Raw genomic sequence first — 144,179 nt, forward strand, 5'->3', positions numbered from 1 at the left:
AACAAAGACACACACTTACACCAAGTCACAAAGACATACACTTACACCAAGTAACAAAGACAGATACTGACACCAAGTAACAAAGACACACACTTACACAAAGTCACAAAGACATACACGTACAACAAGTAACAAAGACATACACTTACACCCAGTAACAAAGACATACACTGACACCAAGTAACAAAGACATACACTGACACCCAGTATCACAGACATACACTGACACGAAGTAACAAAGACAAACACTGACACCAAGTAACAAAGACATACACTGACACTCAGTTACACAGACATACACTGACACGAAGGAACAAAGACAAAGCCTGACACCAAGTAACAAAGACAAACACTGAAACCAAGTAACAAAGACAAACACTGACACCCAGTATCACAGACATACACTGACACGAAGCAACAAAGACAAACACTGACACCAAGTAACAAAGACAAACACTGAAATCAAGTAACAAAGACATACACTGACATGAAGGAACAAAGACATACACTGACACCCACTATCACAGACATGCACTGACACGAAGTAACAAAGACAAGCACTGACACCAAGTAACAAAGACATTCACTGACACCCAGTAACACAGTAAAACACTGACACCAAGTAACAAAGACATACACTGACACCAACTAACAAATACAAACACTGACGCCAAGTAACACAGACCCACACTTACACCCAGGAACACAGACACACACTTACACCAAGTAACAAAGACACACAATGACACCCAGTAACACAGACACGCACTGACACCAAGTAACAAAGACACCCACTTACACCAACTCACAAAGACATACACCTACACCAATTAACAAAGACATACACTGACACCAAGTAACAAAGACACCCACTTGCACCAAGTCACAAAGACATACACTTACACCAAGTAACAAAGACAAACACTTACACCCAGTAACAATGACAAACACTGACACCAAGTAACAAAGACACACAATGACACCAAGTAACAAAGACATACACTTACACCAAGTAACAAAGACACACACTGACACCAAGTAACAAAGACAAACACTTACACCAAGTAACAAAGACATACACTTAGACCAAGTAACAAAGACACACCCTTGCACCAAGTAACAAAGACATACACTAACGCCAAGTAACAAAGACATACACTTACACCATGTCACAAAGACATACACTGACACCAAGTCACAAAGACATACACTTACACCAAGTAACAAAGACAAACACTTACACCCAGTAACAATGACAAACACTGACACCAAGTAACAAAGACACACAATGACACCAAGTAACAAAGACATACACTTACACCAAGTAACAAAGACACACACTGACACCAAGTAACAAAGACAAACACTTACACCAAGTAACAAAGACATACACTTAGACCAAGTAACAAAGACACACCCTTGCACCAAGTAACAAAGACATACACTAACGCCAAGTAACAAAGACATACACTTACACCATGTCACAAAGACATACACTGACACCAAGTAACAAAGACATACACTTACACCCAGTAACAAAGACAGACACTGACGCCAAGTAACACTGACACAAACGTACACAAGTAACAAAGACATACACTGATACCCAGCAACACAGACACACACTCACTGACACCCAGTAACAGAGAGAAACACTGATACACAGTAACAAAGACATACACTGACACCCAGTAACACAGACACACACTGACACGAAGTAACAAAGTCAAACATTGACACCAAGTAACAAAGGCAAACACTGAAACCAAGTAACAAAGATAGACCCTGACACCAGTATCACAGACATACACTGACACGAGGTAACAAAGAAAAACACTGACACTAAGTAACAAAGACAAACAATGACACAAAGTAACAAAGACATACACTGACACCCAGTATCGCAGACAAACACTGACACCAAGTAACAAAGACATACACTGACACCCAGTAACACAGACATACACTGACACGAAGTAACGAAAGACAAACACTGACACCAAGTAACAAAGAGATACGCTGACACCCAGCAACACAGACCAACACTGACACCAAGTAACAAAGACATACACTGACACCCAGTATCACACACATACACTGATACGAAGTAACAAAGACAAACACTGACACCAAGTAACAAAGACACACAATTAAACCCAGTAACACAGACACACACTTACACCAAGTAACAAAGACACACAATGACACCCAGTAACACAGACATACACTGACACCTAGTAACAAAGACACACACATACACCAAGTCACAAAGACATACACTTGCACCAAGTAACAAAGACATACACTGACACCAAGTTACAAAAACACACACTTACACCAAGTCACAAAGACATTCACGTGCAACAAGTAACAAAGACATACACTTACACCCAGTAACAAAGACATACACTGACACCAAGTAACAAAGACATACACTGACACCCAGTTACACAGACATACACTGACACGAAGGAACAAAGACAAACACTGACACCACGTAACAAAGACAAACACTGACATCAAGTAACAAAGACATACACTGACACCCAGTTACACAGACATACACTGACACGAAGGAACAAAGACAAACACTGACACAAAGTAACAAAGACAAACACTGACACCAAGTAACAAAAACATACACTGACACCCAGTATCACAGACATACACTGACACGAAGTAACAAAGACAAACACTGACACCAAGTAACAAAGACAAACACTGAAATCAAGTAACAAAGACAAACACTGACACCAAGTAACAAAGACATGCGCTGACACCCAGTAACACAGACTAACACTGAAACCAAGTAACAAAGACATACACTGACACCTAGTATCACACACATACACTGACACGAAGTAACAAAGACAAACACTTACACCAAGTAACAAAGACAAACACTGACAACAAGTAAAAAGACATACACTGCCACCCAGTATCACAGACATGCACTGACACGAAGTAATAAAGACATACACTGGCACCAAGTAACAAAGACATACACTGACACACAGTATCACAGACATACACTGACACGAAGTAACAAAGACAAACACTGACACCAAGTAACAAAGACAAACACTGACACCCAGTAAAGCAGACACTCACTGACACCCAGTAACAAAGACATACACTGACACCAAAAAACAAATACAAACACTGACACCAAGTAACACAGACACACAATTACACCCAGTAACAGAGACACACACTTACACCAAGTAACAAAGACACACAATGAAACCCAGTAACACAGACATACACTGACACATAGTAACAAAGACACACACTTACACCAAGTCACAAAGACATACACTTACACCAAGTAACAAAGACATACACTGACACCAAGTAACAAAGACACACACTTACACAAAGGCACAAAGACATACACGTACAACAAGTAACAAAGACATACACTTACACCCAGTGACAAAGACATACAGTGACACCCAGTATCACAGACATACACTGACACGAAGTAACAAAGACAAACACTGACACCAAGTAACAAAGACATACACTGACAGCAAGTAACAAAGACATACACTGACACCCAGTATCACAGACATACACTGACACGAAGTAACAAAGACAAATACTGACACCAAGTAACAAAGACAAACACTGAAATCAAGTAACAAAGACAAACACTGACACCAAGTAACAAAGACATGCGTTGACACCCAGTAACACAGACTAACACTGAAACCAAGTAACAAAGACATACACTGACACCCAGTCTCACACACATACACTGACACGAAGTAACAAAGGCAAACACTGACACCAAGTAAGAAGACATACACTGACACCAAGTAACAATGATATACACTGACACCCAGTATCACAGACATACACTGACACGAAGTAACAAAGACAAACACTGACACCAAGTTACAAAAACACACACTTACACCAAGTCACAAAGACATTCACGTGCAACAAGTAACAAAGACATACACTTACACCCAGTAACAAAGACATACACTGACACCATTTAACAAAGACATACACTGACACCCAGTATCAGAGACATACACTGACCCGAAGTAACAAAGACAAACACTGACACCACGTAACAAAGACAAACACTGACACAAGTAACAAAGACATACACTGACACCCAGTTACACAGACATACACTGACACGAAGGAACAAAGACAAACACTGACACAAAGTAACAAAGACCAACACTGAAACCAAGTAACAAAAACATACACTGACACCCAGTATCACAGACATACACTGACACGAAGTAACAAAGACAAACACTGACACCAAGTAACAAAGACAAACACTGAAATCAAGTAACAAAGACAAACACTGACACCAAGTAACAAAGACATGCGCTGACACCCAGTAACACAGACTAACACTGAAACCAAGTAACAAAGACATACGCTGACACCCAGTATCACACACATACACTGACACGAAGTAACAAAGACAAACACTGACACCAAGTAACAAAGACAAACACTGACAACAAGTAAAAAGACATACACTGCCACCCAGTATCACAGACATGCACTGACACGAAGTAATAAAGACATACACTGACACCAAGTAACAAAGACATACACTGACACACAGTATCACAGACATACACTGACACGAAGTAACAAAGACAAACACTGACACCAAGTAACAAAGACAAACACTGACACCCAGTAAAACAGACATTCACTGACACCCAGTAACAAAGATATACACTGACACCAAAAAACAAATACAAACACTGACACCAAGTAACACAGACACACAATTACACCCAGTAACAGAGACACACACTTACACCAAGTAACAAAGACAGACAGTGACACCCAGTAACACAGACATACACTGACACATAGTAACAAAGACACACACTTACACCAAGTCACAAAGACATACACTTACACCAAGTAACAAAGACATACACTGACACCAAGTAACAAAGACACACACTTACACAAAGTCACAAAGACATACACGGACAACAAGTAACAAAGAGATACACTTACACCCAGTGACAAAGACATACACTGACACCCAGTATCACAGACATACACTGACACGAAGTAACAAAGACAAACACTGACACCAAGTAACAAAGACATACACTGACAGCAAGTAACAAAGACATACACTGACACCCAGTATCACAGACATACACTGACACGAAGTAACAAAGACAAACACTGACACCAAGTAACAAAGACAAACACTGAAATCAAGTAACAAAGACAAACAATGACACCAAGTAACAAAGACATGCGCTGACACCCAGTAACACAGACTGACACTGAAACCAAGTATCAAAGACATACACTGACACCCAGTCTCACACACATACACTGACACGAAGTAACAAAGACAGACACTGACACCAAGTAAGAAGACATACACTGACACCAAGTAACAATGATATACACTGACACCCAGTATCACAGACATACACTGACACGAAGTAACAAAGACAAACACTGACACGAAGTAATAAAGACATACACTGACACCAAGTAACAAAGACATACACTGACACACTGTATCACAGACATACACTGACACGAAGTAACAAAGACAAACACTGACACCAAGTAACAAAGACATACACTGACAGCAAGTAACAAAGACATACACTGACACCCAGTATCACAGACATACACTGACACGAAGTAACAAAGACAAACACTGACACCAAGTAACAAAGACAAACACTGAAATCAAGTAACAAAGACAAACAATGACACCAAGTAACAAAGACATGCGCTGACACCCAGTAACACAGACTGACACTGAAACCAAGTAACAAAGACATACACTGACACCCAGTCTCACACACATACACTGACACGAAGTAACAAAGACAGACACTGACACCAAGTAAGAAGACATACACTGACACCAAGTAACAATGATATACACTGACACCCAGTATCACAGACATACACTGACACGAAGTAACAAAGACAAACACTGACACGAAGTAATAAAGACATACACTGACACCAAGTAACAAAGACATACACTGACACACTGTATCACAGACATACACTGACACGAAGTAACAAAGACAAACACTGACACCAAGTAACAAAGACAAACACTGACACCAAGTGACAAAGACGAACACTGACACTCAGGAACACAGACACTCAGTGACATCAAGTAACAAAGACATACACTGACACCAAAAAACAAATACAAACACTGACACCAAGTAACACAGCCACACAATTACACCCAGTAACAGAGACACACACTTACACCAAGTAACAAAGACACACAATGACACCCAGTAACACAGACATACACTGACACATAGTAACAAAGACACACACTTACACAAAGTCACAAAGACATACACTTACACCAAGTAACAAAGACAGACACTGACACCAAGTAACAAAGACACACACTTACACAAAGTCACAAAGACATACACGTACAACAAGTAACAAAGACATACACTTACACCCAGTAACAAAGACATACACTGACACCAAGTAACAAAGACATACACTGACACCCAGTATCACAGACATACACTGACACGAACTAACAAAGACAAACACTGACATCAAGTAACAAAGACATACACTGACACCCAGTTACACAGACAAACACTGACACCAAGTAACAAAGACAAACACTGACACCCAGTAAAGCAGACACTCACTGACACCCAGTAACAAAGACATACACTGACACCAAAAAACAAATGCAAACACTGACACCAAGTAACACAGACACACAATTACACCCAGTAACAGAGACACACACTTACACCAAGAAACAAAGACTCACAATGACACCCAGTAACACAGACATACACTGACACATAGTAACAAAGACACACACTTACACCAAGTCACAAAGACATACACTTACACCAAGTAACAAAGACATACACTGACACCAAGTAACAAAGACACACACTTACACAAAGGCACAAAGACATACACGTACAACAAGTAACAAAGACATACACTTACACCCAGTGACAAAGACATACACTGACACCCAGTATCACAGACATACACTGACACGAAGTAACAAAGACAAACACTGACACCAAGTAACAAAGACATACACTGACAGCAAGTAACAAAGACATACACTGACACCCAGTCTCACAGACATACACTGACACGAAGTAACAAAGACAAACACTGACACCAAGTAACAAAGACAAACACTGAAATCAAGTAACAAAGACAAACACTGACACCAAGTAACAAAGACATGCGTTGACACCCAGTAACACAGACTAACACTGAAACCAAGTAACAAAGACATACACTGACACCCAGTCTCACACACATACACTGACACGAAGTAACAAAGGCAAACACTGACACCAAGTAAGAAGACATACACTGACACCAAGTAACAATGATATACACTGACACCCAGTATCACAGACATACACTGACACGAAGTAACAAAGACAAACACTGACACCAAGTTACAAAAACACACACTTACACCAAGTCACAAAGACATTCACGTGCAACAAGTAACAAAGACATACACTTACACCCAGTAACAAAGACATACACTGACACCAAGTAACAAAGACATACACTGACACCCAGTATCAGAGACATACACTGACCCGAATTAACAAAGACAAACACTGACACCACGTAACAAAGACAAACACTGACACCAAGTAACAAAGACATACACTGACACCCAGTTACACAGACATACACTGACACGAAGGAACAAAGACAAACACTGACACAAAGTAACAAAGACAAACACTGAAACCAAGTAACAAAAACTTACACTCACACCCAGTATCACAGACATACACTGACACGAAGTAACAAAGACAAACACTGACACCAAGTAACAAAGACAAACACTGAAATCAAGTAACAAAGACAAACACTGACACCAAGTAACAAAGACATGCGCTGACACCCAGTAACACAGACTGAAACTGAAACCAAGTAACAAAGACATACACTGACACCCAGTATCACACACATACACTGACACCAAGTAACAAAGACAAACACTGACAACAAGTGAAAAGACATACACTGCCACCCAGTATCACAGACATGCACTGACACGAAGTAATAAAGACATACACTGACACCAAGTAACAAAGACATACACTGACACACAGTATCACAGACATACACTGACACGAAGTAACAAAGACAAACACTGACACCAAGTAACAAAGACAAACACTGACACCCAGTAAAACAGACATTCACTGACACCCAGTAACAAAGACATACACTGACACCAAAAAACAAATACAAACACTGACACCAAGTAACACAGACACACAATTACACCCAGTAACAGAGACACACACTTACACCAAGTAACAAAGACACACAGTGACACCCAGTAACACAGACATACACTGACACATAGTAACAAAGACACACACTTACACCAAGTCACAAAGACATACACTTACACCAAGTAACAAAGACATACACTGACACCAAGTAACAAAGACACACACTTACACAAAGTCACAAAGACATACACGGACAACAAGTAACAAAGAGATACACTTACACCCAGTGACAAAGACATACACTGACACCCAGTATCACAGACATACACTGACACGAAGTAACAAAGACAAACACTGACACCAAGTAACAAAGACAAACACTGACAACAAGTGAAAAGACATACACTGCCACCCAGTATCACAGACATGCACTGACACGAAGTAATAAAGACATACACTGACACCCAGTATCACACACATACACTGACACGAAGTAACAAAGACAAACACTGACACCAAGTAACAAAGACAAACACTGACAACAAGTGAAAAGACATACACTGCCACCCAGTATCACAGACATGCACTGACACGAAGTAATAAAGACATACACTGACACCAAGTAACAAAGACATACACTGACACACAGTATCACAGACATACACTGACACGAAGTAACAAAGACAAACACTGACACCAAGTAACAAAGACAAACACTGACACCCAGTAAAACAGACATTCACTGACACCCAGTAACAAAGACATACACTGACACCAAAAAACAAATACAAACACTGACACCAAGTAACACAGACACACAATTACACCCAGTAACAGAGACACACACTTACACCAAGTAACAAAGACACACATTGACACCCAGTAACACAGACATACACTGACACATAGTAACAAAGACACACACTTACACCAAGTCACAAAGACATACACTTACACCAAGTAACAAAGACATACACTGACACCAAGTAACAAAGACACACACTTACACAAAGTCACAAAGACATACACGGACAACAAGTAACAAAGAGATACACTTACACCCAGTGACAAAGACATACACTGACACCCAGTATCACAGACATACACTGACACGAAGTAACAAAGACAAACACTGACACCAAGTAACAAAGACATACACTGACAGCAAGTAACAAAGACATACACTGACACCCAGTATCACAGACATACACTGACACGAAGTAACAAAGACAAACACTGACACCAAGTAACAAAGACAAACACTGAAATCAAGTAACAAAGACAAACAATGACACCAAGTAACAAAGACATGCGCTGACACCCAGTAACACAGACTGACATTGAAACCAAGTAACAAAGACATACACTGACACCCAGTCTCACACACATACACTGACACGAAGTAACAAAGACAGACACTGACACCAAGTAAGAAGACATACACTGACACCAAGTAACAATGATATACACTGACACCCAGTATCACAGACATACACTGACACGAAGTAACAAAGACAAACACTGACACGAAGTAATAAAGACATACACTGACACCAAGTAACAAAGACATACACTGACACACTGTATCACAGACATACACTGACACGAAGTAACAAAGACAAACACTGACACCAAGTAACAAAGACATACACTGACACCAAAAAACAAATACAAACACTGACACCAAGTAACACAGCCACACAATTACACCCAGTAACAGAGACACACACTTACACCAAGTAACAAAGACACACAATGACACCCAGTAACACAGACATACACTGACACATAGTAACAAAGACACACACTTACACCAAGTCACAAAGACATACACTTACACCAAGTAACAAAGACATACACTGACACCAAGTAACAAAGACACACACTTACACAAAGTCACAAAGACATACACGTACAACAAGTAACAAAGACATACACTTACACCCAGTAACAAAGACATACACTGACACCAAGTAACAAAGACATACACTGACACCCAGTATCACAGACATACACTGACACGAACTAACAAAGACAAACACTGACACCAAGTAACAAAGACATACACTGACACCCAGTTACACAGACATACACTGACACGAAGGAACAAAGACAAAGCCTGACACCAAGTAACAAAGACAAACACTGAAACCAAGTAACAAAGACAAACACTGACACCCAGTATCACTAACATACACTGACACGAAGCAACAAAGACAAACACTGACACCAAGTAACAAAGACAAACACTGAAATCAAGTAACAAAGATATACACTGACATGAAGGATCAAAGACATACACTGACACCCACTATCACAGACATACACTGACACGAAGTAACAAAGACAAGCACTGACACCAAGTAACAAAGACATTCACTGACACCCAGTAACACAGTAAAACACTGACACCAAGTAACAAAGACATACACTGACACCAACTAACAAATACAAACACTGACGCCAAGTAACACAGACCCACACTTACACCCAGGAACACAGACACACACTTACACCAAGTAACAAAGACACACAATGACACCCAGTAACACAGACATGCACTGACACCAAGTAACAAAGACACCCACTTACACCAACTCACAAAGACATACACCTACACCAATTAACAAAGACATACACTGACACCAAGTAACAAAGACACCCACTTGCACCAAGTCACAAAGACATACAATTACACCAAGTAACAAAGACAAACACTTACACCCAGTAACAATGACACACACTGACACGAAGTAACAAAGACAAACACTGACACCAAGTAACAAAGACAAACACTGACACCAAGTAAAAAGACATACACTGACACCCAGTATCACAGACATGCACTGACACGAAGTAATAAAGACATACACTGACACCAAGTAACAAAGACATACACTGACACACAGTATCACAGACATACACTGACACGAAGTAACAAAGACAAACACTGACTCCAAGTAACAAAGACAAACACTGACACCAAGTGACAAAGACAAACACTGACACCCAGTAACAAAGACACTCACTGACACCAAGTAACAAAGACATACACTGACACCAAAAAACAAATACATACACTGACACCAAGTAACACAGACACGCAATTACACCCAGTAACAGAGACACACACTTACACCAAGTAACAAAGACACACAATGACACGCAGTAACACAGACATACACTGACACATAGTAACAAAGACACACACTTACACCAAGTCACAAAGACATACACTTACACCAAGTAACAAAGACAGACACTGACACCAAGTAACAAAGACACACACGTACACAAAGTCACAAAGACATACACGTGCAACAAGTAACAAAGACATACACTTACACCCAGTAACAAAGACATACACTGACACCAAGTAACAAAGACAGACACTGACACCAAGTAACAAAGACACACACGTACACAAAGTCACAAAGACATACACGTGCAACAAGTAACAAAGACATACACTTACACCCAGTAACAAAGACATACACTGACACCAAGTAACAAAGACATACACTGACACCCAGTATCGCAGACATACACTGACACGAAGTAACAAAGACAAACACTGACACCAGGTAACAAAGACAAACACTGACACCAAGTAACAAAGACATACACTGACACCCAGTTACACAGACATACACTGACACGAAGGAACAAAGACAAAGACTGACACCAAGTAACAAAGACAAACACTGAAACCAAGTAACAAAGACATACACTGACACCAAGTATCACAGACATACACTGACACGAAGCAACAAAGACAAACACTGAGACCAAGTAACAAAGACAAACACTGAAATCAAGTAACAAAGACATACACTGACACGAAGGAACAAAGACATGCACTGACACCCACTATCGCAGACATACACTGACACGAAGTAACAAAGACAAGCACTGACACCAAGTAACATAGACATTCACTGACACCCAGTAACACAGAAAAACACTGACACCAAGTAACAAAGACATACACTGACACCAACTAACAAATACAAACACTGATGCCAAGTAACACAGACCCACACTTACACCCAGGAACACAGACACACACTTACACCAAGTAACAAAGACGCACAATGACACCCAGTAACACAGACATACAATGACACCAAGTAACAAAGACACACACTTACACGAACTCACAAAGACATACACCTACACCAATTAACAAAGACATACACTGACACCAAGTAACAAAGACACCCACTTGCAGCAAGTCACAAAGACATACACTTACACCAAGTAACAAAGACAAACACTTACACCCAGTAACAATGACAAACACTGACACCAAGTAAGAAAGACACACAATGACACCAAGTACCAAAGACATACACTTAGACCAAGTAACAAAGACACACCCTTACACCAAGTGACAAAGACATACACTAACGCCAAGTAACAAAGACACACACTAACACCAAGTCACAAAGACATACACTGACAACAAGTAACAAAGACATACACTTACACCCAGTAACAAAGACATACACTGACACCAAGTAACAAAGCATACACTGACACCCAGTATCTCAGACATACACTGACACGAAGTAACAAAGACAAACACTGACACCAAGTAACAAAGACAAACACTGACACCAAGTAACAAAGACATACACTGACACCCGGTTACACAGACATACACTGACACGAAGTAACAAAGACAAACACTGGCACCAAGTAACAAAGGCAAACACTGAAACCAAGTAACATAGATAGACACTGACATCAGTATCACAGACATACACTGACACGAAGTAACAAAGAAAAACACTGACACCAAGTAACAAAGACAAACAATGTCATAAAGTAACGAAGACATACACTGACACCCAGTATCACAGACAAACACTGACACCAAGTAACAAAGACATACACTGACACACAGTATCACAGACATACACTGACACGAAGTAACAAAGACAAACACTGACTCCAAGTAACAAAGACAAACACTGACACCAAGTGACAAAAGGCAAACACTGACACCCAGTAACAAAGACACTCACTGACACCAAGTAACAAAGACATACACTGACACCAAAAAACAAATACATACACTGACACCAAGTAACACAGACACGCAATTACACCCAGTAACAGAGACACACACTTACACCAAGTCACAAAGACATACACTTACACCAAGTAACAAAGACAGACACTGACACCAAGTAACAAAGACACACACTTACACAAAGTCACAAAGACATACACGTGCAACAAGTAACAAAGACATACACTTACACCCAGTAACAAAGACATACACTGACACCAAGTAACAAAGACATACACTGACACCCAGTATCGCAGACATACACTGACACGAAGTAACAAAGACAAACACTGACACCAAGTAACAAAGACAAACACTGACACCAAGTAACAAAGACATACACTGACACCCAGTTACACAGACATACACTGACACGAAGGAACAAAGACAAAGACTGACACCAAGTAACAAAGACAAACACTGAAACCAAGTAACAAAGACATACACGTACACCAAGTATCACAGACATACACTGACACGAAGCAACAAAGACAAACACTGAGACCAAGTAACAAAGACAAACACTGAAATCAAGTAACAAAGACATACACTGACACGAAGGAACAAAGACATGCACTGAAACCCACTATCGCAGACATACACTGACACGAAGTAACAAAGACAAGCACTGACACCAAGTAACATAGACATTCACTGACACCCAGTAACACAGAAAAACACTGACACCAAGTAACAAAGACATACACTGACACCAACTAACAAATACAAACACTGATGCCAAGTAACACAGACCCACACTTACACCCAGGAACACAGACACACACTTACACCAAGTAACAAAGACGCACAATGACACCCAGTAACACAGACATACAATGACACCAAGTAACAAAGACACACACTTACACCAACTCACAAAGACATACACCTACACCAATTAACAAAGACATACACTGACACCAAGTAACAAAGACACCCACTTGCAGCAAGTCACAAAGACATACACTTACACCAAGTAACAAAGACAAACACTTACACCCAGTAACAATGACAAACACTGACACCAAGTAAGAAAGACACACAATGACACCAAGTACCAAAGACATACACTTAGACCAAGTAACAAAGACACACCTTTACACCAAGTGACAAAGACATACACTAACGCCAAGTAACAAAGACACACACTAACACCAAGTCACAAAGACATACGCTGACAACAAGTAACAAAGACATACACTTACACCCAGTAACAAAGACATACACTGACACCAAGTAACAAAGCATACACTGACACCCAGTATCTCAGACATACACTGACACGAAGTAACAAAGACAAACACTGACACCAAGTAACAAAGACAAACACTGACACCAAGTAACAAAGACATACACTGACACCCGGTTACACAGACATACACTGTCACGAAGTAACAAAGACAAACACTGGCACCAAGTAACAAAGGCAAACACTGAAACCAAGTAACATAGATAGACACTGACATCAGTATCACAGACATACACTGACACGAAGTAACAAAGAAAAACACTGACACCAAGTAACAAAGACAAACAATGTCATAAAGTAACGAAGACATACACTGACACCCAGTATCACAGACAAACACTGACACCAAGTAACAAAGACATACACTGACACCCAGTAACACAGACATACACTGACACGAAGTAACAAAGACAAACACTGACAGCAAGTAACAAAGACAAACACTGACACCAAGTAACAAAGACGGACACTGACACCCAGTAACACAGACATACACTGACACGAAGTAACAAAGACAAACAATGACACCAAGTAACAAAGACTAACACTGACACCAAGTAACAAAGACATACACGGACACCCAGTATCATACACATACACTGACACGAAGTAACAAAGACAAACACTGACACCGAGTAACAAAGACAAACACTGACACCAAGTAAAAAGAAATACACTGACACCCAGTATCATAGACATGCACTGACACCAAGTTACAAAGACAAACACTTACACCAAGTAACAAAGACAAGCACTGACACCAAGTAACAAAGACATTCACTGACACCCAGTAAAACAGAAAAACACTGACACCAAGTAACAAAGACATACACTGACACCAACTAACAAATACAAACACTGACGCCAAGTAACACAGACCCACACTTACACCCAGGAACACAGACACACACTTACACCAAGTAACAAAGACACACAATGACACCTAGTAACACAGACATACACTGACACCAAGTAACAAAGACACCCACTTGCACCAAGTCACAAAGACATACACTTACACCAAGTAACAAACACAAACACCTACACCCACTAACAATGACAAACACTGACACCAAGTAAGAAAGACACACAATGACACCAAGTAACAAAGACATACACTTACACCAAGTAACAAAGACAAACGCTTACACCAAGTAACAAAGACATACACTTAGACCAAGTAACAAAGACACACCCTTACACCAAGTAACAAAGACATACACTGACACCAAGTAACAAAGACATACACTTACACCCAGCAACAAAGACATACACTGACACCAAGTAACAAAGCATACACTGACACCCAGTATCACAGACATACACTGACACGAAGTAACAAAGACAAACACTGACACCAAGTAACAAAGACAAACACTGACAACAAGTAACAAAGACATACACTGACACCCAGTTACACAGACATACACTGACACGAAGTAACAAAGACAAACACTGGCACCAAGTAACAAAGGCAAACACTGAAACCAAGTAACAAAGACAGACACTGACATCAGTATCACAGACATACACTGACACGAAGTAACAAAGAAAAACACTGACACCAAGTAACAAAGACAAACAATGACATAAAGTAACGAAGACATACACTGACACCCAGTATCACAGACAAACACTGACACCAAGTAACAAAGACATACACTGACACCCAGTAACACAGACATACACTGACACGAAGTAACAAAGACAAACACTGACACCAAGTAACAAAGACAAACACTGACACCAAGTAACAAAGAAAGACACTGACACCCAGTAACACAGACATACACTGACACGAAGTAACAAAGACACACAATGACACCAAGTAACAAAGACATACACTTGCACCAAGTAACAAAGACACACACTGACACCAAGTAACAAAGACATAAACTTGCACCATGTAACCAAGACACACACTGACATCACGTAACAAAGACACACACTGACACCAAGTAACAAAGATCCACACTGACACCAAGTAACAAAGACATACACTTGCACCAAGTAACAAAGGCACACACTGACACTAAGTAACACAGACACACACTTACACCAAGTGACAAAGACAGTCACTGACACCCAGTAACAAAGACATACACTGACACCCAGTAACACAGACACACACGGACACCAAGTAAAAAGACAAACACTGACACCCAGTAACAAAGACAGACACTGACACCAAGCAACACTGACACAAACCTACACCAAGTAAGAAAGACATACACTGATACCCAGTAACACAGACACACACTCACTGACACCCAGTAACAGAGAGAAACACTGATACACAGTAACAAAGACATACACTGACACCCAGTAACACAGACACACACTGACACGGAGTAACAAAGTCAAACACTGACACCAAGTAACAAAGGCAAACACTGACACCAGTATCACAGACATACACTGACACGAAGTAACAAAGAAAAACTCTGACAGCAAGTAACAAAGACAAACAATGACACAAAGTAACAAAGACATACACTGACACCCAGTATCACAGACAAACACTGACACCAAGTAACAAAGACATACACTGACACCCAGTCACACAGACATATACTGACACGAAGTAACAAAGACAAACACTGACACCAAGTAACAAAGACAAACACTGACACCAAGTAACAAAGACATACGCTGACACCCAGTAACACAGACTAACACTGACACGAAGTAATAAAGACATACACTGACACCAAGTAACAAAGACATACACTGACACACAGTATCACAGACATACACTGACACGAAGTAACAAAGACAAACACTGACACCAAGTAACAAAGACAAACACTGACACCAAGTAAAAAGACATACACTGACACCCAGTATCACAGACATGCACTGACACGAAGTAATAAAGACATACACTGACACCAAGTAACAAAGACATACACTGACACACTGTATCACAGACATGTACTGACACGAAGTAACAAAGACAAACACTGACACCAAGTAACAAAGACAAACACTGACACCAAGTGACAAAGACAAACACTGACACCCATTAACACAGACACTCACTGACACCAAGTAACAAAGACATACACTGACACCAAAAAACAAATACAAACACTGACACCAAGTAACACAGACACACAATTACACCCAGTAACAGAGATACACACTTACACCAAGTAACAAAGACACACAATGACACCCAGTAACACAGACATACATTGACACATAGTAACAAAGACACACACTTACACCAAGTCACAAAGACATACACTTACACCAAGTAACAAAGACATACACTGACACCAAGTAACAAAGACACACACTTACACAAAGTCACAAGGACATACACGTACAACAAGTAACAAAGACATACACTTACACTCAGTAACAAAGACATACACTGACACCAAGTAACAAAGACATACACTGACACCCAGTATCACAGACATCCACTGACACGAAGTAACAAAGACAAACACTGACACCAAGTAACAAAGACAAACACTGACACCAAGTAACAAAGACATACACTGACACCCAGTTAAACGGACATACACTGACACGAAGGAACAAAGACAAAGACTTACACCAAGTAACAAAGACAAACACTGAAACCAAGTAACAAAGACATAACACTGACACCCAGTATCACAGACATACACTGACACGAAGCAACAAAGACAAACACTGACACCAAGTAACAAAGACAAACACTGAAATCAAGTAACAAAGACATACACTGACACGAAGGAACACAGACATACACTGACACGAAGTAACAAAGACAAGCACTGACACCAAGTAACAAAGACATTCACTGACACCCAGTAACAAAGACATGCACTGACACCAACTAACAAATACAAACACTGACGCCATGTAACACAGACCCACACTTACACCCAAGAACACAGACACACACTTACACCAAGTAACAAAGACACAGAATTACACCCAGTAACACAGACATACACTGACACCAAGTAACAAAGACACACACTTACACCAACTCACAAAGACATACACCTACACCAAGTAACAAAGACATACACTGACACCAAGTAACAAAGACACCCACTTGCACCAAGTCACAAAGACATACAATTACACCAAGTAACAAAGACAGACACTTACACCCAGTAACAATGACAAACACTGACACCAAGTAACAAAGACATACACTGACACCAAGTAACAAAGACATACACTTACACCAAGTAACAAAGACACACACTGACACCAAGTAACAAAGACAAACACTTACACCAAGTAACAAAGACATACACTAATACCAAGTAACAAAGACACACCCTTACACCAAGTAACAATGACATACACTCACGCCAAGTAACAAAGACAGACACTTACACCAAGTCACAAAGACATACACTGACACCAAGTAACAAAGACATACACTTACATCCAGTAACAAAGACATACACTGACACCAAGTAACAAAGCATACACTGACACCCAGTATCACAGACATACACTGACACGAAGTAACAAAGACAAACACTGACACCAAGTAACAAAGACAAACACTGACACCAAGTAACAAAGACATACACTGACACCCAGTTACACAGACATACACTGACACGAAGTAACAAAGACCAACACTGACACCAAGTAACAAAGGCAAACACTGAAACCAAGTAACAAAGACAAACACTGACATCAGTATCACAGACATACACTGACACGAAGTAACAAAGAAAAACACTGACACCAAGTAACAAAGACAATCAATGACATAAAGTAACGAAGACATACACTGACACCCAGTATCACAGTCAAACACTGACACCAAGTAACAAAGACATACACTGACACCCAGTAAAACAGACATACACTGACACGAAGTCACAAAGACAAACACTGACACCAAGTAACAAAGACATACACTGACACCCAGTAACACAGACATACACTTTCACGAAGTAACAAAGACAAACAATGACACCAAGTAACAAAGACTAACACTGACACCAAGTAACAAAGACATACACTGACACCCAGTATCATACACATACACTGACACGAAGTAACAAAGACAAACACTGACACCGAGTAACAAAGACAAACACTGACACCAAGTAAAAAGACATACACTGACACCCAGTATCACAGACATGCACTGACACGAAGTAATAAAGACATACACTGACACCAAGTCACAAAGACATACTCTGACACCCAGTATCACAGACATACACAGACACGAAGTAACAAAGACAAACACTGACACCACGTAACAAAGAGAAACACTGACACCAAGTAACAAAGACATACACTGACACCCAGTTACACTGACATACACTGACACTAAGTAACAAAGACAAACACTGACACCAAGTAACAAAGACAGACACTGACACCCAGTATCACAGACATACACTGACACGAAGTAACAAAGACAAACACTGACACCAAGTAACAAAGACATACACTGACACCATGTAACAAAGACATACACTGACACCCAGTATCACAGACATACACTGACACCAAGTAACAAAGCATACACTGACACCCAGTTTCACAGACATACACTGACACGAAGTAACAGAGACAAACACTGACAACAAGTAACAAAGACATACACTGACACCCAGTTACACAGACATACACTGACACGAAGTAACAAAGACAAACACTGACACCAAGTAACATAGACAAACACTGAGACCAAGTAACAAAGACAGGCACTGACACCAGGATCACAGATATACACTGACACGAAGTTACAAAGACAAACACTGACACCAAGTAACAAAGACAAACACTGACACAAAGTAACACAGACCTACACTGACACCCAGTATCACAGACAAACACTGACACCATGTAACAAAGACATACACTGACACCAACTAACAAATACAAACACTACGCCAAGTAACACAGACACACACTTACACCAAGTAACAAAGACACACAATGACACCCAGTAACACAGCCATACACTGACACCAAGTAACATAGACACACACTTACACCAAGTCACAAAGACATCCACTTACACCAAGTAGCAAAGACATACACTGACACCAAGTAACAAAGGCTCACACCTACACCAATTCACAAAGGCATACACTTATGCCAAGTAACAAAGACATGCACTTAGACCCAGTAACAATGACATACACTGACATCAAGTAACAAAGACAAACACTGACACCAAGTAACAAAGACATACAATTACAGCAAGTAACAAAGACACACACTGACACCAAGTAACAAAGACAAACACTTACACCAAGTAACAAAGACATACACTTACACCAAGTAACAAAGACACTCACTGACACTCAGTAACAAAGACACGCACTGACAACAAGTAACAAAGTCACACACTTACACCAAGTAACAAAGACATACACTAACACCAAGTAACAAAGACAAACACTGACACCCAGTAACACAGACACACACTGACACCATGTAACAAAGACATACACTTGCACGAAGTAACAAAGACGCACACTGACACCAAGTAACAAAGACATTAACTTGCACCATGTAACCAAGACACACACTGACATCATGTAACAAAGACACATACTGACACCAAGTAACAAAGACATACACTTGCACCAAGTAACAATGACACACACTGACACTAAGTAACACAGACACACACTTACACCAAGTGACAAAGACAGACACTGACACCCAGTAACAAAGACATACGCTGACACCCAGTAACACAGACACACACGGACACCAAGTAAAAAGACAAACACTGACACCCAGTAACAAAGACAGCCTCTGACACCAAGTAACACTGTCACAAACCTACACCAAGTAACAAAGACATACACTGATACCCAATAACACAGACACACACTCACTGACACCCAGTAACAGAGAGAAACACTGATACACAGTAACAAAGACATACACTGACACCCAGTAACACAGACGCACACTGACACGAAGTAACAAAGTCAAACACTGACACCAAGTAACAAAGGCAAACACTGAAACCAAGTAACAAGACAGACACTGACACCAGTATCACAGACATACACTGACACGAAGAAACAAAGAAAAACAATGAAACAAAGGATCAAAGACATACACTGACACCCAGTATCACAGACAAACACTGACACCAAGTAACAAAGACATTCAATAACACCCAGTAACACAGACATACACTGACACGAAGTAACAAAGACAAACACTGACACCGAGTAACATAGACAAACACTGACACCAAGTAAAAAGACATACACTGACACACAGTATCACAGACATGCAATGACACCAAGTAACAAAGACAATCACTTACACCAAGTAACAAAGACATACACTTACACCCAGTAACAAAGACACGCACTGACACCAAGTAATAAAGACACACACTTACACCAAGTAACAAAGACATACAATAACACCAAGTAACAAAGCCACACACTGACACCAAGTAACAAAGACATAAACTTGCACCATGTAACCAAGACACACACTGACATCATGTAACAAAGACACACACTGACACCAAGTAACAAAGACCCACACTGACACCAAGTAACAAAGACATACACTTGCACCAAGTAACAAAGACACACACTGACACTAAGTAACACAGACACACACTGACACCAAGTGACAAAGACAGACACTGACACCCAGTAACAAAGACATACACTGGCACCCAGTAACACAGACACACACGGACACCAAGTAAAAAGACAAACACTGACACCCAGTAACAAAGACAGACACTGACACCAAGCAACACTGACACAAACCTACACCAAGTAACAAAGACATACACTGATACCCAGTAACACAGACACACACTCAATGACACCCAGTAACAGAGAGAAGCACTGATACACAGTAACAAAGACATACACTGACACCCAGTAACACAGACACACACTGACACGGAGTAACAAAGTCAAACACTGACACCAAGTAACAAAGGCAAACACTGAAACCAAGGAACAACGACAGACACTGACACCAGTATCACAGACATACACTGACACGAAGTAACAAAGAAAAACTCTGACAGCAAGTAACAAAGACAAACAATGACACAAAGTAACAAAGACATACACTGACACCCAATATCACAGACAAACACTGACACCAAGTAACAAAGACATACACTGACACCCAGTCACACAGACATATACTGACACGAAGTAACAACGACAAACACTGACACCAAGTAACAAAGACAAACACTGACACCAAGTAACAAAGACATACGCTGACACCCAGTAACACAGACTAACTCTGACACGAAGTAACAAAGACACACAATTACACAAAGTCACAAGGACATACACTTACACAAAGTCACAAGGACATACACGTACAACAAGTAACAAAGACATACACTTACACTCAGTAACAAAGACATACACTGACACCAAGTAACAAAGACAGACACTGACACCCAGTATCACAGACATACACTGACACGAAGTAACAAAGACAAACACTGACACCAAGTAACAAAGACAAACACTGACACCAAGTAACAAAGACATACACTGACACCCAGTTAAACAGACATACACTGACACGAAGGAACAAAGACAAAGACTGACACCAAGTAACAAAGACAAACACTGAAACCAAGTAACAAAGACAGGCACTGACACCAGGATCACAGATATACACTGACACGAAGTTACAAAGACAAACACTGACACCAAGTAACAAAGACAAACACTGACACAAAGTAACAAAGACCTACACTGACACCCAGTATCACAGACAAACACTGACACCAAGTAACAAAGACATACCCTGACACCCAGTAACACAGACATACACAGACACGAAGTAACAAAGACAAACACTGACACCATGTAACAAAGATATACACTGACACCAACTAACAAATACAAGCACTGACTCCAAGTAACACAGACACACACATACACCAAGTAACAAAGACACACAATGACACCCAGTAACACAGCCATACACTGACATCAAGTAACAAAGACACACACTTACACCAACTCACAAAGACATACACCTACACCAAGTAACAAAGACATACACTGACACCAAGTAACAAAGACACCCACTTGCACCAAGTCACAAAGACATACAATTACACCAAGTAACAAAGACAGACACTTGCACCCAGTAACAATGAAAAACACTGACACCAAGTAACAGACATACACTGACACCAAGTAACAAAGACATACACTTACACCAAGTACCAAAGACACACACTGACACCAAGTAACAAAGACAAACACTTACACCAAGTAACAAAGACATACACTCAGACCAAGTAACAAAGACAGACCCTTACACCAAGTAACAATGACATACACTCACGCCAAGTAACAAAGACAGACACTTACACCAAGTCACAAAGACATACACTGACACCAAGTAACAAAGACATACACTTACACCCAGTAACAAAGACATACACTGACACCAAGTAACAAAGCATACTCTGACACCCAGTATCACAGACATACACTGACACGAAGTAACAAAGACAAACACTGACACCAAGTAACAAAGACAAACACTGACACCAAGTAACAAAGACATACACTGACACCCAGTTAAACGGACATACACTGACACGAAGTAACAAAGACCAACACTGACACCAAGTAACAAAGGCAAACACTGAAACCAAGTAACAAAGACAAACACTGACATAAGTATCACAGACATACACTGACACGAAGTAACAAAGAAAAACACTGACACCAAGTAACAAAGACAATCAATGACATAAAGTAACGAAGACATACACTGACACCCAGTATCACAGACAAACACTGACACCAAGTAACAAAGACATACACTGACACCCAGTAAAACAGACATACACTGACACGAAGTAACAAAGACAAACACTGACACCAAGTAACAAAGACAAACACTGACACCAAGTAACAAAGACATACACTGACACCCAGTAACACAGACATACACAGTCACGAAGTAACAAATACAAACAATGACACCAAGTAACAAAGACTAACACTGACACCAAGTAACAAAGACATACACTGACACCCAGTATCATACACATACACTGACACGAAGTAACAAAGACAAACACTGACACCGAGTAACAAAGACAAACACTGACACCACGTAACAAAGAGAAACACTGACACCAAGTAACAAAGACATACACTGACAACAGTTACACTGACATACACTGACACTAAGTAACAAAGACAAACACTGACACCAAGTAACAAAGACAGACACTGACACCCAGTATCACAGACATACACTGACACGAAGTAACAAAGACAAACACTGACACCAAGTAACAAAGACATACACTGACACAATGTAACAAAGACATACACTGACACCCAGTATCACAGACATACACTGACACCAAGTAACAAAGACAAACACTGACAACAAGTAACAAAGACATACACTGACACCCAGTTACACAGACATACACTGACACGAAGTAACAAAGACAAACACTGACACCAAGTAACAAAGACAAACACTGAAACCAAGTAACAAAGAGAGGCACTGACACCAGGATCACAAATATACACAGACACGAAGTTACAAAGAGAAACACTGACACCAAGTAACAAAGACAAACACTGACACAAAGAAACAAAGACCTACACTGACACCCAGTATCACAGACAAACACTGACACCAAGTAACAAAGACATACACTGACACCCAGTAACACAGACATACACAGACACGAAGTAACAAAGACAAACACTGACACCATGGAACAAAGATATACACTGACACCAACTAACAAATACAAACACTGACGCCAAGTAACACCGACACACACTTACACCAAGTAACAAAGACACACAATGACACCCAGTAACACAGCCATACACTGACACCAAGTAACAAAGACACACACTTACACCAAGGCACAAAGACATCCACTTATACCAAGTAGCAAAGACATACACTGACACCAAGTAACAAAGGCTCACACCTACACCAATTCACAAAGGCATTCACTTATGCCAACTAACAAATACAAACACTGACGCCAAGTAACACCGACACACACTTACACCAAGTAACAAAGACACACAATGACACCCAGTAACACAGCCATACACTGACACCAAGTAACAAAGACACACACTTACACCAAGCCACAAAGACATAAACTGACATCAAGTAACAAAGACACACACTGACACCAAGTAACAAAGATATACAATTACACCAAGTAACAAAGACACACACTGACAACAAGTAACAAAGACAAACACTTACAACAAGTAACAAAGACATACACTTACACCAAGTAACAAAGACACACACTGACACCAAGTAACAAAGACACACACTGACACCAAGTAACAAAGTCACACACTTACACCAAGTAACAAAGACATACATTAACACCAAGTAACAAAGACAAACACTGACACCCAGTAACACAGACACACACTGACACCATGTAACAAAGACATACACTTGCACGAAGTAACAAAGACACACACTGACATCATGTAACAAAGACACATACTGACACCAAGTAACAAAGACATACACTTGCACCAAGTAACAATGACACACACTGACACTAAGTAACACAGACACACACTTACACCAAGTGACAAAGACAGACACTGACACCCAGTAACAAAGACATACACTGACACCCAGTAACACAGACACACACGGACACCAAGTAAAAAGACAAACACTGACACCCAGTAACAAAGACAGACAGTGACACCAAGTAACACTGACACAAACCTACACCAAGTGACAAAGACATACACTGATACCCAATAACACAGACACACACTCACTGACACCCAGTAACAGAGAGAAACACTGATACACAGTAACAAAGACATACACTGACACCCAGTAACACAGACGCACACTGACACGAAGTAACAAAGTCAAAAACTGACACCAAGTAACAAAGGCAAACACTGAAACCAAGTAACAAGACAGACACTGACACCAGTATCACAGACATACACTGACACGAAGTAACAAAGAAAAACACTGACGCCAAGTAACAAAGACAAACAATGAAACAAAGGATCAAAGACATACACTGACACCCAGTATCACAGACAAACACTGACACCAAGTAACAAAGACATACACTGACACCCAGTAACACAGACATACACAGACACGAAGTAACAAAGACAAACACTGACACCGAGTAACATAGACAAACACTGACACCAAGTAAAAAGACATACACTGACACACAGTATCACAGACATGCACTGAAACCAAGTAACAAAGACAATCACTTACACCAAGTAACAAAGACATACACTTACACCCAGTAACAAAGACACGCACTGACACCAAGTAACAAAGACACACACTTACACCAAGTAACAAAGACATACAATAACACCAAGTAACAAAGACAAACACTGACACCCAGTAACGCAGACACACACTGACACCATGTAACAAAGACATACACTTGCACCAAGTAACAAAGACACACACTGACACCAAGTAACAAAGACATAAACTTGCACCATGTAACCAAGACACACACTGACATCATGTAACAAAGACACACACTGACACCAAGTAACAAAGACCCACACTGACACCAAGGAACAAAGACATACACTTGCACCAAGTAACAAAGACACACACTGACACTAAGTAACACAGACACACACTTACACCAAGTGACAAAGACAGACACTGACACCCAGTAACAAAGACATACACTGACACCCAGTAACACAGACACACACGGACACCAAGTAGAAAGACAAACACTGACACCCAGAAACAAAGACAGACACTGACACCAAGCAACACTGACACAAATTTACACCAAGTAACAAAGACATACACTGACACCCAGTAACACAGACACACACTGACACGGAGTAACAAAGTCAAACACTGACACCCAGTATCACAGACAAACACTGACACCAAGTAACAAAGACATACACTGACACCCAGTCACACAGACATATACTGACACGAAGTAACAACGACAAACACTGACACCAAGTAACAAAGACAAACACTGACACCAAGTAACAAAGACATACGCTGACACCCAGTAACACAGACTAACTCTGACACGAAGTAATAAAGACATACGCTGACACCAAGTAACAAAGACAAACACTGACACCAAGTTAAAAGACATACACTGACACCCAGTATCACAGACATGCACTGACACGAAGTAATAAAGACAAACACTGACACCAAGTAACAAAGACATACACTGACACACAGTATCACAGACATGCACTGACACGAAGTAACAAAGACAAACACTGACACCAAGTAACAAAGACAAACACTGACACCAAGTGACAAAGACAAACACTGACACCCATTAACACAGACACTCACTGACACCAAGTAACAAAGACATACACTGACACCAGAAAACAAATACAAACACTGACACCAAGTAAAACAGGCACACAATTACACCCAGTAACAAAGACACACACTTACACCAAGTAACAAAGACACACACTGACACCCAGTAACACAGACACAAATTTACACCAAGTAACAAAGACATACACTGACACCCAGTAACACAGACACACACTGACACGGAGTAACAAAGTCAAACACTGACACCCAGTATCACAGACAAACACTGACACCAAGTAACAAAGACATACACTGACACCCAGTCACACAGACATATACTGACACGAAGTAACAACGACAAACACTGACACCAAGTAACAAAGACAAACACTGACACCAAGTAACAAAGACATACGCTGACACCCAGTAACACAGACTAACTCTGACACGAAGTAATAAAGACATACGCTGACACCAAGTAACAAAGACAAACACTGACACCAAGTTAAAAGACATACACTGACACCCAGTATCACAGACATGCACTGACACGAAGTAATAAAGACATACACTGACACCAAGTAACAAAGACATACACTGACACACAGTATCACAGACATGCACTGACACGAAGTAACAAAGACAAACACTGACACCAAGTAACAAAGACAAACACTGACACCAAGTGACAAAGACAAACACTGACACCCATTAACACAGACACTCACTGACACCAAGTAACAAAGACATACACTGACACCAGAAAACAAATACAAACACTGACACCAAGTAAAACAGGCACACAATTACACCCAGTAACAAAGACACACACTTACACCAAGTAACAAAGACACACAATGACACCCAGTAACACAGACATACATTGACACATAGTAACAAAGACACACACTTACACCAAGTCACAAAGACATACACTTACACCAAGTAACAAAGACATACACTGACACCAAGTAACAAAGACACACACTTACACAAAGTCACAAGGACATACACGTACAACAAGTAACAAAGACATACACTTTCACTCAGTAACAAAGACATACACTGACACCAAGTAACAAAGACATACACTGACACCCAGTATCACAGACATACACTGACACGAAGTAACAAAGACAAACACTGACACCAAGTAACAAAGACAAACACTGGCACCAAGTAACAAAGACATACACTGACACCCAGTTAAACAGACATACACTGACACGAAGGAACAAAGACAAAGACTGACACCAAGTAACAAAGACAAACACTGAAACCAAGTAACAAAGACATACACTGACACCCAGTTGCACAGACATACACTGACACGAAGTATCAAAGATAAACACTGACACCAAGTAACAAAGACAAACACTGAAACCAAGTAACAAAGACAGGCACTGACACCAGTATCACAGATATACACTGACACGAAGTTACAAAGACAAACACTGACACCAAGTAACAAAGACAAACACTGACACAAAGTAACAAAGACCTACACTGACACCCAGTATCACAGACAAACACTGACACCAAGTAACAGAGACATACCCTGACACCCAGTAACACAGACATACTCAGACACGAAGTAACAAAGACAAACACTGACACCATGTAACAAAGATATACACTGACACCAACTAACAAATACAAACACTGACGCCAAGTAACACAGACACACACATACACCAAGTAACAAAGACACACAATGACACCCAGTAACACAGCCATACACTGACATCAAGTAACAAAGACACACACTTACACCAACTCACAAAGACATACACCTACACCAAGTAACAAAGACATACACTGACACCAAGTAACAAAGACACCCACTTGCACCAAGTCACAAAGACAGACACTTACACCCAGTAACAATGACAAACACTGACACCAAGTAACAAAGACATACACTGACACCAAGTAACAAAGACATACACTTACACCAATTATCAAAGACACACACTGACACCAAGTAACAAAGACAAACACTTACACCAAGTAACAAAGACATACACTCAGACCAAGTAACAAAGACACACCCTTACACCAGGTAACAATGACATACACTCACGCCAAGTAACAAAGACAGACACTTACACCAAGTCACAAAGACATACACTGACACCAAGTAACAAAGACATACACTTACACCCAGTAACAAAGACATACACTGACACCAAGTAACAAAGCATACACTGACACCCAGTATCACAGACATACACTGACACGAAGTAACAAAGACAAACACTGACACCAAGTAACAAAGGCAAACACTGAAACCAAGTAACAAAGACAGACACTGACATAAGTATCACAGACATACACTGACACGAAGTAACAAAGAAAAACACTGACACCAAGTAACAAAGACAATCAATGACATAAAGTAACGAAGACATACACTGACACCCAGTATCACAGACAAACACTGACACCAAGTAACAAAGACATACACTGACACCCAGTAAAACAGACATACACTGACACGAAGTAACAAAGACAAACACTGACACCAAGTAACAAAGACAAACACTGACACCAAGTAACAAAGACATACACTGACACCCAGTAACACAGACATACACTTTCACGAAGTAACAAAGACAAACAATGACACCAAGTAACAAAGACTAACACTGACACCAAGTAACAAAGACATACACTGACATCCAGTATCATACACATACACTGACACGAAGTAACAAAGACAAACACTGACACCGAGTAACAAAGACAAACACTGACACCAAGTAAAAAGACATACACTGACACCCAGTATCACAGACATGCACTGACACGAAGTAATAAAGACATACACTGACACCAAGTTAAAACGACATACTCTGACACCCAGTATCACAGACATGCACAGACACGAAGTAACAAAGACAAACACTGACACCACGTAACAAAGAGAAACACTGACACCAATTAACAAAGACATACACTGACACCCAGTTACACTGACATACACTGACACTAAGTAACTAAGACAAACACTGACACCAAGTAACAAAGACAGACACTGACACCCAGTATCACAGACATACACTGACACCAAGTAACAAAGACAAACACTGACACCAAGTAACAAAGACATACACTGACACCATGTAACAAAGACAAACACTGACAACAAGTAACAAAGACATACACTGACACCCAGTTACACAGACATACACTGACACGAAGTAACAAAGACAAACACTGTCACCAAGTAACAAAGACAAACACTGAAACCAAGTAACAAAGAGAGGCACTGACACCAGAATCACAAATATACACTGACACGAATTTTCAAAGAAAAACACTGACACCAAGTAACAAAGACAAACACTGACAAAAAGTAACAAAGACCTACACTGACACCCAGTATCACAGACAAACACTGACACCAAGTAACAATGACATACACTGACACCCAGTAACACAGACATACACAGACACGAAGTAACAAAGACAAACACTGACACCACGTAACAAAGAGAAACACTGACACCAATTAACAAAGACATACACTGACACCCAGTTGCACTGACATACACTGACACTAAGTAACTAAGACAAACACTGACACCAAGTAACAAAGACAGACGCTGACACCCAGTATCACAGACATACACTGACACCAAGTAACAAAGACAAACACTGACACCAAGTAACAAAGACATACACTGACACCATGTAACAAAGACAAACACTGACAACAAGTAACAAAGACATACACTGACACCCAGTTACACAGACATACACTGACACGAAGTAACAAAGACAAACACTGACACCAAGTAACAAAGACAAACACTGAAACCAAGTAACAAAGAGAGGCACTGACACCAGGATCACAAATATACACTGACACGAATTTACAAAGAAAAACACTGACACCAAGTAACAAAGACAAACACTGACAAAAAGTAACAAAGACCTACACTGACACCCAGTATCACAGACAAACACTGACACCAAGTAACAAAGACCTACACTGACACCCAGTAACACAGACATACACAGACACGAAGTAACAAAGACAAACACTGACACCATGTAACAATGATATACACTGACAGCAACTAACAAATACAAACACTGACGCCAAGTAACACAGACACACAATTACACCAAGTAACAAAGACAAACAATGACACGCAGTAACACAGCCATACACTGACACCAAGTAACAAAGACACACACTTACACCAAGTCACAAAGACATCCACTTACACCAAGTAGCAAAGACATACACTGACACCAAGTAACAAAGGCTCACACCTACACCAATTCACAAAGGCATACACTTATGCCAAGTAACAAAGACATGCACTTAGACCCATGTAACAAAGACATAAACTGACATCAAGTAACAAAGACACACACTGACACCAAGTAACAAAGACATACAATTACACCAAGTAACAAAGACACACACTGACAGCAGGTAACAAAGACAAACACTTACACCAAGTAACAAAGATATACACTTACACCAAGTAACAAAGACACACACTGACACCAAGTAACAAAGACACGCACTGACACCAAGTAACAAAGTCACACACTGACACCAAGTAACAAAGACATACACTAACACCAAGTAACAAAGACAAACACTGACACCCAGTAACACAGACACACACTGACACCATGTAACAAAGACATACACTTGCACGAAGTAACAAAGACGCACACTGACACCAAGTAACAAAGACATAAACTTGCACCATGTAACCAAGACACACACTGACATCATGTAACAAAGACACATACTGACACCAAGTAACAAAGACCCACACTGACACCAAGTAACAAAGACATACACTTGCACCAAGTAACAAAGACACACACTGACACTAAGTAACACAGACACACATTACACCAAGTGACAAAGACAGACACTGACACCCAGTAACAAAGACATACACTGACACCCAGTAACACAGACACACACGGACACCAAGTAAAAAGACAAACACTGACACCCTTTAACAAAGACAGACACTGACACCAAGTAACACTGACACAAACCTACACCAAGTAACAAAGACATACACTGATACCCAGTAACACAGACACACACTCACTGACACCCAGTAACAGAGAGAAACACTGATACACAGTAACAAAGACATACACTGACACCCAGTAACACAGACACACACTGACACGAAGTAACAAAGTCAAATACTGACACCAAGTAACAAAGGCAAACACTGAAACCAAGTAACAAAGACAGACACTGACACCAGTATCACAGACATACACTGACACGAAGTAAAAAAGAAAAACACTGACACCAAGTAACAAAGACAAACAATGACACAAAGGATCAAAGACATACACTGACACGAAGTAACAAAGACAAACACTGATTCAAGTAACAAAGACATACACTGACACCCAGTTACACAGACATACACTGACACGAAGTAACAAAGACCAACACTGACACCAAGTAACAAAGGCAAACACTGAAACCAAGTAACAAAGACAGACACTGACATAAGTATCACAGACATACACTGACACGAAGTAACAAAGAAAAACACTGACACCAAGTAACAAAGACAATCAATGACATAAAGTAACGAAGACATACACTGACACCCAGTATCACAGACAAACACTGACACCAAGTAACAAAGACATACACTGACACCCAGTAAAACAGACATACACTGACACGAAGTAACAAAGACAAACACTGACACCAAGTAACAAAGACAAACACTGACACCAAGTAACAAAGACATACACTGACACCCAGTAACACAGACATACACTTTCACGAAGTAACAAAGACAAACAATGACACCAAGTAACAAAGACTAACACTGACACCAAGTAACAAAGACATACACTGACATCCAGTATCATACACATACACTGACACGAAGTAACAAAGACAAACACTGACACCGAGTAACAAAGACAAACACTGACACCAAGTAAAAAGACATACACTGACACCCAGTATCACAGACATGCACTGACACGAAGTAATAAAGACATACACTGACACCAAGTTAAAACGACATACTCTGACACCCAGTATCACAGACATGCACAGACACGAAGTAACAAAGACAAACACTGACACCACGTAACAAAGAGAAACACTGACACCAATTAACAAAGACATACACTGACACCCAGTTACACTGACATACACTGACACTAAGTAACTAAGACAAACACTGACACCAAGTAACAAAGACAGACACTGACACCCAGTATCACAGACATACACTGACACCAAGTAACAAAGACAACCACTGACACCAAGTAACAAAGACATACACTGACACCATGTAACAAAGACAAACACTGACAACAAGTAACAAAGACATACACTGACACCCAGTTACACAGACATACACTGACACGAAGTAACAAAGACAAACACTGACACCAAGTAACAAAGACAAACACTGAAACCAAGTAACAAAGAGAGGCACTGACACCAGAATCACAAATATACACTGACACGAATTTACAAAGAAAAACACTGACACCAAGTAACAAAGACAAACACTGACAAAAAGTAACAAAGACCTACACTGACACCCAGTATCACAGACAAACACTGACACCAAGTAACAAAGACATACACTGACACCCAGTAACACAGACATACACAGACACGAAGTAACAAAGACAAACACTGACACCACGTAACAAAGAGAAACACTGACACCAATTAACAAAGACATACACTGACACCCAGTTACACTGACATACACTGACACTAAGTAACAAAGACAAACACTGACACCAAGTAACAAAGACAGACGCTGACACCCAGTATCACAGACATACACTGACACCAAGTAACAAAGACAAACACTGACACCAAGTAACAAAGACATACACTGACACCATGTAACAAAGACAAACACTGACAACAAGTAACAAAGACATACACTGACACCCAGTTACACAGACATACACTGACACGAAGTAACAAAGACAAACACTGACACCAAGTAACAAAGACAAACACTGAAACCAAGTAACAAAGAGAGGCACTGACACCAGGATCACAAATATACACTGACACGAATTTACAAAGAAAAACACTGACACCAAGTAACAAAGACAAACACTGACAAAAAGTAACAAAGACCTACACTGACACCCAGTATCACAGACAAACACTGACACCAAGTAACAAAGACCTACACTGACACCCAGTAACACAGACCTACACAGACACGAAGTAACAAAGACAAACACTGACACCATGTAACAATGATAGACACTGACACCAACTAACAAATACAAACACTGACGCCAAGTAACACAGACACACAATTACACCAAGTAACAAAGACACACAATGACACGCAGTAACACAGCCATACACTGACACCAAGTAACAAAGACACACACTTACACCAAGTCACAAAGACATCCACTTACACCAAGTAGCAAAGACATACACTGACACCAAGTAACAAAGGCTCACACCTACAACAATTCACAAAGGCATACACTTATGCCAAGTAACAAAGACATGCACTTAGACCCATGTAACAAAGACATAAACTGACATCAAGTAACAAAGACACACACTGACACCAAGTAACAAAGACATACAATTACACCAAGTAACAAAGACACACACTGACAGCAGGTAACAAAGACAAACACTTACACCAAGTAACAAAGACATACACTTACACCAAGTAACAAAGACACACACTGACACCAAGTAACAAAGACACGCACTGACACCAAGTAACAAAGTCACACACTTACACCAAGTAACAAAGACATACACTAACACCAAGTAACAAAGACAAACACTGACACCCAGTAACACAGACACACACTGACACCATGTAACAAAGACATACACTTGCACGAAGTAACAAAGACGCACACTGACACCAAGTAACAAAGACATAAACTTGCACCATGTAACCAAGACACACACTGACATCATGTAACAAAGACACATACTGACACCAAGTAACAAAGACCCACACTGACACCAAGTAACAAAGACATACACTTGCACCAAGTAACAAAGACACACACTGACACTAAGTAACACAGACACACATTACACCAAGTGACAAAGACAGACACTGACACCCAGTAACAAAGACATACACTGACACCCAGTAACACAGACACACACGGACACCAAGTAAAAAGACAAACACTGACACCCTTTAACAAAGACAGACACTGACAACAAGTAACACTGACACAAACCTACACCAAGTAACAAAGACATACACTGATACCCAGTAACACAGACACACACTCACTGACACCCAGTAACAGAGAGAAACACTGATACACAGTAACAAAGACATACACTGACACCCAGTAACACAGACACACACTGACACGAAGTAACAAAGTCAAATACTGACACCAAGTAACAAAGGCAAACACTGAAACCAAGTAACAAAGACAGACACTGACACCAGTATCACAGACATACACTGACACGAAGTAACAAAGAAAAACACTGACACCAAGTAACAAAGACAAACAATGACACAAAGGATCAAAGACATACACTGACACCCAGTATCACAGACAAATACTGACACCAAGTAACAAAGACATACACTGACACCCAGTAACACAGACATACACTGACACGAAGTAACAAAGACAAACACTGACACCAAGTAACAAAGACATACGCTGACACCCAGTAACACAGACTAACACTGACACCAAGTAACAAAGACATACACTGACACCCAGCATCACACACATACACTGACACGAAGTAACAAAGACAAACACTGACACCAAGTAACAAAGACAAACACTGACACCAAGTAAAAAGACATAGACTGACACCCAGTATCACAGACATGCACTGACACGAAGTAATAAAGACATACACTGACACGAAGTAACAAAGACATACACTGACACCCAATATCACAGACATACACAGACACGAAGTAACAAAGACAAACACTGACACCAAGTAAAAAGACATACACTGACACCCAGTATCACAGACATGTACTGACACGAAGTAATAAAGACATACACTGACACCAAGTAACAAAGACATACACTGACACCCAGTATCACAGACATACACAGACACGAAGTAACAAAGACAAACACTGACACCAAGTAACAAAGACATACACTGACACCCAGTTACACAGGCTTACACTGACACTAAGTAACAAAGACAAACACTGACACCAAGTAACAAAGACAGGAACTGACACCCAGTATCACAGACATAAACTGACACGAAGTAACAAAGACAAACACTGACACCAAGTAACAAAGACAAACACTGACACCAATTATCAAAGCATACACTGACACACAGTCTCACCGACATACACTGACACGAAGTAACAAAGACAAACACCGACACCAAGTAACAAAGACATACACTAACGCCAAGTAACAAAGACACACACTTACACCAAGTCACAAAGACATGCACTTACACCAACTAACAAAGACATACACTTACACAAAGTAACAAAGACATACACTGACACCCAGTATCACAGACATACACAGACACGAAGTAACAAAGACAAACACTGACACCAAGTAACAAAGACAGACACTGACACCCAGTATCACAGACATAAACTGACACGAAGTAACAAAGACAAACACTGACACCAAGTAACAAAGCATACACTGACACACAGTATCACAGACATACACTGACACGAAGTAACAAAGACAAACACCGACACCAAGTAACAAAGACATGCACTAACGCCAAGTGACAAAGACACAGACTTACACCAAGTCACAAAGACATGCACTTACACCAAGTAACAAAGACATACACTACACACAGTAACAAAGACATACACTGACACCAAGTAACAAAGCATACACTGACACACAGTATCACAGACATACACTGACACGAAGTAAAAAAGACAAACACTGACACCAAGTAACAAAGACAAACACTGACACCAAGTAACAAAGACATACACTGACACCCAGTTACACAGACATACACTGACACGAAGTAACAAAGACAAACACTGACACCAAGTAATAAAGACAAACAATGACGCAAAGTAACAAAGACATACACTGACACCCAGTATCACAGACAAACGCTGACACCAAGTAACAAAGACATACACTGACACCCATTAACAAAGAAATACACTGACACGAAGTAACAAAGACAAACACTGACACCAAGTAACAAAGACAAACACTGACACCAAGTAACAAAGACATACGCTGACACCCAGTAACACAGACATACACTGACACGAAGTAACAAAGACAAACACTGACACCAAGTAACAAAGACTAACACTGACACCAAGTAACAAAGACATGCACTGACACCCAGTATCACAGACATGCACTGACACGAAGTAATGAAGACATACACTGACACCAAGTAACAAAGACATACACTGACACCCAGTATCACAGAAATACACAGACACGAAGTAACAAAGATAAACACCGACACCAAGTAACAAAGACATGCACTAACGCCAAGTGACAAAGACACAGACTTACACCAAGTCACAAAGACATGCACTTACACCAAGTAACAAAGACATACACTTACACACAGTAACAAAGACATACACTGACACCAAGTAACAAAGCATACACTGACACCCAGTATCACAGACATACACTGACACGAAGTAAAAAAGACAAACACTGACACCAAGTAACAAAGACATACACTGACACCCAGTTACACAGACATACACTGACACGAAGTAACAAAGACAAACACTGACACCAAGTAACAAAGACAAACAATGACGCAAAGTAACAAAGACATACACTGACACCCAGTATCTAGACAAACGCTGACACCAAGTAACAAAGACATACACTGACACCCATTAACAAAGAAATACACTGACACGAAGTAACAAAGACAAACACTGACACCAAGTAACAAAGACAAACACTGACACCAAGTAACAAAGACGTACGCTGACACCCAGTAACACAGACATACACTGACACTAAGTAACAAAGACAAACACTGACACCAAGTAACAAAGACTAACACTGACACCAAGTAACAAAGACATACACTGACACCCAGTATCACAGACATGCACTGACACGAAGTAATAAAGACATACACTGACACCAAGTAACAAAGACATACGCTGACACCCAGTATCACAGAAATACACAGACACGTAGTAACAAAGACAAACACTGACACCAAGTAACAAAGACAAACACTGACACCAAGTAACAAAGACATAAACTGACACCAAGTAACAAAGACATACACTGACACCCATTGTCACAGACATACACTGACAACAAGTAACAAAGCATACACTGACACCCAGTATCACAGACATACACTGACACGAAGTAACAAAGACAAACACTGACACCAAGTAACAAAGACATACACTTACGCCAAGTAACAAAGACACAGATTTACACCAAGTCACAAAGACATGCACTTACACGAAGTAACAAAGACATACACTTACACCCAGTAACAAAGACATACAATGTCACCAAGTAACAAAGGCATACACTGAAACCCAGTATCACAGACATACACTGACACGAAGTAACAAAGACAAACACTGACAACAAGTAACAAAGACATACGCTGACACTCAGTTACAAAGACATACACTGACACGAAGTAACAAAGACAAACACTGACACCAAGTAACAAAGACAAACACTGACACCAAGTAACAAAGACATACACTGACAGCCAGTTACACAGACATACACTGACACGAAGTAACAAAGACAAACACTGACACCAAGTAACAAAGACAAACAAAGACGCAAAGTAACAAAGACATACACTGACACCCAGTATCACAGACAAACGCTGACACCAAGTAACAAAGACATACACTGACACCCAATAACAAAGAAATACACTAACACGAAGTAACAAAGACAAACACTGACACCAAGTAACAAAGACAAACACTGACACCAAGTAACAAAGACATACGCTGACACCCAGTAACACAGACATACACTGACACGAAGTAATAAAGACATACACTGACACCAAGTAACAAAGACATACACTGACACCCAGTATCACAGACATACACAGACACGAAGTAACAAAGACAAACACTGACACCAAGTAACAAAGACAAACACTGACACCAAGTAACAAAGACATAAACTGACACCCAGTTACATAGACATACACTGACACGAAGTAACAAAGACAAACACTGACACCAAGTAACAAAGACTAACACTGACACCAAGTAACAAAGACATACACTGACACCCATTATCACAGTCATACACTGACACCAAGTAACAAAGCATACACTGACACCCAGTATCACAGACATACACTGACACGAAGTAACAACGACAAACACTGACACCAAGGAACAAAGGCATACACTTACGCCAAGTAACAAAGACACAGATTTACACCAAGTCACAAAGACATGCACTTACACCAAGTAACAAAGACATACTCTTACACCCAGTAACAAAGACATACACTGACACGAAGTAACAAAGACAAACACTGACACCAAGTAACAAAGACAAACACTGACACCAAGTAACAAAGACATACACTGACACCCATTATCACAGACATACACTGACACCAAGTAACAAAGCATACACTGACACCCAGTATCACAGACATACAATGACACGAAGTAACAAAGACAAACACTGACAAAAAGTAACACAGGCATACACTTACGCCAAGTAACAAAGACACAGATTTACACCAAGTAACAAAGACATGCACTTACACCAAGTAACAAAGACATACTCTTACACCCAGTAACAAAGACATACACTGACACCAAGTAACAAAGACATACACTGAAACCCAGTATCACAGACATACACTGACACGAAGTAACAAAGACAAACACTGACACCAAGTAACAAAGACATACGCTGACACCAGTATCACAGACATACACTGACACGAAGTTACAAAGACAAACACTGACACCAAGTAACAAAGACAAACACTGACACAAAGTAACAAAGACCGACACTGATACCCAGTATCACAGGCAAACACTGACACCAAGTAACAAAGACATACACTGAGACCCAGGAACACAGACATACACTGACACGAAGTAACAAAGACTAACACTGACACCAAGTACCAAAGCTATACACTGACACCAACTAACAAATACAAAGACTGACGCCAAGTAACACAGACACACACTTACACCCAGTAACACAGACACACACTGACACCAAGTAACAAAGACACACAATGACACCCAGTAACACAGACATACACTGACACCAAGTAACAAAGACACGCACTTACACCAAGTCACAAAGACATCCACTTGCACCAAGTAACAAAGACATACACTGACACCAAGTAACAATGACACACACTTACACCAAGTCACAAAGACATACACTTATGCCAAGTAACAAAGACATTCTCTTGCACCCAGTAACAAAGACATACACTGACACCAAATCACAAAGACATACACTTACACCAAGTAACAAAGACACACACTGACACCAAGTAACAATGACAAACACTTACACCAAGTAACAAAGACATACAATGACACCAAGTAACAAAGACACACACTGACACCAAGTAACAAAGACCCACACTGACACCAAGTAATAAAGACATACACTTGCACCAAGTAACAAAGACACACGCTGACACTAAGTAACACAGACACACACTTCCACCAAGTGACAAAGACAGACACTGACACCCAGTAACAAAGACATACACTGACACCCAGTAACACAGACACACACGGACTCCAAGTAAAAAGACAAACACTGACACCCAGTAACACAGACACACACTGACACCATGTAACAAAGACATTCACTTGCACCAAGTAATAAAGACAGACACTGGCACCAAGTAACAAAGACATACACTTGCACCAAGTAACAAAGACACACACTGACACCAAGTAACAAAGACATAAACGTGCACCAAGTAACAAAGACACACACTGACATCAAGTAGCAAAGACACGCACTGACACCAAGTAACAAAGACCCACACTGACACCAAGTAATAAAGACATACACTTGCACCAAGTAACAAAGACACACGCTGACACTAAGTAACACAGACACACACTTACACCAAGTGACAAAGACAGACACTGACACCCAGTAACAAAGACATACACTGACACCCAGGAACACAGACACACAAGGACTCCAAGTAAAAAGACAAACACTGACACCCAGTAACAAAGACAGACACTGACACTAAGTAACACTGACACACACATCCACCAAGTAACAGAGACATATACTGATACCCAGTAACACAGACACACACTCACTGAAACCCAGTAACAGAGAGAAACACTGAAACACAGTAACAAAGATATACACTGACACCCAGTAACACAGACACACACTTACACCAAGTAACAAAGACAAACACTGACACCAAGTAACACTGACACACACTTTCACCAAGTAACAAAGACAAACACTGATACCCAAAAACACAAACAAACACACACTGACACCCAGTAACATAGTGAAACACTGATACACAGGAAAAAAAGACATACACAGACACACACTGACACCAAGTAACAAAGACTCACACAGACACACACTGTCACCAAATAAGAAAGACCTACACTGACACCCAGTAACAAAGACATACACTGACACCAAGTCACAAAGACATACACTGATACCCAGTAACACACGCACACACTTACACCAAGGAACAAAGACAAACACTGATACCAAGAAACACATTCAAACACACACTGACACCCAGTAACATAGAGAAACACTGACAAACAGTAGCAAAGACATACACAGACACACAATGACACCAAGTAACAAAGACTAACACAGACACACACTGTCACCATGTAACAAAGACATACACTGACACCAAGTAACAAAGACATACACTGACACCAAGTAACACAGACACACACTTACACCAAGTTACAAAGACATACACTGACACCAAGTAACAAAGACATACACTGACACCAAGTCACAAAGACATGCACTGACACCCAGTAACAAAGACACACACTGACACCAAGTAACAAAGACTTACACTGATACCCAGTAACACAGACACACACTTACACCAAGTAACAAAGACATACACTGATACCCAGGGACACAGACACACACTTACAGCAAGTAACAAATACAGACACTGATACCCAGTAACACAGACACACACTTGCACCAAGTAACAAGGACATACACTGATACCAAGTAACACTGACACACACTTTCACCAAGTAACACAGACATACACTGACAGCCGGGAACACAGATACACACTGACAGCAGTAACAAAGACATACACTGACACCAAGTAAAAAAGACATACACTGACACAAAGTAACGCAGACACACACTGACACCAAGTAACAAAGACATACACTGATACCCAGTTACACTGACACAAACTTACACAAAGTAACACAGACACACACAGACATCCAGTAACAAAGACATACTCTGATACCCAGTAACACAGACACACACTTGCACCAAGTAACAAAGACATACAAAGATACCCATTAACCAAGACATACACTTACACCAAGTAACACAGACATACGCTGACACCAAGTAACAAAGACATCCACTTACACCAAGTAACAAAGACATACATTGATACCCAGTAACAAAGACATACATTCATGCCCAGTAACACAGCCACGCACTGACACCCAGTAACAAAGACATACACTGATACCCAGTAACACAGACACGCACTGACACCCAGTAACAAAGACATACACTGACACCAAGTCACAAAGACATACACTGACACCAAGAAAAAATACAAAAACAAACACCAAGGAAAAAAGACATACACTGATACCCAGTAACACAGACACACACTTACTCCAAGTAACAAAGACATACACTTATACCCAGTTACACTGACACACACTTACACCAAGTAACAAAGACATACACTGACACCAAGTAACAAAGACATACACTGACACCAAGTAACAAAGACATACACTGATACCCATTAACACAGACACACACTTACACCAAGTAACAAAGACATACACTGACACCAAGTAACAAAGAAATACACTTACACCAAGTAACAAAGACATACACTGACACCAAGTAACAAAGGCATACACTGATACCCAGTAACACAGACACACACTTACACCAATTAACACAGACTCACACAGACACTATGTAACAAAGACAGACACTGATACCCAGTAACACAGACACACACTTACACCAATTAACACAGACACACACAGACACCAAGTAACAAAGACATACACTGATACCCAGTAACACAGACACACACTTACACCAAGTAACAAAGACATACACTGACACCAAGTAACACAGACATACGCTGACACCAAGTAACACAAACACACACTTACACCAAGTAAAAAGGACATACACTGATACCCAGGAACACAGACACACACTTACAGCAAGTAACAAATACAGGCACTGATACCCAGTAACACAGACACACACTTGCACCAAGTAACAAGGACATACACTGATACCAAGTAAAAAAGACATACACTTACACCAATAAGAAAGACATACACTGACACCAAGTAACAAAGACATACACTGATACAAAGTAACACAGACACACACAGACATCAAGTAACAAAGACATACACTGATACCCAGTAACATAGACACACACTTACACCAAGTAACAAAGACATACCAAGATACCCATGAACCAAGACATACACTTACACCAAGTAACACAGACATACGCTGACACCAAGTAACAAAGACATCCACTTACACCAAGTAACAAAGACATACATTGATACCCAGTAACAAAGACATACATTGATACCCAGTAACACAGACACGCACTGACACCCAGTAACAAAGACATACACTGATACCCAGTAACACAGACACGCACTGACACCCAGTAACAAAGACATACACTGACACAAGTCACAAAGACATACACTGACACCAAGTAAAAAATACAAACACTGACACCAAGGAAAAAAGACATACACTTATACCCAGTTACACTGACACACACTTACACCAAGTAACAAAGACATACACTGACACCAAGTAAAAAAGACATGCACTTACACCAAGTAACAAAGACATACGCTGACACCAAGTAACACAGACACACACTGACACCTAGTAACAAAGACATACACAGACACCAAGTAACAAAGACATACGCTGACACCAAGTAACAAAGACATCCACTTACACCAAGTAACAAATACATACATTGATATCCAGTAACAAAGACATACACTGATACTAAGTAACACAAACACACACTTACACCAAGTAAGAGGACATACACTGATACCCAGGAACACAGACACCCACTTACAGCAAGTAACAAATACAGGCACTGATACCCAGTAACACAGACACACACTTGCACCAAGTAACAAGGACATACACTGATACCAAGTAAAAAAGACATACACTTACACCAAGTAACACAGACATACACTGACACCAAGTAACAAAGACATACACTGACAGCCAGGAACACAGATACACACTGACACCAGTAACAAAGACATACACTTACACCAAGTAAGAAAGACATACACTGACACCAAGTAACAAAGACATACACTGATACAAAGTAACACAGACACACACAGACATCAAGTAACAAAGACATACACTGATACCCAGTAACATAGACACACACTTACACCAAGTAACAAAGACATACCAAGATACCCATGAACCAAGACATACACTTACACCAAGTAACACAGACATACGATGACACCAAGTAACAAAGACATCCACTTACACCTAGTAACAAAGACATACATTGATACCCAGTAACAAAGACATACATTGATACCCAGTAACACAGACACGCACTGACACCCAGTAATAAAGACATACACTGATACCCAGTAACACAGACACGCACTGACACCCAGTAACAAAGACATACACTGACACCAAGTCACAAAGACATACACTGACACCAAGTAAAAAATACAAACACTGACACCAAGGAAAAAAGACATACACTGATACCCAGTAACACAGACACACACTGACTCCAAGTAACAAAGACATACACTTATACCCAGTTACACTGACACACACTTACACCAAGTAACAAAGACATACACTGACACCAAGTAACACAGACACACACTGACACCAAGTAACAAAGACATACACTGATACCCATTAACACAGACACACACAGACACCAAGTAACAAAGACATACACAGACACCAAGTAACAAAGACATACACTTACACCAAGTAACAAAGACATACACTGACACCAAGTAACAAAGGCATAAACTGATACCCAGTAACACAGACACACACTTACACCAATTAACACAGACACACACAGACACCATGTAACAAAGACATACACTGATACCCAGTAACACAGACACACACTTACACCAATTAACACAGACACACACAGACACCAAGTAACAAAGACATACACTGACACCAAGTAACACAGACATACGCTGACACCAAGTAACAAAGACATCCCCTTACACCAAGTAACAAAGACATACATTGATACCCAGTAACAAAGACATACACTGATACTAAGTAACACAAACACACACTTACACCAAGTAACAAGGACATACACGGATACCCAGTAACACAGACACACACTGACACCCAGTAACAAAGACATACACTGACACCAAGTCACAAAGACATACACTGACACCAGGTAACACAGACATACACTGATACCCAGTGACACAGACACACACTTACACCAAGTAACAAAGACAGACACGGATACCCAGTAACACAGACACACCCTTAAACCAAGTCACAAAGACATACACTGACACCCAGTAACAAAGACATGCACTGATACCCAGTAACACAGACAAGCACTGACACCCAGTAACAAAGACATGCACTGACACCAAGTCACAAAGACATACACTGACACCAAGTAACAAAGAAATACACTGACACCAAGTAACAAAGACATACACTGATACCCAGTAACACAGACACACACTTACACCAAGTAACAAAGACATACACTGATACCCAGTAACACAGACACACACATACACTAAGTAATAAAGACATACACTGACACAAAGTAACAAAGACATACACTTACACCAAGTAAGAAAGACATGCACTGATACCCAATAACACAGACACACACTTACACCAACTAACACAGACATACACTGACACCAAGTAACAAAGACATACACTGACACCCAGGAACACAGATACACACTGACACCCAGTAACACAGAGAAACACTTACACCAAGTAACAAAGACAGGCACTGATACCCAGTAACACAGACACAAACTTACACCAAGTCACAATGACATGCACTGACACCCAGTAACAAAGACATGCACTGACACCAAGTCACAAAGACATACACTGACACCAAGTAACAAAGAAATACACTGACACCAAGTAACAAAGACATCCACTTACACCAAGTAACAAAGACATACATTGATACCCAGTAACAAAGACATACATTCATGCCCAGTAACACAGCCACACACTGACACCCAGTAACAAAGACATACGCTGATACCCAGTAACACAGACACGCACTGACACCCAGTAACAAAGACATACACTGACACCAAGTCACAAAGACATACACTGACACCAAGAAAAAATACAAAAACAAACACCAAGGAAAAAAGACATACACTGATACCCAGTAACACAGACACACACTTACTCCAAGTAACAAAGACATACACTTATACCCAGTTACACTGACACACACTTACACCAAGTAACAAAGACATACACTGACACCAAGTAACAAAGACATACACTGACACCAAGTAACAAAGACATACACTGATACCCATTAACACAGACACACACTTACACCAAGTAACAAAGACATACACTGACACCAAGTAACAAAGAAATACACTTACACCAAGTAACAAAGACATACACTGACACCAAGTAACAAAGGCATACACTGATACCCAGTAACACAGACACACACTTACACCAATTAACACAGACTCACACAGACACTATGTAACAAAGACAGACACTGATACCCAGTAACACAGACACACACTTACACCAATTAACACAGACACACACAGACACCAAGGAACAAAGACAAACACTGATACCCAGTAACACAGACACACACTTACACCAAGTAACAAAGACATACACTGACACCAAGTAACACAGACATACGCTGACACCAAGTAACACAAACACACACTTACACCAAGTAAAAAGGACATACACTGATACCCAGGAACACAGACACACACTTACAGCAAGTAACAAATACAGGCACTGATACCCAGTAACACAGACACACACTTGCACCAAGTAACAAGGACATACACTGATACCAAGTAAAAAAGACATACACTTACACCAAGTAAGAAAGACATACACTGACACCAAGTAACAAAGACATACACTGATACAAAGTAACACAGACACACACAGACATCAAGTAACAAAGACATACACTGATACCCAGTAACATAGACACACACTTACACCAAGTAACAAAGACATACCAAGATACCCATGAACCAAGACATACACTTACACCAAGTAACACAGACATACGCTGACACCAAGTAACAAAGACATCCACTTACACCAAGTAACAAAGACATACATTGATACCCAGTAACAAAGACATACATTGATACCCAGTAACACAGACACGCACTGACACCCAGTAACAAAGACATACACTGATACCCAGTAACACAGACACGCACTGACACCCAGTAACAAAGACATACACTGACACAAGTCACAAAGACATACACTGACACCAAGTAAAAAATACAAACACTGACACCAAGGAAAAAAGACATACACTTATACCCAGTTACACTGACACACACTTACACCAAGTAACAAAGACATACACTGACACCAAGTAAAAAAGACATACACTTACACCAAGTAACAAAGACATACGCTGACACCAAGTAACACAGACACACACTGACACCTAGTAACAAAGACATACACAGACACCAAGTAACAAAGACATCCACTTACACCAAGTAACAAATACATACATTGATACCCAGTAACAAAGACATACACTGATACTAAGTAGCACAAACACACACTTACACCAAGTAAGAGGACATACACTGATACCCAGGAACACAGACACCCACTTACAGCAAGTAACAAATACAGGCACTGATACCCAGTAACACAGACACACACTTGCACCAAGTAACAAGGACATACACTGATACCAAGTAAAAAAGACATACACTTACACCAAGTAACACAGACATACACTGACACCAAGTAACAAAGACATACACTGACAGCCAGGAACACAGATACACACTGACACCAGTAACAAAGACATACACTTACACCAAGTAAGAAAGACATACACTGACACCAAGTAACAAAGACATACACTGATACAAAGTAACACAGACACACACAGACATCAAGTAACAAAGACATACACTGATACCCAGTAACATAGACACACACTTACACCAAGTAACAAAGACATACCAAGATACCCATGAACCAAGACATACACTTACACCAAGTAACACAGACATACGATGACACCAAGTAACAAAGACATCCACTTACACCTAGTAACAAAGACATACATTGATACCCAGTAACAAAGACATACATTGATACCCAGTAACACAGACACGCACTGACACCCAGTAATAAAGACATACACTGATACCCAGTAACACAGACACGCACTGACACCCAGTAACAAAGACATACACTGACACCAAGTCACAAAGACATACACTGACACCAAGTAAAAAATACAAACACTGACACCAAGGAAAAAAGACATACACTGATACCCAGTAACACAGACACACACTGACTCCAAGTAACAAAGACATACACTTATACCCAGTTACACTGACACACACTTACACCAAGTAACAAAGACATACACTGACACCAAGTAAAAAAGACATACACTTACAACAAGTAACAAAGACATACACTGACACCAAGTAACACAGACACACACTGACACCAAGTAACAAAGACATACACTGATACCCATTAACACAGACATACACAGACACCAAGTAACAAAGACATACACTTACACCAAGTAACAAAGACATACACTGACACCAAGTAACAAAGGCATAAACTGATACCCAGTAACACAGACACACACTTACACCAATTAACACAGACACACACAGACACCATGTAACAAAGACATACACTGATACCCAGTAACACAGACACACACTTACACAAATTAACACAGACACACACAGACACCAAGTAACAAAGACATACACTGACACCAAGTAACACAGACATACGCTGACACCAAGTAACAAAGACATCCCCTTACACCAAGTAACAAAGACATACACTGATACTAAGTAACACAAACACACACTTACACCAAGTAACAAGGACATACACGGATACCCAGTAACACAGACACACACTGACACCCAGTAACAAAGACATACACTTACACCAAGTAACAAAGACATACACTGACACCAAGTAACAAAGGCATAAACTGATACCCAGTAACACAGACACACACTTACACCAATTAACACAGACACACACAGACACCATGTAACAAAGACATACACTGATACCCAGTAACACAGACACACACTTACACCAATTAACACAGACACACACAGACACCAAGTAACAAAGACATACACTGACACCAAGTAACACAGACATACGCTGACACCAAGTAACAAAGACATCCCCTTACACCAAGTAACAAAGACATACATTGATACCCAGTAACAAAGACATACACTGATACTAAGTAACACAAACACACACTTACACCAAGTAACAAGGACATACACGGATACCCAGTAACACAGACACACACTGACACCCAGTAACAAAGACATACACTGACACCAAGTCACAAAGACATACACTGACACCAGGTAACACAGACATACACTGATACCCAGTGACACAGACACACACTTACACCAAGTAACAAAGACAGACACGGATACCCAGTAACACAGACACACCCTTAAACCAAGTCACAAAGACATACACTGACACCCAGTAACAAAGACATGCACTGATACCCAGTAACACAGACAAGCACTGACACCCAGTAACAAAGACATGCACTGACACCAAGTCACAAAGACATACACTGACACCAAGTAACAAAGAAATACACTGACACCAAGTAACAAAGACATACACTGATACCCAGTAACACAGACACACACTTACACCAAGTAACAAAGACATACACTGATACCCAGTAACACAGACACACACATACACTAAGTAATAAAGACATACACTGACACAAAGTAACAAAGACATACACTTACACCAAGTAAGAAAGACATGCACTGATACCCAATAACACAGACACACACTTACACCAACTAACACAGACATACACTGACACCAAGTAACAAAGACATACACTGACACCCAGGAACACAGATACACACTGACACCCAGTAACACAGAGAAACACTTACACCAAGTAACAAAGACAGGCACTGATACCCAGTAACACAGACACAAACTTACACCAAGTCACAATGACATGCACTGACACCCAGTAACAAAGACATGCACTGACACCAAGTCACAAAGACATACACTGACACCAAGTAACAAAGAAATACACTGACACCAAGTAACAAAGACATACACTGATATCCAGTAACACAGACACACACTGACACCAAGTAACAAAGACATACACTGATACCCAGTAACACAGCCACACACTTACACCAAGTAACAAAGACATACACTGACACCAAGTAACAAAGTCATACACTTACACCAAGTAAAAAAGACTTACACTGACACCAAGTAACAAAGGCAAACACTGATACCCATGAACACAGACACACACTTACACCAAGTAACAAAGACATACACTTATACCCAGTTACACTGACACACACTGACACCAAGTAACAAAGTCTAACACATACACACACAGTCACCAAGTAACAAAGACATACACTGACACCCAGTAACAAAGACATGCACTGACACCAAGTCACAAAGACATGCACTGACACCCAGTAACAAAGACACACACTGACACCAAGTAACAAAGACATACACTGACACCCAGGAACACAGACACACACTTACAACAAGTAACAAATACAGACACTGATACCCAGAAACACAGACACACACTTGCACCAAGTAACAAGGACATACACTGATACCAAGTAAAAAAGACATACCCTTTTTTGCGCAGTGTTTAGCACCGCAGCCTCACAGCTCCAGGGACCCGGGTTCTATTCTGGGGACAGCCTGTGCGGAGTTTGCAAGTTCTCCCTGTGTCTGCGTGGGTTTCCTCCCGGTGCTCCGGTTTCCTCCCACATGCCAAAGACTTGCCGGTTGATCGGTTAATTGGCCATCATAAATTGCCCCTAGTATAGGTAGGTGGTAGGGAAATATTTAGGGATAGGTGGGGATGTGATAGGAATACGGGATTAGTGTCGGATTAGTAGAAATGGGTTGTTGATGGTTGGCACAGACTCGGTGGGCCGAAGGGCCTGTTTAAGTGCTGTATCTCTAAACTAAACTACATACTGACACCTCGTGTCACAGACACACACTGACACCCAGGAACACCAAGTAACACAGACATACACTGACACCAAGTCACAAAGACAGACAATTACACCAAGTAACAAAGACATACACTTACAGCAAGTATTTTGACATACACTGACACCAAGTCACAAAGACATACACTGATGCCCAGTAACACAGACACACACAGACACCAAGTAACAAAGACATACACCGACACCAAGTAACAAAGACATACACTTACACCAGGTAACAAAGACACACATTTACACCAAGTAACACAGACAGACACTGACACCAAGTAACAAAGACAGACAATTACACCAAGTAATAAAGACATACACTTACACCAAGTATTTTGACATACACTGATACCCAGTAACACAGACACACTCTTACACCAAGTAACACAGACATACACTGACATCAAGTAACAAAGACATGCACTGATACCCAGTAACACAGACACATACTTACACCAAGTAAAAAAGACAGACACTGATACCCAGTAACACAGACACACACTGACACCCAGTAACAAAGACATGTACTGATAGCCAGGAGCACAGACACACAGTTATACCAAGTAACAGAGACATATACTGATACACAGTAACTCAGGCACACACAGTGGGGGGGTGGGCACATTTGCGCAGTGGTTGGCACCGCGGCCTCACAGCTCCAGGGACCCGGGTTCGATTCTGGGTACTGCCTGTGCGGAGTTTGCAAGTTCTCCCTGATTCTGTGTGGGTTTCCTCCGGGTGCTCCGGTTTCCTCCCACATGCCAAAGACTTGCAGGTTGATAGGTTAATGGGCCATTATAAATTGCCCCTAGTATAGGTAGGTGGTAGGGAAATATATAGGGACCGGTGGGGATGTGATAGGAATACGGGATTAGTGTAGGATTAGTGTAGGATTACTATAAATGGGTTGTTGATGGTCGGCACAGACTCGGTGGGCCGAAGGACCTGTTTAAGTGCTGTATCTCTAAACTAAACTAAATACTGACACCCAGTGTCACAGACACACACTGACACCCAGTAACAAACAAACACACACTGACACAGAGAAACACTGATACACAGTAACAAAGACATACACTGACACCAAGTAACACAGACACACACTGATACCCAGTAACACAGACACACACGTATATCAAGTAACAAAGACATACACTGACACCAAGTCACAAAGACACAAACTGACACCCAGGAACAAAGACATACACTGACACCAAGTCACAAAGACATACACTGAAACCAAGTAACACAGACATACACTTACACCAAGTAACAAAGACAGACAATTACACCAAGTAACAAGGGCATACACTTACACCAAGTATTTTGACATACACTGACACCAAGTAACAAAGACATACACTGATACCCAGTAACACAGACACACACTTACATCAAGTAACAAAGACATACACTGACACCAAGTCACAAAGACACAAACTGACACCCAGGAACAAAGCCATACACTGACACCAAGTCACAAAGACATACACTGATACCCAGTAACACAGACACACACTTACACCAAGTAACAAAGACACACACTTACACCAAGTAACACAGACATACACTGACACAAAGTAACAAAGAAAGACAATTACACCAAGTAACAAAGACATACAGTTCCACCAAGTATTTTGACATACACTGGCACCAAGTCACAAAGACACACACTGACACCCAGTAACAAAACAGACACTGACACCAAGTCACAAAGACATACACTGACACCAAGTAACAAAGACATACACTGATACCCAGTAACACAGACACACACTTACACCAAGTAACACAGACATACAGTGAGACCAAGTAACAAAGACATGCACTGATACCCAGTAACACAGACACACACTTACACCCAGAAACAAAGACATACACTGATACCAAGTCACAAAGACATACACTGATACCCAGGAACACAGACACACACTGACACCAAGTAACAAAGACATACACTGAAACGCAGTAACAAAGACATACACTTACACCAAGTAACAAAGACAGACAATTACACCAAGTAACAAGGGCATACACTTACACCAAGTATTTTGACATACACTGACACCAAGTAACAAAGACATACACTGATACCCAGTAACACAGACACACACTTACATCAAGTAACAAAGACATACACTGACACCAAGTCACAAAGACACAAACTGACACCCAGGAACAAAGACATACACTGACACCAAGTCACAAAGACATACACTGATACCCAGTAACACAGACACACTCTGACACCCAGTAACAAAGACATACACTGATACCAAGTCACAAAGACATACACTGATACCCAGGAACACAGACACACACTGACACCAAGTAACAAAGACATACACTGAAACCAAGTAACAAAGACATACACTTACACCAAGTAACAAAGACAGACAATTACACCAAGTAACAAGGGCATACACTTACACCAAGTATTTTGACATACACTGACACCAAGTAACAAAGACATACACTGATACCCAGTAACACAGACACAAACTTACATCAAGTAACAAAGACATACACTGACACCAAGTCACAAAGACACAAACTGACACCCAGGAACAAAGATATACACTGACACCAAGTCACAAAGACATACACTGATACCCAGTAACACAGACACACACTTACACCAAGTAACAAAGACACACACTTACACCAAGTAACACAGACATACACTGACACAAAGTAACAAAGAAAGACAATTACACCAAGTAACAAAGACATACAGTTACACCAAGTATTTTGCCATACACTGGCACCAAGTCACAAAGACACACACTGACACCCAGTAACAAAACAGACACTGACACCAAGTCACAAGGACATACACTGATACCCAGTAACACAGACACACACTTACACCAAGTAACACAGACATACAGTGAACCAAGTAACAAAGACATGCACTGATACCCAGTAACAAAGACACACACTTACACCAAGTAACAAAGACAGACACTGATACCCAGTAACACAGCCACATACTTACACCAAGTAACAAAGACTTACACTGACACCCAGTAACAAAGACATACACTGACACCCAGTAACACAGACACACACGGACACCAAGTAACAAAGACACACACTTACACCAAGTAACAAAGACATACACTGACACCCAGTAACACAGACACACACTGACACCCAGTAACAAAGACACAGACTTACACCAAGTAACACAGACATACACTGACACCCAGTAACACAGACACACACTTACACCAAGTAACAAAGACATAAACTTACAGCAAGTATTTTGACATACACTGACACCAAGTCAGAAAGACATACACTGATGCCCAGTAACACAGACACACACAGACAGCAAGTAACAAAGACATACACTGACACCAAGTAACAAAAACATACACTGATACCCAGTAACGCAGACACACACTTACACCCAGTAAAAATGACATACACTGACACCAAGTCACAAAGACATACACTGATACCAAGTCACAAAGACATACACTGACGCCAAGTAACACAGACACACACTGACACCAAGTAACAAAGACATACACATACACCAAGTAACAAAGACACACACTTACACCAAGTAACACAGACATACACTGACACCAAGTCACAAAGACAGACAATTACACCAAGTAACAAAGACATACACTTACAGCAAGTATTTTGACATACACTGACACCAAGTCACAAAGACATACACTGATGCCCAGTAACACAGACACACACAGACACCAAGTAACAAAGACATACACCGACACCAAGCAACAAAAACATACACTGATACCCAGTAACGCAGACACACACTTACACCCAGTAAAAAAGACATACACTGACACCAAGTCACAAAGACATACACTGATACCAAGTCACAAAGACATACACTGACGCCAAGTAACACAGACACACACTGACACCAAGTAACAAAGACATACACTTACACCAAGTAACAAAGACACACACTTACACCAAGTAACACAGACATACACTGACACCAAGTCACAAAGACAGACAATTACACCAAGTAACAAAGACATACACTTACAGCAAGTATTTTGACATACACTGACACCAAGTCACAAAGACATACACTGATGCCCAGTAACACAGACACACACAGCCACCAAGTAACAAAGACATACACCGACACCAAGTAACAAAGACATACACTTACACCAGGTAACAAAGACACACATTTACACCAAGTAACACAGACATACACTGACACCAAGTAACAAAGACAGACAATTACACCAAGTAATAAAGACCTACACTTACACCAAGTATTTTGACATACACTGATACCCAGTAACACAGACACACTCTTACACCAAGTAACACAGACATACACTGACACCAAGTAACAAAGACATGCACTGATACCCAGTAACACAGACACACACTTACACCAAGTAAAAAAGACAGACACTGATACCCAGTAACACAGACACACACTGACACCCAGTAACAAAGACATGCACTGATAGCCAGGAGCACAGACACACAGTTATACCAAGTAACAGAGATATATACTGATACACAGTAACTCAGGCACACACAGTGGGGGGGTGGACACATTGGCGCAGTGGTTGGCACCGCGGCCTCACAGCTCCAGGGACCCGGGTTCGATTCTGGGTCCTGCCTGTGCGGAGTTTGCAAGTTCTCCCTGTGTCTGCGTGGGTTTCCTCTGGGTGCTCCGGTTTCCTCCCACATGCCAAAGACTTGCAGGTTGATAGGTTAATGGGCCATTATAAATTGCCCCTAGTATAGGTAGGTGGTAGGGAAATATATAGGGACCGGTGGGGATGTGATAGGAATACGGGATCAGTGTAGGATTACTATAAATGGGTTGTTGATGGTCGGCACAGACTCGGTGGGCCGAAGGACCTGTTTAAGTGCTGTATCTCTAAACTAAACTAAATACTGACACCCAGTGTCACAGACACACACTGACACCCAGTAACAAACAAACACACACTGACACAGAGAAACACTGATACACAGTAACAAAGACATACACTGACACCAAGTAACACAGACACACACTGATACCCAGTAACACAGACACACACTTACATCAAGTAACAAAGACATACACTGACACCAAGTCACAAAGACACAAACTGACACCCAGGAACAAAGACATACACTGACACCAAGTCACAAAGACATACACTGAAACCAAGTAACACAGACATACACTTACACCAAGTAACAAAGACAGACAATTACACCAAGTAACAAGGGCATACACTTACACCAAGTATTTTGACATACACTGACACCAAGTAACAAAGACATACACTGATACCCAGTAACACAGACACACACTTACATCAAGTAACAAAGACATACACTGACACCAAGTCACAAAGACACAAACTGACACCCAGGAACAAAGACATACACTGACACCAAGTCACAAAGACATACACTGATACCCAGTTACACAGACACACACTTACACCAAGTAACAAAGACACACACTTACACCAAGTAACACAGACATACACTGACACAAAGTAACAAAGAAAGACAATTACACCAAGTAACAAAGACATACAGTTACACCAAGTATTTTGACATACACTGGCACCAAGTCACAAAGACACACACTGACACCCAGTAACAAAACAGACACTGACACCAAGTCACAAAGACATACACTGATACCCAGTAACACAGACACACACTTACACCAAGTAACACAGACATACAGTGAGACCAATTAACAAAGACATGCACTGATACCCAGTAACACAGACACACACTTACACCCAGAAACAAAGACATACACTGACACCAAGTAACAAAGACATACACTGAAACCAAGTAACAAAGACATACACTTACACCAAGTAACAAAGACAGACAATTACACCAAGTAACAAGGGCATACACTTAGACCAAGTATTTTGACATACACTGACACCAAGTAACAAAGACATACACTGATACCCAGTAACACAGACACACACTTACATCAAGTAACAAAGACATACACTGACACCAAGTCACAAAGACACAAACTGACACCCAGTAACCAAGACATACACTGAAACCAAGTCACAAAGACATACACTGATACCCAGTAACACAGACACACACTTACACCAAGTAACAAAGACACACACTTACACCAAGTAACACAGACATACACTGACACAAAGTAACAAAGAAAGACAATTACACCAAGTAACAAAGACATACAGTTACACCAAGTATTTTGACATACACTGGCACCAAGTCACAAAGACACACACTGACACCCAGTAACAAAACAGACACTGACACCAAGTCACAAAGACATACACTGATACCCAGTAACACAGACACACACTTACACCAAGTAACACAGACATACAGTGAGACCAAGTAACAAAGACATGCACTGATACCCAGTAACACAGACACACACTTACACCAAGTAACAAAGACAGACACTGATACCCAGTAACACAGCCACATACTTACACCAAGTAACAAAGACTTACACTGACACCCAGTAACAAAGACATACACTGACACCCAGTAACACAGACACACACGGACACCAAGTAACAAAGACACACACTTACACCAAGTAACAAAGACATACACTGAAACCCAGTAACAAAGACATACACTGACACCCAGTAACACAGACACACACTGACACCCAGTAACAAAGACACAGACTTACACCAAGTAACACAGACATACACTGACACCCAGTAACACAGACACACACTTACACCAAGTAACAAAGACATAAACTTACAGCAAGTATTTTGACATACACTGACACCAAGTCAGAAAGACATACACTGATGCCCAGTAACACAGACACACACAGACACCAAGTAACAAAGACATACACTGACACCAAGTATCAAAAACATACACTGATACCCAGTAACGCAGACACACACTTACACCCAGTAAAAAAGACATACACTGACACCAAGTCACAAAGACATACACTGATACCAAGTAACAAAGACACACACTTACACCAAGTAACACAGACATACACTGACACCAAGTCACAAAGACAGACAATTACACCAAGTAACAAAGACATACACTTACAGCAAGTATTTTGACATACACTGACACCAAGTCACAAAGACATACACTGATGCCCAGTAACACAGACACACACAGACACCAAGTAACAAAGACATACACCGACACCAAGTAACAAAGACATACACTTACACCAGGTAACAAAGACACACATTTACACCAAGTAACACAGACATACACTGACACCAAGTAACAAAGACAGACAATTACACCAAGTAATAAAGAAATGCACTTACACCAAGTATTTTGACATACACTGATACCCAGTAACACAGACACACTCTTACACCAAGTAACACAGACATACACTGACATCAAGTAACAAAGACATGCACTGATACCCAGTAACACAGACACACACTTACACCAAGTAAAAAAGACAGACACTGATACCCAGTAACACAGACACACACTGACACCCAGTAACAAAGACATGCACTTATAGCCAGGAGCACAGACACACAGTTATACCAAGTAACAGAGACATATACTGATACACAGTAACACAGGCACACACAGTGGGGGGGGGGTGGGCACATTGGCGCAGTGGTTGGCACCGCGGCCTCACAGCTCCAGGGACCCGGGTTCGATTCTGGGTACTGCCTGTGCGGAGTTTGCAAGTTCTCCCTGTGTCTGCGTGGGTTTCCTCCGGGTGCTCCGGTTTCCTCCCACATGCCAAAGACTTGCAGGTTGATAGGTTAATGGGCCATTATAAATTGCCCCTAGTATAGGTAGGTGGTAGGGAAATATATAGGGACCGGTGGGGATGTGATAGGAATACGGGATTAGTGTAGGATTAGTGTAGGATTACTATAAATGGGTTGTTGATGGTCGGCACAGACTCGGTGGGCCGAAGGACCTGTTTAAGTGCTGTATCTCTAAACTAAACTAAATACTGACACCCAGTGTCACAGACACACACTGACACCCAGTAACAAACAAACACACACTGACACAGAGAAACACTGATACACAGTAACAAAGACATACACTGACACCAAGTAACACAGACACACACTGATACCCAGTAACACAGACACACACTTACATCAAGTAACAAAGACATACACTGACACCAAGTCACAAAGACACAAACTGACACCCAGGAACAAAGACATACACTGACACCAAGTCACAAAGACATACACTGATACCCAGTAACACAGACACACACTTACACCAAGTAACAAAGACACACACTTACACCAAGTAACACAGACATACACTGACACAAAGTAACAAAGAAAGACAATTACACCAAGTAACAAAGACATACAGTTACACCAAGTATTTTGACATACACTGGCACCAAGTCACAAAGACACACACTGACTCCCAGTAACAAAACAGACACTGACACCAAGTCACAAAGACATACACTGATACCCAGTAACACAGACACACACTTACACCAAGTAACACAGACATACAGTGAGACCAAGTAACAAAGACATGCACAGATACCCAGTAACACAGACACACACTTACACCAAGTAACAAAGACAGACACTGATACCCAGTAACACAGCCACATACTTACACCAAGTAACAAAGACTTACACTGACACCCAGTAACAAAGACATACACTGACACCCAGTAACACAGACACACACGGACACCAAGTAACAAAGACAAACACTTACACCAAGTAACAAAGACATACACTGACACCCAGTAACAAAGACATACACTGACACCCAGTAACACAGACACACACTGACACCCAGTAACAAAGACACAGACTTACACCAAGTAACACAGACATACACTGACACCCAGTAACACAGACACACACTTACACCAAGTAACAAAGACATAAACTTACAGCAAGTATTTTGACATACACTGACACCAAGTCACAAAGACATACACTGATGCCCAGTAACACAGACACACACAGACACCAAGTAACAAAGACATACACTGACACCAAGTAACAAAAACATACACTGATACCCAGGAACGCAGAAACACACTTACACCCAGTAAAAAAGACATACACTGACACCAAGTCACAAAGACATACACTGATACCAAGTCACAAAGACATACACTGACGCCAAGTAACACAGACACACACTGACACCAAGTAACAAAGACATACACTGACACCAAGTAACAAAGACATACACTTACACCAAGTAACAAAGACACACACTTACACCAAGTAACACAGACATACACTGACACCAAGTCACAAAGACAGACAATTACACCAAGTAACAAAGACATACACTTACAGCAAGTATTTTGACATACACTGACACCAAGTCACAAAGACATACACTGATGCCCAGTAACACAGACACACACAGACACCAAGTAACAAAGACATACACCGACACCAAGTAACAAAGACATACACTTACACCAGGTAACAAAGACACACATTTACACCAAGTAACACAGACATGCACTGACACCAAGTAACAAAGACAGACAATTACACCAAGTAATAAAGACATACACTTACACCAAGTATTTTGACATACACTGATACCCAGTAACACGGACACACTCTTACACCAAGTAACACAGACATACACTGACACCAAGTAACAAAGACATGCACTGATACCCAGTAACACAGACACTCACTTACACCAAGTAAAAAAGACAGACACTGATACCCAGTAACACAGACACACACTGACACCCAGTAACAAAGACATGCACTGATAACCAGGAGCACAGACACACAGTTATACCAAGTAACAGAGACATATACTGATACACAGTAACACAGGCACACACAGTGGGGGGGTGGGCACATTGGCGCAGTGGTTAGCACCGCGGCCTCACAGCTCCAGGGACCCGGGTTCGATTCTGGGTACTGCCTGTGCGGAGTTTGCAAGTTCTCCCTGTGTCTGCGTGGGTTTCCTCCGGGTGCTCCGGTTTCCTCCCACATGCCAAAGACTTGCAGGTTGATAGGTTAATGGGCCATTATAAATTGCCCCTAGTATAGGTAGGTGGTAGGGAAATATATAGGGACCGGTGGGGATGTGATAGGAATACGGGATTAGTGTAGGATTAGTGTAGGATTACTATAAATGGGTTGTTGATGGTCGGCACAGACTCGGTGGGCCGAAGGACCTGTTTAAGTGCTGTATCTCTAAACTAAACTAAATACTGACACCCAGTGTCACAGACACACACTGACACCCAGTAACAAACAAACACACACTGACACAGAGAAACACTGATACACAGTAACAAAGACATACACTGACACCAAGTAACACAGACACACACTGACACCCAGTAAAAAAGACATACACTGACACCAAGTCACAAAGACATACACTGATACCAAGTGACAAAGACATGCACTGATGCGCAGTAACAAAGGCACACACTTACACCAACTAACACAGACATACACAGACACCAAGTAACAAGGACAGACAATTACACCAAGTAACAAAGGCATACACTTACACCAAGTATTTTGACATACACTGACACCCAGTAAAAAAGACATACACTGACACCAAGTAACACAGACATACACTGACATCAAGTAACAAAGACATGCACTGATACCCAGTAACACAGACACACACTTACACCAAGTAACAAAGACATACACTGACTCCAAGTCACAAAGACACACACTGACACCCAGTAACAAAGACATACACTGACACCAAGTCACAAAGACATACACTGATACCCAGGAACACAGACACACACTTGCACCAAGTAACACAGACATAAACTGACATCAAGTAACAAAGACATGCACTGATACCCAGTAACACAGACACACACTTGCACCAAGTAACAAAGACACACACTGAAACCAAGTCACAAATACACACACTGACACCCAGTAACAAAGACATACACTGACACCAAGTCACAAAGACATGCACTGATACCCAGTATCACAGACACACACTTACACCAAGTAACAACGACATACACTGACACCAAGTCACAAAGACACACACTGACACCCAGTAACAAAGACATACACTGAAACCAAGTCACAAAGACATACACTGATACCCAGGAACACAGACACAAACTGACACCCAGTAACAAAGACATACACTGATACCAAGTCACAAAGACATACACTAATACCCAGTAACACAGACACACTCTGACACCCAGTAACAAAGACATAAACTGATACCAAGTCACAAAGACATACACTGATACCCAGGAACACAGACCCACACTGACACCAAGTAACAAAGACATACACTGAAACCAAGTAACAAAGACATACACTTACACCAAGTAACAAAGACAGACAATTACACCAAGTAACAAGGACAGACAATTACACCAAGTAACAAAGGCATACACTTACACCAAGTATTTTGACATACACTGACACCAAGTAACAAAGACATACACTGATACCCAGTAACACAGACGCACACTTACACCAAGTAACAAAGACATACACTGACTCCAAGTCACAAAGACACACACTGACACCCAGTAACAAAGACATACACTGACACCAAGTCACAAAGACATACACTGATACCCAGGAACACAGACACACACTTACACCAAGTAACACAGACATACACTGACATCAAGTAACAAAGACATGCACTGATACCCAGTAACACAGACACACACTTGCACCAAGTAACAAAGACACACACTGACACCAAGTCACAAATACACACACTGACACCCAGTAACAAAGACATACACTGACACCAAGTCACAAAGACATGCACTGATACCCAGTATAACAGACACACACTTACACCAAGTAACAACGACATACACTGACACCAAGTCACAAAGACACACACTGACTCCCAGTAACAAAGACATACACTGACAACAAGTCACAAAGACATATACTGATACCCAGGAACACAGACACACACTGACACCCAGTAACAAAGACATACACTGATACCAAGTCACAAAGACACACACTGATACCCAGTAACACAGACACGCTCTGACACCAAGTAACAAAGACATACACTGAAACCAAGTAACAAAGACATACACTTACACCAAGTAACAAAGACAGACAATTACACCAAGTAACAAGGGCATACACTTACACCAAGTATTTTGACATACACTGGCACCAAGTCACAAAGACACACACTGACACCCAGCAACAAAGAAATACACTGACACCAAGTCACAAAGACATACACTGATACCCAGTAACACAGACACACATTTACACCAAGTAACACAGACATACAGTGAGACCAAGTAACAAAGACATGCACTGATACCCAGTAACACAGACACACACTTACACCAAGTAACAAAGACAGACACTGATACCCAGTAACACAGCCACATACTTACACCAAGTAACAAAGACTTACACTGACACCCAGTAACAAAGACATACACTGACAGCCAGTAACACAGACACACATGGACACCAAGTAACAAAGACACACACTTACACCAAGTAACAAAGACATACACTGACACCCAGTAACAAAGACATACACTGACACCCAGTAACACAGACACACACTGACACCCAGTAACAAAGACACAGACTTACACCGAGTAACACAGACATACACTGACACCCAGTAACACAGACACACACTTACACCAAGTAACACAGGCACACACTTACACCAAGTAACAAAGACAGACACTCACACCTAGTAACACAGATATACAATAGCACCAAGTAACAACGACATGCACTAACACCCAGTAACACAGACACACACGGACACCAAGTAACAAAGACAGACACTTACACCAAGTAACACATACACACACTGACACCCAGTAACACAGACACACACTTACACCAAGTAACAAAGACATACACTGATAACCAGTAACACAGACACACACTTACACCAAGTAACACAGACATACACGGACACCAAGTAACAAAGACATACACTGATACCCAGGAACACAGACACACACTTACACCCAGTAACACAGACACACACTTACACCAAGTTACAAAGACATACACTGATAACCAGTAACACAGACACACACTTACACCAAGTAACACAGACATACACGGACACCAAGTAACAAAGACATACACTGATACCCAGGAACACAGACACACACTTACACCAAGTAACACAGACACACACTTACACCAAGTAACAAAGACATACACTTACACCAAGTAACACAGACATACACTGACACCAAGTAACAAAGACGTAACATTACACGAAGTAACAAAGACACACACTTACACTAAGTAACAAAGAAAGACACTGATACCCAGTAGCACAGACACACAATTACACCAAGTAACAAAGACATACACTGACACCAAGTAACACAAACAAACACACACTGACATCCAGTAACACAGAGAAACACTAATAAACAGTAATAAAGACATACACTGACACCAAGTCACAAAGGCATACACTGTTATCCAGTAACACAGACACACACTTACACCAAGTAACATAGACATACACTGACACCCAGTAACACAGACACACACATACACCAAGTAACAAAGACATACACTGATACCAAGTCACAAAGACATACACTGATGCCCAGTAACACAGACACACACTGACACCAAGTAACAAAGACATACACAGACACCAAGTAACAAAGACATACACTTACACCAAGTAACAAAGACACACACTTACACCAAGTAACTCAGACATACACTGACACCAAGTAACAAAGACAGTCAATTACACCCAGTAACAAAGACATACACTGACACAAATTCAAAAAGACATACACTGATACCCAGTAACACAGACACACACTTACACCAAGTAACACAGTCATACACTGATACCCAGTAACACAGACACACACTTACACCAAGTAACAAAGACATACACTGACACCCAGTAACACAGACACACACGGACACCAAGTAACAAAGACACAGACTTACACCAAGTAACACAGACATACACTGACACCCAGTAACACAGACACACACTTACACCAAGTAACACAGACATACACTGACACCAAGTAACAAAGACATACACTGATACCCTGGAACACAGACACACACTTACACCAAGTAACACAGACACAAACTTACAAAAAGTAACAAAGACATACAATTACACCAAGTAACAAAGACACACACTTACACCAAGTAACACAGATATACACTGACACCAAGTAACAAAGACATGCACTGACACCCAGTAACACAGACACACACGGACACTAAGTATCAAAGACACACACTTACCCCAAGTAACACATACACACACTGACACCCAGTAACACAGACACACACTTACACCAAGTAACAAAGACAGACACTGATACCCAGTACCACAAGCACACACTGGGGCGGGGGGGGGGGGGGGGGTGGTGGGTGGGGTGTGCACATTGGCGCAGTCGTTAGCACCGCAGCCTCACAGCTCCAGGGACGCGGGTTCGATTCTGGGTACTGCCTGTGCGGAGTTTGCAAGTTCTCCCTGTGTCAGCGTGGGTTTCCTCCCGGTGCTCCGGTCTCCTCCCACATGCCAAAGACTTGCAGGTTGATAAGTTAATGGGCCATTATAAATTGCCCCTAGTATAGGTCGGTGGTAGGGAAATATATAGGGACCGGTGGGGATGTGATAGGAATACGGGATTAGTGTAGGATTAGTGTAGGATTACTATAAATGGGTTGTTGATGGTCGGCACAGAGTCGGTGGGCCGAAGGGCCTGTTTAAGTGCTGTATCTCTGAACTAAACTAAATACTGACACCCAGTGTCACAGACACACACTGACACCCGTAACATAAACAAACACACACTGACACCCAGTAACACAGAGAAACACTGATACACAGTAACAAAGACATACACTGACACCAAGTAACACAGACAAACACTGACACCCAGTAAAAAAGACATACACTGACACCAAGTCACAAAGACATACACTGATACCAAGTGACAAAGACATGCACTGATGCGCAGTAACAAAGACACACACTTACACCAAGTAACACAGACATACACAGACACCAAGTAACAAAGACATACAATTACACCAAGTAACTTCTTCTTCTTTTGGGCCTCCTTATCTCGAGAGACAATGGATACGCGCATGGAGGTGGTCAGTGGTTTGTGAAGCAGCGCCTGGAGTGGCTATAAAGGCCAATTCTGGAGTGACAGGCTCTTCCACAGGTGCTGCAGAGAAATTTGTTTGTTGGGGCTGTTGCACAGTTGGCTCTCCCCTTGCGCCTCTGTCTTTTTTCCTGCCAACGACTAAGTCTCTTCGACTCGCCACAATTTAGCCCTGTCTTTATGGCTGCCCGCCAGCTCTGGCGAATGCTGGCAACTGACTCCAACTGACATACACTGACTCCAAGTCACAAAGACACACACTGACACCCAGTAACAAAGACATACACTGACACGAAGTCACAAAGACATACACTGATACCCAGGAACACAGACACACACTTACACCAAGTAACACAGACATACACTGACATCAAGTAACAAAGACATGCACTGATACCAAGTAACAAAGACATACAATTACACCAAGTATTTTGACATACACTGACACCAAGTAACAAAGACATACACTGATACCCAGTAACACAGACACACACTTACACCAAGTAACAAAGACATACACTGACTCCAAGTCACAAAGACACACACTAACACCCAGTAACAAAGACATACACTGACACGAAGTCACAAAGACATACACTGATATCCAGGAACACAGACACACACTTACACCAAGTAACACAGACATACACTGACATCAAGTAACAAAGACATGCACTGATACCCAGTAACACAGACACACACATGCACCAAGTAACACAGACATACACTGACACCCAGTAACACAGACACACACATACACCAAGTAACTAAGACATACACTGACACCCAGTAACAAAGACATACACTGACACCCAGTAACACACACACACACGGACACCAAGTAACAAAGACATACACTTACACCAAGTAACACAGACACACACTGACACACAGTAACACAGACACACACTTACACCAAGTAACAAAGACATACACTGATACCAAGTCACAAAGACATGCACTGATGCCCAGTAACACAGACACACACTGACACCAAGTAACAAAGACATACACTGACACCAAGTAACAAAGACATCCACTTACACCAAGTAACAAAGACACACACTTACACCAAGTAACTCAGACATACACTGACACCAAGTAACCAAGACAGTCAATTACACCCAGTAACAAAGACATACACTGACACCAACTCAAAAAGACATACACTGATACCCAGTAACACAGACACACACTTACACCAAGTAACACAGTCATACACTGACACCAAGTAACAAAGACATACACTGATGCCCAGGAACACAGACACTTTCTTACACCAAGTAACAAAGAGAGACACTGATACCCAGTAACACAGACACACACTTACACCAAGTAACAAAGACATACACTGACACCCAGTAACACAGACACACACGGACACCAAGTAACAAAGACACAGACTTACACCAAGTAACACAGACATACACTGACACCCAGTAACACAGACACACACTTACACCAAGTAACACAGACATACACTGACACCAAGTAACAAAGACATACACTGATACCCTGGAACACAGACACACACTTACACCAAGTAACACATACACAAACTTACAAAAAGTAACAAAGACATACAATTACACCAAGTAACAAAGACACACACTTACACCAAGTAACACAGATATACACTGACACCAAGTAACAAAGACATGCACTGACACCCAGTAACACAGACACACACGGACACTAAGTAACAAAGACACACACTTACACCAAGTAACACATACACACACTGACACCCAGTAACACAGACACACACTTACACCAAGTAACAAAGACAGACACTGATACCCAGTACCACAAGCACACACTGGGGCGGGGGGGGTGGGGGGTGCACATTGGCGCAGTCGTCAGCACCGCAGCCTCACAGCTCCAGGGACCCGGGTTCGATTCTGGGTACTGCCTGTGCGGAGTTTGCAAGTTCTCCCTGTGTCAGCGTGGGTTTCCTCCCGGTGCTCCGGTCTCCTCCCACATGCCAAAGACATGCAGGTTGATAGGTTAATGGGCCATTATAAATTGCCCCTAGTATAGGTCGGTGGTAGGGAAATATATAGGGACCGGTGGGGATGTGATAGGAAGACGGGATTAGTGTAGGATTACTATAAATGGGTTGTTGATGGTCGGCACAGAGTCGGTGGGCCGAAGGGCCTGTCTAAGTGCTGTATCTCTAAACTAAACTAAATACTGACACCCAGTGTCACAGACAGACACTGACACCCGGTAACATAAACAAACACACACTGACACCCAGTAACACAGAGAAACACTGATACACAGTAACAAAGACATACACTGACACCAAGTAACACAGACACACACTGACACCCAGTAAAAAAAGACATACACTGACACCAAGTCACAAAGACATACACTGATACCAAGTGACAAAGACATGCACTGATGCGCAGTAACAAAGACACACACTTACACCAAGTAACACAGACATACACAGACACCAAGTAACAAAGACAGACAATTACACCAAGTAACAAAGACATACAATTACACCAAGTTTTTTGACATACACTGACACCAAGTAACAAAGACATACATTGATACCCAGTAACACAGACACACACTTACACCAAGTAACAAAGACATACACTGACTCCAAGTCACAAAGACACACACTGACACCCAGTAACAAAGACATACACTGACACGAAGTCACAAAGACATACACTGATACCCAGGAACACAGACACACACTTACACCAAGTAACACAGACGTACACTGACATCAAGTAACAAAGACATGCACTGATACCCAGTAACACAGACACACACATGCACCAAGTAACACAGACATACACTGACACCCAGTAACACAGACACACACATACACCAAGTAACTAAGACATACACTGACACCCAGTAACAAAGACATACACTGACACCCAGTAACACACACACACACGGACACCAAGTAACAAAGACATACACTTACACCAAGTAACACAGACACACACTGACACACAGTAACACAGACACACACTTACACCAAGTAACAAAGACATACACTGATACCAAGTCACAAAGACATGCACTGATGCCCAGTAACACAGACACGCACTGACACCAAGTAACAAAGACATACACTGACACCAAGTAACAAAGACATACACTTACACCAAGTAACAAAGACACACACTTACACCAAGTAACTCAGACATACACTGACACCAAGTAACAAAGACAGTCAATTACACCCAGTAACAAAGACATACACTGACACCAATTCAAAAAGACATACACTGATACCCAGTGACACTGACACACACTTACACCAAGTAACACAGTCATACACTGACACCAAGTAACAAAGACATACACTGATGCCCAGGAACACAGACACTTTCTTACACCAAGTAACAAAGAGAGACACTGATACCCAGTAACACAGACACACACTTACACCAAGTAACAAAGACATACACTGACACCCAGTAACACAGACACACACGGACACCAAGTGACAAAGACACAGACTTACACCAAGTAACACAGACATACACTGACACCCAGTAACACAGACACACACTTACACCAAGTAACACAGACATACACTGACACCAAGTAACAAAGACATACACTGATACCCTGGAACACAGACACACACTTACACCAGGTAACACAGACACAAACTTACAAAAAGTAACAAAGACATACAATTACACCAAGTAACAAAGACACACACTTACACCAAGTAACACAGATATACACTGACACCAAGTAACAAAGACATGCACTGACACCCAGTAACACAGACACACACGGACACTAAGTAACAAAGACACACACTTACACCAAGTAACACATACACACACTGAAACCCAGTAACACAGACACACACATACACCAAGTAACTAAGACATACACTGACACCCAGTAACAAAGACATACACTGACACCCAGTAACACACACACACACGGACACCAAGTAACAAAGACATACACTTACACCAAGTAACACAGACATACACTGACATCAAGTAACAAAGACATGCACTGATACCCAGTAACACAGACACACACATGCACCAAGTAACACAGACATACACTGACACCCAGTAACACAGACACACACATACACCAAGTAACTAAGACATACACTGACACCCAGTAACAAAGACATACACTGACACCCAGTAACACACACACACACGGACACCAAGTAACAAAGACATACACTTACACCAAGTAACACAGACACACACTGACACACAGTAACACTGACACACACTTACACCAAGTAACAAAGACATACACTGATACCAAGTCACAAAGACATGCACTGATGCCCAGTAACACAGACACACACTGACACCAAGTAACAAAGACATACACTGACACCAAGTAACAAAGACATACACTTACACCAAGTAACAAAGACACACACTTACACCAAGTAACTCAGACATACACTGACACCAAGTAACAAAGACAGTCAATTACACCCAGTAACAAAGACATACACTGACACCAATTCAAAAAGACATACACTGATACCCAGTAACACTGACACACACTTACACCAAGTAACACAGTCATACACTGACACCAAGTAACAAAGACATACACTGATGCCCAGGAACACAGACACTTTCTTACACCAAGTAACAAAGAGAGACACTGATACCCAGTAACACAGACACACACTTACACCAAGTAACAAAGACATACACTGACACCCAGTAACACAGACACACACGGACACCAAGTGACAAAGACACAGACTTACACCAAGTAACACAGACATACACTGACACCCAGTAACACAGACACACACTTACACCAAGTAACACAGACATACACTGACACCAAGTAACAAAGACATACACTGATACCCTGGAACACAGACACACACTTACACCAGGTAACACAGACACAAACTTACAAAAAGTAACAAAGACATACAATTACACCAAGTAACAAAGACACACACTTACACCAAGTAACACAGATATACACTGACACCAAGTAACAAAGACATGCAATGACACCCAGTAACACAGACACACACGGACACTAAGTAACAAAGACACACACTTACACCAAGTAACACATACACACACTGAAACCCAGTAACACAGACACACACTTACACCAAGTAACAAAGACAGACACTGATACCCAGTACCACAAGCACACACTGGGGCGGGGGGGGTGGGGTGTGCATATTGGCGCAGTCGTTAGCACCGCAGCCTCACAGCTCCAGGGACCCGGGTTCGTTTCTGGGTACTGCCTGTGCGGAGTTTGCAAGTTCTCCCTGTGTCAGCGTGGGTTTCCTCCCGGTGCTCCGGTCTCCTCCCACATGCCAAAGACTTGCAGGTTGATAAGTTAATGGGCCATTATAAATTGCCCCTAGTATCGGTCAGTGGTAGGGAAATATATAGGGACCGGTGGGGATGTGATAGGAGTACGGGATTAGTGTAGGATTAGTGTAGGATTACTATAAATGGGTTGTTGATGGTCGGCACAGAGTCGGTGGGCCGAAGGGCATGTTTAAGTGCTGTATCTCTAAACTAAACTAAATACTGACACCCAGTGTCACAGACACACACTGACACCCGGTAACATAAACAAACACACACTGACACCCAGTAACACAGAGAAACACTGATACATAGTAACAAAGACATACACTGACACCAAGTAACACAGACACACACTGACACCCAGTAAAAAAGACATACACTGACACCAAGTCACAAAGACATACACTGATACCAAGTGACAAAGACATGCACTGATGCGCAGTAACAAAGACACACACTGACTCCAAGTAACACAGACATACACAGACACCAAGTAACAAAGACATACAATTACACCAAGTAACAAAGACATACAATTACACCAAGTATTTTGACATACACTGACACCAAGTAACAAAGACATACACTGATGCCCAGTAACACAGACACACACTGACTCCAAGTCACAAAGACACACACTGACACCCAGTAACAAAGACATACACTGACACGAAGTCACAAAGACATACACTGATACCCAGGAACACAGACACACACTTACACCAAGTAACACAGACATACACTGACACCAAGTAACACAGACATACAATGACACCAATTCACAAAGACATACACTGATACCAAGTCACAAAGACATACACTGATGCCCAGTAACAAAGACACACACTTACACCAAGTAACACAGACATACACTGACACCAAGTAACAAAGACATACACTGACACCAAAAAACAAAGACAGACAATTACACCAAGTAACAAAGACATACACTTACACCAAGTGTTTTGACATACACTGACACCAAGTAACAAAGACATACACTGATACCCAGTAACTCAGACACACACTTACACCAAGTAACACAGACATACAATGACACCAAGTAACAAGACATGCACTGATACACAGTAACACAGACACACACTTACACCAAGTAAAAAAGTGAGACACTGATACCCAGTAACACAGACACACACTTACACCAAGTCACAAGGACATACACTGACACCCAGTAACAAAGACATACACTGACACCCAGTAACACAGACACACACGGACACCAAGTAACAAAGACACACACTTACACCAAGTAACACAGACACACACTGACACCCAGCAACACAAACAAACACACTGACACCAAGTAACGCAGACATACACTGACACCAAGTAACAAAGACATACACTGATACCCAGTAACACAAGCACACACTGGGGGGTTGGGGGGGGTGCACATTGGCGCAGTCGTTAGCACCGCAGCCTCACAGCTCCAGGGACCCGGGTTCGATTCTGGGTACTGCCTGTGCGGAGTTTGCAAGTTTCCGCTTTATCTGAGTGGGTTTCCTCCCGGTGCTCCGGTTTCCTCCCACATGCCAAAGACTTGCAGGTTGATCGGTTAATTGGCCATCATAAATTGCCCCTAGTACAGGTAGGTGGCAGGGAAATATTGAGGGATAGGTGGGGATGTGATAGGAATACGGGATCAGTGTAGGAATAGTATAAATGGGTTGTTGATGGTCGGCACAGACTCGGAGGGCCGAAGGGCCTGTTTAAGTGCTGTATCTCTAAACTAAACTAAATACTGACACCTAGTGTCCCAGACACGCACTGACACCCAGTAACGCAAACAAACACACACTGACACCCAGTAACACTGAGAAACACTGATAGACAGTAACAAAGACATACACTGACACCAAGTAACACAGACGCACACTGACACCCAGCAAAAAAGACATACATTGACACCAAGCCACAAAGACATACAATGATACCAAGCCACAAAGACATACACTGATGCCCAGTAACAAAGACACCCACTTACACCAAGTAACACAGACATGCACTAACACAAAGTATTTTGACATACACTGACACCAAGTCACAAAGTCATAGACTGATACCAAGTCACAAAGACATGCACTGATGCCCAGTAACACAGACACACACTGACACCAAGTAACAAAGACATACACTGACACCAAGTAACACAGACATACACTTACACCAAGTAACAAAGACAGACAATTACACCAAGTAACAGAGACATACACTTACACCAAGTATTTTGACATACACTGACACCAAGTAACAAAGACATACACCGAATCCCAGTAACACAGACACACACTTACACCAAGTAACACAGACATGCAATGACACCCAGTAACAAAGACATGCACTGATACCCAGTAACACAGACACACACTTACACCAAGTAAAAAAGACAGACACTGATACCCAGTAACACAGATACACACTTGCACCAAGTAACAAAGACATACAGTGACACCCAGTAACAAAGACATACACTGACACCCAGTAACACAGACACACATGGACACCAAGTAACAAAGACACACACTTACACCAAGTAACACAGGCACACGCTGACACCCAGTAACACAAACAAACACACTGACACCAAGTAACGCAGAAATACACTGACACCAAGTTACAAAGACGTACACTGATACCCAGTAACACAGGCACACACTGACACCAAGTAACAAAGACATACATTGACACCAAGTAACAAAGACACACACTTACACCAAGTAACACAGACATACACTGACAGTAAGTAACAAAGACAGACAATTACACCAAGTAAAAAAGACAGACACTGATACCCAGTAACACAGACACACACTTACACCAAGTAACAATGACATACACTGACACCCAGTAACAAAGACAGACACTGATACCCAGTAACACAGACACACACTTACACCAAGTAACAATGACATACACTGACACCCAGTAACAAAGACATACACTGACACCCAGTAACACAGACACACACGGACACCAAGTAACAAAGACATACACTTACACCAAGTAACACAGACACACACTGACACACAGTAACACAGACACACTCTTACACCAAGCAACAAAGACATGCAATGATACCCAGTAACACAGGCACACACTAGGTGTGGGGGGAGGGGGGGGCACATTGGCGCAGTGGTTAGCTCCGCAGCCTCACAGCTCCAGGGACCCGGGTTCGATTCTGGGTGCTGCCTGTGCGGATTTTGCAAGTTCTCCCTGTGTCAGCGTGGGTTTCCTCCAGGTGCTCCGCTTTCCTCCCACATGACAAAGACTTGCAGGTTGATAGGTTAATTGGCCATCATAAATTGCCTCTAGTATAGGTAGGTGGTAGGGAAATATATAGGGAGAGGTGGGGAAGTGATAGGAATACGGCATTAGGGGAGGACTAGTATAAATGTGTGGTTGATGGTCGGCAGAGACTCGGTGGGCCGAAGGGCCTGTAAAAGTGCTGTATCTCTGAACTAAACTAAATACTGACACCTAGTGTCACAGATACACACTGACACCCAGTAACACAAACAAACATACACTGACACCCAGTAACAAAGAGAAACTCTAACAAACAGTAACAAAGACATACACTGACACCAAGTCACAAACACATACACTGACACCAAGAAACAAAGACATACACTTACACCAAGTAACAAAGACATACACTGATACCCAGTAACACAGACACACACAGACACCCAGTTAGAAACACACACTGACACCCAGTAACACAGACACACACTGACACCCAGTAACACAGACACACACGGACACCAAGTAACAAAGACACAGACTTACACCAAGTAACACTGACACACACTGACACCCAGTAACACAGACACACACTTACACCAAGTAACACAGACATGCACTGACACCAAGTAACAAAGACATACACTGACATCCTTAAACAAAGACATCCACTGACACCCAGTAACCCAGAAACACACGGACACCAAGTAACAAAGACACACACTGACACCAAGTCACAAAGACACGCACTGACACCCAGTAACAAAGACATACACAGACACCAAGTCACAAAGACTTACACTGATACACAGACACACACTTACATCAATTAACACAGACATACAATGACAGTAAGTAACAAAGACATACACTGATACCCAGTAACACAGACACACTATTACACCAAGTAACAAAGACATACACTGACACCAAGTCACAAAGACACATACTGACACCCAGTAACAAAGACATACACTGACACCAAGTCACAAAGACATACACTGATACCCAGGAACACAGACACACACTTACACCAAGTAACACAGACATACACTGACACCCATTAACACAGGCACACACTTACACCAAGGAACTAAGACATACACTGACACCCAGTAACAAATACATACACTGACACCCAGGAACACAGACACACAAGGACACAAAGTAACAAAGACATACACTTACACCAAGTAACACAGACACACACTGACACCCAGTAACACAGACACACACTTACACCAAGTAACACAGACATACACTGACACCAAGTAACAAATACATGCACTGATACCCAGTAACACATGCACACACTGGGCGGGGCGGGGGCGGGGGTGCACATTGGCGCAGTGGTTAGCACCGCAGCCTCACAGCTCCAGGGACCCGGGTTCGACTCTGGGTACTACCTGTGCGGAGTTTGCAAGTTCTCCCTGTGTCTGCGTGGGTTTCCTCCCGGTGCTCCGGTTTCCTCCCACATGCCAAAGACTTGCAGGTTGATAGGTTAATTGGCCATCATAAATTGCCCCGAATATAGGTAGGTGGTAGGGAAATATATAGGGACAGGTGGAGATGTGATCGGAATACGGAATTAGTGTAGGATTAGCATAAATGGATGGTTGATGGTCGGCACAGCCTCGGTGGGCCGAAGGGCCTGTTTAAGTGCTGTATCTCCAAACTAAACTAAGTGCTGACAACTAGTGTCACAGACACACACTGACAGCCAGTAACACAAACATGCACACACTGACACCCAGTAACACAGAGAACCACTGATACACAGTAACAAAGACATACACTGACACCAAGTAACACAGACACACACTGACACCAAGTAACAAAGACATACACTGACACCAAGTAACAAAGACATACATTGATACCAAGTCACAAAGACATACACTGTTACCCAGTAACACAGACACACAGTGACACCAAGTAACAAAGACATACACTCATACCCAGTAACAAAGACACATACTTACACCAAGTAACACAGACATACTCTGACATCAAGTAACAAAGACATACATTGACACCAAGACACGAAGACACACACTGAAACCCAGTAACAAAGACATACACTGACACCAAGTCACAAAGACATACACTCATACCCAGTAACAAAGACACATACTTACACCAAGTAAAACAGACATACTCTGACACCAAGTAACAAAGAAATGCACTGACACCCAGTAACACAGACGCACACGGACACCAAGTAACAAAGACTCACACTTACACCAAGTAACACAGACACACACTGACACCCAGTAACACAAACAAACACACTGACACCAAGTAACACAGAAATAAAATGTTACCAAGTCACAAAGACAAACAATGATGCCCAGTATCACAGACACACACTGACACCAAGTAACAAAGACATACACTTACACCCAGTAACAAAGACATACACATACACCAAGTCACAAATACATACACTGATACCCACTAACATTGACACACACTTACACCAAGTAACACAGACATACACTGACATCAAGTAACAAAGACATGCACTGATACCCAGTAACACAGACACACACTTACACCAAGTAACAAAGACAGACACTGATACCCAGCAACACAGACCCACACTTACACCCAGTAACAAAGACATACACTGACACCCAGTAACAAAGACATACACTGACACCCAGTAACACAGACACACACGGACACCAAGTAACAAAGACACACACTTACACCAAGTAATACAGACACACACTGACACCCAGTAACACAAACAAACACACTGAATCTAAGTAACACAGACATACACTGACACCAAGTAACAAAGACAGACACTGATACCCAGTAACACAGGCACACACTTACACCAAGTAACACAGACATACACTGACACCAAGTAACAAAGACCTGCAATGATACCCAGTAACACAGACACACACTTACACCAAGTAACAAAGACAGACAATTACACCAAGTAACAATGACATACACTTACACCAAGTATTTTGTCATACACTGACACCAAGTAACAAAGACAGACACTGATACCCTGTAACTCAGACACACACTTACACCAAGTAACACAGACATACACTGACACCCAGTAACAAAGACACACACTGACAGCCAGTAACAAAGACACACACGAACACCAAGTAACAAAGACACACACTTACACCAAGTAACACAGACATACACTGACACCCAGTAACAAAGACATGCACTGACACCCAGTAACACAGACACACACGGACACCAAGTAACGAAGACACACACTGACACCACGTAACACAGACACACACTTACACCAAGTAACAAAGACAGTCACTGATACCCAGTAACACAGACACACACTTACACCAAGTAACAAAGACATACACTGACACCCAGTAACAAAGACATACACTGACACCCAGTAACACACACACACGGACACCAAGTAACAAACACACACACTTACACCAAGTAACACAGACACACAATGACACCCAGTAACACAGACACACACATACACCAAGTAACACAGACATACACTGACACCAAGTAACAAAGAAATACACTGATACCCAGGAACACAGACACACACTTACACCAAGTAACACAGACACACACTTACACCAAGTAACAAAGACATACACTTACACCAAGTAACAAAGACAGACAATCACTCCAAGTAACAAAGACATACACTTACACCAAGTATTTTGACATACACTTGCACCAAGTCACAAACACATACACTGACATCAAGTAAAAAAGACATACAATTACACCAAGTAACAAAGACACACACTTACACCAAGTAACACAGATATACACTGGCACCAAGTAACAAAGACATGCACTGACACACAATAACACACACACACGGACAACAAGTAACAAAGACACACACTTACACCAATTAACACAGACAGACACTTACACCAAGTAACAAAGACAGACACTGATACCCAGTAACACACACACACACTTACACCAAGTAACAAAGACATACACTTACACCAAGTAACACATACACACACTGACACCCAGTAACACAGACACACACTTACACCAAGTAACACAGACATACACTGACACCAAAAACAAAGACATACACTGGTACCCAGTAACACAGACACACACTTACACCAAGTAACACAGACATACACTGACACCAAGTAACAAAGAAATGCACTGACACCAAGTAACAAACACAGACAATTACACCAAGTAACAAAGACACACAATTACACCAAGTAACAAAGACACACAATTAGACCAAGTAACAAAGACAGACAATAATACCCAGTAACACAGACACACACTCACACCAAGTAACAAAGACATACACTGACACCCAGTAACAAAGACATACACTGACAGCCAGTAACAAAGACACACACGAACACCAAGTAACAAAGACACACACTTACACCAAGTAACACAGACATACACTGACACCAAGTAACAAAGACATGCAGAGATACCAAGTAACACAGACACACACTTACACCAAGTAACAAAGACAGACACTGATACCCAGTAACACAGACACACACTTACGCCAAGTAACAAAGACATACACTGACACCCAGTAACTAAGACATACACTGACAGCCAGTAACAAAGACACACACGAACACCAAGTAACACAGACATACACTGACACCCAGTAACAAAGACATGCACTGACACCCAGTAACACAGACACACACGGACGCCATGTAACGAAGACACACACTGACACCACGTAACACAGACACACACTTACACCAAGTAACAAAGACAGTCACTGATACCCAGTAACACAGACACACACTTACACCAAGTAACAAAGACATACACTGACACCCAGTAACAAAGACATACACTGACACCCAGTAACACAGACACACACTGACACCAAGTAACACAGACACACAATGACACCCAGTAACACAGACACACACTTACACCAAGTAACACAGACATACACTGACACCAAGTAACAAAGACATGCACTGACACACAGTAACAAAGAAATACACTGATACCCAGGAACACAGACACACACTTACACCAAGTAACACAGACGCACACTTACACCAAGTAACAAAGACATACACTTCCACCAAGTAACAAAGACAGACAATCACACCAAGTAACAAAGACATACACTTACACCAAGTATTTTGACATACACTTGCACCAAGTAACAAAGACATACACTGACACCCAGTAACTAAGACATACAATGACACCAAGTCACAAACACATACACTGACACCAAGTAAAAAAGACATACAATTACACCAAGTAACAAAGACACACACTTACACCAAGTAACACAGATATACACTGGCACCAAGTAACAAAGACATGCACTGACACACAGTAACATAGACGCACACGGACAACAAGTAACAAAGACACACACTTACACCAATTAACACAGACAGACACTTACACCAAGTAACAAAGACAGACACTGATACCCAGTAACACAGACACACACTTACACCAAGTAACAAAGACATACACTTACACCAAGTAACACATACACACACTGACACCCAGTAACACAGACACACACTTACACCAAGTAACACAGACATACACTGACACCAAGTAACAAAGAAATGCACTGACACCAAGTAACAAAGACAGACAATTACACCAAGTAACAAAGACACACAATTACACCAAGTATTTTGACATACACTGACAACAAGTAACAAAGATATACACTGATACCCAGTAGCACAGGCACACACTTACACCAAGTAACACAGACATATACTGACACCAAGTAACAAAGACATGCAATGATACCCAGTAACACAGACACACACTTCCACCAAGTAACAAAGACAGACACTGATACCCAGTAACACAGACACACACTTACACCAAGTAACAAAGACACACACTGACACCCAGTAACAAAGACATACACTGACACCCAGTAACACAGACACACACGGACACCAAGTAACAAAGACGCACACTTACACCAAGGAACACAGACACACACTGACACCCAGTAACACAAACAAACACACTGACACCAAGTAACACAGAAATACACTGATACCAAGTCACAAAGACATACAATGATGCCCAGTATCTCAGACACACACTGACACCAAGTAACAAAGACATACACTTACACCAAGTAACAAAGACAAACACATACACCAAGTCACAAATACATACACTGATACCCAGTAACATTGACACACACTTACACCAAGTAACACAGACATACACTGACACCAAGTAACAAAGACAGACACTGATACCCATCAACACAGACCCACACTTACACCCAGTAACAAAGACATACAAAGACACCCAGTAACAAAGACATACACTGACACCCAGTAACACAGACACACACGGACACCAAGTAACAAAGACACACACTTACACCAAGTAATACAGACACACACTGACACCCAGTAACACAAACAAACACACTGAATCTAAGTAACACAGACATACACTGATACCATGTCACAAAGACATGCACAGATACCCAGTAACACAGAGACACACTAACACCAAGTAACAAAGACAGACACTGATAACCAGTAACACAGACCCACACTTACACCTAGTAACAAAGACATACACTGACACCCAGTAACAAAGACATACGCTGACACCCAGTAACACAGACACACACGGACACCAAGTAACAAAGACACAGACTTACACCAAGTAACACAGACACACACTGACACCCAGTAACACAGACACACACTTACACCAAGTAACACAGACATACACTGACACCAAGTAACAAAGACATACACTGATACCCAGTAACACAGGCACACACTTACACCAAGTAACAAAGACATACACTGACACCAACTAACAAAGACATGCACTGATACCCAGTAACACAGACACACAGTTACACCAAGTAACAAAGACAGACAATTACACCAAGTAACAAAGACATACACTGATACCCAGTAACACAGACACACACTTACACCAAGTAACACAGACATACACTGACACCAAGTATCAAAGACATGCAGAGATTCCAAGTAACACAGACACACACTTACACCAAGTAACAAAGACAGACACTAATACTCAGTAACACAGACACACACTTACACCAAATAACAAAGACATACACTGACACCCAGTAACAAAGACATACACTGACAGCCAGTCACAAAGACACACACGGACACCAAGTAACAAAGACACACACTTACACCAAGTAACACAGACATACACTGACACCCAGTAACAAAGACATGCACTGACACCCAGTAACACAGACACACACGGACACCAAGTAACAAAGAAATACACTGATACCCAGGAACACAGACACACACATACACCAAGTAACACAGACACACACTTACACCAAGTAACAAAGACATACACTGACACCCAGTAACAAAGACATACACTGACCCCAAGTAACAAAGACACACACGGACACCAAGTAACAAAGACACACACTTACATCAAGTAACACAGACATACACTGACACCCAGTAACAAAGACATGCACTGACACACAGTAACACAGACACACACGGACACCAAGTAACAAAGAAATACACTGATACCCAGGAACACAGGCACACACTTACACCAAGTAACACAGACATACAATTACACCAAGTAACAAAGACATACAATTACACCAAGTATTTTGACATACACTTGCACCAAGTAACAAAGAAATACACTGACACCCAGTACCTAAGACATACAATGACACCAAGTAAAAAAGACATACAATTACACCAAGTAACAAAGACACACACTTACACCAAGTAACACAGAAATACACTGGCACCAAGTAACAAAGACATGCACTGACACACAGCAACACAGACACACACGGACAACAAGTAACAAAGACACACACTTACGCCAATTAACACAGACACACACTTACACCAAGTAACAAAGACAGACACTGATACCCAGTAACACAGACACACACTTACACCAAGTAACAAAGACATACACTTACACCAAGTAACACATACACACACTGACACCCAGTAACACAGACACACACTTACACCAAGTAACTCAGACATACACTGACACCAAAAACAAAGACATACATTGGTACCCAGTAACACAGACACACACTTACACCAAGTAACAAAGACATACACTGACACCAAGTAACAAAGACATACACTGATACCCAGGAACACAGACACACACTTACACCAAGTAACACAGACACACACTTACACCAAGTAACAAAGACATACACTGACACCAAGTAACAAAGACATACAATTACACCAAGTAACAAAGACACACACTTACACCAAGTAACACAGATATACAATGGCACCAAGTAACAAAGACATGCATTGACACCCAGTTAAACAGACCCACACGGACACCAAGTAACACAGACACACACTGACACCCAGCAACACAGACACACACTTACGCCAAGTAACACAGACATACACTGACACCAAGTAACAAAGTCATACACTAATACACAGGAACACAGACACACACTTACACCAAGTAACACAGACACACACTGACACCCAGCAACACAGACACACACTTACGCCAAGTAACACAGACATACACTGACACCAAGTAACAAAGTCATACACTAATACACAGGAACACAGACACACACTGACACCAAGTAACACAGACACACACTTACACCAAGTAACAAAGACATACACTTACACCAAGTAGCACAGACATACACTGACAGCAAGTAACAAAGACATACACTGATAGTCAGTAACACAGACACACACTGACACCCAGATATAAACACACACTGACCCACAGTAACACAGACACACACTGACCCCCAGTAACACAGACATACACTGACACCAAGTCACAAAGACATACACTGATAGCCAGTAACACAGACACACACTTACACCAAGTAACACAGACATACACTGACACCAAGTAGCAAAGACATACACTGATACCCAGTAACACAGACACACACTTACACCAAGTAAGAAAGACATACACTGACACCAAGTCACAAAGACACACACTGACTCCCAGTAACAAAGACATACACTGACACCAGGTCACAAAGACATACACTGATACCCAAGTAACACAGACACACACTTACACCAAGTCACAAAGACATACACTGACACCCAGTAACAAAGACATACACTGACACCCAGTAACAAAGACACACACGGACACTAAGTAACAATGACACACACTTACACCCAGTAACACAAACAAACACACTGACACCAAGTAACACAGACATACACTGATACCAAGTCACAAAGACATACACTGATGCCCAGTAACACAGACACACACTGACACCAAGTAACAAAGACATACACTTACACCCAGTAACAAAGACATACACATACACCAATTCACAAAGACATACACTGATACCCAGTAACACAGACACACACTTACACCAAGTAACACAGACATACACTGACACCAAGTAACAAAGACATACACTGATACCCAGTAACACAGACACACACTGACACCCAGATAGAAACACACACTGACCCCCAGTAACACAGACACACACTGACACCCAGTAACACAGACATACACTGACACCAAGTCACAAAGACACGCACTGACACCCAGTAACAAAGACATACACTGACACCAAGTCACAAAGACATACACTGATACACAGACACACGCTTGCACCAAGTAACACAGACATACACTGACACCAAGTAACAAAGACATACACTGATACCCAGTAACACAGACACACACTTACACCAAGTAACAAAGACATACAATGATACACAGGAACACAGACACACACTGACACCAAGTAACACGGACACACACTTACACCAAGTCACAAAGACATACATTTACACCAAGTAGCACAGACATACACTGACAGCAAGTAACAAAGACATACACTGATACCCAGTAACACAGACACACACTGACACCCAGATAGAAACACACACTGACCCCCAGTAACACAGACACACACTGACCCCAGTAACACAGACATAAACTGACACCAAGTCACAAAGACATACACAGATACCCAGTAACACAGACACACACTTACACCAAGTAACACAGACATACACTGACACCAAGTAGCAAAGACATACACTGATACCCAGTAACACAGACACACACTTTCACCAAGTAACAAAGACATACACTGACACCAAGTCACAAAGACACACACTGACTCCCAGTAGCAAAGACATACACTGACACCAGGTCACAAAGACATACACTGATACCCAAGTAACAGACACACACTTACACCAAGTAACACGGACAAACACTGACACCAAGTAACAAAGGCATGCACAGATACCCAGTAACACAGACACACACTTACACCAAGTCACAAAGACAGACACTGATACCCAGTAACACAGACACACACTTACACCAAGTAACAAAGACATACACTGACACCCAGTAACAAAGACATACACTGACACCCAGTAACAAAGACACACACGGACACTAAGTAACAATGACACACACTTACACCCAGTAACACAAACAAACACACTGACACCAAGTAACACAGACATACACTGATACCAAGTAACAAATACATACACTGATGCCCAGTAACACAGACACACACTGACACCAAGTAACAAAGACATACACTTAAACCCAGTAACAAAGACATACACATACACCAATTCACAAAGACATACACTGATACCCAGTAACACAGACACACACTTACACCAAGTAACACAGACATACACTGACACCAATTCACAAAGACATACACTGATACACAGACACACACTTACACCAAGTAACACAGACATACACTGACAGCAAGTAACAAAGACATACACTGATACCCAGTAACACAGACACACACTGACCCCCAGTAACACAGACATACACTGACACCAAGTCACAAAGACACGCACTGACACCCAGTAACAAAGACATACACTGACACCAAGTCACAAAGACATACACTAATACACAGACACACACTTACACCAAGTAACACAGACATACACTGACACCAAGTAACAAAGACATACACTGATACCCAGTAACACAGACACACACTTACACCAAGTAACAAAGACATGCACTGACACCAAGTCACAAAGACACACACTGACTCCCAGTAACAAAGACATACACTGACACCAGGTCACAAAGACATACACTGATACCCAAGTAACACGGACACACACTTACACCAAGTAACACGGACAAACACTGACACCAAGTAACAAAGACATGCACAGATACCCAGTAACACAGACACACACTTACCCCAAGTCACAAAGACAGACACACACTTACACCAAGTAACAAACACATACACTGACACCCAGTAACAAAGACATACACTGACACCCAGTAACAAAGACACACACGGACACTAAGTAACAATGACACACACTTACACCCAGTAACACAAACAGCCACACTGACACCAAGTAACACAGACATACAATGATACCAAGTCACAAAGACATACACTGATGCCCAGTAATACAGACACACACTGACACCAAGTAACAAATACATACACTTACACCCAGTAACAAAGACATACACATACACCAATTCACAAAGACATACACTGATACCCAGTAACACAGACACACACTTACACCAAGTAACACAGACATACACTGACACCAAGTCACAAAGACATACACTGATACACAGACACACACTTACACCAAGTAACACAGACATACACTGACACCAAGTAACAAAGACATGCACTGACACCAAGTCACAAAGACAAACAGTGATACCCAGTAACACAGACACACACTTACACCAAGTAACACAGACATACACTGACACCAAGTAACAAAGACATGCACAGATACCCAGTAACACAGACACACACTTACACCAAGTAACAAAGACAGACACTGATACCCAGTAACACAGACACACACTTACACCAATAACAAAGACAGACACTGACACCCAGTAACAAAGACATACACTGACACCCTGGAACGCAGACACACACGGACACCAAGTAACAAATACACAGACTTACACCAAGTAACACAGACAAACACTGACACCCAGTAACACACACGGACACCAAGTAACAATGACACACACTTACACCAAGTAACACAGACACACACTGACACCCAGCAAAACAGACACACACTTACACCAAGTAACACAGACATACACTGACACCAAGTAACAAAGACATACACTGATACCCAGTAACACAGACACACCCATACACCAAGAACCACAGAGATACACTGACACCAAGTAACAAAGACATACAATGATAGACAGGAACACAGACACACACTGACACCAAGTAACACAGACACGCACTTACACCAAGTAACAAAGACATACACTTACACCAAGTAACACAGACATACACTGACAGCAAGTAACAAAGACATACACTGATACCCAGTAACACAGACACACACTGACACCCAGATAGAAACACAGACTGACCCCCAGTAACGCAGACACACACTGACCCCCAGTAACAAAGATATACACTGACACCAAGTCACAAAGACATACACTGATACACAGACAAAAACTTAAACCAAGTAACACAGACATACACTGACACCAAGTAGCAAAGACATACACTGATACCCAGTAGCACAGACACACACTTACACCAAGTAACACAGACACACACTTACACCAAGTAACAAAGACATACACTGACACCAGGTCACAAAGACATACACTGACACCAAAAACAAAGACATACACTGGTACCCAGTAACACAGACACTCACTTACACCAAGTAACACAGACAAACACTGACACCAAGTAACAAAGACATACACTGACACCAAGTAACAAAGACATACAATTACACCAAGTAACAAAGACACACACTTACACCAACTAACACAGATATACAATGGCACCAAGTAACAAAGACATGCACTGACACCCAGTTAAACAGACACACACCGACACCAAGTAACAAAGACATGCAGAGATACCAAGTAACACAGACACACACTTACACCAAGTAACAAAGACAGACACTAATACCCAGTAACACAGACACACACTTACGCCAAGTAACAAAGACATACACTGACACCCAGTAACAAAGACATACACTGACAGCCAGTAACAAAGACACACACGGACACCAAGTAACAAAGACACACACTTACACCAAGTAACACAGACACACACTGACACCCAGTAACAAAGACATGCACTGACACCCAGTAACACAGACACACACGGACACCAAGTAACGAAGACACACACTGACACCACGTAACACAGACACACACTTACACCAAGTAACAAAGACAGTCACTGATACCCAGTAACACAGACACACACTTACACAGAGTAACAAAGACATACACTGACACCCAGTAACAAAGACATACACTGACACCCAGTAACACAGGCACACACGGACACCAAGTAACAAAGACACACACTTACACCAAGTAACACAGACACACAATGACACCCAGTAACACAGACACTCACTTACACCAAGTAACAAAGACATACACTTACACCAAGTAACACAGACATACACTGACGGCAAGTAACAAAGACATACAGTGGTACCCAGTAACACAGACACAAACTTACACCAAGTAACACAGACATACACTGACACCAAGTCACAAAGACACGCACTGACACCCAGTAACAAAGACATACACTGACACCAAGTCACAAAGACATACACTGATACACAGTGGTAATTTACACCAAGTAACACAGACATACACTGACACCAATTCACAAAGACATACACTGATACACAGACAAAACCTTACACCAAGTAACACAGACATACACTGACACCAAGTAGCAAAGACATACACTGATACCCAGTAACACAGACACACACTGACACCACGCAACACAGAAACACACTTACACCAAGAAACAAAGACATACACTGGTACCCAGTAACACAGACACACCCTTACACCAAGTACCACAGACATACACTGACACCAAGTAACAAAGACATACAATGATACACAGGAACACAGACACACACTGACACCAAGTAACACAGACACGCACTTACACCAAGTAACAAAGACATACACTTACACCAAGTAACACAGACATACACTGACAGCAAGTAACAAAGACATACACTGGTACCCAGTAACACAGACACACACTTACATCAAGTAACACAGACATACACTGACACCAAGTCACAAAGACACGCACTGACACCCAGTAACAAAAACATACACTGACACCAAGTCACAAAGACATACACTGATACACAGACAAAAACTTACACCAAGTAACACAGACATGCACTGACACCAAGTAGCAAAGACATACACTGATACCCAGTAACACAGACACACAATTACACAAAGTAACAAAGACATACACTGACACCAAGTCACAAAGACACACACTGACTCCCAGTAACAAAGACATACACTGACACCAGGTCACACAGACATACACTGACACCAAAAACAAAGACATGCACTGGTACCCAGTAACACAGACACACACTTACACCAAGTAACACAGACATACACTGACATCAAGTAACAAAGACATACACTGATACCCAGGAACACAGACACACACTTACACCAAGTAACACAGACACACACTTACACCAAGTAACAAAGACATACACTGACACCAAGTAACAAAGAAATACAATTACACCAAGTAACAAAGACACACACTTACACCAACTAACACAGATATACAATGGCACCAAGTAACAAAGACATGCACTGACACCCAGTTAAACAGACACACACGGATACCAAGTAACAAAGACACACACTTACACCAAGTAACACAGAGACACACTGACACCCAGCAACACAGACACACACTTACGCCAAGTAACACAGACATACACTGACACCAAGTAACAAAGTCATACACTAATACCCAGTAACACAGACAAACCCTTACACCAAGTAACACAGACATACACTGACACCAAGTAACAAAGACATACAATGATACACAGGAACACAGACACACACTGACACCAAGTAACACAGACACACACTTACACCAAGTAACAAAGACATACACTTACACCAAGTAGCACAGACATACACTGACAGCAAGTAACAAAGACACACGCTGATACCCAGTAACACAGACACACACTGACACCCAGATATAAACACACACTGACCCACAGTAACACAGACACACACTGACCCCCAGTAACACAGACATACACTGACACCAAGTCACAAAGACATACACTGATAGCCAGTAACCCAGACACACACTTACACCAAGTAACACAGACATACACTGACACCAAGTAGCAAAGACATACACTGATACCCAGTAACACAGTCAAAAACTTACACCAAGTAACACAGACATACACTGACACCAATTCACAAAGACATACACTGATACACAGACAAAAACTTACACCAAGTAACACAGACATACACTGACACCAAGTAGCAAAGACATACACTGATACCCAGTAACACAGACACACACTGACACCACGCAACACAGAAACACACTTACACCAAGAAACAAAGACATACACTGGTACCCAGTAACACAGACACACCCTTACACCAAGTACCACAGACATACACTGACACCAAGTAACAAAGACATACAATGATACACAGGAACACAGACACACACTGACACCAAGTAACACAGACACGCACTTACACCAAGTAACAAAGACATACACTTACACCAAGTAAAACAGACATACACTGACCCCAAGTAACAAAGACATACACTGGTACCCAGTAACACAGACACACACTTACATCAAGTAACACAGACATACACTGACACCAAGTCACAAAGACACGCACTGACACTCAGTAACAAAGACATACACTGACACCAAGTCACAAAGACATACACTGATACACAGACAAAAACTTACACCAAGTAACACAGACATACACTGACACCAAGTAGCAAAGACATACACTGATACCCAGTAACACAGACACACAATTACACCAAGTAACACAGACATACACTGACACCAAGTAACAAAGACATACACTGATACCCAGGAACACAGACACACACTTACACCAAGTAACACAGACACACACTTACACCAAGTAACAAAGACATACACTGACACCAAGTAACAAAGACATACAATTACACCAAGTAACAAAGACACACACTTACAACAACTAACACAGATATACAATGGCACCAAGTAACAAAGACATGCACTGACACCCAGTTAAACAGACACACACGGACACCAAGTAACAAAGACATGCAGAGATACCAAGTAACACAGACACACACTTACACCAAGTAACAAAGACAGACACTAATACCCAGTAACACAGACACACACTTACACCAAGTAACAAAGACATACACTGACACCCAGTAACGAAGACATACACTGACAGCCAGTAACAAAGACACACACGGACACCAAGTAACAAAGACACACACTTACACCAAGTAACACAGACACACACTGACACCCAGTAACAAAGACATGCACTGACACCCAGTAACACAGACACACACGGACACCAAGTAACGAAGACACACACTGACACCACGTAACACAGACACACACTTACACCAAGTAACAAAGACAGTCACTGATACCCAGTAACACAGACACTCACTTACACCAAGTAACAAAGACATACACTGACACCAAGTAACAAAGACATACAATTACACCAAGTAACAAAGACACACACTTACAACAACTAACACAGATATACAATGGCACCAAGTAACAAAGACATGCACTGACACCCAGTTAAACAGACACACACGGACACCAAGTAACAAAGACATGCAGAGATACCAAGTAACACAGACACACACTTATACCAAGTAACAAAGACAGACACTAATACCCAGTAACACAGACACACACTTACACCAAGTAACAAAGACATACACTGACACCCTGTAACAAAGACATACACTGACAGCCAGTAACAAAGACACACACGGACACCAAGTAACAAAGACACACACTTACACCAAGTAACACAGACACACACTGACACCCAGTAACAAAGACATGCACTGACACCCAGTAACACAGACACACACGGACACCAAGTAACGAAGACACACACTGACACCACGTAACACAGACACACACTTACACCAAGTAACAAAGACAGTCACTGATACCCAGTAACACAGACACACACTTACACAAAGTAACAAAGACATACACTGACACCCAGTAACAAAGACATACACTGACACCCAGTAACACAGACACACAGGGACACCAAGTAACAAAGACACACACTTACACCAAGTAACACAGACACACACTGACACCCAGTAACACAGACACACACTTACACCAAGTAACACAGACATACACTGACATTAAAAACAAAGACATACACTGGCACCCAGTAACACAGACACACACTTACACCAAGTAACACAGACATACACTGACACCAAGTAACAAAGACATACACTGATACCCAGGAACACAGACACACACTTACACCAAGTAACACAGACACATACGTACACCAAGTAACAAAGACACCCACTGAAACCAAGTAACAAAGACATACAATACACCAAGTAACAAAGACACACACTTACACCAAGTAACACAGATATACAATGGCACCAAGTTACAAAGACATGCACTGTCACACAGTTAAGAAGACACACACGGACACCAAGTAACAAAGACAAACACTTACACCAAGTAACACAGACACACACTGACACCCAGCAACACAGACACACACTTACACCAAGTAACACAGACATACACTGACACCAAGTAACAAAGACATACACTGATACCCAGTAACACAGACACACCCTTACACCAAGTAACACAGACATACACTGACACCAAGTAACAAAGACATACAATGATACCCAGGAACACAGACACACACTGACACCAAGTAACACCGGCACACACTTACACCAAGTAACAAAGACATACACTTACACCAAGTAACACAGACATACACTGACAGCAAGTAACAAAGACATACACTGATACCCAGTAACATAGACACACACTGACACCCAGATAGAAACACACACTGACCCCAAGTAACACAGACACACACTGACCCCCCGTAACACAGACATACACTGACACCAAGTCACAAAGACACGCACTGACACCCAGTAACAAAGACATACACTGACACCAAGTCACAAAGACATACACTGACACCCAGTGAAACAGACACACACGGACACCAAGTAACAAAGACAAACACTTACACCAAGTAACACAGACACACACTGACACCCAGCAACACAGACACACACTTACACCAAGTAACACAGACATACACTGACACCAAGTAACAAAGACATACACTGATACCCAGTAACACAGACACACCCTTACACCAAGTAACACAGACATACACTGACACCAAGTAACAAAGACATACAATGATACCCAGGAACACAGACACACACTGACACCAACTAACACCGGCACACACTTATACCAAGTAACAAAGACATACACTTACACCAAGTAACACAGACATACACTGACAGCAAGTAACAAAGACATACACTGATACCCAGTAACACAGACACACACTGACACCCAGATAGAAACACACACTGACCCCAAGTAACACAGACACACACTGACCCCCCGTAACACAGACATACACTGACACCAAGTCACAAAGACACGCACTGACACCCAGTAACAAAGACATACACTGACACCAAGTCACAAAGACATACACTGACACCCAGTTAAACAGACACACACGGACACCAAGTAACAAAGACATGCAGAGATACCAAGTAACACAGACACACACTTATACCAAGTAACAAAGACAGACACTAATACCCAGTAACACAGACACACACTTACACCAAGTAACAAAGACATACACTGACACCCAGTAACAAAGACATACACTGACAGCCAGTAACAAAGACACACACGGACACCAAGTAACAAAGACACACACTTACACCAAGTAACACAGACACACACTGACACCCAGTAACAAAGACATGCACTGACACCCAGTAACACAGACACACTCGGACACCAAGTATCGAAGACACACACTGACACCACGTCACACAGACACACACTTACACCAAGTAACAAAGACAGTCACTGATACCCAGTAACACAGACACACACTTACACAAAGTAACAAAGACATACACTGACACCCAGTAACAAAGACATACACTGACACCCAGTAACACAGACACACAGGGACACCAAGTAACAAAGACACACACTTACACCAAGTAACACAGACACACACTGACACCCAGTAACACAGACACACACTTACACCAAGTAACACAGACATACACTGACACCAAAAACAAAGACATACACTGGCACCCAGTAACACAGACACACACTTACACCAAGTAACACAGACATACACTGACACCAAGTAACAAAGACATACACTGATACCCAGGAACACAGACACACACTTACACCAAGTAACACAGACACATACGTACACCAAGTAACAAAGACATCCACTGAAACCAAGTAACAAAGACATACAATTACACCAAGTAATAAAGACACACACTTACACCAAGTAACACAGATATACAATGGCACCAAGTTACAAAGACATGCACTGTCACACAGTTAAACAGACACACAAGGACACCAAGTAACAAAGACAAACACTTACACCAAGTAACACAGACACACACTGACACCCAGCAACACAGACACACACTTACACCAAGTAACACAAACATACACTGACACCAAGTAACAAAGACATACACTGATACCCAGTAACACAGACACACCCTTACACCAAGTAACACAGACATACACTGACACCAAGTAACAAAGACATACAATGATACCCAGGAACACAGACACACACTGACACCAAGTAACACCGGCACACACTTACACCAAGTAACAAAGACATACACTTACACCAAGTAACACAGACATACACTGACAGCAAGTAACAAAGACATACACTGATACCCAGTAACACAGCCACACACTGACACCCTGATAGAAACACACACTGACCCCAAGTAACACAGACACACACTGACCCCCCGTAACACAGACATACACTGACACCAAGTCACAAAGACACGCACTGACACCCAGTAACAAAGACATACACAGACACCAAGTCACAAAGACATACACTGATACACAGACAAAAACTTACACCAAGTAACACAGACAGACACTGACACCAAGTAGCAAAGACATACACTGATACCCAGCAACACAGACACACACTTACACCAAGTAACAAAGACTTAGACTGACACCAAGTCACAAAGACACACACTGACTCCCAGTAACAAAGTCATACACTGACACAAGGTCACAAAGACATACACTGATACCCAAGTAACACAGACACACACTTACACCAAGTAACACGGACAAACACTGACACCAAGTAACAAAGACATGCACAGATACCCAGTAACACAGACACACACTTACACCAAGTCACAAAGACAGACACTGATACCCAGTAACACAGACACACACTTACACCAAGTAACAAAGACATACACTGACACCCAGTAACAAAGACATACACTGACACCCAGTAAAAAAGACACACACGGACACTAAGTAACAATGACACACACTTACACCCAGTAACACAAACAAACACACTGACACCAAGTAACACAGACATGCACTGATACAAAGTCACAAAGACATACACTGATGCCCAGTAACACAGACACACACTGACACCAAGTAACAAAGACATACATTTACACCCAAAAACAAATACATACACATACACCAATTCACAAAGACATGCACTGATACCCAGTAACACAGACACACACTTCCACCAAGTAACACAGACAGACACTGACACCAAGTCACAAAGACATACACTGATACACAGACACACACTTACACCAAGTAACACAGACATACACTGACACCAAGTAGCAAAGACATACACTGATACCCAGGAACACAGACACACACTTACACCAAGTAACGCAGACATACACTGACACCAAGTAACAAAGACATACACTGATACCCAGTAACACAGCACACACTTACACCAAGTAACACAGAAATACACTGACACCAAGTAACAAAGACATGCAATGATGCCCAGTAACACAGACACACGCTTACACCAAGTAACACAGACACACACTTACACCAAGTAACAAAGACACACACTTACACCAAGTAACACAGACATACACTGACACCAAGTAACAAAGACATACAATTACACCAAGTAACAAAGACACACACTTACACCAAGCAACACAGATATAAACTGGCACCAAGGAACAAAGACATGCACTGACACCCAGTAACACAGACACACCCTTACACCAAGTACCACAGACATACACTGACACCAAGTAACACAGACACACACTTACACCAAGTAACAAAGACATACACTTACACCAAGTAACACAGACATACACTGACAGCAAGTAACAAAAACATACACTGATACCCAGTAACACAGACACACACTGACACCCAGATAGAAACACACACTGACCCCCAGTAACACAGACACACACTGACCCCCAGTAACACAGACACACACTTACACAAAGTAGCAAAGACATACACTGACACCCAGTAACAAAGACATACACTGACACCCAGTAACATAGACACACATTGACACCAAGTAACAAAGACACACACTTACACCAAGTAACACAGACACACAATGACACCCAGTAACGCAGACACACACTTACACGAAGTAACACAGACATACACTGACACCAAGTAACAAAGAAATACACTGATACCCAGGAACACAGACACAGACTTACACCAAGTAACACAGACACACACTTACACCAAGTAACAAAGACATACACTTACACCAAGTAACAAAGACAGACAATCACACCAAGTAACAAAGACATACACTTCCACCAAGTATTTTGACATACACTTGCACCAAGTAACAAAGACATACACTTGCACCAAGTAACAAAGACATACAATGACACCAAGTCACAAACACATACACTGACACCAAGTAAAAAAGACATACAATTACACCAAGTAACAAAGACACTCACTTACACCAAGTAACACAGATATACACTGGCACCAAGTAACAAAGACATGCACTGACACACAGTAACACAGACACACACGGACAACAAGTAACAAAGACAAACACTTACACCAATTAACACAGACACACACTTACACCAAGTAACAAAGACAGACACTGATACCCAGAAACACAGACACACACTTACACCAAGTAACAAAGACATACACTTACACCAAGTAACACATACACACACTGACACCCAGTAACACAGACACACACTTACACCAAGTAACACAGACATACACTGACACCAAAAACAAAGACATACACTGGTACCCAGTAACACAGACACACACTTAAACCAAGTAACACAGACATACACTGACACCAAGTAACAAAGACATACACTTACACCAAGTAACACAGACATACACTGACAGCAAGTAGCAAAGACATACACTGATACCCAGTAACACAGACACACACTTACACCAAGTAACAAAGACCTACACTGACACCAAGTCACAAAGACACACACGGACTCCCAGTAACAAAGACATACACTGACACCAGGTCACGAAGACATACACAAACACCAGAAACAAAGACATACACTGGTACCCAGTAACACAGACACACACTTACACCAAGTAACACAGACATACACTGACACCAAGTAACAAAGTCATACACTGACACCAAGTAACAAAAACATACAATTACACCAAGTAACAAAGACACACACTTACACCAACTAACACAGATATACAATGGCACCAAGTAACAAAGACATGCACTGACACCCAGTTAAACAGACACACACCGACACCAAGTAACAAAGACATGCAGAGATACCAAGTAACACAGACACACACTTACACCAAGTAACAAAGACAGACACTAATACCCATTAACACAGACACACACTTACACCAAGTAACAAAGACATACACTGACACCCAGTAACAAAGACATACACTGACAGCCAGTAACAAAGACACACACGAACACCAAGTAAGAAAGACACACACATACACCAAGTAACACAGACACACACTGACACCCAGTAACAAAGACATGCACTGACACCCAGTAACACAGACACACACGGACACCAAGTAACGAAGACACACACTGACACCACGTAACACAGACATACACTTACACCAAGTAACAAAGACAGTCACTGATACCCAGTAACACAGACACACACTTACACAAAGTAGCAAAGACATACACTGACACCCAGTAACAAAGACATACTCTGACACCCAGTAACACAGACACACATTGACACCAAGTAACAAAGACACACACTTACACCAAGTAACACAGACACACAATGACACCCAGTAACGCAGACACACACTTACACCAAGTAACACAGACATACACTGACACCAAGTAACAAAGAAATACACTGATACCCAGGAACACAGACACAGACTTACACCAAGTAACACAGACACACACTTACACCAAGTAACAAAGACATACACTTACACCAAGTAACAAAGACAGACAATCACACCAAGTAACAAAGACATACACTTCCACCAAGTATTTTGACATACACTTGCACCAAGTAACAAAGACATACACTTGCACCAAGTAACAAAGACATACAATGACACCAAGTCACAAACACATACACTGACACCAAGTAAAAAAGACATACAATTACACCAAGTAACAAAGACACTCACTTACACCAAGTAACACAGATATACACTGGCACCAAGTAACAAAGACATGCACTGACACACAGTAACACAGACACACACGGACAACAAGTAACAAAGACAAACACTTACACCAATTAACACAGACACACACTTACACCAAGTAACAAAGACAGACACTGATACCCAGAAACACAGACACACACTTACACCAAGTAACAAAGACATACACTTACACCAAGTAACACATGCACACACTGACACCCAGTAACACAGACACACACTTACACCAAGTAACACAGACATACACTGACACCAAAAACAAAGACATACACTGGTACCCAGTAACACAGACACACACTTAAACCAAGTAACACAGACATACACTGACACCAAGTAACAAAGACATACACTGATACCCAGGAACACAGACACACACTGACACCAAGTAACACAGCCACACACTTACACCAAGTAACAAAGACATACACTGACACCAAGTAACAATGACATACACTTACACCAAGTAACAAAGACATACACTTACACCAAGTAACACATACACACACTGACACCCAGTAACACAGACACACACTTACACCAAGTAACACAGACATACACTGACACCAAAAACAAAGACATACACTGGCACCCAGTAACACAGACACACACTTACACCAAGTAACACAGACATACACTGACACCAAGTAACAAAGACATACACTGATACCCAGGAACACAGACACACACTGACACCAAGTAACACAGCCACACACTTACACCAAGTAACAAAGACATACACTGACACCAAGTAGCAATGACATACACTTACACCAAGTAACAAAGACATACACTTACACCAAGTAACACATACACACACTGACACCCAGTAACACAGACACACACGGACACCAAGTAGCAAAGACACACACTTACACCAAGTAACACAGCCACACACTGACACCCAGCAACACAGACACACACTTACACCAAGTAACACAGACATACACTGACACCAAGTAACAAAGACATGCACTGATACCCAGTAACACAGACACACCCTTACACCAAGTAACACAGACAGACACTGACACCAAGTAACAAAGACATACAATGATACCCAGGAACACAGACACACACTGACACCAGGTAACACAGACACACACTTACACCAAGTAACAAAGACACACACTTACACCAACTAACACAGATATACAATGGCACCAAGTAACAAAGGCATGCACTGACACCCAGTTAAACAGACACACACGGACAGCAAGTAGCAAAGGCATGCAGAGATACCAAGTAACACAGACACACACTTACACCAAGTAACAAAGACAGACACTAATACCCAGTAACACAGACACACTCTGACACCAAGTAACAAAGACATACACTGACACCCAGTAACAAAGACATGCACTAACAGCCAGTAACAAAGACACACACGGACACCAAGTAAGAAAGACACACTCTTACACCAAGTAACACAGACACACACTGACACCCAGTAACAAAGACATGCACTGTCACCCAGTAACACAGACACACACGGACACCAAGTAACGAAGACACACACTGACACCACGTAACACAGACACACACATACACCAAGTAACAAAGACAGTCACTGATTCCCAGTAACACAGACACACACTTACACAAAGTAACAAAGACATACACTAACACCCAGTAACAGAGACATACACTGACACCCAGTAACACAGACACACACGGACACCAAGTATCAAAGACACACACTTACACCAAGTAACACAAACACACAATGACACCCAGTAACAAAGACAGTCACTGATACCCAGTAACACAGACACACACTTACACAAAGTAACACAGACATACACAGACACCAAGTAACAAAGACATACACTGATAAACAGGAACACAGACACACACTTACACCAAGTAACACAGACAAACACTGACACCAAGTAACAAAGACATACACTGACACCAAGTCACAAAGACATACACTGATACACAGACAAAAACTTACACCAGGTAACACAGACATACACTGACACCAAGTAACAAAGACATACACTTACACCCAGTAACAAAGACATACACATACACCAATTCACAAAGAAATACACTGATACCCAGTAACACAGACACACACTTACACCAAGTAACACAGACATACACTTACATCAAGTAACAAAGACATACACTGACACTCAGTAACACAGACACACACTTACACCAAGTAACAAAGACATGCACTGACACCAAGTCACAAAGACACACACTGACTCCCAGTAACAAAGACATACACTGACACCAAGTCACAAAGACATACACTGATACCCAGTAACACAGACACACACTTACACCAAGTAACACAGACATACACTGACACCAAGTAACAAAGACATGCACAGATACCCAGTAACACAGACACACACTTACACAAAGTAACAAAGACAGACACTGATACCCAGTAACACAGACACACACTTCCACCAAGTAACAAAGACATACACTGACACCCAGTAACAAAGACATGCACTGACAGCCAGTAACAAAGACACACACGGACACCAAGTAAGAAAGACACACACTTCACCAAGTAACAGAGACACACACTGACACCCAGTAACAAAGACATGCACTGTCACCCAGAAACACAGACACACACGGACACCAAGTAACGAAGACACACACTGACACCACGTAACACAGACACACACTTACACCAAGTAACAAAGACAGTCACTGATACCCAATAACACAGACAGACACTTACACAAAGTAACAAAGACATACACTAACACCCAGTAACAGAGACATACACTGACACCCAGTAACACAGACACACACGGACACCAAGTAACAAAGACACACACTTACACCAAGTAACACAGACACACAATGACACCCAGTAACAAAGACAGTCACTGATACCCAGTAACACAGACACACACTTACACAAAGTAACACAGATATACACAGACACCAAGTAACAAAGACATACACTGATACCCAGGAACACAGACACACACTTACACCAAGTAACACAGACACACACTTTCACCAAGTAACAAAGACATACACTGACACCAAGTCACAAAGACATACACTGATACACAGACAAAAACTTACACCAAGTAACACAGAAATACACTGACACCAAGTAGCAAAGACATACACTGATACCCAGTAACACAGACACACACTTACACCAAGTAACAAAGAAATACACTGACACCAAGTCACAAAGACACACACAGACTCCCAGTAACAAAGACATACACTGACACCAGGTCACAAAGACATACACTGATACCCAAGTAACACAGACACACACTTACACCAAGTAACACGGACAAACACTGACACCAAGTAACAAAGACATGCACAGATACCCAGTAACACAGACACACACTTACACCAAGTCACAAAGACAGACACTGATACCCAGTAACACAGACACACACTTACACCAAGTAACAATGACACACACTTACACCCAGTAACACAAACAAACACACTGACACCAAGTAACACAGACATACACTGATACCAAGTCACAAAGACATACACTGATGCCCAGTAACACAGACACACACTGACACCAAGTAACAAAGACATACACTTACACCCAGTAACAAAGACATACACATACACCAATTCACAAAGAAATACACTGATACCCAGTAACACAGACACACACTTACACCAAGTAACACAGACATACACTGACACCAAGTCACAAAGACATACACTGATACACAGACACACACTTACACCAAGTAACACAGACATACACTGACACCAAGTAACAAAGACATACACTGACACCCAGTAACACAGACACACACTTACACCAAGTAACAAAGACATGCACTGACACCAAGTCACAAAGACACACACTGACTCCCAGTAACAAAGACATACACTGACACCAAGTCACAAAGACATACACTGATACCCAGTAACACAGACACACACTTACACCAAGTAACACAGACATACACTGACACCAAGTAACAAAGACATGCACAGATACCCAGTAACACAGACACACACTTACACCAAGTAACAAAGACAGACACTGATACCCAGTAACACAGACAGACACTTACACCAAGTAACAAAGACATACACTGACACCCAGTAACAAAGACATGCACTGACAGCCAGTAACAAAGACACACACGGACACCAAGTAAGAAAGACACACACTTACACCAAGTAACACAGACACACACTGACACCCAGTAACAAAGACATGCACTGTCACCCAGTAACACAGACACACACGGACACCAAGTAACGAAGACACACACTGACACCACGTAACACAGACACACACTTACACCAAGTAACAAAGACAGTCACTGATACCCAGTAACACAGACACACACTTACACAAAGTAACAAAGACATACACTAACACCCAGTAACAGAGACATACACTGACACCCAGTAACACAGACACACACGGACACCAAGTAACAAAGACACACACTTACACCAAGTAACAAAGACAGACACTGATACCCAGTAACACAGACACACACTTACACCAAGTAACAAAGACATACACTGACACCAAGTAACACAGATATACAATGGCACCAAGTGACACAGACATACACTGACACCAAGTAACAAAGACATACACTGATACCCAGTAACACAGACACACCCTTACACCAAGTAACACAGACATACACTGACACCAAGTAACAAAGACATACAATGATACCCATGAACACAGACACTCACTGACACCAAGTAACACAGACACACACTTACACCAAGTAACAAAGACATACACTTACACCAAGTAACACAGACATACACTGACAGCAAGTAACAAAGACATACACTGATACCCAGTAACACAGACACACACTGACACCCAGATAGAAACACACACTGACCCCCAGTAACACAGACACACACTGACCCGCAGTAACACAGACATACACTGACACCAAGTCACAAAGTCACGCACTGACACCCAGTAACAAAGACATACACTGACACCAAGTCACAAAGACATACACTGATACACAGACAAAAACTTACACCAAGTAACACAGACATACACTGACACCAAGTAGCAAAGACATACACTGATACCCATTAACACAGACACACACTTACACCAAGTAACACAGACATACACTGACACCAAGTCACAAAGACACGCACTGACTCCCAGTAACACAGACACACACTTACACCAAGTCACAAAGACAGACACTGATACCCAGTAACACAGACACACACTTACACCAAGTAACAAAGACATACACTGACACCCAGTAACAAAGACACACACGGACACTAAGTAACAATGACACACACTTACACCCAGTAACACAAACAAACACACTGATACCCAGTAACACAGACACACACTTACACCAAGTAACAAAGACATACACGGACACCTTGTAACAAAGACATACACTGACACCCTGTAACGCAGACACACACGGACACCAAGTAACAAAGACACACACTTACACCAAGTAACACAGACATACACTGACACCAAGTAGCAAAGACATACAATTACACGAAGTAACAAAGACACGCACTTACACCAAGTAACACAGATATAAACCGACACCAAGTAACAAAGACATGCACTGACACCCAGTAACACAGACACACACGGACAACAAGTAACAAAGACACACACGTACACCAAGTAACACAGACACACAATTACACCAAGTAACAAAGTCAGACACTGATACCCAGTAACACAGACACACACTTACACCAAGTAACAAAGACAATACACTGACACCCAGTAACAAAGACATACACGGACACCCAGTAACACAGACACACACTTACACCAATTAACACAGACACACACTGACACCCAGTAACACAGACACACACTTACACCAAGTAACACAGACATACACTGACACCAAGTAACTAAGACATCCACTGATGCCCAGTAACAGACACACACTTACACCAAGTAACACAGACATACACTGGCACCAAGTAACAAAGACATACACTGATTCCCAGGAACACAGACACACACTTACACCAAGAAACACAGACACACACTTACACCAAGTAACAAAGATATACACTTACACCAAGTAACACAGACATACACTGACATCAAGTAACAAAGACATACAATTACACCAAGTAACAAAGACACACACGGACACCAAGTAACACAGATATACACTGGCACCATGTAACAAAGACATGCACTGACACCCAGTAACAGAGACACACACGGACACCAAGTAACAAAGACACACACTTACACCAAGTAACACGGACACACACTTACACCAAGTAACAAAGACATACACTGATACCCAGTAACACAGACACACACTTACACCAAGTAAAAAAACATACACTGACACCCAGTAACAAAGACATACACTGACACCCAGTAACACAGACACACACGGACACCAAGTAACAAAGTCACAGACTTACACCAAGTAACACAGACACACACTGACACCCGTTAACACAGACACACACTGACACCCAGTTAGAAAGACATACAAAGATACCAAGTAACAAAGACATACACTGAAACACAGTGACACAGACACACACTGACACAAAGTAACAAAGACATGCACTGACACCAAGTAACAAAGATATACAATTACACAAAGTAACAAAGACACACACTTACACCAAGTAGCACAGACATACACTGACACCAAGTAACAAAGACCTACACTGACACCAAGTAACAAAGACATACACTTACACCAAGTAACAAAGACAGACAAATACACCAAGTAACAAAGACATACACTTACACCCAATATTTTGACATACATTGACACCAAGTAACAAAGACATACACTGATACCCAGTAACACAGACACACACTTACACCAAGTAACAAAGACATACACTGACTCCAAGTCACAAAGACACACACTGACACCCTGTAACAAAGTCATACACTGACACCAAGTCACAAAGACATACTCTGATACCCAATAACACAGACACAGTCTTTCACCAAGTAACACAGACATACACTGACACCAAGTAACAAAGACATACACTGATACCCAGTAACACAGACACCCACTTACACCAAGTAACAAAGACAGACACTGATACCCAGTAACACAGACACACACTTACACTTAGTAACAAAGACGCACACTTACACCAAGTAACACAGACATACACTGACACCAAGTAACAAAGACATACAATGATACCCAGGAACACAGACACACACTTACACCAAGTAACACAGACACACACTTACACCAAGTAAGAAAGACATTTTTTTTTCTTTCTTTTGGGCCTCCTTATCTCGAGAGACAATGGATACGCGCCTGGAGGTGGTCAGTGGTTTGTGAAGCAGCGCCTGGAGTGGATATAAAGGCCAATTCTGGAGTGACAGGCTCTTCCACAGGTGCTGCAGATGAATTTGTTTGTTGGGGCTGTTGCACAGTTGGCTCTCCCCTTGCGCCTCTGTCTTTTTTCCTGCCAACTACTAAGTCTCTTCGACTCGCCACAATTTAGCCCTGTCTTTATGGCTGCCCGCCAGCTCTGGCGAATGCTGGCAATTGACTCCCACGACTGGTGATCAATGTCACACGATTTCATGTCGCGTTTGCAGACGTCTTTGGAACGGAGACATGGACGGCCGGTGGGTCTGATACCAGTGGCGTGCTCGCTGTACAATGTGTCTTTGGGGATCCTGCCATCTTCCATGCGGCTCACATGGCCAAGCCATCTCAAGCGCCGCTGACTCAGTAGTGTGTATAAGCTGGGGGTGTTGGCCGCTTCAAGGACTTCTGTGTTGGAGATATAGTCCTGCCACCTGATGCCAAGTATTCTCCGAAGGCAGCGAAGATGGAATGAATTGAGACGTCGCTCTTGGCTGGCATACGTTGTCCAGGCCTCGCTGCCGTAGAGCAAGGTACTGAGGACACAGGCCTGATACACTCGGACTTTTGTGTTCCGTGTCAGTGCGCCATTTTCCCACACTCTCTTGGCCAGTCTGGACATAGCAGTGGAAGCCTTACCCATGCGCTTGTTGATTTCTGCATCTAGAGACAGGTTACTGGTGATAGTTGAGCGTAGGTAGGTGAACTCTTGAACCACTTCCAGAGCGTGGTCGCCAATATTGATGGATGGAGCATTTCTGACATCCTGCCCATGATGTTCGTTTTCTTGAGGCTGATGGTTAGGCCAAATTCATTGCAGGCAGACGCAAACCTGTCGATGAGACTCTGCAGGCATTCTTCAGTGTGAGATGTTAAAGCAGCATCGTCAGCAAAGAGGAGTTCTCTGATGAGGACTTTCCGTACTTTGGACTTCGCTCTGAGACGGGCAAGGTTGAACAACCTGCCCCCTGATCTTGTGTGGAGGAAAATTCCTTCTTCAGAGGATTTGAACGCATGTGAAAGCAGCAGGGAGAAGAAAATCCCAAAAACACACATTTACACCAAGTAACAAAGACATACACTTACACCAAGTAACAATGACATACACTGATACCCAGTAACAAAGACACACACTGACCCCCAGTAACACAGACATACACTGACACCAAGTCACAAAGACATACACTGACACCCAGTAGCAAAGACATACACTAACACCAACTCACAAAGACATACACTGATACACAGACACACACTTACACCAAGTAACACAGACATACACTGACACCAAGTAACAAAGACACACACTGACACCCAGTTACAAAGACATACACTGACACCAAGTCACAAAGACATACACTGATACCCAGTAACACAGAAACACACTGACACCCAGTAACAAAGACATGCACTGCTACCAAGTCACAAAGACATACACTGATAACCAGTAACACAGGCACACACTTACACCAAGTAACACAGAAATACACTGACACCAAGTAACAAAGACATGCACTGATGCCCAGTAACACAGACACACACTTACACCATGTAACACCGACACACACTTACACCAAGTAACAAAGACACACACTTACACCAAGTAACACAGACATACACTGACACCAAGTAACAAAGACATACAATTACACCAAGTAACAAAGACACGCACTTACACCAAGTAACACAGATATAAACTGGCACCAAGTAACAAAGACATGCACTGACACCCAGTAACACAGACACACACGGACACCAAGTAACAAAGACACACACGTCCACCAAGTAACACAGACACACAATTACACCAAGTAACAAAGTCAGACACTGATACCCAGCAACACAGACACACACTTACACTAAGTAACAAAGACATACACTGACACCCAGTAACAAAGACATACACGGACACCCAGTAACACAGACACACACTTACACCAATTAACACAGACACACACTGAGACCCAGTAACACAGACACACACTTGCACCAAGTAACACAGACATACACTGACACCAAGTAACTAAGACATACACTGATGCCCAGTAACACAGACACACACTTACACCAAATAACACAGACATACACTGGCACCAAGTAACAAAGACATACACTGATACCCAGGAACACAGACACACACTTACACCAAGTAACACAGACACACACTTGCACCAAGTAACAAAGACATACACTTACACCAAGTAACAAAGACACACACGGACACCAAGTAACACAGATATACACTGGCACCATGTAACAAAGACATACACTGACACCCAGTAACAGAGACACACACGGACACCAAGTAACAAAGACACACACTTACACCAAGTAACACAGACACACACTTACACCAAGTAACAAAGACAGACACTGATACCCAGTAACACAGACACACTTACACCAAGTAACAAAGACATACACTGACACCCAGTAACAAAGACATACACTGACACCCAGTAACACAGACACACACGGACACCAAGTAACACAGACACACACTGACACCCGTTAACACAGACACACACTGACACCCAGTTAGAAAGACATACAAAGATACCAAGTAACAAAGACATACAATGAAACCCAGTGACACAGACACACACTGATACAAAGTGACAAAGACATGCACTGACACCAAGTAACAAAGACATACAATTACACAAAGTAACAGAGACAGACACTGACACCAAGTAGCACAGACATACACTGACACCAAGTAACAAAGACATACACTGACACCAATTAACAAAGACATACACTTACACCAAGTAACAAAGACAGACAAATACACCAAGTAACAAAGACATACACGTGCACCCAATATTTTGACATACATTGACACCAAGTAACAAAGACATTCACTGATACCCAGTAACACAGACACACACTTACACCAGTAACAAAGACATACACTGACTCCAAGTCACAAAGACACACACTGACACCCTGTAACAAAGTCACACACTGACACCAAGTCACAAAGACATACTCTGATACCCAATAACACAGACACAGTCTTGCACCAAGTAACACAGACATACACTGACACCAAGTAACAAGTACATACACAGATACCCAGTAACACAGACACCCACTTACACCAGGTAACAAAGACAGACACTGATACCCAGTAACACAGACACACACTTGCACCAAATAACAAAGGCATCCACTGACACCAAGTAACAAAGACATACACTGACACCCAGTAACACAGACACACACGGACATCAAGTAACAAAGACACACACTTACACCAAGTAACACAGACATACACTGACACCAAGTAACAAAGACATACAATGATACCCAGGAACACAGACACACACTTACACCAAGTAGCACAGACACACACTTACACCAAGTAACAAAGACATACACTTACACCAAGTAACACAGACATGCACTTACACCAAGTAACAAAGACAGACACTAATACCCATAAACACAGACACACTCTGACACCAAGTAACAAAGACATACACCGACACCCAGTAACAAAGACATGCACTAACAGCCAGTAACAAAGACACACACGGACACCAAGTAAGAAAGACAAACTCTTACTCCAAGTAACACAGACACACACTGACACCCAGTAACAAAGACATGCACTGTCACCCAGTAACACAGACACACACGGACACCAAGTAACGAAGACACACACTGACACCACGTAACACAGACACACACATACACCAAGTAACAAAGACAGTCATTGATACCCAGTAACACAGACACACACTTACACCAGGTAGCACAGACACACACTTACACCAAGTAACAAAGACATACACTTACACCAAGTAACACAGACATACATTTACACCAAGTAACAAAGACAGACACTAATACCCATAAACACAGACACACACTTACACCAAGTAACAAAGACATACACTGACACCCAGTAACAAAGACATATACTGACAGCCAGTAACAAAGACACACACGAACACCAAGTAAGAAAGACACACACATACACCAAGTAACACAGACACACACTGACACCCAGTAACAAAGACATGCACTGACACCCAGTAACACAGACACACACGGACACCAAGTAACGAGGACACACACTGACACCACGTAACACAGACATACACTTACACCAAGTAACAAAGACAGTCACTGATACCCAGTAACACAGACACACACTTACACAAAGTAACAAAGACATACACTGACACCCAGTAACAAAGACATACACTGACACCCAGTAACACAGACACACATTGACACCAAGTAACAAAGACACACACTTACACCAAGTAACACAGACACACAATGACACCCAGTAACGCAGACACACACTTACACCAAGTAACACAGACATACACTGACACCAAGTAACAAAGAAATACACTGATACCCAGGAACACAGACACAGAGTTACACCAAGTAACACAGACACACACTTACACCAAGTAACAAAGACATACACTTACACCAAGTAACAAAGACAGACAATCACACCAAGTAACAAAGACATACACTTCCACCAAGTATTTTGACATACACTTGCACCAAGTAACAAAGACATACACTTGCACCAAGTAACAAAGACATACAATGACACCAAGTCACAAACACATACACTGACACCAAGTAAAAAAGACATACAATTACACCAAGTAACAAAGACACTCACTTACACCAAGTAACACAGATATACACTGGCACCAAGTAACAAAGACATGCACTGACACACAGTAACACAGACACACACGGACAACAAGTAACAAAGACAAACACTTTCTCCAATTAACACAGACACACACTTACACCAAGTAACAAAGACAGACACTGATACCCAGAAACACAGACACACACTTACACCAAGTAACAAAGACATACACTTACACCAAGTAACACATACACACACTGACACCCAGTAACACAGACACACACTTACACCAAGTAACACAGACATACACTGACACCAAAAACAAAGACATACACTGGTACCCAGTAACACAGACACACACTTACACCAAGTAACACAGACATACACTGACACCAAGCAACAAAGACATACACTGATACCCAGGAACACAGACACACACTGACACCAAGTAACACAGCCACACATTTACACCAAGTAACAAAGACATACACTGACACCAAGTAACAATGACATACACTTACACCAAGTAACAAAGACATACACTTACACCAAGTAACACATACACACACTGACACCCAGTAACACAGACACACACTTACACCAAGTAACACAGACATACACTGACACCAAAAACAAAGACATACACTGGCACCCAGTAACACAGACACACACTTACACCAAGTAACACAGACATACACTGACACCAAGTAACAAAGACATACACTGATACCCAGGAACACAGACACACACTGACACCAAGTAACACAGCCACACACTTACACCAAGTAACAAAGACATACACTGACACCAAGTAGCAATGACATACACTTACACCAAGTAACAAAGACATACACTTACACCAAGTAACACATACACACACTGACACCCAGTAACACAGACACACACGGACACCAAGTAGCAAAGACACACACTTACACCAAGTAACACAGCCACACACTGACACCCAGCAACACAGACACACACTTACACCAAGTAACACAGACATACACTGACACCAAGTAACAAAGACATGCACTGATACCCAGTAACACAGACACACCCTTACACCAAGTAACACAGACAGACACTGACACCAAGTAACAAAGACATGCAATGATACCCAGGAACACAGACACACACTGACACCAAGTAACACAGACACACACTTACACCAAGTAACAAAGACACACACTTACACCAACTAACACAGATATACAATGGCACCAAGTAACAAAGGCATGCACTGACACCCAGTTAAACAGACACACACGGACACCAAGTAGCAAAGACATGCAGAGATACCAAGTAACACAGACACACACTTACACCAAGTAACAAAGACAGACACTAATACCCAGTAACACAGACACACTCTGACACCAAGTAACAAAGACATACACTGACACCCAGTAACAAAGACATGCACTAACAGCCAGTAACAAAGACACACACGGACACCAAGTAAGAAAGACAAACTCTTACTCCAAGTAACACAGACACACACTGACACCCAGTAACAAAGACATGCACTGTCACCCAGTAACACAGACACACACGGACACCAAGTAACGAAGACACACACTGACACCACGTAACACAGACACACACATACACCAAGTAACAAAGACAGTCACTGATACCCAGTAACACAGACACACACTTACACAAAGTAACAAAGACATACACTAACACCCAGTAACAGAGACATACACTGACACCCAGTAACACAGACACACACGGACACCAAGTAACAAAGACACACACTTACACCAAGTAACACAAACACACAATGACACCCAGTAACAAAGACAGTCACTGATACCCAGTAACACAGACGCACACTTACACAAAGTAACACAGACATACACAGACACCAAGTAACAAAGACATACACTGATAAACAGGAACACAGACAAACACTTACACCAAGTAACACAGACAAACACTGACACCAAGTAACAAAGACATACACTGACACCAAGTCACAAAGACATACACTGATACACAGACAAAAACTTACACCAAGTAACACAGACATACACTGACACCAAGTAACAAAGACATACACTTACACCCAGTAACAAAGACATACACATACACCAATTCACAAAGAAATACACTGATACCCAGTAACACAGACACACACTTACACCACGTAACACAGACATACACTTACATCAAGTAACAAAGACATACACTGACACCCAGAAACACAGACACACACTTACACCAAGTAACAAAGACATGCACTGACACCAAGTCACAAAGACACACACTGACTCCCAGTAACAAAGACATACACTGACACCAAGTCACAAAGACATACACTGATACCCAGTAACACAGACACACACTTACACCAAGTAACACAGACATACACTGACACCAAGTAACAAAGACATGCACAGATACCCAGTAACACAGACACACACTTACACAAAGTAACAAAGACAGACACTGATACCCAGTAACACAGACACACACTTACACCAAGTAACAAAGACATACACTGACACCCAGTAACAAAGACATGCACTGACAGCCAGTAACAAAGACACACACGGACACCAGGTAAGAAAGACACACACTTACACCAAGTAACACAGACACACACTGACACCCAGTAACAAAGACATGCACTGTCACCCAGTAACACAGACACACACGGACACCAAGTAACGAAGACACACACTGACACCACTTAACACAGACACACACTTACACCAAGTAACAAAGACAGTCACTGATACCCAGTAACACAGACACACACTTACACAAAGTAACAAAGACATACACTAACACCCAGTAACAGAGACATTCACTGACACCCAGTAACACAGACACACACGGACACCAAGTAACAAAGACACACACTTACACCAAGTAACACAGACACACAATGACACCCAGTAACAAAGACAGTCACTGATACCCAGTAACACAGACACACACTTACACAAAGTAACACAGACATACACAGACACCAAGTAACAAAGACATACACTGATACCCAGGAACACAGACACACACTTACACCAAGTAACACAGACACACACTTTCACCAAGTAACAAAGACATACACTGACACCAAGTAGCAAAGACATACACTGATACCCAGTAACACAGACACACACTTACACCAAGTAACAAAGACATACACTGACACCAAGTCACAAAGACACACACTGACTCCCAGTAACAAAGACATACACTGACACCAGGTCACAAAGACATACACTGATACCCAAGTAACACAGACACACACTTACACCAAGTAACACGGACAAACACTGACACCAAGTAACAAAGACATGCACAGATACCCAGTAACACAGACACACACTTACACCAAGTCACAAAGACAGACACTGATACCCAGTAACACAGACACACACTTACACCAAGTAACAATGACACACACTTACACCCAGTAACACAAACAAACACACTGACACCAAGTAACACAGACATACACTGATACCAAGTCACAAAGACATACACTGATGCCCAGTAACACAGACACACACTGACACCAAGTAACAAAGACATACACTTACACCCAGTAACAAAGACATACACATACACCAATTCACAAAGAAATACACTGATACCCAGTAACACAGACACACACTTACACCAAGTAACACAGACATACACTGACACCAAGTCACAAAGACATACACTGATACACAGACACACACTTACAACAAGTAACACAGACATACACTGACACCAAGTAACAAAGACATACACTGACACCCAGTAACACAGACACACACTTACACCAAGTAACAAAGACATGCACTGACACCAAGTCACAAAGACACACACTGACTCCCAGTAACAAAGACATACACTGACACCAAGTCACAAAGACATACACTGATACCCAGTAACACAGACACACACTTACACCAAGTAACACAGACATACACTGACACCAAGTAACAAAGACATGCACAGATACCCAGTAACACAGACACACACTTACACCAAGTAACAAAGACAGACACTGATACCCAGTAACACAGACACACACTTACACCAAGTCACAAAGACATACACTGACACCCAGTAACAAAGACATGCACTGACAGCCAGTAACAAAGACACACACGGACACCAAGTAAGAAAGACACACACTTACACCAAGTAACATAGACACACACTGACACCCAGTAACAAAGACATGCACTGTCACCCAGTAACACAGACACACACGGACACCAAGTAACGAAGACACACACTGACACCACGTAACACAGACACACACTTACACCAAGTAACAAAGACAGTCACTGATACCCAGTAACACAGACACACACTTACACAAAGTAACAAAGACATACACTAACACCGAGTAACGGAGACATACACTGACACCCAGTAACACAGACACACACGGACACCAAGTAACAAAGACACACACTTACACCAAGTAACAAAGACAGACACTGATACCCAGTAACACAGACACACACTTACACCAAGTAACAAAGACATACACTGACACCAAGTAACACAGATATACAATGGCACCAAGTGACACAGACATACACTGACACCAAGTAACAAAGACATACACTGATACCCAGTAACACAGACACACCCTTACACCAAGTAACACAGACATACACTGACACCAAGTAACAAAGACATACAATGATACCCATGAACACAGACACTCACTGACACCAAGTAACACAGACACACACTTACACCAAGTAACAAAGACATACACTTACACCAAGTAACACAGACATACACTGACAGCAAGTAACAAAGACATACACTGATACCCAGTAACACAGACACACACTGACACCCAGATAGAAACACACACTGACCCCCAGTAACACAGACACACACTGACCCGCAGTAACACAGACATACACTGACACCAAGTAGCAAAGACATACACTGATACCCATTAACACAGACACACACTTACACCAAGTAACACAGACATACACTGACACCAAGTCACAAAGACACACACTGACTCCCAGTAACACAGACACACACTTACACCAAGTCACAAAGACAGACACTGATACCCAGTAACACAGACACACACTTACACCAAGTAACAAAGACATACACTGACACCCAGTAACAAAGACACACACGGACACTAAGTAACAATGACACACACTTACACCCAGTAACACAAACAAACACACTGACACCAAGTAACACAGACATACACTGATACCAAGTCACAAAGACATACATTGATGCCCAGTAACACAGACACACACTGACACCAAGTAACAAAGACATACACTTACACCCAGTAACAAAGACATACACATACACCAATTCACAAAGAAATACACTGATACCCAGTAACACAGACACACACTTACACCAAGTAACACAGACATACACTGACACCAAGTCACAAAGACATACACTGATACACAGACACACACTTACACCAAGTAACACAGACATACACTGACACCAAGTAACAAAGACATACACTGACACCCAGTAACACAGACACACACTTACACCAAGTAACAAAGACATGCACTGACACCAAGTCACAAAGACACACACTGACTCCCAGAAACAAAGACATACACTGACACCAAGTCACAAAGACATACACTGATACCCAGTAACACAGACACACACTTACACCAAGTAACACAGACATACACTGACACCAAGTAACAAAGACATGCACAGATACCCAGTAACACAGACACACACTTACACAAAGTAACAAAGACAGACACTGATACCCAGTAACACAGACACACACTTACACCAAGTAACAAAGACATACACTGACACCCAGTAACAAAGACATGCACTGACAGCCAGTAACAAAGACACACACGGACACCAGGTAAGAAAGACACACACTTACACCAAGTAACACAGACACACACTGACACCCAGTAACAAAGACATGCACTGTCACCCAGTAACACAGACACACACGGACACCAAGTAACGAAGACACACACTGACACCACTTAACACAGACACACACTTACACCAAGTAACAAAGACAGTCACTGATACCCAGTAACACAGACACACACTTACACAAAGTAACAAAGACATACACTAACACCCAGTAACAGAGACATTCACTGACACCCAGTAACACAGACACACACGGACACCAAGTAACAAAGACACACACTTACACCAAGTAACACAGACACACAATGACACCCAGTAACAAAGACAGTCACTGATACCCAGTAACACAGACACACACTTACACAAAGTAACACAGACATACACAGACACCAAGTAACAAAGACATACACTGATACCCAGGAACACAGACACACACTTACACCAAGTAACACAGACACACACTTTCACCAAGTAACAAAGACATACACTGACACCAAGTCACAAAGACATACACTGATACACAGACAAAAACTTACACCAAGTAACACAGACATACACTGACACCAAGTAGCAAAGACATACACTGATACCCAGTAACACAGACACACACTTACACCAAGTAACAAAGACATACACTGACACCAAGTCACAAAGACACACACTGACTCCCAGTAACAAAGACATACACTGACACCAGGTCACAAAGACATACACTGATACCCAAGTAACACAGACACACACTTACACCAAGTAACACGGACAAACACTGACACCAAGTAACAAAGACATGCACAGATACCCAGTAACACAGACACACACTTACACCAAGTCACAAAGACAGACACTGATACCCAGTAACACAGACACACACTTACACCAAGTAACAATGACACACACTTACACCCAGTAACACAAACAAACACACTGACACCAAGTAACACAGACATACACTGATACCAAGTCACAAAGACATACACTGATGCCCAGTAACACAGACACACACTGACACCAAGTAACAAAGACATACACTTACACCCAGTAACAAAGACATACACATACACCAATTCACAAAGAAATACACTGATACCCAGTAACACAGACACACACTTACACCAAGTAACACAGACATACACTGACACCAAGTCACAAAGACATACACTGATACACAGACACACACTTACAACAAGTAACACAGACATACACTGACACCAAGTAACAAAGACATACACTGACACCCAGTAACACAGACACACACTTACACCAAGTAACAAAGACATGCACTGACACCAAGTCACAAAGACACACACTGACTCCCAGTAACAAAGACATACACTGACACCAAGTCACAAAGACATACACTGATACCCAGTAACACAGACACACACTTACACCAAGTAACACAGACATACACTGACACCAAGTAACAAAGACATGCACAGATACCCAGTAACACAGACACACACTTACACCAAGTAACAAAGACAGACACTGATACCCAGTAACACAGACACACACTTACACCAAGTCACAAAGACATACACTGACACCCAGTAACAAAGACATGCACTGACAGCCAGTAACAAAGACACACACGGACACCAAGTAAGAAAGACACACACTTACACCAAGTAACATAGACACACACTGACACCCAGTAACAAAGACATGCACTGTCACCCAGTAACACAGACACACACGGACACCAAGTAACGAAGACACACACTGACACCACGTAACACAGACACACACTTACACCAAGTAACAAAGACAGTCACTGATACCCAGTAACACAGACACACACTTACACAAAGTAACAAAGACATACACTAACACCGAGTAACGGAGACATACACTGACACCCAGTAACACAGACACACACGGACACCAAGTAACAAAGACACACACTTACACCAAGTAACAAAGACAGACACTGATACCCAGTAACACAGACACACACTTACACCAAGTAACAAAGACATACACTGACACCAAGTAACACAGATATACAATGGCACCAAGTGACACAGACATACACTGACACCAAGTAACAAAGACATACACTGATACCCAGTAACACAGACACACCCTTACACCAAGTAACACAGACATACACTGACACCAAGTAACAAAGACATACAATGATACCCATGAACACAGACACTCACTGACACCAAGTAACACAGACACACACTTACACCAAGTAACAAAGACATACACTTACACCAAGTAACACAGACATACACTGACAGCAAGTAACAAAGACATACACTGATACCCAGTAACACAGACACACACTGACACCCAGATAGAAACACACACTGACCCCCAGTAACACAGACACACACTGACCCGCAGTAACACAGACATACACTGACACCAAGTAGCAAAGACATACACTGATACCCATTAACACAGACACACACTTACACCAAGTAACACAGACATACACTGACACCAAGTCACAAAGACACACACTGACTCCCAGTAACACAGACACACACTTACACCAAGTCACAAAGACAGACACTGATACCCAGTAACACAGACACACACTTACACCAAGTAACAAAGACATACACTGACACCCAGTAACAAAGACACACACGGACACTAAGTAACAATGACACACACTTACACCCAGTAACACAAACAAACACACTGACACCAAGTAACACAGACATACACTGATACCAAGTCACAAAGACATACATTGATGCCCAGTAACACAGACACACACTGACACCAAGTAACAAAGACATACACTTACACCCAGTAACAAAGACATACACATACACCAATTCACAAAGAAATACACTGATACCCAGTAACACAGACACACACTTACACCAAGTAACACAGACATACACTGACACCAAGTCACAAAGACATACACTGATACACAGACACACACTTACACCAAGTAACACAGACATACACTGACACCAAGTAACAAAGACATACACTGACACCCAGTAACACAGACACACACTTACACCAAGTAACAAAGACATGCACTGACACCAAGTCACAAAGACACACACTGACTCCCAGAAACAAAGACATACACTGACACCAAGTCACAAAGACATACACTGATACCCAGTAACACAGACACACACTTACACCAAGTAACACAGACATACACTGACACCAAGTAACAAAGACATGCACAGATACCCAGTAACACAGACACACACTTACACCAAGTAACAAAGACAGACACTGATACCCAGTAACACAGACACACACTTACACCAAGTAACAAAGACATACACGGACACCCAGTAACAAAGACATACACTGACACCCTGTAACGCAGACACACACGGACACCAAGTAACAAATACACAGACTTACACCAAGTAACACAGACACACACTGACACCCAGTAACACAGCCACACACTTACACTAAGTAACACAGACATACACTGACACAAAGTAACAAAGACATTCATTGATACCCAGTAACACAGGCACACACTTACACCAGGTAACACAGAAATACACTGACACCAAGTTACAAAGACATGCACTGATGCCCAGTAACACAGACACACACTTACACCAAGTAACAAAGACACACACTTACACCAAGTAACACAGACATACACTGACACCAAGTAGCAAAGACATACAATTACACGAAGTAACAAAGACACGCACTTACACCAAGTAACACAGATATAAACCGACACCAAGTAACAAAGACATGCACTGACACCCAGTAACACAGACACACACGGACAACAAGTAACAAAGACACACACGTACACCAAGTAACACAGACACACAATTACACCAAGTAACAAAGTCAGACACTGATACCCAGTAACACAGACACACACTTACACCAAGTAACAAAGACAATACACTGACACCCAGTAACAAAGACATACACGGACACCCAGTAACACAGACACACACTTACACCAATTAACACAGACACACACTGACACCCAGTAACACAGACACACACTTACACCAAGTAACACAGACATACACTGACACCAAGTAACTAAGACATCCACTGATGCCCAGTAACAGACACACACTTACACCAAGTAACACAGACATACACTGGCACCAAGTAACAAAGACATACACTGATTCCCAGGAACACAGACACACACTTACACCAAGAAACACAGACACACACTTACACCAAGTAACAAAGATATACACTTACACCAAGTAACACAGACATACACTGACATCAAGTAACAAAGACATACAATTACACCAAGTAACAAAGACACACACGGACACCAAGTAACACAGATATACACTGGCACCATGTAACAAAGACATGCACTGACACCCAGTAACAGAGACACACACGGACACCAAGTAACAAAGACACACACTTACACCAAGTAACACGGACACACACTTACACCAAGTAACAAAGACATACACTGATACCCAGTAACACAGACACACACTTACACCAAGTAAAAAAACATACACTGACACCCAGTAACAAAGACATACACTGACACCCAGTAACACAGACACACACGGACACCAAGTAACAAAGTCACAGACTTACACCAAGTAACACAGACACACACTGACACCCGTTAACACAGACACACACTGACACCCAGTTAGAAAGACATACAAAGATACCAAGTAACAAAGACATACACTGAAACACAGTGACACAGACACACACTGACACAAAGTAACAAAGACATGCACTGACACCAAGTAACAAAGACATACAATTACACAAAGTAACAAAGACACACACTTACACCAAGTAGCACAGACATACACTGACACCAAGTAACAAAGACATACACTGACACCAAGTAACAAAGACATACACTTACACCAAGTAACAAAGACAGACAAATACACCAAGTAACAAAGACATACACTTACACCCAATATTTTGACATACATTGACACCAAGTAACAAAGACATACACTGATACCCAGTAACACAGACACACACTTACACCAAGTAACAAAGACATACACTGACTCCAAGTCACAAAGACACACACTGACACCCTGTAACAAAGTCATACACTGACACCAAGTCACAAAGACATACTCTGATACCCAATAACACAGACACAGTCTTTCACCAAGTAACACAGACATACACTGACACCAAGTAACAAAGACATACACTGATACCCAGTAACACAGACACCCACTTACACCAAGTAACAAAGACAGACACTGATACCCAGTAACACAGACACACACTTACACTTAGTAACAAAGACGCACACTTACACCAAGTAACACAGACATACACTGACACCAAGTAACAAAGACATACAATGATACCCAGGAACACAGACACACACTTACACCAAGTAACACAGACACACACTTACACCAAGTAACAAAGACATCTTTTTTTTTCTTTCTTTTGGGCCTCCTTATCTCGAGAGATAATGGATACGCGCCTGGAGGTGGTCAGTGGTTTGTGAAGCAGCGCCTGGAGTGGCTATAAAGGCCAATTCTGGAGTGACAGGCTCTTCCACAGGTGCTGCAGATGAATTTGTTTGTTGGGGCTGTTGCACAGTTGGCTCTCCCCTTGCGCCTCTGTCTTTTTTCCTGCCAACTACTAAGTCTCTTCGACTCGCCACAATTTAGCCCTGTCTTTATGGCTGCCCGCCAGCTCTGGCGAATGCTGGCAATTGACTCCCACGACTGGTGATCAATGTCACACGATTTCATGTCGCGTTTGCAGACGTCTTTGGAACGGAGACATGGACGGCCGGTGGGTCTGATACCAGTGGCGAGCTCGCTGTACAATGTGTCTTTGGGGATCCTGCCATCTTCCATGCGGCTCACATGGCCAAGCCATCTCAAGCACCGCTGACTCAGTAGTGTGTATAAGCTGGGGGTGTTGGCCGCTTCAAGGACTTCTGTGTTGGAGATATAGTCCTGCCACCTGATGCCAAGTATTCTCCGAAGGCAGCGAAGATGGAATGAATTGAGACGTCGCTCTTGGCTGGCATACGTTGTCCAGGCCTCGCTGCCGTAGAGCAAGGTACTGAGGACACAGGCCTGATACACTCGGACTTTTGTGTTCCGTGTCAGTGCGCCATTTTCCCACACTCTCTTGGCCAGTCTGGACATAGCAGTGGAAGCCTTACCCATGCGCTTGTTGATTTCTGCATCTAGAGACAGGTTACTGGTGATAGTTGAGCGTAGGTAGGTGAACTCTTGAACCACTTCCAGAGCGTGGTCGCCAATATTGATGGATGGAGCATTTCTGACATCCTGCCCATGATGTTCGTTTTCTTGAGGCTGATGGTTAGGCCAAATTCATTGCAGGCAGACGCAAACCTGTCGATGAGACTCTGCAGGCATTCTTCAGTGTGAGATGTTAAAGCAGCATCGTCAGCAAAGAGGAGTTCTCTGATGAGGACTTTCCGTACTTTGGACTTCGCTCTGAGACGGGCAAGGTTGAACAACCTGCCCCCTGATCTTGTGTGGAGGAAAATTCCTTCTTCAGAGGATTTGAACGCATGTGAAAGCAGCAGGGAGAAGAAAATCCCAAAAACACACACTTACACCAAGTAACAAATACATACACTTACACCAAGTAACAATGACATACACTGATACCCAGTAACACAGACACACACTGACCCCCAGTAACACAGACATACACTGACACCAAGTCACAAAGACATACACTGACACCCAGTAGCAAAGACATACACTAACACCAACTCACAAAGACATACACTGATACACAGACACACACTTACACCAAGTGACACAGACATACACTGACACCAAGTAACAAAGACACACACTGACACCCAGTTACAAAGACATACACTGACACCAAGTCACAAAGACATACACTGATACCCAGTAACACAGAAACACACTGACACCCAGTAACAAAGACATGCACTGCTACCAAGTCACAAAGACATACACTGATAACCAGTAACACAGGCACACACTTACACCAAGTAACACAGAAATACACTGACACCAAGTAACAAAGACATGCACTGATGCCCAGTAACACAGACACACACTTACACCATGTAACACCGACACACACTTACACCAAGTAACAAAGACACACACTTACACCAAGTAACACAGACATACACTGACACCAAGTAACAAAGACATACAATTACACCAAGTAACAAAGACACGCACTTACACCAAGTAACACAGATATAAACTGGCACCAAGTAACAAAGACATGCACTGACACCCAGTAACACAGACACACACGGACACCAAGTAACAAAGACACACACGTCCACCAAGTAACACAGACACACAATTACACCAAGTAACAAAGTCAGACACTGATACCCAGGAACACAGACACACACTTACACCAAGTAACAAAGACATACACTGACACCCAGTAACAAAGACATACACGGACACCCAGTAACACAGACACACACTTACACCAATTAACACAGACACACACTGACACCCAGTAACACAGACACACACTTGCACCAAGTAACACAGACATACACTGACACCAAGTAACTAAGACATACACTGATGCCCAGTAACACAGACACACACTTACACCAAGTAACACAGACATACACTGGCACCAAGTAACAAAGACATACACTGATACCCAGGAACACAGACACACACTTACACCAAGTAACACAGACACACACTTGCACCAAGTAACAAAGACACACACTTACACCAAGTAACACAGACATACACTGACACCAAGTAGCAAAGACATACAATTACACGAAGTAACAAAGACACGCACTTACACCAAGTAACACAGATATAAACCGACACCAAGTAACAAAGACATGCACTGACACCCAGTAACACAGACACACACGGACAACAAGTAACAAAGACACACACGTACACCAAGTAACACAGACACACAATTACACCAAGTAACAAAGTCAGACACTGATACCCAGTAACACAGACACACACTTACACCAAGTAACAAAGACAATACACTGACACCCAGTAACAAAGACATACACGGACACCCAGTAACACAGACACACACTTACACCAATTAACACAGACACACACTGACACCCAGTAACACAGACACACACTTACACCAAGTAACACAGACATACACTGACACCAAGTAACTAAGACATCCACTGATGCCCAGTAACAGACACACACTTACACCAAGTAACACAGACATACACTGGCACCAAGTAACAAAGACATACACTGATTCCCAGGAACACAGACACACACTTACACCAAGAAACACAGACACACACTTACACCAAGTAACAAAGATATACACTTACACCAAGTAACACAGACATACACTGACATCAAGTAACAAAGACATACAATTACACCAAGTAACAAAGACACACACGGACACCAAGTAACACAGATATACACTGGCACCATGTAACAAAGACATGCACTGACACCCAGTAACAGAGACACACACGGACACCAAGTAACAAAGACACACACTTACACCAAGTAACACGGACACACACTTACACCAAGTAACAAAGACATACACTGATACCCAGTAACACAGACACACACTTACACCAAGTAAAAAAACATACACTGACACCCAGTAACAAAGACATACACTGACACCCAGTAACACAGACACACACGGACACCAAGTAACAAAGTCACAGACTTACACCAAGTAACACAGACACACACTGACACCCGTTAACACAGACACACACTGACACCCAGTTAGAAAGACATACAAAGATACCAAGTAACAAAGACATACACTGAAACACAGTGACACAGACACACACTGACACAAAGTAACAAAGACATGCACTGACACCAAGTAACAAAGACATACAATTACACAAAGTAACAAAGACACACACTTACACCAAGTAGCACAGACATACACTGACACCAAGTAACAAAGACATACACTGACACCAAGTAACAAAGACATACACTTACACCAAGTAACAAAGACAGACAAATACACCAAGTAACAAAGACATACACTTACACCCAATATTTTGACATACATTGACACCAAGTAACAAAGACATACACTGATACCCAGTAACACAGACACACACTTACACCAAGTAACAAAGACATACACTGACTCCAAGTCACAAAGACACACACTGACACCCTGTAACAAAGTCATACACTGACACCAAGTCACAAAGACATACTCTGATACCCAATAACACAGACACAGTCTTTCACCAAGTAACACAGACATACACTGACACCAAGTAACAAAGACATACACTGATACCCAGTAACACAGACACCCACTTACACCAAGTAACAAAGACAGACACTGATACCCAGTAACACAGACACACACTTACACTTAGTAACAAAGACGCACACTTACACCAAGTAACACAGACATACACTGACACCAAGTAACAAAGACATACAATGATACCCAGGAACACAGACACACACTTACACCAAGTAACACAGACACACACTTACACCAAGTAACAAAGACATCTTTTTTTTTCTTTCTTTTGGGCCTCCTTATCTCGAGAGATAATGGATACGCGCCTGGAGGTGGTCAGTGGTTTGTGAAGCAGCGCCTGGAGTGGCTATAAAGGCCAATTCTGGAGTGACAGGCTCTTCCACAGGTGCTGCAGATGAATTTGTTTGTTGGGGCTGTTGCACAGTTGGCTCTCCCCTTGCGCCTCTGTCTTTTTTCCTGCCAACTACTAAGTCTCTTCGACTCGCCACAATTTAGCCCTGTCTTTATGGCTGCCCGCCAGCTCTGGCGAATGCTGGCAATTGACTCCCACGACTGGTGATCAATGTCACACGATTTCATGTCGCGTTTGCAGACGTCTTTGGAACGGAGACATGGACGGCCGGTGGGTCTGATACCAGTGGCGAGCTCGCTGTACAATGTGTCTTTGGGGATCCTGCCATCTTCCATGCGGCTCACATGGCCAAGCCATCTCAAGCACCGCTGACTCAGTAGTGTGTATAAGCTGGGGGTGTTGGCCGCTTCAAGGACTTCTGTGTTGGAGATATAGTCCTGCCACCTGATGCCAAGTATTCTCCGAAGGCAGCGAAGATGGAATGAATTGAGACGTCGCTCTTGGCTGGCATACGTTGTCCAGGCCTCGCTGCCGTAGAGCAAGGTACTGAGGACACAGGCCTGATACACTCGGACTTTTGTGTTCCGTGTCAGTGCGCCATTTTCCCACACTCTCTTGGCCAGTCTGGACATAGCAGTGGAAGCCTTACCCATGCGCTTGTTGATTTCTGCATCTAGAGACAGGTTACTGGTGATAGTTGAGCGTAGGTAGGTGAACTCTTGAACCACTTCCAGAGCGTGGTCGCCAATATTGATGGATGGAGCATTTCTGACATCCTGCCCATGATGTTCGTTTTCTTGAGGCTGATGGTTAGGCCAAATTCATTGCAGGCAGACGCAAACCTGTCGATGAGACTCTGCAGGCATTCTTCAGTGTGAGATGTTAAAGCAGCATCGTCAGCAAAGAGGAGTTCTCTGATGAGGACTTTCCGTACTTTGGACTTCGCTCTGAGACGGGCAAGGTTGAACAACCTGCCCCCTGATCTTGTGTGGAGGAAAATTCCTTCTTCAGAGGATTTGAACGCATGTGAAAGCAGCAGGGAGAAGAAAATCCCAAAAACACACACTTACACCAAGTAACAAATACATACACTTACACCAAGTAACAATGACATACACTGATACCCAGTAACACAGACACACACTGACCCCCAGTAACACAGACATACACTGACACCAAGTCACAAAGACATACACTGACACCCAGTAGCAAAGACATACACTAACACCAACTCACAAAGACATACACTGATACACAGACACACACTTACACCAAGTGACACAGACATACACTGACACCAAGTAACAAAGACACACACTGACACCCAGTTACAAAGACATACACTGACACCAAGTCACAAAGACATACACTGATACCCAGTAACACAGAAACACACTGACACCCAGTAACAAAGACATGCACTGCTACCAAGTCACAAAGACATACACTGATAACCAGTAACACAGGCACACACTTACACCAAGTAACACAGAAATACACTGACACCAAGTAACAAAGACATGCACTGATGCCCAGTAACACAGACACACACTTACACCATGTAACACCGACACACACTTACACCAAGTAACAAAGACACACACTTACACCAAGTAACACAGACATACACTGACACCAAGTAACAAAGACATACAATTACACCAAGTAACAAAGACACGCACTTACACCAAGTAACACAGATATAAACTGGCACCAAGTAACAAAGACATGCACTGACACCCAGTAACACAGACACACACGGACACCAAGTAACAAAGACACACACGTCCACCAAGTAACACAGACACACAATTACACCAAGTAACAAAGTCAGACACTGATACCCAGGAACACAGACACACACTTACACCAAGTAACAAAGACATACACTGACACCCAGTAACAAAGACATACACGGACACCCAGTAACACAGACACACACTTACACCAATTAACACAGACACACACTGACACCCAGTAACACAGACACACACTTGCACCAAGTAACACAGACATACACTGACACCAAGTAACTAAGACATACACTGATGCCCAGTAACACAGACACACACTTACACCAAGTAACACAGACATACACTGGCACCAAGTAACAAAGACATACACTGATACCCAGGAACACAGACACACACTTACACCAAGTAACACAGACACACACTTGCACCAAGTAACAAAGACATACACTTACACCAAGTAACACAGACATACACTGACATCAAGTAACAAAGACATACAATTACACCAAGTAACAAAGACACACACGGACACCAAGTAACACAGATATACACTGGCACCATGTAACAAAGACATGCACTGACACCCAGTAACAGAGACACACACGGACACCAAGTAACAAAGACACACACTTACACCAAGTAACACAGACACACACTTACACCAAGTAACAAAGACAGACACTGATACCCAGTAACACAGACACACACTTACACCAAGTAACAAAGACATACACTGACACCCAGTAACAAAGACATACACTGACACCCAGTAACACAGACACACACGGACACCAAGTAACACAGACACACACTGACACCCGTTAACACAGACACACACTGACACCCAGTTAGAAAGACATACAAAGATACCAAGTAACAAAGACATACAATGAAACCCAGTGACACAGACACACACTGACACAAAGTGACAAAGACATGCACTGACACCAAGTAACAAAGACATACAATTACACAAAGTAACAGAGACAGACACTGACACCAAGTAGCACAGACATACACTGACACCAAGTAACAAAGACATACACTGACACCAATTAACAAAGACATACACTTACACCAAGTAACAAAGACAGACAAATACACCAAGTAACAAAGACATACACGTGCACCCAATATTTTGACATACATTGACACCAAGTAACAAAGACATACACTGACTCCAAGTCACAAAGACACACACTGACACCCTGTAACAAAGTCACACATGACACCAAGTCACAAAGACATACTCTGATACCCAATAACACAGACAAAGTCTTGCACCAAGTAACACAGACATACACTGACACCAAGTAACAAGTACATACACAGATACCCAGTAACACAGACACCCACTTACACCAGGTAACAAAGACAGACACTGATACCCAGTAACACAGACACACACTTGCACCAAGTAACAAAGGCATCCACTGACACCAAGTAACAAAGACATACACTGACACCCAGTAACACAGACACACACGGACATCAAGGAACAAAGACACACACTTACACCAAGTAACACAGACATACACTGACACCAAGTAACAAAGACATACAATGATACCCAGGAACACAGACACACACTTACACCAAGTAGCACAGACACACACTTACACCAAGTAACAAAGACATACACTTACACCAAGAAACACAGACATACACTGACACCAAGTAACAATGACATACACTGATACCCAGTAACACAGACACACACTGACCCCCAGTAACACAGACATGCACTGACACCAAGTCACAAAGACATACACTGACACCCAGTAACAAAGACATACACTGACACCAACTCACAAAGACATACAATGATACACAGACACACACTTACACCAAGTAACACAGACATGCACTGACACCAAGTAACAAAGACACACACTGACACCCAGTTACAAAGACAGACACTGACACCGAGTCACAAAGACATACACTGATACCCAATAACACAGAAACACACTGACCCCCAGTAACAAAGACATGCACTGCTACCAAGTCACAAAGACATACACTGATACCCAGTAACACAGGCACACACTGACACCCAGTAACAAAGACATACAATGATACCAAGTCACAAAGACATACACTGATAACCAGTAACACAGACACACACTGACACCAAGTAACAAAGACATGCTCTGACACCAAGTAACAAAGACATACACTTACACCAAGTAACAAAGACACACACTTACACCAGGTAACACAGACATACACTGACAACCAGTAACAAAGACATACACGGACACCAAGTAACAAAGACACACACTTACACCAAGTAACACAGATATACACTGGCACCATGTAACAAAGACATGCACTGACACCCAGTAGCAGAGACACACACGGACACCAAGTAACAAAGACACAAACTTACACCAAGTAACACAGACACACACTTACACCAAGTTACAAAGACAGACACTGATACCCAGTAACACAGACACACACTTACACCAAGTAACAAAGACATACACTGACACCCAGTAACAAAGACATACACTGACACACAGTAACACAGACACACACGGACACCAAGTAACAAAGACTCAGACTTACACCAAGTAACACAGACACACACTGACACCCGTTAACACAGACACACACTGACACCCAGTTAGAAAGACATACAAAGATACCAAGTAACAAAGACATACAATGAAACCCAGTGACACAGACACACACTGACACAAAGTAACAAAGACATGCACTGACACCAAGTAACTAAGACATACAATTACACAAAGTAACAAAGACACACACTTACACCAAGTAGCACAGACAAACACTGACACCAAGCAACAAAGACATACACTGACACCAAGTCACAAAGACATACACTGATACCCAGTAACAATGACAAACACTGATACCAAGTCACAAAGACATACACTGATACCCAGTAACACAGAAACACACTGACACCCAGTAACAAAGACATACACTGCTACCAAGTCACAAAGACATACACTGATACCCAGTAACACAGACACACACTGACACCCAGTCACAAAGACATACAATGATACCAAGTCACAAAGACATACACTGATACCCAGTATCACAGACATACACTTACACCAAGTAACAAAGACAGACAAATACACCAAGTAACAAAGACATACACTTACACCCAATATATTGACATACATTGACACCAAGTAACAAAGACATACACTGATACCCAGTAACACAGACACACACTGACACCCTGTAACAAATTCATACACTGACACCAAGTCACAAAGACATACTCTGATACCCAATAACACAAACACAGTCTTGCACCAAGTAACACAGACATATACCGACACCAAGTAACAAAGAAATACACTGATACCCAGTAACACAGACACCCACTTACACCCTGTAACAAAGTCATACACTGACACCAAGTCACAAAGACATACTCTGATACCCAATAACACAGACACAGTCTTGCACCAAGGAACACAGACATACACTGACACCAAGTAACAAAGACATACACAGATACCCAGTACGACAGACACCCACTTACACCAAGGAACAAAGACAGACACTGATACCCAGTAACACAGACACACACTTACACCAAGTAACAAAGGCATCCACTGACACCAAGTAACAAAGACATACACTGACACCCAGTAACACAGACACACACGGACATCAAGTAACAAAGACACACACTTACACCAAGTAACACAAACATACACTGACACCAAGTAACAAAGACATGCAATGATACCCAGGAACACAGACACACACTTACACCAAGTAACACAGACACACACTTACACCAAGTAACAAAGACAAACACTTACACCAAGTAACAATGACATACACTGATACCCAGAAACACAGACACACACTGACCCCCAGTAACACAGACATACACTGACACCAAGTCACAAAGACATGCACTGACACCCAGTAACAAAGACATACACTGACACCAACTCACAAAGACATACACTGATACACAGACACACACTTACACCAAGTAACACAGACATACACTGACACCAAGTAACAAAGACACACACTGTCACCCAGTTACAAAGACATACACTGACACCAATTCACAAAGACATACACTGATACCCAGTAACACAGAAACACACTGACACCCAGTAACAAAGACATGCACTGCTACCAAGTCACAAAGACATACTCTGAAACCCAGTAACACAGGCACACACTGACACCCAGTAACAATGACATACAATGATACCAAGTCACAAAGACATACACTGATATCCAGCAACACAGACACACACTGACACCAAGTAACAAAGACATGCACTGACACCAAGTAACAAAGACATACACTTACACCAAGTAACAAAGACACACACTTACACCAAGTAACACAGACATACACTGACACCCAGTAACAAAGACATACACTGACACCAAGTCACAAAGACATACACTGATACCCAGGAAGACAGACACACACTGACACCCAGTAACAATGACAAACACTGATACCAAGTCACAAAGACATACACTGATACCCAGTAACACAGAAACACACTGACACCCAGTAACAAAGACATACACTGCTACCAAGTCACAAAGACATACACTGATACCCAGTAACACAGACACACACTGACACCCAGTCACAAAGACATACAATGATACCAAGTCACAAAGACATACACTGACACCCAGTAACAAACACATACACTAACACCAACTCACAAAGACATACACTGATACACAGACACACACTTACACCAAGTAACACAGACATACACTGACACCAAGTAACAAAGACACACACTGACACCCAGTTACAAAGACATACACTAACACCAACTCACAAAGACACACACTTACACCAAGTAAAACAGACATACACTGACACCCAGTAACAAAGACATACACTGACACCAAGTCACAAAGACATACACTTACACCAAGTAACAAAGACAAACACTTACACCAAGTAACTCAGGCACACACTGACACCCAGTAACAAAGACATACAATGGTACCAAGTAACAAAGACACACACTGACACCCAGTAACAAAGACATACAATGATACCAAGTCACAAAGACATACACTGATACCCAGTATCACAGACACACACTTACATCAAGTAACAAAGAGATAAACTGACACCAAGTCACAAAGACACACACTGACACCCAGTTACAAAGACATACACTGACACCAAGTCACAAAGACATACACTGATACCCAGGAACACAGACACACACTGACACCCAGTAACAAAGACATACACTGCTACCAAGTCACAAAGACATACACTGATACCCAGTAACGCAGACACACACTGACACACAGTAACAAAGACTTACAATGATACCAAGTCACAAAGACATACACTGATACCCAGTAACACAGACACACATTGACACCAAGTAACAAAGACATGCACTGACACCAAGTAACAAAGACATACACTTACACCAAGTAACAAAGACACACACTTACACAAAGTAACACAGACATACACTGACACCCAGTAACAAAGACATACACTGACACCAAGTAACAAAGACATACACTTACACCAAGTAACAAAGACAGACAATGACACCAAGTAACAAAGACATACACTTAGACCAAGTATTTTGACATACGCTGACACCAAGTAACACAGACATACACTGACACCGAGTAACAAAGACATACACTGACACCCAGTAACACAGACACACACGGACACCAATTAACAAAGACTCAGACTTACACCAAGTAACACAGACACACACTGAAACCCGTTAACACAGACACACACTGACACCCAGTTAGAAAGACATACAAAGATACCAAGTAACAAAGACATACAATGAAACCCAGTGACACAGACACACACTGACACAAAGTAACAAAGACATGCACTGACACAAAGTAACAAAGACATACAATTACACAAAGTAACAAAGACACACACTTACACCAAGTAGCACAGACATACACTGACACCAAGCAACAAAGACATACACTGACACCAAGTAACAAAGACATACACTTACACCAAGTAACAAAGACAGACAAATACACCAAGTAACAAAGACATACACTGATACCCAGTAACACAGACACACACTGACACCCTGTAACAAATTCATACACTGACACCAAGTCACAAAGACATACTCTGATACCCAATAACACAAACACAGTCTTGCACCAAGTAACACAGACATATACTGACACCAAGTAACAAAGAAATACACTGATACCCAGTAACACAGACACCCACTTACACCCTGGAACAAAGTCATACACTGACACCAAGTCACAAAGACATACTCTGATACCCAATAACACAGACACAGTCTTGCACCAAGTAACACAGACATACACTGACACCAAGTAACAAAGACATACACAAATACCCAGTAAGACAGACACCCACTTACACCAAGTAACAAAGACAGACACTGATACCCAGTAACACAGACACACACTTACACCAAGTAACAAAGGCATCCACTGACACCAAGTAACAAAGACATACACTGACACCCAGTAACACAGACACACACGGACATCAAGTAACAAAGACACACACTTACACCAAGTAACACAGACATACACTGACACCAAGTAACAAAGACATGCAATGATACCCAGGAACACAGACACACACTTACACCAAGTAACACAGACACACACTTACACCAAGTAACAAAGACATACACTTACACCAAGTAACAATGACATACACTGATACCCAGTAACACAGACACACACTGACCCCCAGTAACACAGACATACACTGACACCAAGTCACAAAGACATGCACTGACACCCAGTAACAAAGACATACACTGACACCAACTCACAAAGACATACACTGATACACAGACACACACTTACACCAAGTAACACAGACATACACTGACACCAAGTAACAAAGACACACACTGACACCCAGTTACAAAGACATACACTGACACCAAGTCACAAAGACATACACTGATACCCAGTAACACAGAAACACACTGACACCCAGTAACAAAGACATGCACTGCTACCAAGTCACAAAGACATACACTGAAACCCAGTAACACAGGCACACACTGACACCCAGTAACAATGACATACAATGATACCAAGTCACAAAGACATACACTGATATCCAGTAACACAGACACACACTGACACCAAGTAACAAAGACATGCACTGACACCAAGTAACAAAGACATACACTTACACCAAGTAACAAAGACAAACACTTACACCAAGTAACACAGACATACACTGACACCCAGTAACAAAGACATACACTGATACCCAGGAACACAGACACACACTGACACCCAGTAACAATGACAAACACTGATACCAAGTCACAAAGACATACACTGATACCCAGTAACACAGAAACACACTGACACCCAGTAACAAAGACATACACTGCTACCAAGTCACAAAGACATACACTGATACCCAGTAACACAGACACACACTGACACCCAGTCACAAAGACATACAATGATACCAAGTCACAAAGACATACACTGATACCCAGTATCACAGACACACACTTACATCAAGTAACAAAGAGATAAACTGACACCAAGTCACAAAGACATACACTGACAGCCAGTAACAAAGACATACACTAACACCAACTCACAAATACATACACTGATACACAGACACACACTTACACCAAGTAACACAGACATACACTGACACCAAGTAACAAAGACACACACTGACACCCAGTTACAAAGACATACACTAACACCAACTCACAAAGACACACACTTACACCAAGTAACACAGACATACACTGAGACCCAGTAACAAAGACATACACTGACACCAAGTCACAAAGACATACACTTACACCAAGTAACAAAGACACACACTTACACCAAGTAACACAGGCACACACTGACACCCAGTAACAAAGACATACAATGGTACCAAGTAACAAAGACACACACTGAAACCCAGTAACAAAGACATACAATGATACCAAGTCACAAAGACATACACTGATACCCAGTATCACAGACACACACTTACATCAAGTAACAAAGAGATAAACTGACACCAAGTCACAAAGACACACACTGACACCCAGTGACAAAGACATACACTGACACCAAGTCACAAAGACATACACTGATACCCAGGAACACAGACACACACTGACACCCAGTAACAAAGACATACACTGCTACCAAGTCACAAAGACATACACTGATACCCAGTAACGCAGACACACACTGACACACAGTAACAAAGACATACAATGATACCAAGGCACAAAGACATACACTGATACCCAGTAACACAGACACACATTGACACCAAGTAACAAAGACATGCACTGACACCAAGTAACAAAGACATACACTTACACCAAGTAACAAAGACACACACTTACACAAAGTAACACAGACATACACTGACATGCAGTAACAAAGACATACACTGACACCAAGTAACAAAGACATACACTTACACCAAGTAACAAAGACAGACAATGACACCAAGTAACAAAGACATACACTTAGACCAAGTATTTTGACATACACTGACACCAAGTAACAAAGACATACACTGATACCCAGTAACACAGACACACACTTACACCAAGTAACAAAGACATACACTGACACCAAGTCACAAAGACATACACTGACACCCAGTAACAAAGACATACACTGACACCAAGTCACTAAGACATACACTGATACCCAGTAACACAGACATGCACTTACACCAAGTAACACAGACATACACTGACACCAAGTAACAAAGACATGCACTGACACCAAGTAACAAAGACATACACTTACACCAAGTAACAAAGACAAACACTGACACCAAGTAACACAGACATACACTGACACCAAGTAACAAAGACATACACTGACACCAAGTCACAAAGACATACACTGATACCCAGTAACACAGGCACACACTGACACCAAGTAACAAAGACATACAATGATACCAAGTCACAAAGACATACACTGATAACCAGTAACACAGACACACACTGACACCAAGTAACAAAGACATGCACTGACACCAAGTAACAAAGACATACACTTCCACCAAGTAACAAAGACACACACTTACACCAAGTAACACAGACATACACTGACACCCAGTAACAAAGACATACACTGACACCAAGTCACAAAGACATACACTTACACCAAGTAACAAAGACACACACTTACACCAAGTAACACAGGCACACACTGACACCCAGTAACAAAGACATACAATGGTACCAAGTAACAAAGACATACACTTACACCAAGTAACAAAGACAGACAATTACACCAAGTAACAAAGACATACACTTAGACCAAGTATTTTGACATACACTGACACCAAGTAACAAAGACATACACTGATACCCAGTAACACAGACACACACTAACACCAAGTAACAAAGACATACACTGACACCAAGTCACAAAGACATACACTGACACCCAGTAACAAAGACATACACTGACACCAAGTCACAAAGACATACACTGATACCCAGTAACACAGACACACACTTACACCAAGTAACACAGACATACACTGACACCAAGTAACAAAGACAGACACTGACACCAAGTCACAAAGATATACACTGATACCCAGTAACACAGACACACACTTACAGCAAGTAACACAGACATACACTGACACCAAGTAACAAAGACAGACACTGATATCCAGTAACACAGACACACACTTACACCAAGTAACAAAGACATACACTGACACCCAGTAACAAAGACATACACTGACACTCAGTATCACAGACACACACGGACACCAAGTAACAAAGACACACACTTACACCAAGTAACACAGACACACACTTACACCAAGTAACAAAGTCATACACTTACACCAAGTAACACAGACATACTCTGACACCAAGTAATAAAGACATACACTTGCACCAAGTCAAAAAGACACACACTTACACCAAGTAACACAGACATACACTGACACCAAGTAACAAAGACATACACTGACACCAAGTAACAAAGACATACACTTACACCAAGTAACAAAGGCATACACTGACACCAAGTAACAAAGACATACACTGATACCCAGTAACAGAGACACACACTTACACCAAGAAACAGAGACATACACTGACACCAAGTCACAAAGACACACACTGACACCCAGTAACACAGACAACACTTGCACCAAGTAACAAAGGCATCCACTGACACCCAGTAACAAAGACATACACTGACACCCAGTAACACAGACACACACGGACATCAAGTAACAAAGACATACAATGATACCCAGGAACACAGACACACACTTACACCAAGTAACACAGAGACACACTTACACAAAGTAACAAAGACATACACTTACACCAAGTAACACAGACATACACTGACATCAAGTAACAAAGACATACACTGATACCCAGTAACACAGACACACACTGACCCCCAGTAACACAGACATACACTGACACCAATTCACAAAGACATACACTGACACCCAGTAACAAAGACATTCACTGACACCAAATCACAAAGACATACACTGATACACAGTAACACAGAAACATACTGACACCCAGTAACAAAGACATACACTGCTACCAAGTCACAAAGACATACACTGATACCCAGTAACAAAGACACACACTGACACACACTGACACCCAGTAACAAAGACATACAATGATACCAAGTCACAAAGACATACACTGATACCCAGTAACACAGACACACACTGACACCAAGTAACAAAGACATGCAATGACACCAAGTAACAAAGACATACACTTACACCAAGTAACAAAGACACACACTTGCACCAAGTAACACAGACATACACTGACACCCGTAACAAAGACATACAGTGACACCAAGTAACAAAGACATACACTTACACCAAGTAACAAAGACAGACAATGACACCAAGTAACAAAGACATATACTTAGACCAAGTATTTTGACATACACTGACACCAAGTAACAAAGACATACACTGATACCCAGTAACACAGACACACACTTACACCAAGTAACAAAGACATACACTGACACCAAGTCACAAAGACATACACTGACACCCATTAACAAAGACATACACTGACACCAAGTCACAAAGACAGACACAGACACCAAGTCACAAAGACATACTCTGATACCCAGTAACACAGACACACACTTACACCAAGTAACACAGACATACACTGACACCAAGTAACAAAGGCAGACACTGATACCCAGTAACACAGACACACACATACACCAAGTAACACAGACATACACTGACACCCAGTAACAAAGACATACACTGACACCCAGTATCACAGACACACACGGACACCAAGTAACAAAGACACACACTTACACCAAGTAACACAAACATGCACTGACACCAGGAAACAAAGACATACAATGATACCCAGGAACACAGACACACACTGACACCCAGTAACAAAGACATACACTGATACCAAGTCACAAAGACATACACTGATACCCAGTAACACAGACACACACTGACACCAAGTAACAAAGACATGCACTGACACCAAGTAACAAAGACATACACTTACACCAAGTAACAAAGACACACACTTACACCAAGTAACACAGACATACACTGACACCAAGTAACAAAGACAGACAATGACACCAAGTCACAAAGACATACACTGATACACAGTAACACAGAAACATACTGACACCCAGTAACAAAGACATACACTGCTACCAAGTCACAAAGACATACACTTACACCAAGTAACAAAGACAGACAAATACACCAAGTAACAAAGACCTACACTTACACCCAATATTTTGACATACATTGACACCAAGTAACAAAGACATACACTGATACCCAGTAACACAGACAAACACTGACACAAAGTAACAAAGACATGCACTGACACCAAGTAACAAAGACATACAATTACACAAAGTAACAAAGACACACACTTACACCAAGTAGCACAGACATACACTGACACCAAGTAACAAAGACATACACTGACACCAAGTAACAAAGACATACACTTACACCAAGTAACAAAGACAGACAAATACACCAAGTAACAAAGACATACACTTACACCCTATATTTTGACATACATTGACACCAAGTAACAAAGACATACACTGATACCAAGTAACACAGACACACACTGACACCCTGTAACAAAGTCATACACTGACACCAAGTCACAAAGACATACTCTGATACCCAATAACACAGACACAGTCTTGCACCAAGTAACACAGACATATACTGACACCAAGTAACAAAGACATACACTGATACCCAGTAACACAGACACCCACTTACACCCTGTAACAAAGGCATACACTGACACCAAGTCACAAAGACATACTCTGATACCCAATAACACAGACACAGTCTTGCACCAAGTAACACAGACATACACTGACACCAAGTAACAAAGACATACACTGATACCCAGTAAGACAGACACCCACTTACACCAAGTAACAAAGACAGACACTGATACCCAGTAACACAGACACACACTTACACCAAGTAACAAAGGCATCCACTGACACCAAGTAACAAAGACATACACTGACACCCAGTAACACAGACACACACGGACATCAAGTAACAAAGACACACACTTACACCAAGTAACACAGACATACACTGACACCAAGTAACAAAGACATACAATGATACCCAGGAACACAGACACACACTTACACCAAGTAACACAGACACACACTTACACCAAGTAACAAAGACATACACTTACACCAGGTAACAATGACATACACTGATACCCAGTAACACAGACACACACTGACCCCCAGTAACACAGACATACACTGACACCAAGTCACAAAGACATACACTGACACCCAGTAACAAAGACATACACTGACACCAACTCACAAAGAAATACACTGATACGCAGACACACACTTACACCAAGTAACACAGACATACACTGACACCAAGTAACAAAGACACACACTGACACCCAGTTACAAAGACATACACTGACACCAAGTCACAAAGACATACACTGATACCCAGTAACACAGAAACACACTGACACCCAGTAACAAAGACATGCACTGCTACCAAGTCACAAAGACATACACTGATACCCAGTAACACAGGCACATACTGACACCCAGTAACAAAGACATACAATGATACCAAGTCACAAAGACATACACTGATAACCAGTAACACAGACACACACTGACACCAAGTAACAAAGACATGCACTGACACCAAGTAACAAAGACATACACTTACACCAAGTAACAAAGACACACACTTACACCAAGTAACACAGACATACACTGACACCCAGTAACAAAGACATACACTGACACCAAGTCACAAAGACATACACTGATACCCAGGAACACAGACACACACTGACACCCAGTAACAATGACAAACACTGATACCAAGTCACAAAGACATACACTGATACCCAGTAACACAGAAACACACTGACACCCTGTAACAAAGACATACACTGCTACCAAGTCACAAAGACATACACTGATACCCAGTAACACAGACACACACTGACACCCAGTCACAAAGACATACAATGATACCAAGTCACAAAGACATACACTGATACCCAGTATCACAGACACACACTTACATCAAGTAACAAAGAGATAAACTGACACCCACCAAGTCACAAAGACACACACTGACACCCAGTTACAAAGACATACACTGACACCAAGTCACAAAGACATACACTGATACCCAGGAACACAGACACACACTGACACCCAGTAACAAAGACATACACTGCTACCAAGTCACAAAGACATACACTGATACCCAGTAACGCAGACACACACTGACACCCAGTAACAAAGACATACAATGATACCAAGTCACAAAGACATACACTGATACCCAGTAACACAGACACACATTGACACCAAGTAACAAAGACATGCACTGACACCAAGTAACAAAGACATACACTTACACCAAGTAACAAAGACACACACTTACACCAAGTAACACAGACATACACTGACACCCAGTAACAAAGACATACACTGACACCAAGTAACAAAGACATACACTTACACCAAGTAACAAAGACAGACAATGACACCAAGTAACAAAGACATACAATTAGACCAAGTATTTTGACAAACACTGACACCAAGTAACAAAGACATACACTGATACCCAGTAACACAGACACACGCGTACACCAAGTAACAAAGACATACACTGACACCAAGTCACAAAGACATACACTGACACCCAGTAACAAAGACATGCACTGACACCAAGTCACTAAGACATACACTGATACCCAGTAACACAGACACACACTTACACCAAGTAACACAGACATACACTGACACCAAGTAACAAAGACAGACACTGACACCAAGTCACAAAGACATACACTTATACCCAGTAATACAGACACACACTTACACCAAGTAACACAGACATACACTGACACCAAGTAACAAAGACATGCACTGACACCAAGTAACGAAGACATACACTTACACCAAGTCACAAAGACATACACTGATACCCAGTAACACAGGCACACACTGACACCCAGTAACAAAGACATACAATGATACCAAGTCACAAAGACATACACTGATAACCAGTAACACAGACACACACTGACACCAAGTAACAAAGACATGCACTGACACCAAGTAACAAAGACATACACTTCCACCAAGTAACAAAGACACACACTTACACCAAGTAACACAGACATACACTGACACCCAGTAACAAAGACATACACTGACACCAAGTCACAAAGACATACACTTACACCAAGTAACAAAGACACACACTTACACCAAGTAACACAGGCACACACTGACACCCAGTAACAAAGACATACAATGGTACCAAGTAACAAAGACATACACTTACACCAAGTAACAAAGACAGACAATGACACCAAGTAACAAAGACATACACTGATACCCAGTAACACAGACACACACTTACACCAAGTAACACAGACATACACTGACACCAAGTAACAAAGACAGACACTGACACCAAGTCACAAAGATATACAC

This window comes from Heterodontus francisci, unplaced genomic scaffold, assembly GCF_036365525.1.
Source record: "Heterodontus francisci isolate sHetFra1 unplaced genomic scaffold, sHetFra1.hap1 HAP1_SCAFFOLD_56, whole genome shotgun sequence".
NCBI classification, from domain to species: domain Eukaryota; kingdom Metazoa; phylum Chordata; class Chondrichthyes; order Heterodontiformes; family Heterodontidae; genus Heterodontus; species Heterodontus francisci.